Source organism: Peromyscus maniculatus, chromosome 15 (genome assembly GCF_049852395.1).
Source record: "Peromyscus maniculatus bairdii isolate BWxNUB_F1_BW_parent chromosome 15, HU_Pman_BW_mat_3.1, whole genome shotgun sequence".
NCBI lineage: Eukaryota > Metazoa > Chordata > Mammalia > Rodentia > Cricetidae > Peromyscus > Peromyscus maniculatus.
In genome coordinates this window covers 282,894-410,977 of record NC_134866.1, presented here as the reverse complement: position 1 = coordinate 410,977, position 128,084 = coordinate 282,894, and the positions used below count along the sequence as shown (strand labels likewise).

Below are 128,084 nucleotides of genomic sequence, written 5' to 3'. Positions count from 1 at the left end.
AGCAGGGCTTGTCTCATTGCTAATTCCTTGGAAGTACACACATAAACAGTGATGCCATCAGCAGACAAATGGTTTCATTTCCTCCTTTGCAGCCCGTGAGCCTTGGTACCTCTTGTTTTGTGACACTAGCTGGGATTATTTCTGGTGTTTGCAATATGTGATAAGAGCAGACCTCCTTGTGACCTCAGCTCTGGGAGAAAGGGCCTAGTTTCTACCACAGTGAAGGGCAATATTGGTTGTAGGTTTTTTTATGGAAACAGGTTGATTGGTTACTGTGGCCTTTTGAAAAGAGCAGAAGAGGTCCCAAAGGAAGGAAGCAACCAATGCTTTTGCAAGAGAGAGCACCCATAACACAAATCTTAAAAGGTCTTATAATAAATAACCCAGAGCCAGATGTTGGGGTAAAAGCTGAAAGATCAAAGAAGCAGAACAGTCAGCCACTAGCTTACCTCTACAAAATCCTCAGCCTCAAGAGAGCAAGTTCCTGTTTTCTCACACCTTTTATTCCACTCTAGAGCCCATGGAGGGAATCTGGTCCTGACAGTATGTTGATGAGATACAGCTCAGAACTGTGAATGTCTGGCCTTCTCAGCTACCCAGTGTGTAGTCTTCTGCTTTGCAGCCCCCCAAACCCCACATACCTATGCTTATGTATTTAGCCTTGTCTTGTTAGGGTTTCTACTGCTGTGATAAAACACTGTGACCAAATTAAACTTGGGGAGGAAAGGGTTAATTTCAGTTTACACTTTAAAGTCACACTGAATTACTGAGGGAAGTCAGGGAAGGAGCTCAAGGCAGGAACTGAAGCCAAGTCATGAAGGGACCCTGTTTACAGGTTTGCACAAACTACTTTCTTAAATAGCCCAGGTGGTACCCACAATGGACAGGGCCCTCACACATCAATCACTAACCAAGAAAATGCCTCACAGGCTTGCCCACAAATCAGTTTTATGAAGGTATTTTTCTTAATTGTGGTTCTTTCTTCTCAGATAACTTTAGCTTGTGTCAAGTTGACAAAAACCAGAAAACCAAACCAAATCAAAAAACAACCAAGACAAGCCTCTTCTCTCTTCAGTCATACACGACTCTTTGGCCACAGAGTTGAGTCATGAAGAGGTTTCTCCATAAATTTTGGTGTGGCCTCGTGATTGACAGCTCTGTCACTAGCTACTTGTGCTGTCCTTCTTGGTAAAAGCAATCTCTTTTACAGCAATAGGAATATTCAACAATACATAGTTATCTCCCTTGTCCCTGGGGATATGTCCAAGAGTTTCAGTGGGTGCTTGGGACTTCAGCTAGTACTAACATGTCATAGATTATACCATGTTCTTTCCTGTGTGTGTGTGTGTGTGTGTGTGTGTGTGTGTGTGTGTGTGTACACATATATGGTGAGGCTTAATATATATACCAGACACAGGGGAAAATTAACAACAATAAGATAGAGCAATCATGACCATATGTTGTAACATACCTTACGTGAGTGTCCTCCTCAGAACCTCCCTGTATGGTGCTTGGCTTCTGCTTCCTCCTGGGATACTGTGGCAGGTTTTAGAACCCATGTGAAGACATAGTGAGGCAAGCTGCTAAGATAATCCCCATTGATCACTGGGAAGCTGCTCTGAGAAGCCACATGAGTTACAGGCTTCCCAACTCTGTCCTTCCAGCCTTGGACAAGAATCAAGCCTTTGTGCAGCATGTTCTCACTATAGACATCGATGCCTATTAATTACAGAGTAGGTGTTTCAGTCGGCAGATTAACTTTCATGGTATAGTCATGTATCCAGGTAACCCTCAGAGAAGAGTGCAATTTAAAAATCATTTCTGAAAAATTTATTTTACTATCTTTATGCCACACTTGACTTTGCGTTAGCCTGTGGAAAAAGAAGTTATGAATGAGGAAAGACTGTCATTTTCAAGGTCTAGAAACACATTAAACAGCTAATCAGCGTTTATTCAGAACAAAACAAACCCACCTAACTCTGTCAGCTCCTTCTGGTCCTGTTTACAGGAACCACATGGGTATGTGGTCATCTGTCATCATATCAGGGCTAGACTTTGGAACCATTTAAAGGTATCAAATGTGGTGGGTGTCATCTGAGATACAGCTGTGGAAGGCTGTGGTGACATCCTGAATGCTTTCTTGGATTGCCAGCTCAGTGTCTCTGTCAGCCTCATGAACATGACCTGGAAAAGACACAACTTTCAGTAGTCCACACCACCCGACCCGGAGCTGACACAACCACTTAAAACCATAACAGAACCAGTCCTTTTTGTCCCTCCCAGATTCCTTATAAAGCTTTGTAAAGGCTTGTGCTTGTTTTAAGCTGCCAAGTTCTCAGAGATTTATTTCTTTGTAATACTGGCTGACTTAGGTGAGATGAGTTGGTAGTTTGAGCTGTGGATGATTGACATCTTCCCTTTTCATGTTGAGTGATAGTTCAGGAGTCTTAGCTCTTCAGGGTCAACAGCATGCATCTAATCATGTTACTTAAAATTCAGTCCCGTAAGGCAAGGAAGTAGATCAAGATCTTAAGTAAAGTTGAGAATCACCTACTCAGCTGGGAATCTAGATAGCAACATCTTGCTAAGCCTGGGGTTTCTGGAGTCACTTACCAGATAATATAGAATTAACTTCTCATCAGGTGGTGGAGACCTGAGCTGCAGGACACAAGAAACTATGACATGCTACTGTGGGAGAGCTGAGTGCCAAAAATAATTGCCATCCCTGTGCTTCACCACAGTCCTGAGGGCAATTGGCTGTACCTGCTTGTCCCATGATACCAACAAGCTGCCTATGGCATTTTATGGACCTGGGGATAGGATCTCACTCTAGCTTCCCATTGTCTCTCTGGTCCTTGAGTTTTCTGCTGAATGAATTCAGACAAGACTCAGAGTGTGATGTAGAAGAAAGATAATTTATTATAAAACAGCAGGAAACAATCTCAAGGATGATAGTGAGCAATGAACCAAGGGGCCATTATGTGGGCATATGTATTTAGATAGGTTTTGTACTATTTCCTTTTTTCTTTCTTTTTATTTTTCTCTCATATATTACATCCCAACAGCAGTTTTCACTCACTCCTCTCCTCTCAGTACCCCCTCCCACATCCCCTCTCCCCAAGATCCACTCTTCCTTTCTCTTCAGAAAAGGGAAGGCCTCCCAGGGATATGAACCAAAATGGCATATCAAGTTCTAATAAAACTAGGCACATCCCTTCATATGAAGGTTGGACAAAGGAACCCAGTAGGAGGAAAAGGGTCCCCAAAAGAGTCAGAGACAGTCCCTGCTCCTACTGTGAGTAGTACCACAGGAACTTCAAACTGCACAACCATACCATATGCAGAGGATATAGGTCAGACACATACAGGCTATAACCTGATTGTTCAGTTTCTGTGAGCCTTTTTGGGCCCTGGTTAGTTGATTCTGTGGGCCATTTTCTTGTGGTGTCTTGGCCTCTCTGTCTCCTACAATCCATCCCCACTCTCTTCTGCAGGATTCACTGAGCTCTGCCTAATGATTTGCGATGGGCCTCTGCATCGGTTCTCATCAGTTGCTGGATAAAGTCTCTCAGATGATAATTATGCTAGACATTAGTCTGGTTACATAAGATGACTAGTTCAAGTTTCATATCCACCATTACTAGGAGTCTTCGTTTGGGTCACCCTCATGGATTCCTGGAAGTTTCCATTGCATTAGGTTTCTACCTCACCCTGAAATGTGCGCCCATTTCAGTGGTCTCTCCCAGTCCTCTCTCCCTCTGCCACCCTCCCAGACACCTAATCAACCCCTCATGTTCCTGTCAGTACCTGCCCTCAGCTTACTCTTGAATTCTATTTTATTTCCCCTTCCCAGGGAGATCCATTGCCCCCACCCCTCCCGCCCAGTCCTCCTTGTTATTTAGCCTCTCTGGGTCTGTGGATTGTAGCATGATTATCCTTTACTTTACAGCCAATATCCACTATAAGTGAGTACATACCATCTTTGTCTTTCTGGGTCTGGGTTACCTCACTCAGGATGATTTTTTTCTAGTTCCATCCATTTACTTGCACATTTCATGATATTATTTTTTTAACAGCTAAGTAATACTCAGTTGTGTAAATGTATCACTTCCTGAACAGAACACCAATAGCACAGGCATTAAGATTGACAATTAATAAATGGGACCTCATGAAACTGAAAAGCTTCTGTAAAGCAGAGAACATTATCAACAGGACAAAACACCAGCCTTCAGAATGGGAAAAGATTTTCACTAATTCCACATTTGACAAAGGGCTAATATCCAAAATATATAAAGAATTCAAGAAACTAGACATCAAAAAATTAAATAATCCAATTCAAACATGGGGTTCAGATCTAAACAGAGAATTCTCAACAGAAGAATCTCAAAGGGCTGAGAAACACTTAAAGAACTGTTCAACATCCTTAGACATCAGGGAAATGCAAATCAAAATGACTCTGAGATTCCATCTTACACCTCTCAGAATGGCTAAGATTAAAAACACCATTGACAGCTTAAGCTGGCAAGGGGAACAAGGGGAACACTCCTCCACTGGTGGTGGAAGTGCAAACTTGTGTAGCCACTTAGGAAATCAATATGTTGGTTTCTCAGAAAACTGGGAATTGATCTACCTCAGGATCCAGCTACACCACTTCTGGGCATATACCCAAAGGACACTCCATCCTACCTTAAAGACACTTGCTCAACTGTGTTCATAGCAGCTTTATTCATAAGAGCCAGAAACTGGAAGGAATCTAGATGTCCCTCAACTGAAGAATGGTTAAAGAAAATGTGGTACATCTTTTTTATTTTTTATTCTTCTCTTGTATATATTTTGGATATTAGCCCTCTGTCAAATGTGGAATTAGTAAAGAATCCTGACCACAGTATTCCCCTTCCTCCTCTCCTCCCAGCGACCCCCTCCCCCAAGCCAACATCCCTTCTCCCCCAGACCCACTCCTCTGTTTCCCTCCAGAAAATGGCAGGTGTTCCAGGGATATCAACCAAATCTAGCATATCAAGTTGCAATAAGACTAAGCACATTCCCTCATATTAAGGCTAGACAAAGCAACCCAGTAGGAGGAAAAGGGTCCCAAAAGCAGGCAAAAAACTCCCACTGTTAGTAGTCCCACAAGAACACAAAGCTACTCAGCCATAACACACATGCAGAGTACCTAGGTCAGACCCACACAGACTCCCTGATTGTTTATTCAGTTTCAGAGACCCACAGTCAAACATTAGGCAGAGCTCAGGGGAGGAAGGATTGTAGGAGCCAGAGGGATCAAGGACACCACAACAAAACCCACAGAATCAACATTTTCTTAAAGCTGGAGTAGACAGCTTTCCTGAGGAGTCTTTTCCTATCCAGGTGATTGACAGGCCCATTTGAATTAACTTCTAAGGAGGGGACAGTGGTATGCCTTTGTTCCTCAACCAGTAAGGCCACTGCTAGATAATCTTACAGTCTTTCTGGTAGTTCACAAAATTGTGTTTATATCTGGAGCCAGTGGCACAACTCAGATCCCTTAGACCAAAAATCATGTAGTAGAGCAATTAAAAACATTTAAGAAAGGAAAAATATTATGTAAATAGCCACCTTTTACTACTAAGAAACAGCTTTTCTTCAATAGGTCTTGCTACCTCCACCTTCCTCTCATCTGTAGCTATCCTTTCATGTGATATTTTAAATTTGAAGGACAGCTTTTGTGATACTTTCCCCTTCTTTAGAATCATTGTGTTAACAAGGACACAGAAGGGAGGGCCTAAAGCTGATCATAAAAGGAGAGATCCATCTCCAGTGACTTTCAAGCTGTTCCTTTTTTCTTTTTCTTTTTCTCTTTCTTTCTTTCTTTCTTTCTTTCTTTCTTTCTTTCTTTCTTTCTTTCTTTCTTTCTTTCTTTCTTTCTTTCTTTCTTTCTTTCTTTCTTCGGGTGAGTGTTTGAGACAGGGTTTCTCTGTGTAGCTTTGGAGCCTGTCCTGGAACTCCCTCTGTAGACTAGGCTGGCTTCGAACTCACATCCGCCTGTCTCTGCCTCCAGAGTGCTGGGATTAAAAGCATGCACCACCACTGCCTGGGAAGCCTGCTACTTTCTAACTAACTTTCTAATAATGCCTACTCTAGAGTTGAGACTCTGAAGTGAAGGATATCAAGTTGATCTGACATGGTACATGAAGGATTCAGCATACGGTTTTTGTGGCATAAGGATACCATGGTAATAGGAGGGTCAAGGAAGGCCAAGGAGTGCTGCAGAAATCACACCAGGCAACAGACCTTATGTGAGAGATTTACTGAGGAGAGGGGGGTTCAAAAGGCTGCATCTGATTGGGGATAATAGAGAAAAGGAGACAGGGAGGGGGTGTGGGAAACAGGCCATTACAGTGTGGAGTTTATGGGGAGAGGTATGGAGCATTCACAACAGGAAAATACACCACAGTGGTGACATGAAACTTGTTGTTTTGGCCTTTAGTAATGTTGTGTTGCATTGGCCTTTAGTGATGACGATGATTGAGGGTGGGGTAGGAGATGGGGGAGCACCTGATTCTGGAATGTGGGTTATAGCAGCAATTAATGAGGCAATTCCATGTAGTTTATCTGGTAATTAAAAGAGGTTTATTTCAGGGTAACTTACAACCAATAAAAGGTCAGTTGCAGGATCTAGGAGAGGTAAGGTGTAGTCCAGCATGGTTCTCTGGAGAATTCTGATTTGGTCTGCAATCCAGCATCCAGGATCACCACAGCCAGCACATCTGCATCTCGGGTCTTAAAGGGTCTCTTCTCGGCCACGCCCCAGCGGCAGGTCATAGGCAGGTGTGGCAGTTACCTGCTGCCTCACTGGGGGCAGTGCTTCAAGGTCAAAGCTGGAACAGCTACCCACTACATCTCCCCCTTTTGTCTAAATAAGAAAGTTCTAACCTAATAAAGAACTATATACAATAGGAATGACTATCCAATATTGTCCAGGAGGAATAAGGAGTAAAGACCTAGACAAGATGGAACTGCAACCAACACAAACAACATCAAACAAGAGACACATACTAAAATCCAGAGGAGTCTGGAGCATAGGTAAATGGCATGTTACAGAGATCATTCCAAAAGATGTCCTATCCTGAAGAACCTGAATCTAATACTTAATATGTTCTAAAATACAAGAAGATTGTAACTATAACTATTAGTCTTCAATCCCACCGAAGACCTGAGAAGGAATATAATAATACCTGAGAAACGGGAGAAGGACACAAGCAACTTTCGGGAGTCTTGCGAGAGTAGACAGAGACAGCTGGCAGCCTGGACAGTCACCTAATGTTTCTCAGTATCATTGGTGCATTCAAATTGGCTACAGGCCTAGAATATCTGTCAGACCATTTTCAGAAGCAGGTATTTTGAAAGACTATCTTAACCTGTCTTGGCAGAGTTCAGAAGTCACTTTTCCTTGTGTTCCGCTTGTCCAAAAGGACAGCATTTGTACTGTCAGCAGGTGAGGCAAGGGCAATTCTTTGCTCAGTAGACCATTTTGTGCCAAGAAAAAGACAAACTTCTAAACAGAAAAGTCTCAGAAGCTCAACATTCTCTCTGGATCAGATCAGTGCTGCCAGAGAGATTGCTCAGAGGTTAAGAGCACTGGCTGCTCTTCCAGAGGTCCTGAGTTCAATTTCCAGCAACCACATGGTGGCTCATAATCATCTACAGTGGGATCTGATGCCCTCTTCTGATGTAAAGGTGTACATGCAGATAGAGCACTCATATATACATAAAGTAAAAATAAATTTTTAGATAAAAAAAAAAAAGGCTTTTTTTTCTGGCACTTCAATTTAGAAGTAGTATCTTCTTGAGTCATTCTTTTATTTATTTCTTTATATTACTTATTCCATCAGTGGGCAGTTCTAATTTTCAATGTCTTCACTCTTGTTTATTTTTAGGCCTTCTGGAATGATCAAGGAGACCCAGGTATGCAGAGTTATATTGCTGTTGGGCCATAAGAGGGTGAATTGACTGCAAATAAGAGGAGATAAAATTATAGCAGCAGTGATGCACACAGGTACAAAGACTAATAGGCTTAGCACTAAGATTATAATACAAATAACCACTTCTACAATGAAAACTGAAGCTTCTGATGTAAAACTTTTCTCCAAAAGGAATGGTAGTATCTGATGAGATTTGAATCTGGTTTTGTAGATCTTGTACAGCAGATTAGACATTTGTGTAATTACCAGTAATATACACAAAGCATTTAACCTTAATAATTGTATGAGTGCCCATCTGAGCAATCTTAAGGGTACTCTTTTTGTTGTTATTGTTTTGTTCGTGTGTTTGTGTTTGTTTAAGGAAGTGTGCATGAGCACATGTGTGCACTGTTATATAGAGGCCAGGGGGTGATATCAGGTATCTTCCTCAATTGCTTTCCTATTTATTTGTTTGTTTGTTTATATTTTGAGGCAGAGTCTTGTAAACAAGGTCTCAGTAAAGAAACTGCTGAAATGACTGCTCCATGAGGAGGGGAAGGATTTTATTTAGGTAAGGGAGAGAGAATAGCCAGGCTAGAGAATAGCCAGGCATCTGGAAGAGTCCAGAGCAGAGAGTAAACAAAGATTGTTTTTTTCAGAATCAAGGCTGCAGTGAGGTTGTACAATACAACACAGGTCAGCACCAGCAAACACACTGTATACAGGATATTTTTAATTTCGAGTCAGGTTTTAAGTATTGTGTCTTCACAACCTTCTACTGTTGCCAGTTTTGTTTGCAGCCCGAATATTCAGTTATCTGTCTTCTGTGAAATTATGACCCACCTATAAGAAGCTATGCTTTAGGGTAGGGCACAGGCTGGGATCAGCAAGTTTTTCTCAACTCAGAATTCATACAGAACCTTAAGCCTGCTTAAGCCCTTCAACAAACAATTGGTGATAGGAAAAAACTATGAAGCTGTGGATGATACTCAAATGTATAGGTAAGAATAAAAATTACCAGTGAGGCCACAGACTCACCTCTGCTGGGCTGTGTGGCTCTGGCCTGTCCATATAGTCTCTCTGTGCTTCCTGTTCCTTTTACCAAGGCTATGACAACAGCTGGTGGGATTTCTATCTGAGCCACTAGGAGGCAGAATGGTTGCTCACTACTGTCACTTACTGAGATCAAAGGACTGATTTGTTGTTGTTGTTTAAATCAAGGTCCCTCTGATTCCTACTCCAATTCTACCTTTCTTGGACCCAGCCCATCTTGGACCAATCTTAGACCTCATGGGGATACTTTTAGTATAATTCTGAACCCAGAGACAAATCTGGGTAGAAATGACATCTTAATTAATACTAGTGAAAGTTCCAATTCCTGAAAGATGTTTGTTCAACTAATCAGGTATACAAAACATCTTTTGTTAAATTAGATCAAAGTGCCTTATAGTTGTGATGCTATTGTAGACTGAACAATTTGAAATTTGTTGCTAGTGTATAAAAAATAACTCATGTATGTTCTAAGATGCTGCTAAATCCACATCAGTTCAAGCACTTGTTTTGAAGAACTTTGAAAATTTGTCATATAAATAATGATACTAGTAAATAGCAATGTTTCACTTTTCCCCTAACATTTGTTCTTCTTTATTCCTTTCTTTATTGTACTAGGACCATCTACAAGTGAAGTAAAATGACTCAGGTGGATCCCTTACTGTGTTCCCATTTAGGTGAAACACTGAATTGTGTACAGTGCAATGTCAGCTGGATGTCTTACACTGATGTCTTTTGTTGCTGAGAGATTTTTGTCTTGTATAATTTTTTAATCATGTTTATTTTGTATGCATGTGTGCATGCATGTGTGTTTGTGTGGTCAGAGGACAACTTTGGAGCATGGGTTTCTCTCTTTCTACTCTGGGTTCCCAGGATCAAACTCAAGTTATCAGGTTTTTGGCAAGCACTTTTACCTGCTGAGCCGTCTTACTAACCCTCATTTTATATAAATTTTGAATTTCATTAAGTGTTCTTTCTTCTCCATTGAGATTACACATTTTCCCATTTTAATACAGTGAAATACATCAATTTGATTGTAAAATGACAAAGTAATCTTGGATTCCTTGATAACCTCTACCTTGCTTTAAAAAATGATTGAGTTGTGCTTACAGGTACTTTTCTGGCCAGTGTTGTGTGCCTATTTCACGATGGATGTTGATCTGAACTTTTTCATAAAGTCTTTGCCAATTCTTGATATCAGAGTACAGCGGTCTCACAAATCATGCTGGAAATATATCTTTCCCAGACAGTCTGGAATATTTATTAAGCACTGCTATTATATCTTCACCAACTGGGCAGAATTCATCATTAATACCATCTAGCTCTGGATTTTCTTGAAAGTTGATAACAAATCAAGGTCTTAATAGATCCAGGACTATCAAATGTATCTGTCCTGTCAATGTCAATTTTGGTAAATGCAGTTTTAAAATTATTTATTTTGTAAGTTGCCGAATTTATCAGCATAAATGCGCCCCTGATCTTTCTATACTAGCCTATTAACGTCTTGACATTGGCTAGAGGGTCTGACCACAGTGTGATCAAAGTGACTCTGAGTACACGCTGTGGCTTCTCTAAGGTTCTTGAATGCCGATGTCAGTTACCATGGAGGAACTTGTTGGCCTTGGCCCTTTAACTATTGCTTGGACCTGGTTTTATCTTCATCACTGGGTTCTACCTTTTGTTTTCAAAAGTAGAGTACCCTACCATGTGCACCAAAAGTTCTCTTCCCCTAACTCTGGAGACCCTTCCCTTCTGTGGAGGTCCATGACTTACTATGGCTTAGCTAATCTAAGTCTATTATTTAAGTGGCTTTTTCTAGTCATTAGAACAGAAATCTACTATTACTTTCTATAACATTACCAGAAGTAGAAGTAAAGTATGTATTTTTCTATGCAAACATTTATCTGTAAGATTTTTTTAGTACTGAAGATGGAATCTAGGGCCTAACCCTCAGCTCTGTAAGGTTTTAAAAAATAATGTGTTTTTAAAACTTTGCTTTGCTAGGAAGGCTAGACAGAGTGGAACTATTCCCTCTGACTATTGCAGAGGTTGCTCAGGGCCTTACTTCCCATTTATCTCTAGGTCTGAACATGAGCTTAGAATCTAGAATGTCCCTCCCTGTGTTCCTGGTAAAGACCCTTCTGGACACCTAGCAGGACCTATAGTTGTCCTTTGCACCCTTGAAGGCTCCAGTGTGTCTGGGCACCTCTCCATTTGGATATGCTGTTTCCTAGAGGCTGGCTCAGGTCAGGACTCCATAGCAGCACAGGTGCACATCTCCCACTCCCTGTTGCTGGCAGGTGTCCTATTGGTCACAGTTATGGATCCTCTGGATGAAGGTGGCATTTTGTTGAATTTATAATCATTTTGTGGAGGTTCTCTAAGACTATGCAAATATCTTCTTTCCTTTGAAATTTATTGCTCGGGTAATAGTTGCATGACTGTCATGACCCACTTTGATAAACGGAACTCAATTTGGCAGTGGAGGTCTAGGGTGGCACCACACCCCTTTTCACAGGGCTGCTGTTCTTTGATTGCTTCCTGACTCTTTGAAGTGAGATATTTTGGCTCATCTCAAACTTTCTGTGTTCAGCTGGAGTCTCCTCCTCCTCTTCTTTATTTTATTTATTTGTTCATTTGTTTTGTTTTTGTGACAGGGTTTCTCTGTGTAGCCCTGGCTGTCCTGGAACTCACTCCATAGACCAGGCTGGCCTGGAACTCAGAGATCCGCCTGCCTCTGCTTCACAAGAGCTTGGATTAAAGGCATATGCCAGCAAGCCCAGCCCAGTAAGCTCCTAGTAGAGAAGGCTCTCAGAAAACACAATGTGAGTACTGATGTGGCTTGCTGCACATGGCATTTCACTTCTTGCCCCTCCCAGGCCAGAGATGGGGAACACATTCATGTGCATACTCAAATACATGCATACTCAGACAACACATGATTATTCACATCTGGACTTTATTTCCACATACCCTGATTCATTTTGTGTATAACATGGTTTTCTCCAATTTCAGTATGAGTCAGTTTAACATCACCGTCTCTCTTGCGAATTGGACTTCTCTGACATTAAGATACCAGCTGTCCTTAGCACAGGTCCCATCTCATCAGGCTCTCTAGATGACCATACTTCCATTTTTCATGGGCCACACAACAGGCCATGTGCTGTTTCTGTCCCCTCTCCTGGTATGCTCTGGCTCAACTGTGCAGAGTATACCTCTAGGAACCACGAGGGCAGAGATCTTACACTACAGTAAGGCTACCTGACCATAAGTAAGTTGGAGAGTCAGTGGCACCGAGAACCAGTTGAATTAAGGGCCCCCAAACAGGATGGGGAGTAAAAGAGCCTGGAAAGAGCAAATGCTCTGGGGGGTGTCTCAGAAACCTGAGGAGGAGTTCGGGCTCTGTGGACACCTTTGCTACAGCCACCATAGGCTGCTGACTTGAATTGGGTGTTGTCTGAAGTTTCTCTTGTCTCATGTGGTGCTCCTATCAGGGGCCAAAACCCTCGATAAAGAGCCAATTAAACCCTGCTTCTTCATCCACTGTTATTTTATGTGACAGCAGTAACTAATCTCTGTGGACAGGTAGCCTTTTATCTCCCAGGACAGGGAAGTGGGCAAAGGCTTTGAACTCCTGCCTGGAGGAAGTGGCCTGCTGCTTTGTAGGGAGATGTCTTGAGATGGCGGAAGACATGAGCTGCCTAGTACAAGGCTGGGCCTGTGGTCAGTAAAGGGGAGGGTCCCTCTGATGGCTATAGAGCAGCTGGGTATGTGCCTTTTCAGATCAGGATTGCCTGTTGAGAAGCCCAGCATTGTGGAGCATGGTCCCCAACATGTGGACATGGAAGTCAGACAGTCTATGTACCCTTGTTCTGCTGGCCTGTCTGCTGGGTAGTGCTCACCCCCAGGCACTTTCTGGCCCAGGCCTGGGTCCAGAGCTTTTCCATCCTTGGAACAGCAGTGGGTACTCAGTGGTCAGTCTACAGTGGCTCTCTGTGAGGGCTCCCTTCCTCACCACTGCATGGACCTTGGTGGCTCTTCTCTCTGTCCTAGGTAAGCAGCCTGCATGGGCTTGAGGTTTTTGTTCTATGTTCATTAACAGAGCTTTTTCTATTTCATGTCCTACTTTCTAGGCACCATGAATAATCTAGTAGCCTTGTACTTTCCATATAGGAATGGGCCTCCAAAGCCCTGGTATGCATATATTGGCCCTAGTCACTCAGTGATCTTCTCATGGCTTCACAGAGACCCAGATGCCCTCTGGGCTCTCAGTCCACACAATCTCTCAGCTGGTCAGGAAAAAAGAGGCTATGCTTTGAAGCCTGTTGTATTTTGAGGAGACACTGAAGTGAAATGTGTTCTGATACATACAGATGCTGTATAGCAATCCCTTATCCACAGCTGGGGAGGAGTCCTATGCCTGACTTCTGTCCATCTGTGTACAAGCTGCACAGATAGGAACATGTCCCTTGCATGTGGCCAGCTGTCCCATCCAAGTGCTTGGTATCTTCCTTAGATTTGATGCCACCTATGAAAAAAGATTGAGGTTTAATACCATTGTCTGTACCAAACCATATACCCAATGAGTAAAACTACACAGAATTGATAACTCATCTCTAAGGCAGAATCTGGTTTAGGGGTGACCACTACCTGGAAACGATCAAATTAAGATGAAGAAAACAGAGTGTTGGGGACAAGATTCTGATCTTTTTTACGAGGACCCACGGAGCTGGGAAACTTCTTGGCAGTCAGTGCTGGTCACTCTTATCGACAGCAGATGCAGGGACTGGTCCAGCCCCACTTGGCCATTAGGTCCATTGACACATTAAAGAGTATGTGAAGAAACGGCATGTCAAATGGAAGCCTGACCTGGAAGCCTAACTGAGACCAGAGCTCCTCAACAGAGAAGTCATCTGGGGCAGCCTTTCTCTACTCCTCCCCAGTCAACACATCCCCAGCAACCTTACATGTCACACATCTGGAGAAAATGAGCTCACAACACAGAAGGTAGGAACTGATCTCTTCCCTCTTATGAGGAGGGAATGTCACACTACTGTGGCCATGCTCTCCATTCTCTTGGAGTTCCGTATGGGTATGTGGGTGTCATCTACCATAACCAAAGAAACCTAGGCCCTCCTCATCCCTCACATGCCCTTTTGATACCCAACAACCCTGAACGGGTTTTCATAGCTGGATGCAAAGCCTGGGTGAGCTAATGCTGTCTTTACTTCTTATTTGCTGTAAACACTCCCAAGTAAGCAAGTGGGTTCCTGGTGTCCCAGAGCCCACTGATATGAACGACATGTGGCAGGACTCAGGAGCTGGATTTGGGGATTCAGGGCATTGGAGTTACATTCTAGTGAAGTATTCCCTCAGAAGAGCACTTACAGGAAGAGCTTGGAGATGAGAGTCATAAGAGGGTAGACCTTGCCCCTCTGAGGCGGGAAACCAGCAAAATACAGCAGGCTAGAGCTGAGGCCCACTGGTCCTTAGGCAAGTGAGACACTTGGCAGGAGAATCTAGCTTCCAGTATGGACAAAATAAACATATTGAGCCTGGGGTCTGGCTGATGGCCTTCACAGGGCCATGGGCACCTCCTCACACTTCTCCCATGTTCTCCTTGTACCAAGTTCTTACATGCCTCCTATGGTTTCCATGTACCCATGTCTCATACCCTTCTCAGGTTTTCTTTGTGCCAAGGTCATACCTTTCCCAGGGTCTCTGTATGTCAAAGGCTCACAGCCCTCTTGTAGTTCCTGTTTACTAAGGTCTCATACTTCCCAGGGTCCTGTCATGCCAAGGAATCATTCTCTTCTCAGGACCTTTGTGTGCCAAGGAGTCACAGCCTCTGTAATTTCGGGGCCTCGTTCTTGTCCCAGGGTCCCTGTGTGTGTGCGTGCTCTAGACAAATAGGTGAATGGCCCTTGACTACAGAGACTCCTTCTGGAGGGAAAACAGGCCCATGGCGGAAGTTTATTACATAGATGGTGAAGAAACTTGAGAAGCAACTGAGCCTCCATATAGCCCCAAGAAAATTAACTGGGCTGCTGGGACCTTGATAAGAGGAGACCAGAGAGTATCCCATAGGTGGGGAGGCCTAGAGGAGCCTCAGGGCCACCCTCTGGCCACTATGAATTGGACTCTCCATGTTAGGGGAAAGATACTGTGCAAGATACTCAGAGGAGTTGGGGAGGGGAACTTGCTCTCTGGCTTATTCTAAGATGGGAGGAAGTCGTAGAAGTTTACATTGTAGGGGTCATCTACAGGAGAGGAGGTGAAATTTGGGTGGGAGTGGAGTGGCAGGAGAGGGAGCAGTGAGTTTGTAGCAGAGGTGACCTACACATTGGGTGGGAATAATATCTCCACCTTGCCTGGAAGGAGGATGTAGGTCCCCAGATGAGATAAGTGGTTAAAGGCCTTGGAGGAATTTCTCTCTATTCTGGGTGCACAGAACAGGCAGAGTGCCCAAGATCCATGTAGATAAGGAACAACCTGTAGAGAAGGTGTCCAGAGGATGAAGCAGAAAATATTGGTATGCCAGGAACATAGCATGAAGTTACAGAGGAAGTGGACCAGGAACACAAAGTAGTAAGGGAAGCCTGGATATTAAGGTGGAGCTACAGAGTGGGCTGTTACAAGGACCCCACAGAGTTCTAGGACTAAGAAACCAAAGCTCAAGAGTTCTTTGTGAGTTTCAAAACCACCAAGTCAGACAGAAACCAATGTAAAGTCTCACAATGAACTAGCCCCTAACGTTTCAGATGATGAGTGACCTGCCAGGGGTGGTATCAGTTTTAGGGAAAAGGGATGAAATATGGTTTAGAAGCAGTGGGGAAGTTAACAGGTCAGGAGGAGTAAGGAGGATGCCAGTGTGTGAACCGGGGTGTGACTCATGTCTGATATTTCCTGGGGCTGACATGGCTGGAGACAAAGAGAGGAGGAGCCCTGGGTAATTTATCCAAAAGAGAAACGAGACAGTGGTGGGAAGTGTCTTATTCCTGGATGGGGTACATCCTCAGCTATGAGCAGTCTCGTTAGATCCTATGGGATGGGGGTGGGGGAGATAAGATATAGGGCGAGCCTGCCGGCCAAACCTCCTGACCTTAGGGCTTCTTACTCCCTTAGCACAACCCAACTGAGCTGCTCAGACCACTATAGTGGTAGGTGTCTGTGTTCTCAAGGATGGAGACATGACCCTGTCTTGCTGGCATTGGAAGTATGAGCATAGGTCTCTTTAGTGCTGTGCAAAGGGCCAGGGGCTTTCAGACGTTATCTGTAATGAATCTGTGGACAGACATTTACTATATCCCACTGAGCCTGCTCCAGCAATGCTGGGAGATGCACTGCTTCTACCAAGCCATGCTGATGACTGTAAAAGTCTGCTAAGACAGTGGGCTATAGTGACTTTCTCATTATGCATGTGGACACTGGACTTGGGTAGGAATTGCCCTAACTGGAGAAATCTCACCAAATCTTCCCATGAGATGGGACTCCCCCTAGACCCACATCCTCAGGTACTCCTGATGTTACCTGACCTTTGACCTGTGGATCTTCTGGTGGCATCTCACTTGAGTTTAGTTTGCACTTCCTATTACTGATGAACCAAGTGCTGTCTTTATTAACAACTGGTGGTTTCTTTTCTGTGGCACACCTCTTTGAGTCTTTGGACCACTTTCTTCCTCTTTTTTAGGGGATCTCTTGATATGATCTAGATCTTGTCACTAAGGTATGGTCACATTATTCTCCAAATATGGGTGTCTTTCAAATTCCTAAGTTCATTTTTTTCTGTTTTGTTTTGTTTTGTTTTGTTTTGTTTTTTTGATTAAACAGGAATTTTTACTTTAATGCAAACTTACCATTTTTTCTTTGTGGTTAATATATTTGTGTTCAGTTTAAGAAATCTTTCCAATGATTGCCTATTTTTTTTCCCAGACAGATGCCCAATTGTTCTAGCACCTTTGTGTTGGTTTTCCACCCCTTCTAGAGAGAGTCCATCACTATGCCCATCCCCATGTGGTCTTATGTGGTTTGCCACGCTCTGAGTTTCTACATGAAACTCATCTTCCAGTTTCATGCTGAACTGTGCTGTCCCACTCTGTAATACTGCAAATCCTCTAAGGGCTGCACATTCCTGATCTTCTTGTCTTCTAGACTATTCTGGATTATTAGGAAGGACTCATGCAGGTCTGTGTACTGTTTGGAATGTATTCCCCTACTGTGGCCTAAACCAGCTGAGATTGCCCTGAATCCACAGATGAGCCTATTCTTGCACAATCAAGTCTTCACTCCCAAGAATCTCCCACAGTTTGCACCAAGTGAGGGCCCAGCTGAAATGCAAGTCCTTTAGACTAACCAACCTGCTATTAGCTTTCCTTCCTATCTCATCTCAAGCAAGGAAGCTCCTGGATTCTAAGAAGTAGATGAGGAGGAGAGGGCCTTACTCTGGAGCACTATCCAGTCCTTGGTCATGTCCCTCTCTCTAGGGGAAGTTAAAGGGCTGAAATGGATCGTTTTACTTCTGTTTACCCAACTGAGTATATGTTGCACATCTTTAAAGTTTTGCTAGTCAAGTTATGACTAGCAAACTCCTCTACAAGTTTCAACTGTGAAAACTAACTGATTTTACATAACTTGGAATTATTGATACCATTTAGCCATGTATTATCTATCTCCCAATGTCTTTCATCATAGGATACACCCCTCCTCCTAATCCCAATCAGTCCTGTGCACATTGATGTTGCTTCTGATGCAATGAGACTCAGCCTCCCCACCCCCACCCCCCACCACCACAAATCTCATTTCCTCCGAGTCTTGGTACACTGACCTTCCATCTGTATTGTCTGCAGAGGATCTGCAGCGGATCTGCACTGGCTCCCCAGAAACTTCATCTCTCCTTTGTGGTGGCAGGGCATCACAGTAGGAACAGGATCCAAAGTCAGCAGAGTTCCTTTTCAGAAGTCATTTACATTTTGGTCTGTAGAGATAGCTCAGTCAGTAAAGCGTTTACTGGACAAGCGTGAAGACCTGAATCTGATCCACAAAGCCCATGTTCAAAAGCTAATGTGCTCTTGTAACTGGAGAGGTGCTGGAGAGGTAGAGACAGGCAGGCCCCTGGGGCTCACTAGGCAGCCAGCCTACTCTAATCAGAAAACTATAGGCCCTGCTGAGAGGTGAGAGACACTGTCCCAAAACAGGTGGATGGCCTCTAAGGAGCAACACTTAAGTTGACCTCTGGCCTCCTCCACATTCATATATGCACATATACCTGCACACACATAATAAACACTATGATCAAAGTAACTCAGAGAGAAAAGAGTTTATTTTATCTTACAGTTGTTGTCCATCACCCAGGGAAATCTCAGCAAGAAACCTGGAGACAGAAACTGAAGCAGAATCTATGGAGGAGTGCTGTGCACTGGCTTTCTCCTCATGGCTTGCTTAGTTTGCTTTCCTGAACCATCCAGGACTGCCTTCCTAGGTGGCATTACCCAAGGCAGTGGGCTGGTGGGCTCTCCCACATCAATCAAGGAAATGCCTGATAGACTTGCCTATCAGTCAATATTATGGGGGTGTTTTCTCAGTCAAGAGTCCCTCTTCCCAAATAACTCTAACTTGGGTCAAATTGACAAAAAGGTGACAGAACACATAATTTCTTTGAAAGTGATCTGTAAATACCTTGTGGCTTCTTTGGAGATAAATTTCAAAAAATATTTATAAATGGAATGCAGTTCCAACCATAATCCCGTTGGGGCATATGAACACAAATTGGCCAGTTGGGCTGAGATTTACACAGGAGGGTGAAGTTTGAGAAGAGCCACACAGCACTGGCTCAAGAGTAGCAGGAGATCATAGCATGTCCTTACAGAACTCTGCTCCCAATATATGAATCTTTGTTCAGTTTTCTGAGCTGTGCTTAACTTCTCCTGGTCAGTAGCTTTTGTTTGAATTTTTTCCTTGAGAAATGTGTTAAAACATGAGATTAATCTGCTGTGAAGCTTTTCCTTTGTGTCGTTGCGTGGTTCAGTGGTACTTTTCCACTAACCTACCTCCCCTGAAGCCCACATGGTTCTTACTATGCTGTTGTTTTAATAAGTATGCATATGTTTGTTCCATTAATGATAAGCTAGTGGGCCATTTAAAGTATGTGGAATGATGCCCTTGGAGGGCCTTGTTTCCTTCCAACTGTGTCAGGGACCCAGCACCTTCCCATGCTCTGTGCCTCAAGTGTGCTCAGGAGGCTCATGTGTGTATAAAGAACTGTGCTTGACACAGAACCACCCAGTACAGGAGGTGACTGTGGTGAAGGGTGCAGGCAGTGTCACTTCCCTATCAGCCCAGAGCACAAGTGTGCTGTGGGATGTCTTGTACAGTCTACGCAGTAGCCTTCCCAGGGGAAGTGAGGGGAAGAAATGTGTGTGTTCTGGGGCTTCGATCCTTCCTATCTTTTAGCATTTGGCCTCCTGGGATCTGCCTCCTCAGGGAAAGAACTCTGTCCTCAAGCCATACATAGAGAACCATACTAATTTTCTCTTCCTCATCACCTCATTTAAGCCCACTGAACACCAACATTTGGGGACAGCCTGGAATATCAGCGAGATTGCAGAAACCATCATGTTACTGGTAGTCTCAGGTCTGCTCCCCAACCACCCCAGCTAGGGAAGAAGAACTGGGTTTCAAGAATGGTGACTCCTCTGAGGGATCTTGGTCACCTACCTTTACTTGAGGTCCTCAGAGGCCCTGAGAACACAAAGCAACTCCTCCTGCCTACACAGTGCCCTTAAGCTATTTTGTTTTCATTGACATGTATTAAGTGTACACATTAGTGGCATTCTGTGTGATATTTCCACACATGCACACAGTGTGTACTGATCAAATCCAGCCTCCCTTCATTTCCCCTCCTTTGCTCCAATCTCTAATAAATACTCCTACATCCAGATTGACATTTTTAGGCTGTACACAAGCAAGAATAGGTATACTTGTATCTGACTCCTCTCCCATTAACATGTCTTGCAGCTTCATGTATTTTGCTGAAAATGTCAATATTTTGTCTTTCTTTATGGCTTAATAATATTCCATTGTGTGTGCATATATATGTATATATATCACATTTTATTTATCCATTTTTCTATTGATAGATACCTACTTAGGCTGACTCTATATCTTGGCTCTTGAGAATAGTACAATAAATGCAGGTATGCAGGTGTCTCTCTAGTATGATGATTTAATTTCCTTTGTATGTGTAGGCAGATGTGGAATCATATGATAGTTCTAGATTTTGTGTTTTGGGGGCCTCCATAATGTCCTCCAGTGGCTGTACTAGTTTATATTCTAGGTAGCCTTGTGTATGAGTTCATTCTCCACACCCTCTCCAGTATGGTTTTTATATGCCAATAACAAACTCACTGAGAAAGAAATCATAACATCAATCACATTTACTATAACCATAAAAAATAAGTAAAATAAAACCAAGAATAAATTTAACCAAGGATGTAAAGGACCTCTACAATGGTAATTATAGAATTCCAATAAAAAATAAAGAAGCAAAAGGGTGGAAAGGTCTCCTGTGTTAGTGGATTAGAAGTAATACTATTGCTAAAATGTACACACTACAAAGAAATCTGCATATTCAACATACTCCCCCATCAAAGCACCAATGGCATTCTTCATAAAACTAGAATAAATGATTTTAAAATGTATAAAAATACAAAAATACTTAAATTCTGAATAGCCAAAACAATCAATCCTGAGTGAGAACAGCAGTGCTGAGGATATCACAATACCTGATCTCAAGCTACATATCAGAGAAAGAGTAACTAAAACAGTGTGGAAAATATGGAAATAGACATGCAGACGAATGGAGCAGGACAGAGAATCCAGGAATAAACCCACCAAGCTATAGACAACTGAATCTCAAAAGGGCACCCAAAATATACATTGATAAAACAGGATCTTCAACAACTGATGCTGGGAAACTGAGTATCCATATGTATTTGAACACTATCTCTCATCTTGTCCAATAGTAAATAAATACATACATAAAGAAAGAATCAAATTCCTAAGTGTAAGATCTAAACTCAGGACAGAGGCTGTATCTGGAAGAGCACCTGCCTATCATATGCTAAGTCCTATATTCTATTCTTAACACTGAAAGAAGAGGAGGAGGAGGGGCAGAGGAGGAGGAAGAGGAGAAGCAGAAGCAGCAGCAGGAGGAGGAGGAAGAGGAGGGGAAGAAGAGGAAGAGAAACTAATTACTAGGAGGAAACATAGGGAAATGTTTTAAGATATTTATATAGGGCAGTGGAATTGAGTAAAAATTGAAGATAAAATTGCATCTACACTAAAGAGTTTCTGTACAATGAAAAAAAATCATGAGAGAAAATCTTTGTCATGTATTCACCTGACTGATACTTGCACAGGGGTGGCATCTGTTCATGCCTGGAGTCAGGGCAAGGCTGGGTCTATACAGAGCTGGGTTTGTGCATGGTAGAGTCTGGAAGTGCTGGGTCTAGGGTGGAGATTTGCCTCAATATACACATAAAGCCTGCCATATTCTCTCCAAGGCTGTCCCTCACATCTTAAACTACCTGTGTGCTTATGTAAGCAACCAATGGCTTGCCTTCCAAGGGCCTCTACTATACCCCAGCCAGCAGGGGGCAGGCAATCACCTCTTCAGAGCCACCAGCAGTGAGCTCAAGGGGACTCTGCTCTACTAATCTTTTTTTTTTTTTTTTTTTTTTTTTTTTTTTTTTTTTTTTTTTTTAATTTGTCTTGGGATCATATGTGCTCATTTTGTTCCCTTCCCCCTGTATTTAATTTTTTATCAGAAATAATGATTAGAAGTCAGAAACCATAGCTGAAAAAAAATCACCCTTGGGAAAGGTGGGGCAGGTTAGGGATGAGAGTCTGTTGCCTCCTCCTCAGCCCCACCTCCCCTTTATTGTGGGCCCCAGGAAACAGTAGAATATAAGGGGCCAGGCCTTCTCAGAACTTCTGTTTCTGTGGTCCCTGACCCCCATAAGCCCCCATGGATGTAGCTGCAGACACCACGGTAGCTTCCCGAGCTGTGCCATCTCCTGCCTACAATGCTCTGCCTGGCTTCTCTGTCAGGGCTCAGACATGATGTGTTTCTAGGTGCCATGCTGAGGTGGAGGTTTACCTGGCCTTCTTCGGTCACTATTTGAGGCCTTGTACCAATTTTCAACATTACTCTAGTGTTGGAGTTTGTCTAGCACTGACAAGTTTCTAGGTTGGTGTCAGAGTAGTGAAACAGCAGAATGGCTCATGGCTTAGTACTCAGGCACAGACACAACCTGTGGCTCCTTTGTGGCTCCTGATCCTCCAGGACTAACAAGCACTGGCCTGTCTAAGACTCCTGTGGTTCAAGCCTCAGCCCAGGGGCAGGTTAGCACACTGAGACTGCCCACAGTTTCCCTGCAGAATGTGGCAGGGCCAAAAACTATGTTCACAATGGGGTGACGTTCAGTCTTGTGCTCTTTCCTACCCTACTAGACAGGCCTGAAAGATTCCAAGAGGTTGGGACCCTCATTTTCCAGTGGCCCAGAAACCCTGCAGAGAGAAGGCTGTCCCACCAGGTATTTCCCCAGTGGCCCAGACCCAGCCTAGTTCAGCACATGGCTGGCTTCCTGTGACCTTTGGCTGTTTCTCACTACAGATCCTGAAGCTGTTTTCACCTTCACATTGTGAGGGATTTTGTTGCTGTTTTGAGCCTTTGTTCTTGATTTTTGGCTATTTATGTACGTGTGTGTGTGTGTGTGTGTGTGTATCCGAACATGTGTGGAAGCCAGAAGTTATGTGGTTATATTAGATATCTCCTTTTATGGCTCTCTATCTTAGTTTTTGAGACAGGGACTATCACTAAACCTGATTGGCTAGACTGGCTGGTCAGTGAGCTCCGAGCCTGTCTATACCTGGACTCCTGAGTGCTGGGATTACAGGCTCATGCCAGTACAACCAGTTCGCATGTGTGTGCTAGGATCTGTGCTGATATTCTTATGCCTGCCAAGGCAAGGGGTTTACTGGATGAGCCATTTCCCCAGGTCCTGGACTCTTTTCAGGCACAGTCTTGCTATGTAGCTCTGGCTGGCCTCAGACTCACTGTATAGACCAGACTGACCTCAAACTTGTGGAAATCCTCCTTCCTCTGACTCCCAGGTGCTGAAATTATAGGAATGTGCCACCATATTGGCCATACCATTCATCTGAGACAGGAGCAATTGAAGCCACAAGCTAGATTTTATGCTTCCCTTCCCCTGTAGATCCTACATGGACACATCTAAGAGCCATGCTCAGTTGAACTTGGCCTTTCCCATACATAATTACCTTATACTGGACTGGTAATACAGGGGTCACTGATGACGTTTCTGCATGTACAAAGAGCCCCTGTCATTGGAGGTGAGCAGAGGTTTGTGAGCGCTTTAGGGATTCACACACCTAAGGATCAGGTCCAGGAACCCTGGAGACAGAGCTGCTTTCAGCATGGCTGGGCATCTGGGTAGACGATCCTGCTTCTGTTCCCCAAGCAGCCAGTGGACGCAGGTTCTCCCAGAGGCTCTATCAGTTTACCCTCCTTAAGGGAAGAGACAATTCCTTAAGGGTTTCATTCTCTAGGGGTAAGTCACCAGCTTCCCCGGCAGCATGTTAAGATATGGTTCCTGAAGGCAGACTGCCCAGTTGCCATACCTGCCCGTGCTGACTGGAATTGCTGTGCTGATTATTCAGGAGATAGCAATGTGTGGAGGCAGCATTGTCCCAGGCTGTGCATGCGGAAGCAGAGCCTCATAGAAGTGCAAGGTCACCCAGTGAGGTGGCCACACGTCATCTCAGAGACCACTCCAGTATTTGTCTTCCGTAACCTCCCAGGCACCCAGAAGAGGCTGGCTGCTGAGTTTCTTTTCTATTTTTAGTTATCTTGTTCTATGCTGGGGATGATTTTATAACTTGCTTGAAATTTCTCTGGGAAGTAGGTAGGGGTGTACACCCTAAATAAATATGGTGCCTTGTGATTTGGTGAAAGGTAATATTCGTTTATTTCCCCTGTTGTAAAAATGCTCTACAATCTGAGTGAAGCAAGAGTTGACAACCTGGGAGATGCCCCAGGAGGTGGAGGCAGTACTTGCTGATTTGCATAAAAAAGTCAAAAACGGAAAGAAAGTTTTAGGAAGAATAGAGCAAGGCTGGATACCCCTGTTGCCTGATTTCCAGCTCTTCTTTCAGTGTATCTGGCCAGCCTCTTCAGCTTAGCCATATGAAGAATGAGCAGGAATCCCAGGAGGAAGAGTACTCAGAGGGCAGCACCCACCTCCCAGATGACATTTCACTAACTACCATCAGTAGCTTTGCTGAGGTTGTGCTATGGTTTTCCTACCAGAGCCCAGTCTCCTCTTATCCCTAGTGAATTCTTCTCCTCCTGCACACATAGCTTAGGAGGAAAGATATAAAGACACGGACCTTGCACTAGAACAGGAATGAGCAGACCTTTATTCTGGCAAGGGTCACTGGGAGCTACATAGCACTGGACTGTGGAGGTCATTTTTTTCTAAATATAAGAATGATATAAAGTTTCTCACTCATCCACTTTTTATTTAACAGCTTTACTGAGGGGCAATTGACATACAATCAACCCCATAAAGCATCAATTCGATGTTCTGACATGTGTCTCCACTGGAGAAAATACCACCATAAACAAGATAAGAGATGTCTCCATCACCCATACGTCCTGTGTCCCCTGAAGTTTCCTCTGTGTCCACACCTCATCTCTGCACAGCCAAACTGGCTCACCCTGTAACTGATACCTAGTTTTCATCTTCTAGAACTCTCACAGAAATGTGATTATACACTGTTACTTTTTATTTATTTATTTATTTATTTATTTATTTATTTATTTATTTATTTATTTATCGTCCTTCTGCCTTCACTCGGAAGAACTGTTCTGAGATCCAGCTCTGATCTGAAGCACAGCTGTAGTCCTGTTCCCAGGCCAGTTGTATTCCATTGTATACATTGTGTATACAACCTTTCATCCTATTGTGCTCTCTTGAATTCTTTCCAACTTTGACATGACTTTAGCCATGCTCACTTTCTTTGATTAGCACCGACACAATGTGGTTTTCCTCCCAGACTTGAATTTTATCTTAACTTGTGTTTTTTTATTTGTTTGTTTTCCATTTTTTTTGTAAGAAGCGGATAATTGGGCCTGAGATGTCCCCACCTCCAATCTGACACTCCTTCTTTGTAGTACTTAAACCATTTATATTTAATGTGATAGTGAAAGGTAGAGTTTAAAGGAGTATTTTTTTGTTTTCTATTTGTTCCATCCACTCTTTGTCATCTTTTTGTTTTCTTTTTTTAAATTTATTTATTTTATTATGTATACAGCATATATGACTGCAGGCCAGAAGAGAGCACCAGATCTTATTACAGATGGTTGTGAGCCACCATGTGGTTGCTGGGAATTGAACTCAAGACCTCTGGAAGAAGAGTCAGTGTTCTTAACCTCTGAGCCATCTCTCCAGCCCCTGTTTTCTTTTTTCTATGATCCCATTCTATTTCCTTTAGAGTCTGGTTTTGTTTTTGTTGTATTATAATCTATGATGCACATCTATGATTAATCATAGTCTACCTTTATGTGACAACATTGAACTGAGGATCTTACAACTGTTTTCCATTTCTTCCCTCCTGGACTTTGGGTTGTTTCTGTTACACGCTTTTCCTATACACAATATAATGCTATTTACTATATAGTGATAATTTGCTTCCCATATCTTAGAGATCATGCTTCACAATGCCTGATGTCCATTGTCTTGAAAGCTTTTGCTTCATGTCTTATTTCTGAGTCTATTTGGTTCAGACCACTGGTGCTGTAATCCTGGTCCTGGCTACTCCTTCTTACTTGGAAGAGGCCTCAGCTAAAATAGTTGTTAAAAATAATCTTTTAAATAACCTACTTTAAAAACTTTTTTCTTTGCTCTCATGTCATCTGTATTCAATATAAAAAGAAAAAGAATGCTTTAGATAAAAAAGTAAAAGTTAATAAAAATAAATACAATTTATCCTAAATCTCAGCTTCCAGGGTACAGCAAGGCCAGACTACATGTCTGCCCAGATACTTTTCTGCACACATCTATATATGATATTACTTTTCTATTTAATGACAATCGCAGTGAATATGGGTCTGAGTTTTTTCTCCTGACGTCACATAGTTTTCCATATCCTTAAAATTCAGCTATAGCATTGCTTATTTATAACTTTTTATTTGCTGAGTTCACCACATAAGGGCCCATACTGACTTCAGGTACATGGTAAGTACGGGGCTGATGTGAAAGTAGGCCAGGAAAGAGATAAAACTCCAGAAATAGATGACCATTTATGTGGGGACTAGCCTGTCACAGAAGTGGCACCATAGATCTGCGGAAACTGGATTACTCTCCTTAAGGTGGTGTGGTTGTCAGCTGGCCATTCGGAAAATATTAGGCAGGGACCACACTCAATTCCTTCTGTCAAGATACACCATATGGCAGTAGACGTGTGTAAAGCCATTGGATTGCCAGGGTGGCTTTTCTCACCTTACTTTAACAACTCATACCCTCTAGGGGACACACCTGAATCTGGGCGCCCACCTTTTGGGATCTGTGGGAAGTCCTACTGCCTAGGCAGGTGCTGTATCAAGTTAACATGTTCCTGAACTATGGGGACATTGACCCAGAGTGAGCACTCCATCTTTTCATCTTAGTCTCCACCATCATCAAAGCAGAGGTCTGTCTACTGCTGAACCTCAGCCTTACCACCTGACACCAAAAACTCTGGGCTGTGGCTGTCAGACTGACATCCAGCAGTGTTGTGTACTAAGCCTGGGACATGAATAGGCTCTAAGGTGTTAAGAAAGTGGGGCCTGCCTTAGTTACCTGGCATGCAAATGAGCCTCATGCCAGTGATTCTAATGTTTAGTCTGTGAAATACCCAGAGCTCTAATTCATGGCAGCTCTCTCCTTCCCTAGGTCCTGTGGCTCTTTAAAGACCCCACAGCAATGTCTCCTCTGCCTTCTGGATTGGTCTTGTTTCTCCTTGTGGACTGAGGACCTCTAGCTGAACCCTTGGGGTCCTCTTGCCCCTCCACACAAACCGAGGTCTTAATCTGTTTGTAGATGGAGGCCGATATAGGCAGGCACTGTGCTCTAAGCATCATTGAGAGGGCCTGGGTCTGAGGAGCAAGGTTACACTGTGAAGGGACCTTTCCTGCCTTATTTCAGGAGCAGGAAGTTTGTGTGGCTGTCTGAGCGGCAGGAATAATCAGATGTCACAAAGTCCAAACCTTGTAATTCTGTGAACTTTATTAGTAGGAGTGGCTGTCTCCCGACATGCTTACCCCATCCTAAACTCATTGAGGCACGAGCATACAGTGTCCCAACCCAGAGCAAGGCTGATGAGTGCATGAGGCTCTGAGCCTTGGCCTCCAGTAAGGAAAAGGGCAGAGGACAGGGAAGAGTGAACAGGAAGACCTTGAGGTCTGGTTGCCTGGGATGGGAGCTGCTGGTATGGGGGCGTCCCATTGGGACACTGTTACTATGCGGTAAGGTCCCACTGACACACCCATACTTTAGACTAAAACCCCCAGCAAAGTCATAGGGTTTCTTTAATGTCAAACTTGGGGTCATACCAGGACAGGTGTGGCCTTGAATGGACTTTCCTCCTGATAAGCCCCTGGCAGCTGCTCTGGCCTTGTCAGGGGCCAACAAAGTGCCTTTCCTATACCTCCTCTTTCCTGGTATTTTCCCAAAGCTGTCCAAGCTTTCCAGGAACTACAGAGGCTGGACAAGAGTATAGACTTATGGCTCTACTAGATGACAAGGGGCTTATGAACCAGTTCAAGCTATAGGCATAGACTCTGTAAGATCCATAGATGACTGTACATGGATGGGGTTGGGGAGGGCAGGATGCCTGCAGCCTGAGGCCTTGGGCATAGTTGTAGCCCCTGATCTTTTCCCAAGAGGGAAAGAGACTCCTCAAATTCCTTTAATAGAAAGCTAGTCTTCTGCCTCAGTCCTGGCCTCAAGTAATCTGTGGTTATCTTGGCTTTGCTAGTAGGTAGTCCAAGGCACACACTAGCCTTAAGTCATCCACAGAGTGCAGGCCCTCTGACCACTTGGGCAGCTAGCCAGTGATGACCAGTTGTTATAAGACTATTGAGCTACTTTAAAACTATAAACTGTAAAACTACTTTCAGAGGCTATGACAGGGTGTGGATGATCAAGGGAAGGGGTAGAAAAGTCTAGGACTAGATAGTAGAAGATTTGCTAGTCTGAAGAGATTACTGGAGCAGATTTTTGAGGCATGAGAATACATGTTCCAACTCAGAGCACTTGCTAATCCTCCATTGTGAATCAGAACCTTTTACCATAAGGCAACCCTGGGTGCCCACAAATGGCATCATGCATGAAAGAGACATCTGGGCAGCTATCCAGGAGCTTTGCACCGTCAGAGCTCCATGCTGATCAGGATCCCTCACCAACCAGGGCTGGTCAATGAGCTGATCTGGCTCCTAATCACCAGGGACTAACTCTGACAGGGGTACCCAAACAACCACACTTTTAGAGAGAAAGAGTTGGGGTTGGGGTTGGGGAGGTAGATTGGATGATAAAGTGCTTGCTACACAAGCAGGGGGACCTGAGTTTTATTCCCAACACCCAGGTAAAAAGCTATGTGGTGGTGTGGGCTTCTAATCCTAGTGCTAAGGAGGCAGAGACGGGCAGATCCCCGAGGCTCTCTAGCCAGCTAGCCTAGTCTACTTGGGGAGACTCAGGCCCCAGTGAAGAGGTCATTTATTAAATAAAAAGATGGACAACTTGTGAGGACAATGTCTGTTTTCCATATACATATGCACACACGTAGGTATACTTGCACATATACAAACACATATGAAATACAGCAGAAAAAGAGAGATAGAGGCATAGACAGGAAAGAAAGGGTATAGAAAGCTAGGTGTACCTGGAATCCCAGCACACGGGAGGCTGAGGCTAAAAGATTGTGAGTTTGAGGCTAGCTTAGGATACATAGCAAGATCACGTCTCAAAAAGTCAAACAAAATATAGGAGAGAAAGACAAGGCCTGCTTATTCATTTATGGTTTGTTTGAGGGCTTGAGATTTTGAGGAAATACTGCAATAATCTCTTTATTCCAGAGGCTAGTGGCAGAGGAAGAAATAGTGACAGAGTCAGCATGCTCTCAGCAAGGACTCCTCTACTTGGCCTCAGGGTAGACTCCTTTGGTGTCTTTCAGGCCCTTGACAGCTGGGACTTCCCTTATGGCCTAGCTAGATAGAACCCTGGGAGGGACCAGTCACCACAGTCTTGATCACATAGCAAGAAGCAGATGCCTTTCTTTGGATGGCAGTTCACTGCTTTGTGGTTCACCAAGGGCTCCCCACAGCACCACCAAGAGCATGTCTGTGGGAAAGAGGTTGATCCCCAGGAGGACTTCTAAGCACTCGACCCTGTTTGCTCTCCTCCCTAGGATCCAAGGGCCCAAAGCCCAGCTTGTGATTTCAGCCCAGCTACAGGGCACACCACCCTCTGGCTCCATGGGTGCAGTTTAAAAGCATATAAACCTAAATGAGGTGAGGAAGTGGAAATGAGAGGCCCCCACCCTCTCTAGGCCTCCATGTAGCATTGGCCTGTTTGGCAGACCTGTTGGCTTCCTGGCCCTTCACCTTCTCCCAGTGTGAAAGAGACTAAAGGTGAGGTGGTGGAATAATTCCCAGTTTCCTGACTTTACTGATAGTAGTCCTGCTGGCTGGGAATACAGGTGAGGCTGGACGTGGCTTTTGAGAATGGCCCAGTTCCCGGAAGGGAAACATTTCTCTTTTACTGATTAGGATTCAGAAGACCTTGAGAGGCCTACAGAGGTTAGATCAGTAGCTATTGGTCTCCTCTGAGCCCTGGACAGGGCCATTGAGGGGAAATCATCACAATTCCAATCACAAGCTTCTGTCTCACACTCCTGCTCTGTCCTGGGCTTTTACCCGCCTGAGAGCATGAGGGGAACATACTGGCTAGCAGGAGGGCCCTCCTGCTCTGATTCCCTCAGAAGGGGCGGGTCAGGGTGAACATTTTATTTCTCTAAGGGCTGTAACAGGAAGATGACTTGGTCCACCTTTAAAAGGATAGCTCAGCCTCCTGCAGGGCTAGAGAGGGAGCAACAGGAGTAGCCAGAGGGGTTATTAAAGCAGTTGCCCAGAGTTCCCTTAAGAACAGGCACACTGGCTTCTCAGATAAGGGACCTGAGGAGAACAGCGTTCATACCTTCAATATCATGGAAGCCATGTGGGCCATGTTCCCTGACTCCTTCCCCTGGCAGCTTGGCTCCTCTAGCCTCTCTCAGAGAGCCTCTGTTCCACTCCAGGTTCATCTCCACATCCTGGTCACCTATGCTTGGTGTCCCTCACAGAGGTAGTGTTGTATTTCTTACTTTTTCTCTTCTTGGTCCCAGGGTCACCCACACTGTGGATGGCTTCCACTCGACTCCCCATACTCTTTTCCCATTTCTCTCAAAATTCTCATTGCATGCCATGATCCACAGTTCCTGGAAGAACCCTTCAGTGGTGGTGGTGCCTTCTCTAGGCACCTTATCTTTCTAATAGTCACCACAGAACCACATTCTCTGTGTTCAGGATTCTTCCATAAGTGACCTTGGGAAATGAGTATTCCTGACCTCTGCATCCTCACCAGGCTACTGTACACCTGACCATGGCCTGCCTACCTCTGCTTTAGGGGCTTGAGCTTGTTCCTCCATAATCTAATGACTATGTTGTCACCTGTGAGTGCATTTTGTGTCTTTCCTCCTGAACACCACACACACACACACACACACACACACACACACACACACACACACACACACACACCTCAGACACTCCCACGATCTCTGAGCCTGTCTCCTTGTTGGAAGGCTCACCTGGTGCCCTAAACTCAGCCCTTCTGGTTTCTTCTGCTCCTGTTGAACCCACCTCCATGGAATATCCTTGTTACAGTAGCATTGCTAGACTGCCCTTTGTATAACTGCTCTGATCTTGGGTCCAAGGAGGTCAATTGAGGGACCTGACACCAACCTTAGGCTGAGGACTGCCAAGACTTAAAGTCAGGCTTGTGATTGGAAAACAGATCCTCTCCAGGGTGGGTGGCAGATCCCAAATCACCATATGAGAGTCTGGGTCATCTCCAATCTCAGTAGGACTGGGTAGAACCAAGGTGGTCCTGGGACACTCAGGTTGTTCTCATTGCCTTACCTGTAGCCAACAGCAATGCATCCTTCAGTCAACCCAGGAGAGACTATGCCCAGTCTTGACCCTGCTAGAGCCCTCAACCTCTAGGCCTCACCCACAGGCCCACTGTAGCCCAGAAGGGATGTTGGTGAAGGAGCATGGGTACAGAAGGATGGGAGGGACCCAGGGCTACAAGGCAGTGAGGGCTCTGCTATCCAGAACGGACCTGGCTCCAGGCTTAGCCTCTCCTTAGATACCTGCTTCCCACAGAGTGAGGCTACCCAGGAAGTGAAGTCTACCACTGGTCTTTAACTTGGTCCCAGACCCTCATTAGGGATAAGCAACAGACAATAGTCATGTGGGGAAGCAAGGGCAGTGTTACCACAGATTTAGACGCTCTGGATTCCCTATGAAGTGATAAGAAGCCTGGAACACAGTCCCCCCCCCCCCCCCCCCGCTCTGAGTTCTGAGAAATGTATGCTGCTCTCCAGTATGAAGTTGGGATTTTGTCAAAGGAAAAAAAAAAGCTATCTAGATGCAGCTCTGCCCTGGTGAGTGTATATGAGGTCTACAAACAGAGGTCCAGGCTTTCTGGTTTTCTGTCCCACCTCTTTCCTTCTTTTACATATCTGATGCCCTCAGTCCAGCATGCCTTGTGGACTGCAAGGATACCAGGAAGCTAAGATAGAAGAGCCTAGTCCTAGCCCTGTCATAGTACCCATATATAACTGATTCTATGGACAAATTTAACAACCACAAAGGTCAGCACAGGTAGGTCTTACCCCTGCAGACACTGGGCTGTGTCTAGTCAGTCAGAGAGCTATGCAGCAAAGTGGGCACGCATCCAGGTTTGCTGTGGCATGGCCTAGCAGCAGGCAGTAGGACCTGTGCCATTCAAGGTGCTCTCCTTTGAAAAGGCTGGGGACACACCCCTAGAGTCCCTCCCTAGGGATACTAGAAGCTTCACTGGAAGAGAAAAGAAGCCCTAATGGAGAAGAGCCAGGGTACCTGATGATGGCTCAGTGACAGGCAGGTGAGGACAACCCAACTACCTTTCAGTGTAATCTCATCCTGTGTCATAGTCTGCCTCTGTAGTCTCACCTTGAGGCTTCTCTCCCTGGCGGGCCTGGCTGGAACTTTGGAATTCACTATGCTAAGAAAAAATACCTTGTAAGCTGGGCCCATGGGTAGTTTCACCATCTGCATCACATGCTCTTGGAAACTGAAAGCTGTGTTTTGATGAACTGGAGGCCTGATCACAGAGGCAAAATTCTCAAAGAGTGGTTGGGGATTTAGCTCAGTGGTAGAGTGCTTGCCGCAAGGCCCTGGGTTCAGTCCTCAGCTCCAGAGGGGGGAAAAATTCTCAAAGGTAGTGCATTTCCTGGAGAATCCCTTTTTGGTGGTTCCCAACACTAGGCCATCAGGACAGCAGTGGGTGATCCCCAACACTAGGTTTCCTCCTTTGGAGTCACTTCTATTCTAGTGTTCCCAGACTTCCTCAAAGCCAGGCAGTGTACGTCCCTATACTGGTGACGTTCTTGTCCCTTGGTAGCCCTCTGACTTTGATGTCTAGCGTACCTACCCTGAGGATTCCTGGCCTTCATGGTCATACTTGGCAGCTGGCTTCTCCTCAGTATGCACCTTCCTCACTCAAGCTGTCCAGGTCTGCAGTATGTCTGGGCTCCTAGAAGTGCCCTTTGCATGGCCACAGGAATCTGCAGTGTTCTGTGGGATCTATTCGACAGCTTGCTTCACTGAGTTCTCTTAGGACATTCTGTGTTGATCTCCAAAGCTCACTCTTGTGAGCAGCTCACTGTTGTCCTGACCTACTTAACACAGACATGACTGCTGTCTTCATTATTGTGGATGAAATCTTATCATGTCTGGATGAATCTGGGAGCCCAAGAGAGAAACTGGAGTATTTGAAAGAGAGGCCGGGAGGGTCCAAAGGTTAGAGGACACCTCTGGAAACTGGGACCCTTCATCAAGAAAAGACCCTGAGGCCTGAGAGATACTGTTTGGAGACCATGAAGACAGAAACGTCCTTGGTTCCATTGGAAGTGGAAGGCAGGGCAGGAGGTAGAAGGCAACGGAATCTTGCTCCAGTGGTGGGAGACAGCAGCATGGAAACCACATGCAACCCTGAACAAACTGCTTTGGGAGAGCTTGTCAGGGAGAATTGGAGGTGGAGACTGAACACTTGCACAGGGAGGGGAGGGGACCATTTGTAGCTGGTGTCATGTAAATGAAATAAGTGAGGAACTTGGGCTGGGTTGAGGCTTTTCTTCCCACTTCAACCAGACCCTTCGCAGGCTTAGTGTAGAGACAGTGACTGGGTTCAAGGTAGTGGCGTCTCCACTGCCCAACATTGCTCAGGAGTGAAGCAGGGAAGGAATCTGAGGACAGCTTCATGGGAACTGAGGGAGGCCTCTGGTGGGGATCCTCAGTCAGCCTGGGAGGCCAAGGGTTATTGAGGCAGCTTTCCAGGCTGGCCAGTCCTATGGCCCAGGAGGGTAAGAGAGGTGCTGGTCACCATTGACTGAAAGCTGTTGTTTTGGCTAGTGGCACACAGCACCCTGTGTCATAAACATTAATTAGAACAAGTTAATATATAATTCCACACCCTTCAGTATCTCATCAGTGCCAGAGCTATTGTTCGATAAGGATTTAATGAGGAGAAGGAAAGCTGATAAGAGCCTTCTCTCATTGTGAGATGCCAAGGTCATGAGGGAAGGGAGCCAGTGACCCCTGACAACACACCAGGGAAAGGTGTGGAGTTACCTAGGCCTTGCCCCTCGCCTGTCTGCACCCACCACACTGGGGGGCCCACACTGGGATTCTTTGGACCTGGCTCTATTGGAAACTCTTCTGGGAGTTGTATTACTGACCTTATTTCATACCACTGTCCACCTGGTCTCAGGCCATGGTGTAGCACTCATTTATATAAGCAGCCACCCACCACAGGAGCCCAGGCTGAGTCCAGATCTTCCTGCCTAGAGAAGCCTTTTTTTTTTTCTCATCACAGCTATTCAGTTCCTGAGTCAGTAGCTCCCTTCCTGCAGGCAGGTTATGGCAGGAATATAGTCTGCCATAAACTGGGTCCCTCCTAGACAGTCCTGAGAGTATGGGAGATGATAGAGTGCTATGGTAGATGTATGGACTATGGAGAGACCTGGCTGCCAATGGAGAAGTAGAGGCTCTGGGGGCAGGTGTTCTGTCCCTTCCCAGGGCACAGAAGCGTTAATGCGAGGAAAGGGAGCTGATGGGAACTTTTTTCAACTCTGCACTTCTGTCATGATCATTCCATTAGTGAAGTCACTTTGTTCCTTGGGAAGGCAGGCAGAGCCCCTGGTATCACCCTCTGAGCTTTCTATGAGCTGATATAGGAGGGAAAAGTGTTCAGGCAACAACAAATAAAAGGAGAACAGACTCATGAGCCTGGTACCACAGAGTCAGCTTCTACCTGAGGTCCTTAAGCTGAAGAGGTTGAAGCAAAATTCCTGTCTGCATCCTAGATCATACATACACCAGCACACATATGCCTTAACTTATTCTGTTTCAGACAGCAAGTCCTGAGAAGAACCGTCTCCATGCAGATGCAGTTGAGGATTGTGGCTCCATGTCCTGTCCTATCCTATTATATCTCTGAAAAGTTTTTGCACCCCAGTAGGCCAAATCAGACGGAATTAGAAAAGCCCCGGTTTAATGGGTGAAGTGTTCTCGGGTGATTCTCCAACCCCATAGAGAGGAGATGGGGATGAGAGAACGGAAAACCATGTGTCTATTTTCTGGGATGCAGTTTAAATACCCTATGGGTGTAGTCTTGAGCATCTCTAGGGGAGGATCCTTGTTTGGCGGGCTTTGAGGGGGCAGGTTTGGGGAAGTAGATGGGGGAGGGGAGTTGAGGTGGACCTTCCACCAGAACATTCCAGACTCTTTGGGTATATGGATGCTAGGGTGCCAGGGGCTGGGGTGGAGCTTCCACCAGAACCATCTCCTGTGCTCAGTCTAGTGATCAAAGCTGCCTGGAGGAGCTGCTGCACAACAGGGGTGACCCCCATCACTTGGTACTGGATGCTCTGATAACTGGCCCAGTGGACTGCAGCCATATTATGGGCTTCATGAGCCTAGATTTAGGAATCTCTGAAAACAAACCTAGAAGAAAATATTCGGTGCCCTGTAATCACCAGCCAATCAGAACACAGCTGCCACAGCCTTGAAACATGGATTGTAGCTTGGAGAACTTGTGGCATTAACAGAGAAACAACTTTGCTCTTCAGCAAATATTCAGTCACTTGGCCAGCCAGAGCCTGAATGAAGTCAGAAGAAGCTGTGGCCTGTGTATAGCTGTCCTTCTGCCCATGCATGCCTGACAAGTCAAACCTGCACCCAGACAACAACATCACAAAGGTGTGTGTGGTAAACTAATGATCCTCCTGCTCTCCATGTATGTCCATATGCTGCTCAGAGACAATCAAGACTCCTGGACCTCGACCCCAACACCCAACAGGCACCCCATGTAATGTCTCGAGCATGCTGACTACTGGTTTGAGGAGCATGAACCACTGGTGGCAGGGGACTAGATAGCTCTGAGTTGAGAATCTATGCTGAAGCTGGGGACAATGACCATGGTCTGTGTCTTAGTCATTGTTTTCTTTCTGTGAAGAGATAACATGACCAAAACAAGCAACTATTAGAAGAGAGATCACTAAATTGGGGGCTTGCTAACAGTTTCAGAGGTTTAGTCCATTATTGTTATAGTAGGAAGCATGGCAGCATGCATGCAGGTGCTGGAGCAGTAGCTGAGAGCTACATCCTGATCCATAGGCAGAGAGAGAGAGACTCGGGCCTTGGCATGGGCTTTTGAAACCTCAAAGATACCACCAGTGACATACTTCCTCCAACAAATCCACACCTCCCAATCCTTCTAATCCTTTCAAATATTGTCACTCCCTGGTGACTAAGCATTCAAATATATGAGCCTGTGAGAGCCATTCTTATTCAAACCACTACATTCCACTCCTGGCCCCATAGGCCTGTGGCCATATCATAATGAAAAAAAAATGCATTCAGTTCAACTTCAAAAGTCCCCATAGTCTATCACAGTCTCAACATTGTTTAAAAGTCCAAAGTTCAAAGTCTCTTTTGAGATTCATGGCAATCTCTAAACTGTAACCCCCTGTAAAAAAAAAAAAAACCAACCCAAATCACATACTTCCAACATACAATTGCACAGATTATGCATTCCAAAAGGGAGGAAAGGGAGTATAGTAAGGAAATACTGGGCCAAAGCAAAACCAAAAAACAGCAAAGCAAACTCCAAATTCTGCATCTCTATGTCTCATGTCAAAGTACTCTTCAAATCTCCAACTCCTTTCAGCTTTGTTGGCTGCAACATATTCTCTCTCTTAGGCTGGTTTTACACCCAGTCTGCAGCTTTCCTCAGTAGGTATCCCATGACTCTAGCATCTCCAGCATTTTGGGATCTCTAACACAATCAAGGCTTCATCTTCGAAGCTTCATGCAATGGCCTTTCTGGGCCTCCATGCAGAGATACCCCTGTAACACCCTGACCTCAACAGTTTTCCTTACCCATGGAAGGAGAATCTGCAAACCCCTGTCTTACATTTTTGACAAAGCCAAAACCATGTAGCTAAAGCTGCCAAATTCTACTGCTAGATGTGGGACTGGAACTTCGCTCTTTTGCTCAATTGCATTTGCATCAGCTTTCTGCTGTTGATGGTTTCCTTCACTGATTAAGCTTTTCTTTAGTTCCTTTTCACAAGTTGGAAGCTTAGCTGGGTGGGGGTCTTGCCCTGAAGTCGCTGTTTCCTTTATCCCATTTAGAATCAGGCTTTTCTTTAATTTTTTTTCCTTGAGCACACGATTTGGCTCCAAGATCACCTTTCCTGGTGTTCCTTTTCTCCTTAAACTGTAGATTTTTGTATTTCTCTTTATCCAGCTTGTTTCTTTTCATTATAGATCTGCATAAGAGTGATTACTAATAACCACAGGACAGTGTCAATACTAGATTCTTTTGAAATCTTCTCTGCCAATGACATTAATTCAAAATTCTTCAATCTATTCTTAGGAAGATTTTTATGAAGGGAAAAAGTAATCACATTCTTTACCAAAATATCACAAGAATAGTTTCTAGACCACTTACTAATAGTTTTTCCTTCTGCAACCTCTGGAGCTGGCCATTATAATTTATATCACTCTTAGCACTACTGTTTTCCAAACTCCTACTAGAATGACCCATTAAACCCCAGCCTAAAGCATTCAACCACTTTTCTAGTCCAAAGTCCCAAAGTACTCCATATTCCTCCAAATGAAAGCATGGGCAGATCTATCACAGCAATACCCCACTCCCTGGTACCAACTTCTATCTCAGTCACTGTTCTAAGTATATAAAGAGACACCATGACCAAGGCAATTATTAGAAGAGGAAGCATTTAATTGGGGGCTTGCTTACAGTTTTAGAGGTTTAGTCCATGACCATCATGGCAGGGAGCATGGTAGCAGGCATAGTGCTAGAGCAGTAGTTGAGAGCTACATACTGATCCACAGGCAGAGAGGGAGAGACTCTGGGCTTGGCATCATGAGCTTTTGAAACCTCAGAGCCAACCCTCACTCCATGATACACTTCCTCCAACAAAGCCACATCTACTAATCCTTCTAATCCTTTCAGATATTACCACTCCCTGGTGACTAAGCATCCAAATATACGAGCCTATGGGAGCCCTTCTTATTCAAATCACCACAGTCTGTGACCAACTAATGACTAACAGAACATTGCTGTCAGAGCTATTGGAATAAATAAACCAATTCGTTGTCCTAGTCATCAACTTCTTTAATACCTTGCCACCCTTGTCTACCAGCTACCTGCAGCTCAGCAGGGTGAGTGTGTTATACTGACCAAGGAGCCTTGCTCCTGGAAGGTGGTTTGTTTAGGTTCATTACAAACAGCCTTCTGTGCCTGTAGAACACCCTTATGGGACTTATACTCAGGGTGCCATTTACCTACATTTGACTTCACTGAGCCTGGATTCTTGACTTTTTCCTAGAGTAGGTAGCTACAAACTTGTCCTCATATACGGCAGATGTGGTGTAGATTTTCCACAGGCCCTTGGTATGGGCAGAATATCTGCCTATTAGTGAAAATGTCCAAGGCATAAGCAGCAGAGGGTGGGCATCAGGGCTGGATGGGTGCAGAACGCTGGTTCTGTGATCCAGTGGCCCTAGGCCAGCTACCAAAGCCTTCAGCTTCCTGGCTTTAAAATGGGATTAGGAATACAATGTGAATGCCAGGCCAACCTGCCTTCATGTTTCCCAGGGGTATCAAATGAAATCCAGGTGAGGGTACATAAGGGGGTGCCAGCTAGAGGCTGTTGTTGTTTTTCTGTGTATATAATACCAGTCTCTAAATAGGGAAACTCATAGACAGAACAATGAGTGCATTCATGTGCAGACAGGCACAAAGGGCCATCCACGTGGCCTATACAGGGGCCCACAGCAGCCAGTGCTGTGGGAGACAGGGAGCACTAGTGGGTGTTCAGTTCAAGGAGGGCACATTCCTTCCCAGCAGTCCCTTCTATCTTGTGCAGTCAGAGCACCCTGGCTGTGCCCATAAAGACAGATGCTGAAGAGAGACCCTGAGAGATATTCTTACCAGGGAGGTGCTGCTGAACTAGAGTGGAAACCAGAATCCATGCAATGTGTGTTCAGATACTCTGACATTAGGGCAGTATGGCTAGGGTATGAGTGATGTGTCATCTTGCATCTAAAGCTGCCAAGAGGCCACTTCACTCAGGGAGGGGAACATACCCCACACCCATGTCCAAGGAAAACACCCTTGTTTTCACAAGCTGAAATAGTGGAAGCATGAGATTGATCTTTGAAAATATTATTCCTGAAATATAAACTCACAGCTGGTGTTCCTGGCAGCAAGACTTCAAAATCTGGTTACTGGTGCCCCCCTCTCCTCAGCTAAAGCTGTTGGGGGAGAGATTTCTGAATGATGTCTTGCACAGTAGATCTTGAAAGAGATCTCTTCTTCTTCCCTCCAAGTTCCCCTTGCCCAGGTGGGCTGCCCAGGTGGGGAGAGGCTCCCACACCCTTTCCAGGGCCACTAAATGGTGACTCAGATGGTGCTGGCAGCCTAATCCTCCCTCGGGATTACACTCCATAAACCCACAACTCCTGGTTCTAGGAAGAAGTCAGGGTTTATGCCCAGCACGACCATGTCTCCTTTATAACCCAATTGACCTAAGCCCAGCCAGGGCTGGTCCAGGACAACCTGTACCCACCTGGGGTGAGAGTATGGCTGAGTTCCTCCTGCAAGGTCTCAGGTGGGTCTGGGTGGGGCTGCAAAGTTGCACTCATGATGGAATAGGTCCCCTCCTGGTGGAGAAAGAACAGTGGATTGGGGTGAAGCAGGGTCTCAGGAAGGGCCAGCTCCAGCCTGAGCTGTGTATATCCCACAGGGTTCCCAGGCCCAGTTCACAGGGAAGGCTGGCTGGCAGCTCACTTGCTGTCCCCTGGAATGATTGGCTCAGTTGGCATTCCTCTCCTTTCCCTGCTTGAGTTGGGCTAGTATGTGGACTCCCACATCTGTAGTCCTTGAATGTGATGACAGATTTAAGGGAAGAGTCTGTGGGGTTGGAAGGAGCCAAGGGGCCCTTGTGTGCTGGGACACAGAGTCCTTCCCCAGAAACTATTCTGTGCCACCAGGGTCTGGCATGAGTGACATTCCAATCTGAAAGGCTAATGTGTGCAAATGAGTTGTATTCTGGCCTCTGCCTAGGAATTCCCCATCCTTCCACAACTGCAGATACTCCTCTCTGAAAAATTTCCACCGTCTTTGAGCAACCTTGATGCTGCCCTGCTTTCAGGGTCCAGCACTACCTTCGGTTTAGGTGATGCCTTTTCTCTTCCATGTGGACAGAGTCCTTGACAGTAGTGGCCAGGAACATAAGACCTGGGGTTTTCCCTGAGGTCCTTTGTCTGATGTCCTCTGCCTTTGGAGTGCGTATCTGGGTCAGAGACTGTTAGTAAAAGTCCCTAATCTCTTTTCCAGTATTCAAAGAGGCCCTCCAAGCCAGGTGTGTGGACAGATTTCTTCCTACTCTGATTGCTCTGGGCTTGGTGGCCAACATTTACCCGTTGTGCCTCCCACCAATCCAGATCGGCTGTCAAAAGCAAAACAGAGGAGGTAAACGTGGCGTGACAGTGGCTGCAGCTTGTCATACCCACTGCAGTCAGCCCCTGCCTGAGCTTCTGATAGAAAAGTGGGGTCCACCCTGCTTCTGGAGGTGGCCACTTCTTACCTTCCAGAGGATAACTTTATTACCCCAACAAATCTCCCTGGTACCAAGGGTAGTTGTCTAGCTGGGGGCTAATTCTGACTCCTGGTTCCCTGTGGATTTGCAACACACTGTGATGTGGAAGCCTGCTGACAGACTTTAGCCTCTGCTGTACTTAAGAATGCCACTGGTGACAAGTGCATGACCATTTTTATAGCATGCTACTGGGATCTCTGGACTTGTTCCTATGAACAAAAGTATCATTCATCAGGGAAATCCCCCAGCATTCTTAAGAAAGAATATCAGGAATAATTCTGCAAACAAAACTGTGTCTGCTTGTTATGAGTAGAGCTCATCCCAACATCCAGGGGTCCTTGCTGGGCCCAGAGGATGGGATCTCTTCATGTGCACAGTGCTCCAAAGGCAGTGCCACACTAAATCCTTCAGCACACACCATATCAGACGTAGACAAAGTCCAGCAGCTTTCTTCTTTTGCGCCTATTGTCATCCAGCTTTTCAAGGCTTAAGACCATTGATTTCTAGACAAGGCAGGGGCCCTTGACAACTGGGACAGCTGCACTTTTCAGGCCCAAGGAGAATTGGCCATTTTCCAGCACCCTGGCTTGTTCCCGTCTCTGGAGCTTTCTCCTTGGCTGATAGGGGAGCTGCATGTCATTCCCACTCCAGGAGGTCTGAAGTACAGGAGGTGGTTTGGCACTGCCTGCTATGGGTCATGACTGTGGTGTCAGGCATCTTCAAGGGGTACAATACGAATGCAGAGAAGGCCTCTTGGTTTACTTGTTGCTGCTCATGCATATGAAACACAGACACATGGAGCAACTAAAGCTGGTGGATAAAATCAGATCTTGTCCAAAACAGGTGGGATCTGAGATTAGACAGGTCCAGGGCACTTTACTCTTATATGAGGCTACTGTTCAGAAATACCTGGGGACTGCCCTCCCTTTCTGATTCAAAATGGAAGTCCAAAGAGTAGCCAAGGTCTCAGATTTTCTCCAGGAGGGTTAGAATTGCACAAAATAATTAAATTAAAGGCCGGGCATTGGTGGCACACGCCTTTAATCCCAGCACTCGGGAGGCAGAGCCAGGCGGATCTCTGTGAGTTCCAGGCCAGCCTGGGCTACCAAGTGAGCTCCAGGAAAGGCACAAAGCTACACAGAGAAACCCTGTCTCAAAAAGCCAAAAAAAAAAAAAAATTAAGATTGGTTGAATGGGTGCTCCATTAACGGAACCCATCCAAAGTGGAGAGGCTTGGCTTGTAATAGTGACCAAGTGCTGAGCCTCTAAAACCAGTAGGCTGTCTGAGAGCAACTGAGACAGTAGGCTAAGCAGGCAACACCACACACAGACTGGTATCCAATAGTAAACCCCATAAAGATGTCAAGGACTCCTCATTTTACAGAGTGGAATAGGAAATGCAGAGAGGTAGGACATTTTTGTGATACCCCTCCCCTGAGACACCAGGGCTGCTTGTTTTCAGTCTGCTCCTACCAGATACACTTGATTATGGGTGTTTGTGGGGCCCTTGAAGACCACGAGATGGTTCTGGTATGTCAGCCAAGCCCACAGGTAAAAGAGCTGTTTGTCTTCAGTGTGATTCATGACATCCACCCCCACCCCCCACCTACGGGAAAACATTAGAAAAAAATCAAGATCATAGTTTCTGTAATGAGGCAGATGCACAAGCCCAGCATGCAAGATTGGCCTGAATCTGGTTGGACACACTCCAAAGATCCCGAGGGTCCTTGGAACCCAGAAGGGAGTCAGAGGAGAATGTCTGGATGATCACCCAAGTGTGTGACTTGGGGGACATCAATTACAACCAAGCTTTGTGTGAACAAGACCTAGAGCACGCAGTGCAGAGAGGAGAGCCAACCCACATGGCTGACAGTGGAAATTTGGCTTTCTGCAAACATCACAGTGTGTCCATACCAACTAAGCCTAAGGTGAAGTCATCAGACCATAGAACCTATGACCACACTATAGTGTACTGGGTCCCCATATGGTGAAAGTTGTGCCTGCATGATGGTGTTTTGCCTGTGAGTTCTTTGGAATTTGGTATATTCCTTTCCTTATTCTCCAAGTGCAGCTTTCACAATAGGAGGTTCAACTGAGACACGTGGGTACGTAGAGTGCTGGAGGTACCTACAATGTCCCCTGGTCTCATGCTTCTTCTGCTGCTCGGAGCCACTAGTTCATCTTCTAGCTGTTAGGTTAGAGGAATTTTTTTTTTTCCAGTTTGCAAGCTGTCCTGCCTGCCTGCCCAGCTTGGCCACAGCTTCTTGAGTTTTTCATCTGCTGAATGCAGTTTGGTGACTTTGTGTCACAGTTCAGTCTACAGAATGTTTTAGGCCTTGTTCTTTCCCATAGTGGTTAGCCTGGGGACAGTTGGGCACCCTGCCAGTTGAGGTCAGATTGGGAAATACGGGTCCCAGGCCCATGTGATCTTTTTCTATAAGGCTGTCAGAGTCTTGGCTGCACCACAGGGCTTGTGCATGGTCTGTGGGGCTGTCTCCCAATAGGGGACCATACAGGTGGGGACCCGGCCGAAAAAGAGGGGTACATCATGATGGCCCTCATACTGGGGCACTAAATGTAGGAATTAGATCTAGCAAGGAAGAGAGCTGAAAACCCCATGAAGATGATCAAGAACCAGGAGACTTCTCAGGAAACATGAAGCCTCATGGAATGGGCGTAGGTGGGTGACAGGTGACAACTGGGAGATTATTAGGTGGGTGACAGGTGACAACTGGGAGATTATTGGTGACAGGAAGAGCAGCGCAGGGCTAGGAGCTGTGCAAGTCCTGGTCCTGAGACCTGGCAGCCTACTGGCTCTAATCTTTATTTTGGAATGCAATGCAGTAGAGACAGAGCAGCCTCTAGCCTCAGCTCCCACCCACTGAGAGCCATCTGGGATTGGCAACACAACAGACACCCCGTTACCCTGTAGTGGCTCTGTTGCTGGGTTAGCCTATCCTGATCAGCTCCAAGGTTTCCAAGGATCCAGAGCCACAGCACACACCTCTGTGACAGCAACCTAACAATCCCAGGCCTATCTAACACAGGCTGGAGAAGAATACAGGTCAAGTGTTCAGTGACTCTCCTGCAAGTTCCAGACTGGGCAAAGGCCCAGGCTTGAGCAGGGAATGTCAAAGGCACCAATAGGCAGACCCAAAAGCATGATGCTCACTTGTTTTTGAGAAATGCAATTTGCAATTGTATGTTAGCAACCGAAAAAATAAATAAATACAAGTAACAATAACTCTGTCTTGAGTGGTGATTTGGGTTTTGGTTCCTGGAAGAGCTCCCAGGTGGACCTCTTCTAACTCTAAGTGCCTGGCACCCCGTGGGCACCTTCAATACACAGCGCAAGATGGGAGGCAAGGGCAGCTCTGTAATGAACCCTTCTTCCTCCAAGCTTCTTCTACACCCAAGGTGGTAATCTGTAGGCAATGTGTGTATAAGGTTCTCAAACCTCTTGAATTTATGCTGAAAATTAACATTTTGTCTTTCATGTATTGTCAACAAACAAGTAGATTTGCAACCATTAGCCATGTTATACACAAGTTTTAACAAACCATGCAAATGAACTTCATAATCAGAAGTTAATATGTCAAACGAGATGTTGTGTACTTTCATTTCCTTAATTTTGAAGCTCAGGGGCTTGTGGGTTTATTAGTTTTCTTGGACTGCTTCTCAATATCTTTGAGCTCCAGTTTAGTCATGGGCCCTCCAGGTGTGTACAGGAAAATGCCCAAGAGCTCCAGAAGGTCTAGGTCTCAAGAAGGCTACACATGCCAGCCTGGGCTCAGGAGGAGGTAGTCAGCAGCTATCAAATCACCACAAGCGTCACTGTTCATAGGGTTTACCAAATGTGGGGTGGCTTAGGCTTTCTAAAACCACAGTCTTGCAGAAGAAAAGCAGGCCACGAGAGCTACCTGTACCCTGGCCCTAGTCCACTGATGAGATGCAACATCACATACCTATCATGACAGTTTTTGCCATGGCTGTTGTCCATAACTCTTTCTCAGTCAACAGAGTGTGGGAACACTCATTGCTGGAGCCTTCTAGCAAGCCCGAGGCATATGTACATTTGTTCCCAAGTGCCCACAAGCCATGCCACATACCCAAGCTCTCACATGAGCAGTGGGTAGTGGGTTATGAGGGTGCCTTGCTCTTATCTGTGACATTGCAGGGGCTCCTTGCTTTCTCTGCCTCCACTAGACACACTTTTCCTTCTCTTAGATGGCTTGTAGTGTAAGTGGTACTTCACACTAATGGTCAGGGATGGAACCAATGTTCATCTTGAGTTCCCATATGTGCATTGTAATGCTGTTCAGCTTCTGTTTGAATTGTGTGGGCTCTTGGCTACAGGCTCTCAGGTTAGGCAGGAATAGATAAAATCCTTGGAGGACCATTTGATATCATGGACACACTATTGTCATGGGATCTGACTTTCCTGTGTAATACAAGGAGAGCATCCGGAAAGTATGCTCCACCTTAGGCTTTATCCAGGAGCATCTAAACTGGGAATAAGACTGTTTTCATTCTTCTAGTTTTCCTCTGGAAAAGGAGGCTGAGAATGTGACTGGGAACAGCAGGTTCAGTTTGACCACAGGAGCAATTCCAGAAACTCACCATACAAGATACCCAAGTAAGCAAACCTGGTGGCCAATTACAGAGTTGTGATGCCCCATTCTATACCAGGCCCTGTGATTGGCTCAGTCCAACCACCCATCCTCTGACCCAACACTCATCACCTACCACTTAACCCTACCATTGTTCCGTGTAAGCCAACACCCATCAGTATAAAACAGGGAGACAAAAACTAAAGCCACTCAGCACAGTACTTCCCTCCTAGAAGCCCTGATCTGTGTGCTTTAGATGCTAAAAGGTAGCCCTGCCTGTCCTGGGTCCAACCACCAATCACTGTCTAGTCAGACTCCCACTCAGTATTTCATACATGCTACTGTAGACCAGACACTATTCCAAGTCCTGGGGATCAGCCCTGCCACTGCTGCAGCCCCTCACTTATGAAGTAGACATTCTACAGAGAGGACAGACAGTCCATGGATAGACAGTCCAGCAGCTGAGGACAGACAGAGAGAGGACAGACAGTCCATGGATAGACAGTCCAGCAGCTGAGGACAGACAGAGAGAGGACAGACAGTCCATGGATAGACAGTCCAGCAGCTGAGGACAGACAGTCCATGGATAGACAGTCCAGCAGCTAATGACTGAGCTAAGCTGAGGAGCAAAGCTGGCAAGGAGTCAGGAGCCCAGTATCAAAACACTAGATACTAGAGCAAGACCGCAGGGAGTCCAGGTAGTGAACATGAGGAGGGATGTCTGGAGCCTCAGAGAAGGGTGTTGCCTACCTGGGCAAGTAGGGGGGCATCAGCAAGGGACTATGATCTGAGGGTGGACTGAGTCCAGGGAGAACTGGACCTGTCCTCTGGGTTGGGGACCCCAACAGGAAGTCTAAAATATGTCTGAAGGTCCTAAAGGGTGTCTAGCCAAGGGCTTCCAAGGGTGGGTGTGGTTGGAAAAGGAGCTGCCAGGGTCTATGGTTGAAGGGCAGGCTTGGGAGGGGAGAAGGGGTTTGGAAAGTCAGCTCTCACAGGGAGCTAAGATACACAAGTGAGCACCTAGATTGCAACCCTGAGTAAGAAGGGATTCTAACACCCATGGACATAAAGGACAGGCGGGGACAACGGGAGTGTGCTCTGTGGTCACAGGCCACAGGTAAGGACTGCTGTCATGGAGAGCAGACTCCCAGGCCACAATACACAGGACTTAGGTGCTGATAAGCACTGCATTGTGTTACAGAGCGTAAGGTGGTTGGCAACAGGGGCTGGAGGCACAGCACCTTGTAGCCTGAGAACTCCACTCAGGTAAAGTTGGGCTTCTTGATTGAGACAGAAAGAATTTTAGAGAAAGTCTGTGTGAAGCAAAGCTTTAGTTTATTAAAAGATTGTAACAGATTTAGGCATAGGGGTTAACAGAAAAAGGAATTCAGGGAAACGGACAGCATTTCTATAAAGGACAATATAAGTGTACGGGTATGGGGTTCTCAGGAGTCACTCTTAGAGTGTTTTTACAGTAGCCATGTATATAATTTTGGTGGTGACTTCTGAAGTTATATTTTAAGGGTTGCTAAGAATTTGTTTTCCTAAATGAGATTGTGGGTGGGCTCTAAGGTGCACTGAGTAGGGTTACAGGTGATTAGAATTGTGCAAGGGGGTTAAAACACGGCTTTTTGTTGTGTCTCTTTGAGAGTCAGGGTCTTGTGTTTCCCAAACTGGCCTCAAATTTGTTACACAGCCAAGGCTTGCTTTGGACTCCTCCTTCACTTCCCAATGCTGATATCACAGCCATGCAGAACCACACTGACCATGACAATTTCTTCTTCTTTTTTTCTATAAACAAAGTCTACAATCTTATTTGTGAGATTTCCAGAAAACTGCAGGCTTATATCTGGGAAAGGGATTAAAGTCATATATAGTTAGACATTAAACATGGTTCACTGCCATTTTACCATAAAAAAATATAAAAGGAATATTGTCTCTGTTTATATGCAAAGTTCACAGCAATTTTTAATTGTGATGGAATTCTTGACTTTCACTTCGCCAGAGGCTTGAGGATACTCTGGAATGAGAAGCCCCTTTCCTGTCCCATGTCCACTTCATTTTCTCTGTCTTTCTATACTGCTTCAAGTTTACTTAGATGACAAGGTTCCGTGATACCCACAGACTTCAGGTTCTCAATGAAGAGGGGCTTTGTTGTGTGTATATAACAGGATGCAGCGAACAGCGAAACCATCCGGCTGCTGAGGAGCCAATGTAGGAGAAGCAGGTCCCATTTATCAGGTAGAGTTGGCAGCGATCTGTCTGGGCTCGCGCTGAGCTCCGCCGGGGAGAAAAGCAGCTGTCAGGGGGCTGGGTGCCGCTCGACCTTGGGGGCGAGGCGAGCGACCTCGAGGACATCGAAATCCACAGGTCCTGGTTGCTAGCTCAGGAGTCCGCAGCACCGGGAGAGCCCTGACTTCCAGGCAGGGGCTCAACCAACTCGGTGGGTGTGAGCAGGGCTGGCGGGAGTGCCTCTAACGCTGAACTGTTTGGTTCACGTGTGCGCAGCGGGGGCGGGAAAGCCCCGCCCTGGCGCGGGAGGGGGCAGCGGGATTAAAGGCCACCCGGCCGGGCCGGGGGACCTGACTCTTGCCAGTGCCCGGATCGCGCAGAGGGCTGCGGCAGAGAACGCAGCAGGACTCACCACGGTATGCGCATTGGCTCCCAGAGCTGAGCAGCCGCGATGTGGCACTGGGCTCTGGGACCAGGCTGGAAGGCGCTGTTGGTGCTGGCACTGACTAGCCTGCGAGGGGCGAGGGCTGCTGAGGAAGAACCGAGCGCAGATGAGACCTTCCAGGTGATTACCTTCAAATGGCACCACGTCCAGGATCCATACATCATCGCGCTTTGGATTCTCGTGGCAAGCTTGGCAAAAATCGGTAAGTAGCCCGGGGTTTTATGGATCATGGTATCTCATGACTGAGTCTTAGACAGCCCCTAGAGTCTGTACCACCTGCCTTTGCCCTCGAATTTATCCCTTTCTGGGGGAAGAGGCGCATCCAGGGAGAGTTGATGCTGGTGTTGGTTGGAGAAACACACCAGCTAACTGGAGGAATCACGCTTCACAGTCGCTGGCTCATGGCCCTGTTCTGCCCCAATCCTTCTCTAGATGCTGCCCTACTGGGTACTTTGGGGCTTGGTGTTGCACTGAGAGAACTTACTTGTAAGTGACACTGGCATGAAGTCTCAGTCCAGAGTAGTAAAAATAAATAACTAAATAACTAGCTTTTGATTAAATCCAGGGAAATTCATGACCCCCTTTCTGAAGAGGAGGATGGTTCTCCTCTCTCACCTGGCTCAGTGAATCTAGGAAGTGGGATTGAAGGAGTTCCTGGCAAGGTGAGAGGAAGGTCAGACCTCTTAAAAATTTTAAGAAGATCAAATCTTCATTATCTTTCTGGAGGTGGTGAGGATGTGGTCCCTATGGAATTCACTAGACCCCTGTGTGAGGAGAGCAAGAACAGATGTAGAGATCCCTAGCCTGCCAGTTTCCATTGGGGATCTGGAATAGAAGAGGCCCTCCAGTGACCTGGGATGGAGCGTGCCTCTTTAGCAGGGCAAAGGGAGGGTGAGCTATGGAGAGAACATTTGGAGAGCTCAGACTCAGAGCGCCTAATTAATGAAGGCTTCTTCTTCTTCTTCTTCTTCTTCTTCTTCTTCTTCTTCTTCTTCTTCTTCTTCTTCTTCTTCTTCTTCTTCTTCTCCTCCTCCTCCTCCTCCTCCTCCTCCTCCTCCTCCTCCTCCTCCTCCTCCTCCTCCTCCTCCTCCTCCTCCTCCTCCTCCTCCTTCCTCTGCCTCCTCTCCCCATCTGTTTAGCCTGTGGATCTGGCACTTGCTTCTCCTTACTTATGCTGTCTGATTGGGTTTTTCAGTAAGGTCTGTGCTGTCTGTTGCTGTGACTAGACAGTACTGACTTCCTCATACAGAGTGTTCAGAAAGGTCCAGGAGATTCCAAGGAGGCCCTTACATCCAGCTCACTTGCTTCTCCATGGGCTACAGCATCCCAATGTTGAGTGGGTGTGTGCCTTCAGTGTTATCTAGGAACCACTCTGTACCTCTGGAGAACAGACTTGGAGCTTAGCGTCTCAAGTCAGCAGCAGCCAGGTTTATCTGCCATGCTTCGTATTGGGTCAGCACACTGCCTAACTAAGGGGTAGCCTGATCCCTAAGGGCTACAGCTCTGAGGGTCTCTAGGGGACTTGAACTTGCCCCCAGAAGGACTGGCCACTAGTGTTAATCAAGAGGATCACCAGTGGACAGGCAGCTCTGCAGAAGGACATCTCTATCTTAAGTAGTCTAGTGGGCCCAGGTGTTCCCTGTCATTGAATTTTACCTCACTCCTGACTTCTAGAACTTATGGAGATGACCCTTCCCAGGTCCCCAAGGCCTCCTGGTGGCTGAGTGTGGCTCTTGCTGATCCTTCCAAGCACCCCCACCAGACCCTGCTTTGTCCTCCAACATCCTTCTCTGCTTAAACCTGCAGGCGTTGGCCCTTGCTGGCCAACTCCCTGCACTGTACTGCAAGTCACCGGCATATTCAGTCAAGAACCTGGCACTGTGGTCTTTTACCAAGGAGGTTCCTCAAATATAGCTGCATTCTAGGGAGCAGACATCTCCTCACCTTTCAGACTCCACCAGTCCACAAGACCCTCTCCTCTAAGGACCAAAGCCTCTGTCCCCAAGTTCCATCTCTTTTAATCCCAACCATAGGCAGCTGCACCACATCTTCACCAGTACAAGCTCTTGGTGCACATTTACTCTAATAAGACCCAACCAGGCACCTACTGTCCACCCTGTAGGTCCACTACAGAAGCAAGAAGAGAGAGAAGCTGAGAGAAACAACCTGCAGGTTCAGCTCTACCCTGCCTGGCTTTAAGAACCAACTTCTTGGTAGCAGGGACTTCCACACCTAGCTCTTGCCTTATAACTCTTCCCTCAGCTGTGAACTCTGAATTTATTCAGATCCCTGATGACCTTGACTTGTTCTTCAGAAGCCTCCCAGATTCCCTCTCTGTATAACCAGCCTCAGATGCCCCATCACAGACCCCCCCACACACAGCTCTGTCCCCAACATAGGCCCATAGCTGATACATGTGTGAATTTGGGTAGTACAGCTAACTCCTCCACAGCTCCCAGACAAGGACATGGCTCTCACTGGTTAAATACTATGCATTTTAAAAGTATTCAGGACTGTCCACACTACTTTATCCTCAAGTTGTACAAGAACTACCTTCCAGGAGAGAATGGGAAGACCTTATACTGATGGGATTCATGTTTTCTTCTGATTGTTTGTAACTCCCAGCCCAACCTTGTGGTTAGGAGGTCATAATTCTTCCAGCTGGTGTTGACCCAGCTGGGGAGTAAGACATGGACCCTAGAACACAGGTAGTGTGATTATTGCAGTAGGGGACTGAGGAAGGCCAAGGGCAGGGATGTCAAGGCCAGGGTGCCTGTCTACAGCACAGGGGTGGTAGACTGGGAAGGTCTGATTGTCTGTGGTGGAAGGCCAGAGTCCATCCTCAGTGGGTGAGGTGCTCCCTCCTCTGTCCACACACTCCCATTTGGGAGTCCCTAACCTATGGCCACAATGTTGGGACTCAAGGCTGGGTAGGTGCTATGCTACAAGGGTCCATGTCAGGACACAGGCAGCACTCGGTGGGTCTAGGCAGCTTCAGGAGCATATAGGAGGAAGCTGCCCTGCAGGAAGAGAGAAAAGAGAGAAGTGGAGCAGTTAGGGACTAAAAGGAGAGTAGAGAAAGCAGGGGCAGGAGTCTGAAGGGATGCCAGGGGAGTTGGTGGAGAGATTGAAAGGAGACTAGAAGGAAAGGCTAGTGGGAACTTGTGGAAAGGCTGAAGAGAGACTGAAAAGAAACTGGGAAGAGGCCAAGACAGTGCTGGGGAAGACAACCAACTTACCTGCAAGCTTCAGAGGACTTTGGTCCTTGCTGAGCTGTGTAGTGGGTGGGCCTCAGTCATGACTGGCCTCTCAGACCATTGCTTTGGTTGCAAGACAGAATGTAAGACCAAAGAGGCTGTGGGGAGAGCAATCAGAGCTTCTTCTGGGCTTCAGGGAGGTTTGCCCAGACACACGGAGAGGAGAGGCTACAGCAGGGTAGTCGTCACACAGCTCTCGGGCCCTTGCTGCTGTGCTGGGAGCAGTGCCGCCTCTAAAGCCAGACAGGGAACTTGGGGTTGATGAAGAAAACTGGGGAAAGTATGGGAGGAGGTCATAGTATGGGAACAAAAATGACATCCCCTAGGTCCTCCAGAGGTGTTTGGTGAAGGGGATCCAGGCAGTAATAGTGACCAACCCAGCTGAGTCCCATTAAGTAAGGAATCGGGAGCCTCTAAGACCAGAACAGAATGGTGTGAGGGTTATGTCAGTGAGGTAGAGGCAGTGGCGGGAGACGGCCTGGCAGCAGGCCGTAGAGCAAAACTCATGTGGCTGAGGGGATTCTCTAGAATCTTCTGGGAGTCACTGACAGTATAAAGTCTTATTTTGGGAACTGTCCCTGGATGGTTGCTTGAGCTGTAATACCATGCAGCATTTGAAGCTGAAGGATCCTAAGGAAAGAGAAAAGGTTAGGACGTGCTGCATTGCAGGGGTGTGCCCTGACTAGTCCTGCCTATGTGTATAGGTGACTATGCCACACTGCTTCTCCTGCTGCTACCTAGAGAGAACCATTAGGCCTTCTAGGACTCTTGTCCTGGAAAACCTTACTGTGGGGCACAAGCACCCTTCTAGCCCTCAACAAACTGCTCACTCTAACAAGCCAGGCTGCTACAATGACCTCTGGGCCCAGATAACCTAACCATTCAGGTGGCTTCATGTCACATCATGGCTGTGGGATTCTTCTCTATCCCTATAGTCTGTCATCTATTGGGACTTCCCTTTAGGTTTCTTTGGGAACAAGGGTCTTAGCTTGGGGTACTTTATAGTTAGGGTTCCCATGGATATGCATGTCCTGAGTCTTCCATGGGGTCCTCAAAGTGTTTGGGATGAATCTGCTAAGGTTAGGATCAGCTCAGCTGTCCTTTCTCCACCCAGCCCCAGGATTTGGAGCTTGCATTAGAGGAAGGCTTTTTATCTTCTGATTTGTAAGATATAGAGGTCCCTGGGATCATTGTGACTTGGCTGGTAGGGTTCAGAGCACCATGTTTTAGGGTGCCACATCTCAGTGCTGAGGCTGAACAACACCCCTCATCTCCTCTCAAAGTTCAGGCAGGTGTGGCTTCTCTGATCAATGTGGGCAGCTGGGAGTTCCTATCCATTCTCCTGGGTACCTCCTACCATGAGGAGCTAAGAAGGCCCAGCTGCCTGCCTGAGCTGCACCTTACCCGGCTGTCCCTCATGCCCCCTAACATCTTTCCCTCTCCTCTCATCTCCCTTCTCCTTTTGCTCTTCTCTAGGCTTTACTCTTCTCAGACCTCTAGCCAGGGATATGGATGGGCAAGTACTGGTGAGTTGAGAACATGACACAGCTCTTCCTAGCCTGGAAGTGGAATGCCATCATTGAGGGACAGGAGGGAATAAGGGGAAGGCTGCCAGTGAGTGTCTCATGGCTCTGAGCTAGGTGCCAGCTGAATTTCAGTTAAGTCTTTCTTCAGCTCCAGCTGGAGTCCAGCCTACCTCCCTCATTCCTAGCCTTATCCTTCCATGCCCGGCTTCCTACTACCCCACCTCTTCCCAGCTTAGAAATCTCTAGGCTACTTCAGCTCTTGAGGAAGGTATTCCTCAAGAAGGAATTCCCTAACTCCAAGCTCTTTTGACTCTGGTGGCTAATCTGTCTGTACCTAGCAAGGCTTCTGTAGGTCTGGGAGTGAATGCATGCGAGATTGAGCATAAACAACTGGTTGGGTACATGGATATGTTTATGCATAGATGAGTAAATGACATGCTGATGAACCTGGCTTCCTACCTTAAGCTCCCAGCACCCCTTTGGTTCTGAGTCCAAGGAAGAGATTCCTAAGTCCTTAGTGAAAGTCTTCCCCAAACTACCACCCAATTTCCTGTGCATGGCATCCTTAATGACATGTTTTCAGGCATGGCAGTCAAGAGGCCATAAGCTTAGAGTAGTATGGGTGTCACATCTGAGTGTCAATCTAGCATCTGGATAGGGGAGGTCTGTCAAGCGTGTGTACATTGGCTTTTGCTTCTAGATGGTTATTCCTCTTGTCCACGTCTATCACTGAGTGTCATTTCTCTAAGAAGGATCTCCTATCTGAAGAAGAGCCCTCAGACTGCTGGCTACAGGGGACAGAGTTCAGACTGAGGGGCTAGAGAGCTGCTAGAAATTCACAGTAAGAAGAGCTTCAGAGTAAAGGGATTGGACCCGAGCTAAAGCCCTAGAGACCCAAGAAGTAGGGGCAGATGGAGTAAACTCTGAGAATACCAGGACCAGGATCATTGGGGCTGCATTGTTGATTGGAGGAGGTGTGGTCAGGGACAGATGGAGGCTCATTGTTGGGTAAAGGGTGTGGATTTTGCCTGGGGCCCCCTGAAGAACATTCAGCCCCTGGGAAGGAGGCGTTTAGGAGCACTTGCCAGGCTCACTTCCCTAGCCATATATCCTGAAGGCTTGTGTGGAGCCAGCAATGCAGTTCTGGGAGCTATCTCCAGACGAGGGCAAAACCAGCATCATTTTCACGTCAGATTTTCAGGCTCTCCCTGAAGAGGGAAGTCTCCAATGAGGTGTAGTGGCCTGGTCCTCTCTCCCCTCCTGGGCAAGTTGGGAAACCTGCAGGATTTACCACCTGCTGAGCTGATGTGCCAAAGTCCAGTTAGTTTTGTATTCTCTTCTGGGAAAGAGTTTCTTGCAAGGCAAAATGGGAACATTAAAAAGCCTGTTTTTAGGGACTTTTTGAAGAAAAGGGGGAGTGGAAAATCACTAGTTGCTGAAGGCTTTGTTCTTAGATTTGGCCCAGGCTTGTTCAGGGGACCCATAGTAGCTCTCTTGCTGTTCTGGGGCTGATTTGTGTCCTTCAACCTGAACCCATAGAAGTTAGTATCAGCTTAGGCCTTTCTCCTAGCCCTTTCTGGGCCTCCTGAGCCTCCAACTTTGGGGCAGCTGCCCAAGAGACAGCAAGGCAGGGAAATGAACACAAGTGAGGACCCTGGAGCTTGGGGAGCCCCAACTGCTGGCTGGAAGCAATGTGGCTTATCTCAGTCACACAAGAAAGACTGGGAGAACTGGGGAGGGAGGGTATAAGCTAGCCAGTGAGATGTGGATCCAGGAGTCCATAGGCCTCTTAGGGAGTGTACCTGTGTGTGCAAACAGCACAGACCCATTACTGATTATGCTGAGCATGTGAGTGCACACACAGCCACCTGTGTGTATATAAGTGTGGGTGATTTTGCATGTGCATATTCATACTGTTTGTGTTCATTTCCCTGCCTCACTGTCTCTTGGGCAGCTACACCAAAGTTGGAGGCTCAGGAGGCCCAGAAAGGGCTAGGAGAAAGGCCTAAGCTAATACTAACTTCTATGGGTTCAGGTTGAAGGACACAAATCAGCCCCAGAACAGCAAGAGAGCTACTATGGGTCCCCTGAACAAGCCTGGGCCAAATCTAAGAACAAAGCCTTCAGCAACTAGTGATTTTCCACTCTCCCTTTTCTTCAAAAAGTCCCTAAAAACAGGCTTTTTAATGTTCCCATTTTGCCACCTGGCTCCAACTTTCAGTTCTTAATTCTGTTTTTTTTTTTTTTTTTTTTTTTTTTTTTTTTTTTTTTTTTTTTAGATTTAAAGGTGAATGTGGGTATTCACAAAGAACAGACAAGCTTTGAGGCAGTCTATTCCTCCCACACAATGTGCCGTTGCTGGGTGCTAGGGTCATTCACTGTCTTGAGTGCTCACTGTGAGGACAGACTAGCCCCAGGTATTCTACCAGAGGAAGGGTCTGAGAACAAATAGGCCTTTTGCCAGCAGGGCGGCCTATAAGAACCACAAAGCTATGTTTGGGTGTTTATAACCCAAACCCACAGCATGGAATCTTGATCCCAACCATGGGAAGGTTAATTTTTTTATTTTTTTAGTGTGTGTATTTATATGGTTCTGTGTGTTCAGTAGTTGAGTGCATGTGCACATGCCACAGTGTATGTGTGGAGATGGGAGCACAACTTTTAAGAGTCATTTCCCTTCTATTGTGTGTTCTAGGGATGAAATTCAAGTCATCAGGCTTGGGTGTGCAAGTGCTTTTACCCATGGGGCCATTTCATAGACTCCAATTGTAAGGTATTTAAGAATTCACAATCTTACTCTGGAGCATTCAGCCCTTAATGGGATGCTTTTATCATACCCTTCCCTTCAAGGTTCAAGGATTTATGTAGAAGAGGATGCAGAGGTGGTGGGTGACTCCAAGGAAAGAGTGTTTTCCAGACACAACAGGGCTGATGCACATATGAACTTACTGAGACTGTGACAGAATGCACAGACCTGCACAAGTTCAATCCAGATAAAATCTCAGCATGGAGAATGGGAAGTGAGCACAAAGTCCCAACCTAACCAAGAAGCTATTTGCAATTAATAGCTGATGGGAGAGGGAAAATCAGTTGTCTTCAGTGGAGTCATCCTGGTTATATCAACTCCACTCCAGGGCAGGCCTCATGTCAGGAATAATTGGCTAATGAAATTGGACACCATATTTTTGTTGTTGTTTGGTTGCTTTTTTTAAGAGAAAGAATATGAAGTTGGGTGGTATGGAGGATCTTAGGGGAATTGGGAGAGGATAAAAATATGATCAAAATATATTGTATGAAAAATTTTTAAAAATGAATTCACACTCTCCTGGGAACAAGGTTGGGCACAAGCTGGTACCATCACCATCATCCTAGGGAAGGTAAAGGGATCATCTACTTAGGAAACCTGGTCTGGGGTCATCGTCTCACCCACTAGAGTTGCTAGGGTGGCCCTTGTGCCCAGCTCTCTTAGAATGCACACACATGAACATTGTGGAAATGCATTTGTGGCTGCTGTAGAAGTGGCATCTGGTAAAATGCTATGGATGGGAAGGTATGAGCCATGGAATGAGATGGCTTGCAATGGAGGAAACTATGTGTATTCTGGAGGGTACATTGCAGTCACAGTGACACCATGGCATCAGTGGTGTCTGGGGTGGGGTGAGAGACTCCACAGTCAGGCCGTACTGGTCTAGCTGTGGGGTCAGACAGCATGCCTGCCCTGTGTATATGGCAGCTGATCTTGGGCCTCACTGTTCACCTAATCTCTCTGTCCCTGCCATGCTCTGTATCCTCAGAGAGGCTGCTGTGTTCCCAGTGGAGCCTGGGCCCTGTTACAGAGTGGAGGCAGTGAAGGACATCTAGTTGTAGGTGGCCCATGTGATTTCCACATCCAGATATGCTGCTGTGCTAAGGCCATCTTCAACCCCAGAAAGGGTTCCCTTTTTCTGAAAGTATAAAGACAACAAAGTGAGAGGGACTAGGGGATGGTACAAATATAGAAGGTAACCCTGGATTTGTATTTATTAGAGCCATCAGCAGCTGGTTTCTTAGGCCACTGCTTCCCTCTGCCCATGCCATGTAACTCATTCTCTGTACCTATATGCCCATACACACCAGGGCACCCAATATACATATGCCTTCTTTTGGCCTCAGAAGTCTGAGGAGGACCATATTGCACGATCCCCAACTCACCTGTTACCTTGGAATCTAGCCTCACAGCCTCTGCATCCTGGTGGGCTGTACTCTATGTAGTTTTTGCTCTTCCCATTTGATTGCAGGGGAAACCTCCTGGGCACCAACACTTGTCCTCCTGTTACTTTCCAGTGAAAAGTAGGATTTTCATTTGCTCTAATCCTATCAAAGTCTGAAACTATTAGTATGGTGGAATCACAATAAATGGCTGGGATGACATAAAATTACAGCCGTTGTTTACACAAAGTAATGTGGAAGATCTTTTTCCTTTTTTTATAGAATTTTTAAAAAATTCTTTGACAATTTCACACATGTCTACAGTGTATCTTGATTGTATTCAACCCACACTTTCCCTCCCATTTTCCTCAACCCCTCTAACACCTCCCTTCCCACCTTTATTTCCTTTCCTTATTTATTTTTTTTTATAACTCACCCAGTCCAGATAGTGCTGCCTGCAATCACATGGATATAGACCCATCTGCCAGAGCCTGGCCAATCTACCAGTGCCCATACCTTTGAAGAAACATGACTCCAGCCCCAACAAGCAGCCATCAGTTGCCAGGTGGTCCTCAGTTAGTAGGCACAGCATCCATAGCCAGGAAGCAGAGAGAGATGGATGCTGGTGCTCAGCCTACTTTCTCCAGCCCTTGGAATAGTGCTGCCCACATTTGGGGTGGGTCTTTCCACCTTGGTTAAACCTCTCTAGAAAGACCCTCATAGACATACCCAGAGATGTGCCTCCTAGGAGATTCTAAATTCCATTAAGTTGACAATCAAGATCAACTATCACACCACATGTTAGAGAAAACATGTCCTATTTGTCCTTCTGTATCTTGATTATTTTATTTAATATGAGGATCTCCATCTATTTTCCTCCAAATGATTTAATTTTTTTAATGGTTGAATGAAACTTTATTTGTTCTTATACCACATTCTTGTGACTGGCAAATTTACATCCCCACTAGCAGTGTTAGGGTCTCTTTTCCACAACGTCCTCTGAAGTGTCTGTTGCTTGTTTTCTTGACTACCATTCTGAAAAGAGAAAGATGGAACCTCAGTGTAGTTTTAATTGTGTTAATGGCATAGTTAAGGATGTTGAACATTTTTTAATGTGTTAATATTTATTGGCCACTTGTACTTCTTTTAAGAAGTTCTTTTGCTGTTTATATTTTGTATATTCTAGATATTAATTTTTGTCAGGTGAATAGCCACAGATTTTCTCCCAAGTTTTTAATTAATTTAATTGGGGGTTTTGTGTTTTACTTTCATGTCTTTAATCCATTTTGAGTTAGTTTTGTTGATTTTTTTTAAAAGGCAGGCTGTAGGATCTGTGTTTAGATTCATATTTTCACATCTACATGTCCAATTATTTCAGTCCTGTTTGTTAGAAAACCATCTGTTTCTGCTGAATCTCCCTAAGTGGTATTTGCAGGTGTCTCTCTGCTCTCATCTTAGGTAGTGATCTGTCTGCTCTCCCAGCACTGGGCAGTTCCGACAGGCAAACTGCATCGGTTCTGGCCACTGTGGCGTCAGTTTTACTTGTTTTCCTTCAGCACTGCGCATTTGTTCCCAGGCTTCTGACTCTCCAGATGAACTGCACACCAGGATGTCTGACTCCACAAAGTAACCTGCTGCAATGAAGTGGTGAAGAACCAGCATTTTGACAAAATTCAGACTTCTAATCCACAAACATGGAACACCCTAAGTTATTGTTATCTGATTTATTCCATCAAAGTTTATGGCTTTTTAAACATGTATCTTCTCATTTCAGAGGAGAGTGATCTATGCTTCAGCTTGTGCTAAGGTATATAGCAGAGTGTTTTAAATTTCAAATAGTTCTTTTGCTGGTGTGTAGAAGAGTAGTGGACTTTGTGTATGAGTGTTGCATTCTGTTACCTTGCTGTAGTCACTCGTTAGTTCCAGAAATCCTTTGTTGATTTTTTTTGGACTTTCTACATAGGCAAACATATCATCTGTGACACTCTTGATATCAGCAAACAAGGCCTATAGGGACTTGGGTGTAGCCTGTGGCTTTGCTGTGTGTTAGGTAATTAAGTGTATTGTGGCCAAAATATCACATGTGAATAAGTAAATGAATGATCTTTCCTCCTGGGAAGGAATTTTAATGTGAGCCCATGAGATAAGAAGATGGTGCTTACAGAGATGGGGGAAGAGAATCTGGCCAAGAAATACGAAGATCTGGGTTAACAGGTGATGAGGTCACAGATACACAACACAGATACAGGACAGTGGGAGCCATAGGGAATCCTGGAGTACTATAGTTACTAGAGGAAGTGGCATGCTCTACAGATGAAACCTCTTGATACACCCTACCATTGGGCCTTTCTGTACTCTCCTCTACACATTTGTTTCTCTTGCCTTGTGTCTTTCTGGGTCCCATAAAGCTGCTGATCCATGGCTTCCTGCTTGGGTCTTCATTGTACTGCATGTATCCTCAGGGTAGGAGAGGGCCCAGAGTCTCTGAGTAAACACTACATCCTGCAAACTCTCATCAGCTAGCAGAGTGCTGCTAGTACAGCAGCCATATCATCTTTTGGCTATCAGCACAGAGACTCAATCAGTTCTAGAATTTGCTTGGAAAGAGGCAGCCTCTGCACTCCTTCCTTGTCCCTGCTTCCCAAGATGACTAAGTAAGGACAGAGTGTCATGTTCAACTGTCCTCCTGTCCAGGTTGATCTTGGAATGCTCTCTGGCTGCCCAACTCATACTATGATCTTGGGTCTTCTGTCTTCCATTACATTCCAGGGGTGTAGTTACTCTAACTGCAAAATTCTCCACAGTAATTGCTTCTCCATTGTCCATGTAGTCTTCTGTTTTGCCTGAAGTTATCAGGGCCTCTTTTTGTTATTGATGTAATTATATTTGTGTGTACACCTATGTGTGCAAGTGCATGTGCTCATGCCAAAGCATGTGTGTGATGGCCAGATGACAACGTACAGGAATTAGTTCTCTCCTTCTACCATGTGGGTCCCAAGTATCAAAGTCAGGTCACTTGGCTTAGTTGCAAATGCTTTTACCTGTTGATCCATCTGACCAGCACAGTTGGCATCATTTTCTATGTGCTGGTCAGGGAATTTTTGCTCAAGCCATATGCTGCTGTGTTCTGCTTGAGCTCTGGGGCTCTCATTTTCTTCTTGAGAGATTCAGAGTCTCCTTGCCCAGCCTTGCCTGGTCCCCTGGCACTGTCCCAGTTGACTTGGGCCATCTTTGCATCTTATGCTTTTGTACTGAGGTCCCTCTCTTTGATGTATTTTCTTCTGCAGCGTTTCCTGAGCCTTCTGGTCAGAGCCACAGGTCCAGGGCTAGGAAGCAACCTGGTGGTTATTGAGATGTTATAGCTTGGCCACTCTGGGGACAAAGAGGTGCAGTCTGTAAGTGCTTTTCTGTGTGGAGTTGGAGATACTGCTTGGCTTCTTTCATGGTTGATTTCTGACCTTGGAAGCCTTCCTCAGCATTGTACAGGGATTCCTCTCCATGATGTAGTATCCGTTCTGTTTATAATAGTATCTTGAGGGCAGGTCTACTTGCTTTATGGAGTCATGTATTTTCTGCCATTTAGTCTAGAAGCATGGCTCTTCAACACATGTGTTCTCTTCTATTTTTCTGATAAAATTTCTTAATTTCATCTTTCAGGTCTTCTGCTGATTTTTAAAATTACTGCTCTTGTGTTGTTTACTTTTAAGAGGTCTCTCTCACCTCCCCATTTCTCTTTCTCTTCTTTTTCTTTCTTTGATGATCCCTCTGCCTGCTTCCCCATAAGACTACAGGCATGTACCACCACACCCACCCCAAGAGGTCTTGAATCCCTGCATGTACCTCCTTTCAGTGTCACACTCTTCCTCAGCATGCTAGTGTCCGTCATTCCCCTACTCTAGCCCTTTATGTTTGAGCATCTCTTGCCATTTCCCAAGAGTCTCAGAGTCCGTCCTTGGGAAGGGCCATGTGCTGGAGGTATAAAACCTCACTGGAACCTGGAACAGGGGTATGTCAGTGTGGTATTTGTGTTGAGAGCTCCCTACTTCTTTTAGGCCCATGGAAAAACCTTGGGAATAAAGACAATAAATAAGCCCTCTGCCCTTTCATTTTCTTTTGGTTCAAAAATAAAGTAATGCATTGGCTCTTTGGGGATCCAGTTTTCATCTTCACAACATCTACAAAAGATGAGATTGTCATCTTACACCAGGAAACAAAGTCCAAAGATAAAACTACCTATTAGGTAGTGGACAGGCAAGTCCTGGGAACAGAGAGCCCTTAGGTGTGCAGGGACCGTGCCCTTCTGGCTCCACAGATAGGGGCTGTTTGTACCTTGCAGGGTCACCTTGCCCCAGGGAGGTAGGTGATGGTGGGGGCCCTCAGGAGGCCCCTATGGGCTCTGAACCATTTGTCTCAGAGGAGCAACTAGCTGAAGGGTGGGCTGCTGGCATGAAGTCTGCCACTAACCCATTAACATTTTCACATACCAATGCCCAGTGTCTCAAACCCTGCCCTTAGTTAGGGCCTGTGCTTCTGGGCCACTCTATGGCTTTTTTTTTTTTAATCTTCAGAGTTCCAACTTATCATCTGCCTGTGCCATATGAACAGCAAAGCTCAGTAGTCCTGATGAGTTCCTGCTTTGTATCCAGGAAGTGAATGGTGACAAAGTCCTGACTTTGGAGACAAGTTGTAAGCTTCCAGGTGGTAGTGACTATGACCATGTGAATGGGCACAGGCCCAATGAACAGCAGCCTTGGGACATTGCCACACAGTTTATCTGCACAAAAGAAGTTTTCAGAGAAAATGCTTGGCTGGAATTTTTTACATGAAGGTATGAAGGTCAGCAAGGTTCACACCTTCTCCCCCACAGGGATTATGCTTGTAAACTCTTTGTAGCTCTTAGAACATCCACCTGTGTCTCCTATCTTTTAAGAATCTTTGCTTTAGTGAATTTTATGTCGATTTGACCTTGGGGTTACTCTTTTGTCAGGCTCATGTTCCTCTCACAGTAGCTTTCTGTGATATGACAGACTCTGTTCTTGAAAAGGAGGTGGCCCTGGCTTGCCTGGCCTCTGGCACTTTTCATGGTTTAGTGAAGTCCTGGGTGGTGCCAGGGCACCTGTGTTGGCTTAGCTGTGAACTCTGCTCCTCCAATTCTCATGTATGTTAGCTGCAGCCATCATAGCTGGGCTCAGTTACCCAGTCTCAATGCCACTATGCACAGTTACCTGCTTGTACCAACTGAGTCTAGATGTGCCTTGCCCACTGCTTACCCCTAATCTCCAGCCTGACAGTGGGTTCCCTTCCAAACTTGAAAGCCCTGGACTCAACCTCACACTGTCACCTGTGTAAAAGAACCTAAGACTACATTCTCTATCCAAGATTCCTACCAGATACCCGATGAATCAGTTCTGCCCTTAGGGAGTTGATGGCCAGATAACTCATAGTTTGTGAGGTCCTGGTAGGCACAGATGGGACAGGTTTGGAGGTCTGTGTGAAAAGAAGACTAGGGACCTACGGGCTCTTCTCTGGGCTTAAGGGACATGGGGAAAAAGTCACTCTGCCCATGTCTCATTGCTGGCTAGGAGCTGGTTGTATCTTCCACTTGCCTTTCAGTCTCTACATTTAAAACATGCAACCTGTTCATCACTAAAGATTGAAGTTCAGGTCTTTGAGGTCCCCAAGGGATCTGATTCAGAAAGCCAGGGCTTGTCCACAGTTCCCACCTGAGAGGCTTCCTTCAGTGCCATCTCAGCCCATCATGATAAATAACAAGGATCTCCTGGAGGACTATGGGCTCAGGGAGGACCAGATATGATGGGAATGAGGGCAGATCCTACAGTTGTGGAGGCTACACAAAACCTCTAATTGCAGGGATCTCCTTGATGGGTGCCTAGCACATTGAAGCAACATAGGAAGCCACAGCCCCACTTCCCCCATAGATACCTTAGTGAGCCAAAGCCCAGTCCAGCTCCTTAGGTTCTCTCAGGTAACCATTTGCTCAAGTGTTGGAGGAGAAACCAAGATAGTGGAGGTACTTCCTGAGTGCTGCCTCTGCCCTCAGATGACACTTGTGTGCCTGTCAGTATCCCAGCCATCCCCAACTTCTCCTGAAATGCCCACTGTTTACAGGAAGTATAAAAAAATATTTCTGCAACATCATAGAGATGTGGGTGCCCCTTGTGTGGAGGGTGCCTATGTCTGAGGTCTAGCCACTACAGGATGTGCTAGCAATGACCTTTCCTACAAGTAGCATGAGGGACTTTGTCCCGCTCATCTGCAGCTTCAACACAGCACTATGTGGTTGTTGATAAACCAAAGGAAAAACAGAATTGCTGAGTGTTTGTGATCAGTTAGAACACCATTCATGGCATCTGCTTCAAAAGCATGATGTTCTAAAAGTGAAGTGCAGTGAAAAGTGAAATGAGGAGGGGTCCTGAGGACATCTGATACATCAAACAGAGTCAGGCTCCGGGCCTCTGTAAAAACTACCAACCCCCCGAAGACAGATGATCTCTGAGACAAAAGAGGTCACAGTGTTGGTAGACTTACAACAGACCTATGTTCTTTTCCTGTCCTTTGATGGAATAAAAACAAAAAGAAACAGTTATTTGTATTTACTATTTTCTCAGTTTTGGTTTTTAACTATTTGAATTTAATGGTCCTATAGAGTGTAACTTTTAAAAATTTACACTGTTTGAAGTTGGCGAAATTTCTCAACTCCATAAGCATGTCTCCTACCAAGCTGGGGCCATTTTCTACTACTATTTTTTTTTCAAAATTCTCTCATTGCTTGCTTTTCCCCTCATTCTAGAACCCTGCTACACACATGCATTAGACCTTCTGATACTGCCCTGTAGACCATAGCATCTTTCTAATTAACAAACACGTTTTCTCCTTCTACCTCAGGTTGTGTCATTTTGACTGGCCTGCCTTCAAATTGCAAACTCTAGCTCCATTTCTATGCTGTGAAGTCAGTTTACACTTTTGTTTCAGATATTGCATTCTTCAACTGCAGAATTTCCATTTGAATTTTTTTGATAGCATATTTTAGGGGTCAAGAAACCATGGTCCATGTACCAGTCACCTATTTATTTAAGTAAAATTTTATTAGAACAAATCCTCACAGCCTTGCCCTTTTGTTTGCATATAATACAGCAGTGTTCTGCAGAGCTAATCATTTGTGTATCCCATGAATCTTGTGACATTACTATTTCTCTTTCAAAGAAAAACTGCTAATCTATATCTTACTTCAATTCTCAGATTGGTTATTTTTTTAAAATAATTACATTTTCTTTGAATATTTTTACTGTTTTTAAAGCTGTTTTAAAGTCTTTATTTGATAGTTCCAATGTCTACATCACTGTGAGGTCCTCATCAGTTGTTTTATGGCTGGTCCTAATTTTCTACTTCTTCATATGTCTAATAATTTTTAATTGTGTCCAAGACACTGTGATTTATACTTGCAGAGACTGTGTGCTACTATGTCCCTCTGGAGATAACTGCTTTTTAAGGTGATGGTCTGTTGTTCAGATCTTAGATGGTCTTACAATAAAAAAAAACCCAGAGCCAGATATCAGGGTGAAAGCTGAAAGATTAGAGAAGTGGAACAGCCAGCCACTAGTTCTTACCTCTACGAAATCCTCATCCTAAAGAGAGTGAGTTACTGTTTCCTCATGCCTTCTATACCTTTCTCTGCCCTGCCATATTAGTTCCTGGGATTCAAGGCGTGTGCTTCCTAAGCAAAGGCATGAGATCTCAAGTGCTGGGATTAAAGGTGTGTGCCACCACTGCCTGACCTCTATGTCTAATCTAGTGGCTGATCCCCAGGCAAGTTTATTAGGGTACACAATATGTCACCACAATGGTCTTGCCAGACAACTGACCTTTGTGTGGACTGAAACTCCAAGTACTGTCTGTTCCTATTCTGACTGATATTTATTCTGCATTTTAGCTCTAGTTGACAGCACGGGACCCACCACACTCCTGTGTGATTCACAGGAGATTACAGGAACTGACTGGTGGTTAGGATTTCTCAGAGACTATGAGGTTCCTGTATCGGGCCCTTCCCTTACTGAGCTTTGCTGCTCTCTTTTTATTTGCTGCTTGGATCTTTGCTCCTAGCTTTCTAGTCAGTGGCCAAAAGGTTTCTGGTAGGCTCATCTGGCTGCTCAGCTGTGGCTGGGACCTGTGCTTAGGAAGATTCAGGATGGCGTAGAAGCCTCCAGGCTGTTCCTTTCTTAGGTTTGACTGTCCCTCCAGTTTGGGCCTGTTGTTTGTATGTTTCTCTCAAAGTTTGTAACTGTCATTTGTGGGTGAATTGGAACAATAGAAGCTGCTCCAGCACCCAATCATTAGATGTGATTATTAAAACCCTTCTCTCAAGTTTTAAGTTACAGCCAATTGTGAGATCATAAAGTAAGCTGTGAGGCTGAGGATTTTATAGAGGTAAGCTAGTGGCTGGCTGTTCTGCTTCTCTGATCTTTCAGCTTTCACCCCAGTATCCGGCTCTGTTTTTTTTTTTTTTTTTTTTTTTTTTTTTATTAAAAGACCTTTTAAAATTTGTGTTACAGTAAGCCTGGAAACTCACTATCTGTTGTAAGTGGTGGATATAGGAGTAGCATGACCTCAAAGTAGGCTGAGGGTATGGTGGCTCTGGTGAGACACTTTGGAGAGGACGGGCAGGGCTGACACCTGGCTGGCTTCTGACTATACCACAGGCTCAAGCTGTCTCCACTCTGTACACTTAATAAGCAGTTACCTGTCGCTGTTAAGGCACACATTTGTGGTCAGTACCATTAGAAACAACTGCTACGTGGTAGATGCCTGCCATGTTGGTAGGCAGTACCCTGGGGCAACAGGATGAGCACAGGATGAGGCACTAGCCATGGGTCTCTTACAAGTACTTTCACCTGACTCTGAACTCCAGGCTCTGATGAACTACTTTACCTTATATTCTGTTTGAGTCAACACCCTACTCCAGTCTTGTATAGTAACCCTCAGAAGCCACCAAAGGCAAGCAGTCCCCGAGTTTTCAGCTTGAAGCAGAATTTTGAGTTAGTTCAGGTCACAGTGGTTCTTTAAGGAGCTGTACTTCAGCCTATCTGAGCAATTTTCCACAAAAATATTAGTTTGAGTAGATGTAAAATAGAGCTGTATGGTAATGAGGATATAAAATAAGCCAAAATATTAACTTACATAGTTGGTAGCCAATAAGGAGACCCCACAAACACATGAAGGGCTCTGGAGCCATCTCTCGTACAGATCTGTGGGGCTGCAGGAGAAACTTGCTTCTGTTGCTTGCCATGGCTTAGAGCAGAAGGAGACACTGCTTTCCTGGAAAGCCACCGACATTTTACCAATTTAGAAATGAGCAGTGTTTCCCTAGGTTTTGTAAATGAACAGTGCTGAAAATACCTTGCCATTTGTAAGCAGCATGGCTAGACTTTAGAATGTTGTTCTCCAAACTTATCAGGCCTGAAGAAGGCCTGGCTCATAGAGAAGCCCCCTGCTTACAACAGGAGAAACCAGGTCCACCCTGACTAGGGTGAACTTCCAGGTACTTGCCTAGTGGGATGCAGGCAGGAGGAGGAATTGGCTAGACTCCAGATGAACTATAAATATCTTTACCTCCTGCCCTGAAGCTGTACCTGACATACTTACTGAAATTCTTGCAAGGTGCCCAGTGGGCTCAGCTGAGAACAGAAGTAATATTGAGGTCAGAAAAACAGGGTCTTCTGTGAGCAGGCTAGGCAGCTGGTCTGGACTTGTTGGCTTTACAGTAGACTCTGGCCCTTTTCCGTGGTTCACTTGAGGATCTTGTGTCTAGTGTGTGAGTGTGCTTATGCCATCTATGTGCTTGTCTCTATGTATCCACGTGAGCACAGGAAACTGCACATGCATGTGTAAGCTCATGTCTGACCCTGACCTGCTCTGCTTCACAAGGAGGGGGCCCGGGTCAGGCGCTTCCCCTTCTTTCCTCCGGGCAGGTTTTCACTGCTCGGTCCAGTTGCTCTGTTAGGCAGAGTTTAATTCTCTAAGGCTTGTACCTGTTAAAGTAAAACCAAGGGATTTACTGTGCTGCTGCATTTGCAAGGACTCAGCTAAATCTGCCTGTCACCTTGAAAGATCCTTGGCAGTGGGGCTGACTCTGGGCCTGACCAAGGCCTGTCCCCAGCTGCATTGCTAAAGTGTGAGGGGGTCAGGGTCAGCTGGTGTCTCCCTGAGAAGTGTCTGCTCTTCCCAAAGTATCTGTTTATGAATACTTAGACCTTTCACTTCAGTCAGAGTGTAATTATAACTAAAGCATTTGCTGTCTGTTGTCACCATCAGATGGCTGTACCATTTTGTGCTTAATTAACTGTGACTCTGAGCCTCAGCAATAAGTTACTCGTGGGCTTGGATGTCCCTCTATTACACCTGCCCAGTGGAATATCCTCAGCTGACACCGGGGATCAGGACCCAACTCTATCCTCTCTGGTTTCCTTGTTCCTAGAGTATTTTATTTGTTCTCTAAGGAGACCCTCTCCCTGTTGCCTGTTGTTACTGGCTCTTGTTTCTATGAAGCTTGCTTTAATTCTGGCTTTGGCAGCTACACAACTGAGCCCAACCCCAGTAGAACACATTCTGATAGATTCTGGACCATTGTCAGTCCCTGGGACAACAAATGCAGCAGGGTGTTTGCTCTTTCTGTCTCAGGGTCTCAGATATCCTCTGCTGCTGCTCTGGTCAGCTTTCTATCACTATAACAAAAGCCTGAGATGAACTATTTACCAGGATAAATGACTTATTTAGGTTCATGGCTCTGGAGGTTCCAGGTCCTGCCTGGCCTATTGCTCTTGAACTGTGGCAACACATCTTGACAGAATCATGTTATGCAGTCAAGCAAAACCTCTAACCTCATGGCTAGGGGCTAGAGAAATGGCTTAGGGGTTAACAGTACTTACTGCTCTTGTAGAGGACTCAAATTCCATTCCCAGTACCCATATCAGGTAGCTTGAAAACTCCTGTAACTTCAGTTCTAGGGCATTTGGTGACCTCTGGCCTCTATGTGGCACACATGAAAACACATGCAGTTACACATATACACATAAATGAAAATAAAACAAAATCTTTAAAAAGAAAGGAAAAAATAAAGGAGAGTAAGCTGTCATAAACTCCCTCAAGGCTAGATTTCCCATGATCTAGGCTTCTTCCTAGCTCTACCTTCTACAAGCTCTATAACAGTACCATCCTGGGAGCCAAGCTCTTATCTCATAGCCTTTGGGTATGTTTAGGATGTAAAGCCCAGTACAGCTCTTGTAGCCTATAGGCCACACTTTCCCTAACAGCTAGTGGACTTGAGAATTTCAGTGTGGAAGGCCACACTACATACCTAATCCTCATGTCAGCCACCCAGCTCCTGTCCTGTGCAGGTAGATGGTGTGTGTGTGTGTGTGTGTGTGTGTGTGTGTGTGTGTGTGTGTCTGGCTCTCCCCTGTGGGGAAGAAATTCTCCTTCCATTCTGTACAGCATCTCTATGCCCCCAATACTGGGCTTTCAGACAACATAAGGACCAGTCATACACAGATGAAGACCATTGTGAAGAGCCACTGAAACCTCCTCCCTAGGCTCCACCAGGTCCCCCTCCTGCCCTGCTCCCTCAAAAGCCACAATGCAGGGGCAGCAGCACCTACTTCTCAGATTGTAGGGATGCACCAGATGGTAGACACATCTGTGATATGGGCAGAAGGTACAGGAAGGAAGAAAGGCCTGGTGTATAGTGTACATTTCACCAGCAACCTGCAACCTACATTGTCATCCCTAAGGCAACAGACCACAGCAAAAAAGCACCCAGCACCTTGGAAGAAGCTGGTCCAGACCCACTATAATTCATACTTGAGTCATACAGGCCCTTCCTGTATGTGAATGACATCAGACCTGTGTGGCCAACTACAGATCTTCACCCTTACAGCACCAGGAAGCAGGTACTACTTACCGTAGGATTGCTCTGTAGTAGCTGGCTTACTAATTTCTAAAATGCTCATTATGTCTGTAATTGTTGAGCTACTAGCAAATTGCTACTTAAAGCCAATTGAACCTCTGGCTTAAGTAGCTAATTACGATGCAGATTGCTACTTAGGAGGTAGTCATAGGGACACACAAGAGCCAGCACAGACTAGGCTGCTCTAGGCTGTGACAAGTGGGCCCTATGGGCCCCAATTCAGGTATTCCACCACTGAGTGAGGATGATCCCAGCCTAGAGCAGATGATTAATTGCTAGTCCAGGGCCACTGAGGCCCAGAGCCAGATCTCTGAGATTTTGCCCTATGGTCATGGCGAAACTGGCTATAGAAGAATGAGGAGTAGAGGAGGCATCCAGCCCAGAAGAACACACAGACCTCAGAAAAGGTGGCTGGGGTCAGTAGAAAAGCTGTTCAAGTCAGGCAGGAACACAATGCACAGAGATTGCTCAGAGGCAACTAGTGACACGATGAACCAGGAAAGTTTCCAGACCCAGGGAAGATGAACAACACCCCAGATTCACCAGATCCAGGGTCAGAGTGTAGATTCCAGAACCTAGAGTCCATTACTAGACAAGACAACCTGGGTGTGATTTCAGAACCTTGAGAATGGTGCGTGAGCCCACCAAAGTCAGGACTGAGAAATGACTGAGAACAGCAGGAATCAGCGAGAGATGGCTCAGCTCACAGAACTGCACAGTGAATGGCGTGAGACTTTCAGTGAAAATGAGATGATCAGAGGGATGCAGGGAAGGAAACCTGGGACTGTCCAGGTGTGGATGCCTGCTGCTCCGTTTCAAACCATTGCAGGAACTGCCAGAGAACCTCCACTCCACCAGTGCATGGAGAACTACCAGAGGTCATGGAGCCAGCCACCTGCTCTGGAGTTCAGGAAGCTCCCTGGAAATAGGAGAAAGAAAAACCACAGGCTGAAAGTGGGGGCATTCATGTTAAGATCTGTCTTCAGGCATTCTTAAGGATGAAATGAGTTTTTTTTACAGAAAACTTGTGGCATTGAAAATACAATGAGCAGAGCAGACTGGCCTGCGCCCTTCCTGAAGCACCAGGAGCAATGTCCACTTGAGGTTCCAGGAACAGATTACCCAGAATACATCAAGGCAAACCCTGATAGGACCAGGACACATCAGGCCTACATGGGCATGCTTGAAAGAATGGTTGTGGGCAGTCAAGGAAGGGATCAGGATTTTACAGCTCAGTTTATGAAAAGAATTAGCACCCCAATGAAGAAGCTATCAAATTCTGTAAATAACAGCTCACAGACAAGAACAGGAAGTATCTTAAACATGAAAGATAGCCAGCACCCACAAATAGTAAAAGAAAGCAGGGTTCAGTCCCCAATGAGATTTTGGACTATGAGATAGGCAGGGGACAGCAGCACTCTTGAAGGAGACACTTTGGACCTAAGAACATATAGTCTATCACTCTTCTGGCTTCTTTCATGTGTGGAAATGTATATTAAAAGTTGGTTCTAGCTGGGCGGTGTTGGCGCACGCCTTTAATCCCAGCACTCGGGAGGCAGAGCCAGGCGGATCTCTGTGAGTTCGAGGCCAGCCTGGGCTACCAAGTGAGTTCCAGGAAAGGCGCAAAGCTACACAGAGAAACCCTGTCTCGAAAAACCAAAAAAAAAAAGTTGGTTCTTCTATCACAGAGATGGCAAAAGGACAGAGGTACATCCCATCTACACCACACATAGATGGATGTTCAAAGAAATGAAGAGGTTATCATTTTCCTGGGATTTTTCAGGGCCTACTTCTGAAGAAGAGCAGGTGATCTAAAGCCAGCCTGTCTTCCATCTACCTATACTCCAGTTGTTGAGATCTTACAGTGACCAGCAACCACACAGAAGGGATTAGCTGATAATGTCTAAAGGGCAGACTTGCCTTGTTGTTCTAGAGATAAGAATGGCTCTGGTACCTTCCCTAGTCTCAGCTGTCAAAGGGAACTCCACAGAGGTGAGATAATTGTGGTCTATATTATGGAGAGAGGGTGTAGGAAAAGACCAAAGTCCTGAGCTGAAGGCAACCTCACAGCTTGGGTGTGGTCAGAGCTCAGAGGTTTTCTGGTCCCTTTTCATGGCCCTTCATCAAAGAGTCTCACACTTTAAGTGATTCAAAGGGCGCAGGCCACCAGCTTTCTCAGTAGGGCATGGCAGAAACATGACCCCCCAACTGGAGCCAGTCCAGGGTGTAAAGAAAGGCAGGACATGCATATGGACTCTGTGGCTTCTACACAGCTTCTGGTACACCTGGGTCTTGTGGGATTGGAGGACAGAGATAAGGTAAGGCATGGTTTCCACCCTTTTAAAAGAAGTTGAACCACAACCAGAACACATGGGAAGCTATGGTCATGGAGTAGCTGCTGCCAATCTTTGAGGAAACTGGGGCTCCAGACATTTCTGAACCCAGCCTTTGGACCCAGAGCTCAACTTTTATAGTTAGTAGGAAGACTTGACTCAGGGAGGTGGAATGCCAAGGCATAGGTTCTTAGAATTCCTCTGGCATCACAATCTCACCCCATGGTCCACAGGAACTCCTCAGCACAACTCCTTTGGGTCTAAGAATGCTTAGCCCGAGGATGGTTCAGGACCTGCTGGGTCTGGGGGTCCCAAGCTGGTTGTCAAATCTTGCTGGAATTCTTGGGCTGCCCTTGCACATAGCCATAGATAGGGTCCAGAGTGAGGATGCAAGCTTTCTGTGTGCAGATGGTGATGCCACACATATTTGTCCCCAGCTCCCTGTGGGCAGCACATATTTAGGATCTTCTCATCCACATCATGGCCTCTCCTTTGAATAGAGACAGCACCAGACCTTCCAGATATTTTCCTGCTTGTGGCCCTGCTACCTCAAAAGACTGGATAACCCTGGGAAGGGCCCCAAGGAATCAAGAAATTTTCCTTGGCAACCCCCCCCCCCTTCGGCAGCTTCCCTCATTCTGAGCTGGTACCTTCTCTTATATACTTGTCTCAAGCATCCAGCATGGTCTGGACATTATGTTTGTGGGCTTGCCCAGCCTTTAGTTACAGGACAGCCCTATAGTTAACTCCACCTTATATTAGTGGAAACTCTCAGGGGAGAAGAGAAACTTGATTCAAATTGGTAAGATGTGCACCTGGGATGGGGAAAGCATCTGTGGAGCACAGGCAGACAGTCCTTCAAACCCCCAAAGCACAACCCATCTGTCTGTGCTAGCTAAAACCTGACCCTCCCTGGAACTCATACAGGTGACTACATACAGGTGGTAACCAATGATGTGACATAGTTTCTGTTAGGTTGGTGATTTCTGGTGATAGACTAGAAGGTTGATGTTGAGGTGCCAACCTGATTTGACACTTGCTTCTCTCCAGGCTTGGAAAGGGCTTAGGCATCATTTTATGCAGTTCAGGACTGTCATGGTTAAGGACAGTAGCAACCTCCACCCCTTGGGTGGAAGGGCCCACCTAATCCCTGCAATCTCTGCAATTATCTGTGGAGAAACCAGGCAGGGAGCCCTGTCCAGGCTATCCAGTTTAGAAGGGTGGGTCCAAAAACATCCTGCAGGCCCCACCATCATCAGACCAATCAGGAAATGCTTTTTATGAGATCAGACCCTGGTTGATTACCATACTACCTGGCCCGAGAGGGATTTTGGATGTTTGCAGGTGGGGGTGGGGAGTGGGGGGCTGGGGGAGCACACACATTTTTTTTTAATTTCAGAGATATCATCAACATAACAGCTTTGGTGAATGGATTGTACAAAACATTTCTTAAGACAAAGGAGGCAGCCTTGTCTGTCAGCATTCCAACTGTGTTAAAATCAGGCTTAGCATAGGAATTATAATCACCTTTCCTTTGAGTCCAATCAGACACAAGATTCACAGAAATTGCTGTGCTTCTTTACAGGGCAGAGCTGAGCACCTGTCAAAACTCTAGCAGGGTTGATGATGGCTGAGGAGACTGAGGGATCTGAAGGGCTTGAGGTGGGTGGCCACAGGTTTCCTGCAAGCTTGAATATCAGGAAGTCAACTAGTTTCTGCCTGGGGTTCTGGAGACCCTTGCTGTAGGAGCTGTTACTCCTAAATGGCTGTGACCCCAAAGGAGTAATGGGGGACATGAGGAGCATGGGTCTCCTAAAGGTGACTGCAAAAGAACAGATTTAACCTCAGGAACAGCCAGGTCAAATTGGAGGGGCTCCTACCTGGGGGGCAAGGGATGTCCATCTGCCCAACTTAGGTCACTTCCTCTCAGTTGCTATGTAGCCTCCACCTGTGGAGTCTGTCATGGGGTGGGAGGTTCTGTCATCCAGTGCACAAACTTTGTCACCCTTGTGTAGAGACCTGGCTTGGTGTGGCTGAGCTCTATCCAGCTCTTGGCCTTGGCTCTGTCTATGTGTGCCAGCTGTGGGTGGGAACAACTCATCTCCAGAAGGACCTGCTCATCATCAACGTTGCTCTCATCCACCATCAGCTGTGGGTGGCTGGGGAGACAGAAAACTTTTCATTATCCAGGTACCAAGGAAGAGGTCCATCTAGTACAGTGGTTCTCAGCCTTCCTGATGCTGCAACCCTTTAGTACAGTCCTCATGCTATGGTTGGTGACCCCCAACCATAGATTATAGTTGTTGCTACTTCATGTAGCATGAATCTTAAAGGTACTTATTAATAAAGTCAAACCTGGAGCCGGTATTGGGGGGAACGCTGGAAGATCAGAGAAGCAGAACAAGCCACAGCTGTAATTTTACTACTTTATGAATTTAATGTAAATATCTGTGTTTTCTAATGGTTTGGGGGGTTGTGCCCCACAGATTGAGAACCGCTGATAGCAGCTCTTACAGGAAGGGTCTTCAAAACCCTGGGTGGAAACTAGTTGGCTTCCTGATAATCAAGCTTGCAAGAAACCAGTGACCACACTGATCTCATGGATACCTTGCTGGGGTGTGTGTATGTGTGTCCTCCCCGACCCCTCCCATTCCTCTGGGGGACTTTGTCTCCAGATCTTCTCTTTGCCATTGTGGTCCCTTATAAGCCCTGATCTTCCTGACCCTCTTTCCTTCCCACAGTCTTTCACCTGTCCCACAAGGTTACCAGTATCGTCCCTGAGAGCGCTCTGCTCATCGTTCTGGGCCTGGTGCTAGGCGGCATCGTCTGGGCAGCTGACCACATTGCCTCCTTCACACTCACACCCACGCTCTTCTTCTTCTACCTGCTGCCCCCTATTGTGTTGGATGCTGGATACTTCATGCCCAATCGACTCTTCTTTGGTAACCTGGGCACCATTCTGCTATATGCTGTCATTGGCACTATATGGAATGCAGCCACCACAGGATTGTCCCTCTATGGTGTCTTCCTCAGTGGTGTAATGGGTAAGTCTATATATTGCCCTCTGGTTGAGTTCAAGTTACTCTGCTGAGCCAAGGTAAGGGTGCAGATCACAGATGTAGAAGGGTTGGGTCTAAGGATGATGAACATTGTCTCTGGGAACTACTTATGTAAATAGCCTGGTATTTGTAAGAAGGTTCAGTTTATAATTAGCTTCCTTGGGACATCTGCAAGCTAAAGTTTTTGTGTCATGTTCAGAACAGATTTGTGACCACACAGCCTAGGAGAGTGGGTAGGTATGCATAGGCAGCTGCTCTTACTCCTGTCATAGTTGGCAGAGTGGTGTAAACCAGCAGAGATGAAAGTGGACTGTTCCTAGACTCATGAGTGAATTACAGAGTTGAGCACCCCAAAGTCTTGAGTGGTGTGGTGCTGTTTCTGCTCAAATTTGCTAGTGATTACTTCACTTAGCCTTGGTTACCTCCTGGGAACCCCCCACCCTCTGTGCTGAATCTTTGTCCAGCAGGAAGGCAGCAGGTGATGCCTGAACAGAAGTGAGTAGGTGTTCACAGGAGGACCCAGAGTCAGGACTTTCCCTTTGGCACACTCACTGAGTGAATGAGGCCCTTGAAATCCTAGAGACCAATGAGAAACAGGGAGCAGTAAACCCAGGAACTATCAATTTCTTGGGATCTTATCATTTTAGGGAGCTCCCTTGAGTCTCTGCTGTCCAGCATCACTAGATACCCCAAGGGTAAGGACCTGTCTGGCTTCTAAAACTAGGCATCCTGCTGTGGGGTGGGTACTGCTGGTCACATTGGTGATGCCATAAGGTGATGGAACACATCTAAGATGGCTGGCTGCCTCTGGTCCTGGAGGATATCTTGTGATACAGAACGGGGACTTCTGGAATCTAATACCCACAACCCTTCCAGGGTCATGCTGGTCCTCTCTTGACAGTTCTGTCACCCACAAGATCCCGGCATGTGATGTTCCTGGAGCTGTTTTGGGGGTACATGGAGAAACCTCTAGCAGACTGACTTATGGTATAAGCACAGGCCTTTAAATAGGTGACTGAACCTTGGCAAATGTGCTTACACTAGAAATTACATGGTCACCAAAATCTAGAGCATTTTAATCTCCAGGGACATCCAGGCCTACTGTCCCATAGCCATGAAGAATTTTTATACCACAGTGTCTTTTCATAACCAGTATTGTTGTACATCACTGTGCTTACAGACACTCCCATGATAGACATAGGATGTTGACCTGTGTTCCACCTTTGGGACCTAGCCAGTCAAGGCTGACCAGAAAGATCATACTTATCCCATGAGCTCCCTTTCCTCTGTGACTTTGGCTGATGGTATAATACCCAGGTTTGCCTAGGCAGTGGCCAGTCTCTGTAGTCAGCAGCTCAAGGATGGGGCTCACTCACCCTTACTGGGAGAGTCAGCTTTGGCCAGCTATCTTGTAGGTCATTAGTTCCAGGCACAAGGTAAATGTGGGTGCACTGTCCAGGCAGGGAGGCCAGTCCTGATTCAGTGGATTGTTTATCTGTGGGATCCAGCTTATGTTTGGAATGTACTCTGGTTCAGTAAAGATTCTAGAACAAGAGGCTGGGCCTGCAAGGGTATTTCAAGATTGGCCCAGAAGCTAGTTTGCTCTGGAAAGCTGGGCAGGGCATATATAGTGTGGCAGTCAAGTGTGTGGTCCATTTCTAAATGGAAACTCCAGAAGGCTCTAGTCCTAGCTGAAGGCAGCAGAGTTTAGTAATCATAGACATATGGGGCTCAAGTCACTACAGAGATCACTCTGTCCTGTGCCCTCTACTCTTTTCTGGGGCACACTGGATACCTGGGGCACTTACTTCCCAAGGTTCATTCCTTGGCTCCAAGGGATGGCAAGTTCTGCCAAAGCTCAAAAAAAGTACTACATGGGGAACTGTGTAGCTTTACACATTCTGAGGTGTCTGGCTGTGAACTCCAGTCTCTGAGATTCTCTCTGTCACTGGGTGTTCCTGGGAAGAGTTGTGCCAAGCCTTTATTCCTGATGCCTCTGATCTCCTAGGGATCTGGTAGATGTGGGATTTGGACGGAGGGAGCCAGGTGGCTAGCCCTTGTCCCATGGTCCATGTCTCTTACAGGTGAGCTGAAGGTTGGACTACTGGATTTCCTGCTTTTTGGTAGTCTCATTGCTGCTGTGGACCCAGTGGCTGTGTTGGCCGTGTTTGAGGAAGTCCATGTCAATGAAGTTCTTTTCATCATTGTTTTTGGAGAGTCACTGCTGAATGATGCAGTGACTGTGGTGAGTGATGGCAGGGTCCCTGGGGTAGCTTCAGAACATTTCACTTGCTTGGAGGTTCTAGAATACCCTGACAAGTGGGCATTACCAATATGCCTCAGATAGATAAGCTAGTAAGAGGGTCACTAACTATACATGGTCTCCCATGTTTGCAACCTAGGATGTCCGACCCTTGCATGGTGTGTCCTTCATCTGTCCATTCTCACTGGTGCAGCAGCATTGGCGTATGAGTTGGGGGGGGGAGCAGGCTCTGACCTCCTTCTGGCTCCCTAACTCAGCTCCATCCAATTTATCTTTTACAAGTCTTAGGCCCACCCATTTCATGACTTTGGAGGTAATGCTGCCCTGTTGAAATCCCCATATCCACCTCTCCCAGCGTGGAGATCTATAACATTGGACCCACACTTGCTACTACACACTATTTCCTAAGAAACAGATGAATAAACAAACAACAAAATCTTACAGGAATTCCATTAATCTGTTGGGCCCACCATAACAAAATACCAGAAAAGCCTGGGGCTTAAACAATGAGAATTTATTGTCTCCATGCTGAAGGCTGGAGGCTGAGAACCAAGCATGGCAGCTGGCTCTGGAAGCCTCTTTCCTTGGCCTACAGATGCTATCTTCTCTGTGTCATCTTCTCTCTCTCTCTCTCTCTCTCTCTCTCTCTCTCTCTCTCTCTCTCTCTCTCTCTCTCTCTCTCTCTGTGTGTGTGTGTGTTCTGTATTCTTCTTTTACACCAAGATCTACTCTATTGATCTCATTTAACCTTAGCTTCCTCTTTGAAGACTTCCTATCAAACAGCTGCATTCTGAGGTCTTGTGGTCAGGACTCAAAGAGGAAACACATTCAGCTCCTCCAGTGAGTCAAGATTCCCCTGATGGCATCTGGGGCTTCTCAGACCCATGCAGTGGAGTAAGCATAAGGTCTCCACAAAGATGAGGTTGTGTATATGCTGGCAACGAGAAGCATGTTCATGAAACATGACCTCTGCTGCTGCTTCAGTGCAGCCCTACCTGTCCCCAGATGGACTACAGGTCTGTGGGAGGGAATGAGGGATTAACTGGTAAGAATGGGCCCAAGCACTTAGCTGACACCCGAGGAAGTGTGTTTGGTTTCTTCTGCCCTCTGAAATTGCCTGTAGTTCCTAAGAAATTCCCCATGTCTTATGCTCCCTTGGAGTGTAGGAGAACTTCAGGGTGCATTGTATCAGATTTCTGGGTGTGCAGGAGGTTCTGGTGGCCTATTTGAGACCTAGTCTGAAACTCAGAAAATAGCTCTCAGCCTTCCTGAGCCACAGTGGCCTCATTGCCTCCTGTGGACCAAGAATTACTCCTGCCCTCATCTGCTGGGACACTCACCTGTCTGTACATCCCACTTACTGGATCCTCTGATCCTTTCTTGTTGAACATTGTCACTTTGTGCTGGCTTTACAAGTGTTTTTAGCTATTTCAGGTGTCAACTCTAGGGCCCAAATACAGAAAAGAGGGGGCATTGGATAGGGAGGGATCAGTGTGGATGCAGGGCTGACCAGATGTGTTCTTGTCTTCTGTACCCTTAGGTCTTGTACAATGTTTTTGAGTCTTTTGTGACGCTGGGTGGTGACAAGGTGACTGGCGTGGATTGTGTGAAAGGCATAGGTATGTATTGGGAGGGTTCCTGCCTGGCCTGTCTCAAATCTAGTGGTCAAAGAGTACAGAGGCTTGTTTCCTCTCCAGAATAGAATCCCCAAGGCTTCTGCTATCCTGGGGTTTCCAGCCTGTGTTCTGGTTACTTACCAGGGTGGGTGGGTTCCTTACCCAGAATACCACATAAACACTACTGAAAGTCCTGGGGGATCCTGTGTGTTCTCCTGAGAAGGGATATGGACAGTCAACCCAGGTCTCCCTAGGCAAGGACAGATGGACAGTGTATAAGGACACAGGGTTCAGACCTTGTTACTGACCCAAACCTGCAGAGATGTCAAGGCAATTCCCCCTACCATGGGATCCTGTCTCCTGTGTGTCATGCCTCTGTCCTCTGCCTCCTGCACTAAACTTGGAGACCAGACACTCTCTCCATAGAGAGCAAAGTTGCCTCATTTCCTAAACTTTCAGCATTGCTGTGAGCAGTTACCAGGAGCCCTCCATGAGGAATGACCAGCCAACCTGGTAAGCTTCACTCAGGTCACCAGCCACAAAGGACCATTCATTCCTTTCTCTCACAGTGTCCTTCTTCGTGGTGAGCCTAGGGGGGACTCTGGTGGGTGTTATCTTCGCCTTCCTGCTGTCCTTGGTGACTCGCTTCACCAAGCATGTGCGTATCATCGAGCCTGGCTTCGTCTTTGTCATTTCCTACCTGTCCTATCTGACCTCCGAGATGCTGTCCTTGTCAGCCATCCTGGCGTAAGTCTCCCTCAAGGAATAACCTTCACTGTTGGCTGGGCTGGGTATGTGGCTTTCTAGCTGGTGGTGTGCCAGAGATCCCCTGCACTCAAACCCTGGCAGAAGGTGCCACTGTGAGCAAAGGGTATATTGGGTTCCTTGCCATCCTGGTGAAGGGGTGGTGGGAGTGAGCCTGGTCCCTGCCTACTGTCTCCTCCTTGGAACATGAATTTCAAGTTCATTGTGTAGCTTCCACTTCCATGGCTTTCATAGTTGGGTAAAAGTCATTGGCAGGGGCAAAGAAGTCAATTTAATTTTTTTTTGTTCTTTTGAGACAGGGTTTCTTTGTATAGCTTTGGCTGTCCTGGAACTAGCTCTGTAGTTTAAGGATAGCCTCTGCCTCCTGAGTGCTAGAATTAAAGGCATGTGCCACTACCACCCGGCTCTATTTTTTTTTAAATAAGTCTGATAAGTCCTCAGAATTGTCCTTGGCTAGACAGGTGCCTACTGAGAGGATGGGGTAGTTGTGTGCTGTGGCTTGTGATTCAAGAATGATCTGCCCAGAAACCCCATCAGAGCCTCTGCTGGCATGCAGCCTCACACTCAGGCAGAAGCCTCCTGACCCCAAAGTTGGCCCCAAGCTTCTCCAAAGGCTAATATGACCTGGTTACCAATCAGCTACCAACAGGCCCACAAGGCTTGAAGGCTGTTTCTTCACTGAAACTCCACATCTAGTCTTAGAGCATGAGAGCAGCTGGGTAGACCCAGCTCAGGGCATTGATCTCAGGAAGAACAGGGTGCACACAACACAGGACTGTGTGTTATAGATTGATTACATCTTCTGGGATGCAAAGGCCTATAATGCCACCACAGGAAGTAGGGATGGCAGGATCTGGGCCTGGAAACATCTAGTCTGAGGCATCAGCCTGCCTGAATAGAGGCAGGAAAACCTCACACTGCCCCTCCTCCAGCATCACCTTTTGCGGCATCTGCTGTCAGAAGTACGTGAAGGCCAACATCTCAGAGCAGTCGGCCACCACTGTGCGCTACACCATGAAGATGCTGGCCAGTGGAGCAGAGACCATTATCTTCATGTTCCTGGGCATCTCAGCTGTGGACCCCCTTATTTGGACATGGAACACGGCTTTTGTGTTGCTGACGCTGCTCTTCATTTCTGTATATCGAGCCATTGGTGAGGGTTAGGGGCACTCGTGGTAGTGTCTAGGCTCCCTTAGATAACAGATTTGAGGGCCCCAGGGCAGCTCAGTAACAAGTCCAACCACTGTAAAGGCCAAGATTTCTTAGGGTGCAGCATGGGGACGAATGAGGTACAAGGCACAGGATCAAGGAGTGGGAGGTAGACGCTGTGGTGAGAGCAGCACCGTTGCCCCATCCTACGGAGGGCCTGGCCAGTAGTGCCCCTGGGGAGAGACCCACTGCCCAGGCCTTCAGTCAGCCAAGGGACAGAGGGTCGAAAGGCTTTAGGGAACCCTGACATGTGGCCCTGGGGAAAGCAGCCATGGAGCTGAGTGACCTCTCGCTACAGGTGTTGTTCTGCAGACCTGGATCCTGAATCGTTACCGCATGGTGCAGCTAGAGACCATTGACCAGGTGGTCATGTCCTATGGTGGCCTGCGTGGGGCCGTGGCCTATGCCTTGGTGGTACTTCTGGATGAGAAGAAAGTCAAGGAGAAAAATCTGTTTGTCAGCACCACTCTCATCGTGGTCTTCTTCACAGTCATCTTTCAGGTGTGGCTCAATCTGCCCAGGGCATTGCCACAGGGTGTCCAAGCCTTGACCCTAAGCAACTGGCCCTACCTCAACCCTGTAGGCTGATTGTTTCCAGATTCCATACTTTAATTGGTTTTTGTAATTTTAGTAATTAGGAGCATTTTGTAGGTTTTCATGTGGCCCCACAGGGGACATAGCATAATTTGTCCTAAAAGTATTACTTTCTGGCCAGGACTTATGAGAACAGACCTAGTTACTTCCTGACTGCTGATTGGTCAGGCCCTAACAGGCACCTACTACACCTTTGCATCTGGCTGGTCACAGTGACAGCTGGAGGTTCTGATGTCCATACGGACGCCCACAGCATGGGTGCTTTGGGGCATCTTTTTATAGAGCAGTGCCAATGGATTCACACAGGTCCCTCTGCTATCTACAGTGGGAGAAGAGATCTAATGTCTGTCTGGTTTGGGTTTAGAGGGCCCTGGGAAGGGGTACGGGGATCCTGCCTGGCACCAGAATCAGTGAGGTTGTCTTTCAGGGCCTGACCATCAAGCCCCTGGTGCAGTGGCTGAAGGTGAAGAGGAGTGAGCAGCGTGAGCCGAAGCTCAATGAGAAGCTCCATGGCCGGGTAAGGAGAGGGTGGACATGCACAGCCTGGGCAGGCTGGGGTGAGGATGGAGGCCAACTGGGTTTCTTTCCTCTGAAAGGCTTTCGACCACATCCTCTCAGCCATTGAGGACATCTCAGGACAAATTGGACACAATTATCTCAGAGATAAGTAAGTAGCCTAAGCTGTAACATTCCTTCTTTTACCAGTGACCCCTCAAACATAGAATGCTGGGTCCCACACGTGCAGACAGGGCCACTAAAAACACTGGAAGCCACAAGTCAAGGGCCACAAAACACCATTTCTGGAGGACCTATCCATTCAAAAGAGCCAGAGACAAACTGTCTGGGTCGTAGGCTGGTCCTGAAGTGTTTATGTTGGGGAGAAGAATGACAGAGAACAACTTATGGACACCTTCTCAGGTCCCCATTCCCAGGTTAAGGGCTTAAGTGTGCACTAGACTAGTGGGTGCGAGCAGGTGAAAACAAAGTTAATACTATCTGAGAGGATAGAGCAGCCACCAATTCAGGGACCTGAATCTTATTCCTGATGATCTTTCCAGGCATAGAGATACTCTTTTACTGACCAATTAATGCTAAACTTAAATAATGTAGGTATTAAAAATCAGGGAAATAAATCACTTCCCTATTTCATTCACAGAGGAAAGGTGTGTTTATTGATACTTAAAATTACCTTGTTTATGAAATATAAATCACTCATTTATATTTTACTACAACATAAAGTGGTACTTAAAACTATATGACTAAAGCATTTAATTGACACTTGTTAATACCTGTTTTGAGATAATTACCTAGAGTCCATGTGAGCTGCAGAGTTGAGTAATGTACCCTAGACAGCGATGTGTCAGGAATTGGAACTATGGCTGCTGTTGTCTTAATCTTGGTCCTGTCCTCACAGCACCTGGAGGGTCAGGTGGCCACTTGGAAACCTGATCATTGTGTCGCTTGAAAATGGCATTTAGTTCCACTGCCAGCCACTGTCAAATAGAAGAAAGCAAAGAGTGAGACCTGAGGTGGCCTGACAACCTTTCACTTTAAAACTTTCATGTTGTTACAATAAATAAAACCCAGGAGAAAAAAGAATGGCCCATGTTGGGCCTAGCTCTGCAGACATTTGTCTGTTCTGACCTTGTTCTTGTCCATGTGGGGTAAGCAGCCCCAGACTCCCATTTCTGATGCAATCTTTTTCCCCCAGGTGGTCCAATTTTGATAGGAAGTTCCTCAGCAAAGTCCTCATGAGAAGATCGGCTCAAAAATCCCGAGATCGGATTCTGAACGTTTTCCATGAGCTGAATTTGAAGGATGCTATTAGCTATGTGGCTGAGGTACTAAAATATCACATTTGTCCCTTTGCTAAAGTTGAGAGCAAGACATACATGTAGTCTAAGGCATGGGCAGAGGGCAGTGGTGAGTGACCCTTGTGCTCTGTGCCTGGATGGCTCACTGCAAAAGCTCATGTGAGGCTTGGAGTTGTACTCAGGGAACAGGGCATGTCAGAGTGCCCTGTCACTCAGGAATCAGAGGCACAGGCACAGTGACTAGATACTGTGGTTTTGGTGGAACTGAGAATGGTGACCAGGCTCTGGAGGAGTGTGAATGCCTGGATTTTCCCTAAAAAGAATGGAAAAGGTTGGGAAATATACAGTAATGAGCCCAGGTCCTCTACCCATTCACACATGTATGCTGTACTCAGCAACAAGTTGGTAGATACTTCCTACTGGCTGACAACTTTAAGGAGCATACACATGCATGTGCATACACATGGCTGATATATACACACCCAAATCTATAGGAATGCTCACATAAACATATATGAACATACACATACTCGGGTACATGTGCACTCATACATACATACACATATACATACATACATATGTACTTAGGGACATGTGTATAGATACAACACAGACATATATTGGGAAGTCATATTAACTCCTCCAACGACATACATATGACTATCTTGTGGCTAGTGCATTCATGACGTACCCACCCCCCTTCTGGGCCTCATGGCATCCATCGATAGACATAGGTCAAACAAGGCACCATATGACCCCATGGCCATTGCCACCCAAGTAATATTGTGGTGTTCAATCCGAGATGCCTCCAGTCTTAGTCAGAACTTACAAAGAATTCCAACCTTTTATGACCCTGTGTGACCTTGGCACCATGACATGGATGGAGGATAAGAATGAAAGGGTGTGCTGAGGTCTCTGGTAGCATTCACTTGTCACTTTCTCTGTCTTTGAGAGGTTCTTTAGCTCTGACTCCACACTAGTCAGGGCCCTGAGCCTCACTCCTGTTCCCCACTTGCACCAGCCAGAATGTCTTGAGCTTTGTGTCATCATTCCCATCACTGTTAGGAGAGATGGCTCCAAGTCCTACATGGGTGGTTTGTCTATGTCAGTCCTGTGATTCTTGTCTCCATACCTTGACCATTTGTCCAGGAACCCCATCACCATTTCAGCCCTAAGTCTCTGCCCTAAGGGTCACCTGACTTCTTTCCTGATACCAAAAATTTGGATACTCCAAATACCCCGGAGTAGGCAGTCCAAGCCAAGTCCCAAGTGTTTCCTGTCACCAGAATATCCACACAATCCCACCCTCTTTGAAGGGCTCCCAAAGGAGAACCTCACAAACTGCAAAGTGCAATGATGTGTTGACATGGTTAAGGGTGGAACACACCTGACAGGCCAACACCGTTCTAACCTGGCACAAGCTGTCCCCTAGGGACTCTACCTGAGGCCATAGTGTACTGTTGTCTGTGACCCTCAGAAGCAGCTCACTTTGCGGATTCAGCTTCTCTATCCTCCAGTAATTCTGCTTCCTATCCAGCTCTGTTCTGTGTGGTTTTGACTTGCATCCAAACTAAGGCCTGTGGGTTGGTGGCTCTGGTGGGGACAAAAACTATCTCTCCCCAACCTTCAAGTGGGGAGACTTGTCAGTGTCCTTTAAGAGATTCTGTTTCTACCTACTATTTTGTCTGCTCAACTCTAAGGCTCTGCTCCTCGAAAGTGATGTTCTGATGACCTCCACATGAACCTAATCCTAGCTCCTACTCTGCATCTTGGCCCTTGCTGAGCTGTGAGGTGTCCCTTGACAGTGGACAGGGTCCATCTCTGCCTCCCAGAGCCCACAGGCCCTTAAGCTTGGTCACAGGATCTTTTGACTTCTATGTGGCAGGTGCTGCCTAAGGGTCACACCTGAGTACTAATGAGTCTATGTCCTCCTTGTAGGGAGAGCGCCGTGGGTCCCTGGCCTTCATTCGCTCCCCAAGTACGGACAATATGGTCAATGTGGACTTCAGCACACCCCGCCCATCTACCGTGGAGGCATCTGTCTCCTATCTCTTGTACGTGACCAGTTTATAAACTTCTCTGGGAAAGGGTACTCCTTAAAAGCATCTCTCATGACTCTTAAGCCTACTAGCTCCTTCTGCAGGTCCTAAGGCAACTGAGTCAGGACAGTGTGAGTGGACCAGGGTAGGAGACAGGTACAGAAAGATGCCTGCATCCCATCTGTGGGAGCAAACCTTTATTCAGCACTCAGCAGGACTGTGTTTGTGGTATGCTTATATTAGAGAGGAGAAGGGCAAGAAGGGATATCAGCAGATGCCTGATCTGGTCCAGCATTTTATGCCCTTTGCCCCTGGGAACTAATGGCCAGTTCTTATGATGGTGGCTGTTGTAACTTTCTAGTCCTTAGGAGAGGCTGTGGGCCTCAGGACTCATATTTGGGCTGTGGAGGGGAACTGGTGGTGATGGGGTTCAACCTAACAGAAGTCTAGAGGGCATTCTGGGAGACCATCTGAGCAGTGTGGGAAAGGACTACTAGGTATCTAGGCATGGCAGGAGACCTCTGTGTAGCTATTCCCCTGGGTTCAATGTTGGTCCATGCAGGAGGGAGAATGTCAGTACTGTATGCCTGGATATGCAGTCCTTGGAGCAGAGGCGGAGAAGCATCCGTGACACAGAGGACATGGTTACCCACCACACACTGCAGCAGTATCTGTATAAGCCTCGGCAGGAGGTAAGTACCAGGGGATGAACCACCCAGATTCCTCCTATCCCATAAGGTAAGCCTTTGTCATCCTTTCGTGTGCTGTGGCTGGTGGAACCCAGCCCACAGCTAGAGCAATGCTGCCTGCCTCCTTCTCAGACAAGGGGTCTACAGGGCTGAGCTGGAGATTTTGTGACCCACCTGGGCCATACAGGCCCAACTGACTGCCAGTTGCTCCCACAGTACAAGCATCTCTATAGTCGTCATGAGCTAACACCCAACGAGGATGAAAAGCAGGACAAGGAAATCTTCCACAGGACCATGAAGAAGCGTCTGGAGTCCTTTAAGTCAGCTAAGCTAGGCATCAACCAGAACAAGAAGGGAGCCAAGCTGTACAAGAGGGAGCGTGCACAGAAGCGGGTGAGGGACGATGGGGGCAGTGGGGGCAGTGGTTGTTGGGTGGGTTTCTGAATACTGGGGTCAGGGAACTCTCTGTGGTCCTGCTGGCCAGGTGAACAGCAGAGTAGAAACCCTTGGGGTCTAGGACAGAAGACAAAGTCCCAGCAAGTAGGGGTCTGGTTGTCGGTACATCTGTAAGAGCTCATACTTGTCCACAGAGGAACAGCAGCATTCCTAATGGGAAGCTGCCTATGGAGAACCTGGCACACAACTTCATCATCAAGGAGAAAGGTAAGACCTGCTTCTCTGAGTGTGCTTCGTTCAGGAGGGACTCCAGCCTCTACCAGTGTCTGTACCCAGGGGTTCTGACCCTGGGCCTCCCACGCATCCCTTGCTGGGGGTTGCGACTAGTCCAGACACTCTTAGTGCTCTCTTCTGGGCCCCCTGTTGCTGTACCGTAGAGAAGCACTCCCTCTGTGAGATGGAGAGGCAGCTCAGTGGTTAAGAGTGGTCACTGCTCTTCCAGAGGACCCAAGTTCAGGGCCTAGCACCCACATAAGGCAACTTAAGCCACCTGTGACTCCAACTCCAGGGAATCTAACAATCTCTTTTGGCCTCCATGGACACACACACACACACACACACACACACACACACACACACACACACACACACACACATACAAAATCTTCTTTAAACGTGGCCTTTCTCCATCCTTTTCATTGAGGGCCTTGGTTGAGGTCCTAGCCCCTCCTATCTAGTAGACCTTCCCAAAGGCCATGTATGGTTGGGGTCACAAAAGGAAGTGCCATAGGAGTGGCTCAGGCCTTTGCACAGCTTACCCCAGCTACTTGGACACTGGGCTGGCCAGGTGCTGTGAAAATCCACGTGTGTGTGTGTGTGTGTGTGTGTGTGTGTGTGTGTGTGGTGTGTGGCGGTGGTGGGAGGGATACCACCAGCCATAAAAAACTTGAGTTATCCTTACCCAAAGTATTTTTTCCCTCTGCTATCCAGATTTGGAATTTTCAGAGCCTGAGGAGACCACCAACTATGAAGAGACCAGTGGGGGCATCGAGTTTCTGGCGAATGTCACCAAGGATGTAACCTCTGACTCTGGGGCAGGTGAGATAGGAGAGGCCAGTGGGAGAGATGTCCCTGCTGCCCCAAGTGAGTCACTGAAGGAGAAACCAAACGCCTGGGAGGCTTACTAGGTCTAGAAGGTGTCACCTCCTCACCTAGATGTCTCCCCAGAGCAGATGGCAAGTTATCTGGAAGAATAGGCCAGCTCTGAGAGGAGAGATGTTGCCCAACTTGTCTAGACTGTATCGGTCTCAAATGTAGAGAAAAAGTATGGGATGGGGGTTAAGTGACTAAGTCTGACCACCCAGGTTACCCTGAAGGTGGGAGCCACAAGAAGAGTTGACATAGTCACCCAGTACTGAGCCTATCCGCCCAGCCTCCTACTGCCCCTGGGGGTAGTTCTTCAAGGTTGACCACTTGCCCTTTCTCTTAGGAATTGATAATCCTGTGTTCTCCCCTGACGAGGACCTGGATCCAAGCATCCTATCCAGGGTGCCACCTTGGCTGTCCCCTGGGGAGACCGTGGTGCCCTCCCAGAGGGCCCGTGTCCAGATTCCCAACTCTCCCAGCAACTTCCGCCGTCTGACACCATTCCGCCTCAGCAACAAATCAGTGGATTCCTTCCTGCTGGCCGATGGCCCCGAGGAACAGCTCCAACCCACTTCCCCTGAGTCCACACACATGTAACTGGCTTCTTCCTCTAACACTGCTTTCTTCCCAGCTATTGCCTTCAGGCCTCTCTCCTGGACCTGAACTTCTTCAGACTTTTCAGCAGCTTTCTTCACTCTGTAGACTCTGTCTTAGTCATCTGTCCAGCTGTGTATTTCTTAGGAGACAGAGGGAGGATTCCCATTTGAGTCTGCTTCTCTAATATGTAGTAGCCAGATACATTTGAAGCCTGGCATGGTGGTGTATGCCTGTAACCCCAGCATTTACAAGGGATAGGTAGGAGGACTAAGGGTTTGAGCCCAACCTGGGCAACACAGAAGTATCCTATGGTCAGGTCTCATGCTCATTTCAGATGAAAATGAAATTTTTTTTTCCATCTGGTAGACATTTGTAGAAGCTTTTTATTAGTGGGAAATGAAATGAAGCACACTCCTTCACAATTGGAGATTCTGGCCAGCACTGCTGGCCAGGCCTGATAGCACTTTACATGGGTGTATATATAAACAGTGGCTCTTTCCTAAGAAAATCCAATTTTGAAATGATGTAGCAGGGACAGGAAACCTGCATGGCCCCAGTGCTCTTCCTCCTGCTCCTTGTTTCTATCTCTGAGCACCCTCCACCCCCTTTTGAGACAGGGTTTCCCTGTGTAGCTTTGGCTGTCCTATAACTAGCTTTGTAGACCAGGCAGGTCTGGAACTCAGAAATCTGCCTGCCTCTGCCTCCTGCGTGCTGGGATTAAAGGCCTACCTTTTTTCATCATTCTTAAACCCTACTGTTTTGAAGCACAGCCTTGTGTGCCTAGAAGCTTGTGATAGGTTTCTGGGGTAGAGCAGTAGTACCCAGGGGGTGGGTATGGCACTGATGCCCCCTGTAGAGGGGGTTGCTATCATGGGCAGGGTTTGAAAGTGTCAGAAAATCGGGAGTAATCCAGATCTGCTGGCTGCATGGTGCACAGGTCCACAGCTGCCTAGGAAGGTTCATTGACACTGGCTAGAACTTCCTGCAACTTTGCAGCAGTGTACAGCAGGAAATGCCCCTTATGGTGTGGAAGGTCAGGGGTCCCTCCTCGCACTTGAGCCGGCACCTAGTTTTGGGCATGCCACAGGGGAACAGCAAAATCAGGAGGAAGGGAATCCTGGGCTGAGTACAGGTTTCTGTAGGTCAGTGTTCCTCTGGACTGGGAGCTACTCACACCCTGTCTTCCCGCAGGTGACACGGGCTCTGACACACCGCTTACCGGAAGCTTGTCCCCACGTTGGCCATCCGCTGCGGCCCAGCAGCTTGTGCTCCCCTCAAGGCTCGCTAGCCCACGTGCCCCGAGCCCCGCCCCACCTGAGCGCATCTCGCCTGCCAATTTTGCCTCTGGTGAACCCGGGACAGGTCCAGAACAGCGGGCCCCGCCCAGCGCGCATGCTCGGTCTGCGGCTGCGCGCCGTGTACACAGTAGGCGCTCCTTCCAGAGGCCTCGCCCACGCCGCCGCCCTGCTCTTCTTAAGCTCGCTTCTCTTCCGGGCTCTACAGAACTGCCGCCACATGCTCTGGAGCAAGAAGAGACGCCGTTGTGATCGTTGCTTGGCCGGCGGCCAGCTCCGAGGGTCTCCTTAGTGGTCCTTCCCCAACTAGCTAAGGTTTCTTAGGGTTCACTGCTCTCTGGGAGTCTTATGCCCTAGAAAGAACTTTTCATCCACCGGGCATCCCTAGGATACCACACTGCCTCCGCCGTTTTCTTGCCCTGGTTCAGTCCCTACTGCTCCGAGGTGCTGTGCCCCCTAACTCCCTCCACACATACACACACACACTGGGCCCAGGCGAGCTCTTGTTAGTGTTTGCAATTCTTACTCAGAGAGGAGGAAGACCCCTGGGAGGCCTGTGGCGGACCTCTTATCACTGCTGGTACAAAGGTCTAAAAATTAAGACTTGTGGAAGTTGCACCGCCCAGATCAGCCGCACCCTAAATGGGCAGCAGGTTCTTGTGCATCCCCAGAGATACATGCTCCTGAGGGCCCCCTATCTGACTCCTTCCAAATTAGTTCTCCAGACTGTCCCACCACCTTGTGGCTTGTAGGATCAACTGCAGAAATATTTGTTCCAATTTTGGCTCCTCTAGATCAAGACTTTCTCTCTTCAGCCCCTCCCAGCCTGGGCCTTGTCCGCACAAACAAGGTTTCTCGCCTGAGCTGTCTCTAAGTTGGGAACACTGCAGATGGCCAGGCTGGCTGAGCTAGAGGACTACAGGAAACCTTGGTCAGAACTATAGCTAGCTCTCTGCCTTCATCTACTGATGGCAGGGGAAAGCTGGGGACATAGAAGGGCTCTATGTCACCCAGGAGGGGGTGACAGAAGCCCACTATCTGGGCATTTCCCCCCTGCCTCAGGACTTCAGGGCCTGTCTTAGAGCACTGTCCCTCTGGAGTGGTAAGAGGGTGGGCCCTCATCCCTCATTACCTTTCCTCAGAAGTCCAATCTTGAAGAGTCACCTGTGTTTTGCTTCCAGCTCACTTGGCCTGCACCACAGGATCTCATTTGAGGGAGGCTGAGATGAGGCTAAAGGTGGACTTAGGGACCTTCTGGAGACTTCTGAAACAAACCACGCAGCTTTCTGCTCAGGAAACTAAATACTGTGTCTCAGGAACAAGGCTGACAGTTCCGTTCACAGGAGTCACAGGAAGGTCCGTCAATTTGTATTAATGCTACAGTTGAATCATGGCTAGGAAGAGTGGACAATTCCCGTTCACAAACTGAGAAGTGAATGAAAACAAAGCAAGTTTGCTCAACATACTGCATTCTGCTTCAGAGTGTCATTCCCAACTGAGCCTGTCGGTACACTGTTGACTGGCTAGCTCAGACTCGGCCATTAGATGCTCAGCATCTAATCTCCACAGCCCTTCTCCTTGCAGCATTTTGACTACTTCAGAAATGAAGTCCAGCCACTGTAAAATGAATGCTGTGGCCAGTGATTCCACCAGCCTGCTCTGGAGCTGCCACTTGAGTACCTCCTAGGTAGGCTGTGCCTGGCTACTGTACCAGGGGTGTTCTGAGAGGCACCTGCCAGCCCCTGCTTTGAAGACAAGTTTCTCATGCCTGTCTGTGCCAGGCCTTAACACACCACCTGATCTGTTGGACCTGGGTTCTAATTCCTACTGCAGAATTAGAAGCCTGGTCTGACTAGACAGTACCTCAGCAGCTGTCACCTTGCAACAGATACCAAAGCTAGCAGCTAGGTGATGAATTTTTGGACACTCTGTCCCTGTGTTTGAGCTGTGCACAGGCCATGTCCTTTGAGCTTGTGAACCACACCTAGGCATAGCCACATGGAATCAGTTTTGATAAGAAAGCCTCATTCACAAAAACCCGTTTCCTGTGCTTAAATGACACAGTGGCTCCATTTCATAGTTGAGGACCCCCCTGTTCCTGTCATTGTTGTACAATAGAATGTAAAATCCTATGAATGTATTTCCTTAGGAAAACTGTTGTAAAAGTTTTTTATTAGGAGAAAATATTTATTTAATACTGAACTTTCACCTACTTTGTGGTACTACAAAGTATACAAATTTAGGAAATTTATATTTCCACATCTGTATTTTCTTGAAAATAATTTTATTACAGTGTTCAATATACTATGTATTACTGATCTTTTTGTGAAAGGAAATTTAAAGAATTTCATCAAAACTAGAAATATATTTTGAGTGGTTAAAAATGTGTTTTAATATTGTGAACATAATTATCGTTTAACTTTGTTTAATTCTGATCACAGAATAATGTGCCTTAAGATGCCCCTCCTGTGCACTGGGCAGCATCTGTACAGGGAGTCCATCAGCAAAAATGCAGTGACTGCTTGTCTAAGTCTATTAAAAACATTTCAAGGCATTCTGGGTGTAAACTTTGTTTATAATGAAAATCATATCCAGGATAATTTAGGAATAGTTTGTTATGCATTAAAATTAAGATCAACAGATGGTGTTTCTGAGGCCACTCTATTAGGGGTGGGATGCTGAGACTTCTGATATTTTGAATCCCTGGTAGTAGGTTTCTCTGCCAACACATTGAGCCAAATCAAGCTGAATTAAGTTTAGGTTTAATGAGCAAAGCACTCTCTGGTGACTCTCAATCCCCCCAGAAGTGAGGTGAGGGATGAGGAGAAATCCCATGGCAGTTCTATGGACTGGAGTTTAAATACCCTGCTTGGTGGGCTTTCTGAGGGTCAGGGTTTGGAGAGGGAGGAGGGGAACTGAGGTGGAGCTTCCAACGGAACAACTTCCTGTGGCCAAATGGGCAGTGGGTGGTGAAACAGCACCTACCATGGCTAAGCAGTGGCTGAGGTGCTAGAGACTCAAAGTGGGTGAGTGGGAAGGAATAGTGAGAAAGGGCACCAAGCCTGGTGGCCAAGAAGGGTCTCTGTGGGTTAAGACAAGACAGTACAAGGCAGAGATGTGTGGAGGAACCTGTTAAACATTAGGTCTGGAGGTCCTGCAACACATTTTTATTTTAATTTAAAGATATTATTTAAAAATTTGCGTATCAAAGTAGAATCCCAATATTGGCTATCTACAAGAGGAGTCTTAACTGTTAAGTTTACAGTTATCTAAAGTGGATATAATGGGTAAACTAGCAAAGAACACAGATTGGGCAATTCATAGAGTCTGTTTCATGCCATAGAGGCATAAATCTGAAGTCCAGGGGTCGGGAAAGGACTTGTCTTGGTGCATCTCCACTTAAGGACTTACACTATTCTCATGTGAGTTTATAATACCTCAATATACATCACACTTGCAATGATTCTACTTTCAACCCAAGTCTGACTCAAGGTTCTAAGGTTAAGACCTCATTTTTTTCTTCTTAGGGATCACAATTCATTCCATTGAAGTAAGAAAGGAAGTGAGCCAAGGTGGCTCTGCTTGTTCAGCTTTTCCTGCACTCTAGATTAAAGGCCTGCTGAGGTGGCCTGGTTCTGGCAACCTGCACCCAACTACCCAGGATGTCCATCCTTTCTTTAGAGGAACCTCACCCACCAACCTGAACTGTGCATCAACAGATATGAGGAAAGGAGGATGAAATAGCATCCTGGTAGCTGTTTTTCCACCTCACTGGTTACCCAGCATGACCTGGGACATCTACTCATTCTGGAATCCACTAAATAAAATAAATGTGGTGGTTTGAATAAGAATGGCCTCCATGAGCTCATATATTTGAATGCTTAGTCACCAGGGAGTGAAACTATCTGAAAGAATTAGGGGGTGTGGCCTTGTTGGAGGAAGTGTATCATGGGGTTGGGGTGGGCTATGAAGTTCCAAAAACCCGTGTCAAGCTCAGAGTCTCTCTTTCTCTCTGCCTACAGACCAGGACATAGCTCTCAGTAACTCAGAGCACCTGACTGCATACTACTATGCTCCCCACCATGATAACTGGATATAATGGGTAAACTAGCAAAGAACACAGACTGGGCAACTCATAAAGTCTGAAACTGTAAGCAAGTCCCCATTTAAGTGCTTTATTTTATAATAGTTGCCTTGGATCATGGTGGCTCTTCACAGCAAAGGAATCAGTGACTAAGACAGTCAACAATCAAGGGACTTTGCTAATTTGGAAGACATACTTTCATGGGGTAACAGCTCATTTCATGGAGGATGAAACCAATACCTGGTGAGTGTTCTCAAAACACTTCTCTGTTAGCAGATGGCAGCCCTACATCCCTGTTCAGGAAGCAGACACCATAAACTTTGGTATATGTAGCCACAACCCACTAAATGGAGTAGCCTATCCTGTACATGGGTGTCCCCTAAAAAGGTTCTCGGTCCCCGCCTTCCCCTAGTATCACAATGGACACTGTCTACCCACTGGTACATAGCCTGGTACCACCCCTTGACTTCTAACAATCCCTATCCTGTCTCCATGATCCTACTCCCCACTGTTCAGGAACATGATTTCCTCTGTCCTCTGTTGACTTCCAGGGCCAGACAGACAAATGGGCTTAACCACATGGGCATTCAATGGTCATCTTAATGTCTACCCCAGATGGTAGCATCAGCCTGCAGTGAGAAATCTGTCACTACAAGGGTCACTGCTATTGGTCAATACTTCTCAGTGCACATTTAATGAGCACTGCCCAGTTGTCATTCACATTGAGCAGATTGTTCAGCAGGCCCTTGATCCACATGATACCAGCCAGACCCTCAGGAAATCCATGTTTCTTCTGAGTTCCAGAGGAACTTATTTCCACCTAGAAAAAGGGTTATTTTGATTTTTTCATACCTTGTAAGAATTAAATGAAAAAAGAATTTTAACATTGCCATCAAGAGTAGAAAAAAAAGACAGCATTAGTTCACACATTCAAGGGTGGCCATGTAGTACTAGGTCCAGGAGATAGACAGGCCCTTCTAGGCCTTCCACCAGTGTTTAATTTAGGTAGTCCCTGGAGCTCTGGAACAAGGAGGAAAGGACAACCATCTATGGACATGGAGAGCTGTGGACAAGGGAACCCAGGCATTACCTTCCCCAGGTAACAAGCAAGCAGACCACCCTCTGCAGACCATGTCCACAAGACATGGGGCCCACTATTTATTCTGAATATAATTCTATTAATTAGCTTAAAGTTAATGTGCAAAATAATGCCACCACTGAAGGCCAACACTTGTTGGCTAAATTAGGGAGAGGATTGTAGTGACCCTGGCTCACTAAGCATGCTATATAGATCTTAACACATATTTTAAATACTCATTTTCATATATACCTTGACCAAAATTTTTACTTATGACAATTCTCATCCTCCTGGTATAACTGACCCAGATAGCATGCAACCTATATGAGGTTGTGCCTGCCTGGGTAGGGATCACTGGTTCAGCAGGTAAGGTTTTTGTTTTGTCCGTGTGTGTTGTCCCGTCCCCCCGCCCTCTCCCGCCAAGAGGACTGAGCAGCTGGTATAGGGACAGCCAGAAAGGCAGAAAGGCCAGGGTAGATCTTGGCCCCAGAGACTGCTCAGGACTACTCACAAGTCAGCTGAGACCTGATGACCTATTGCTTCTAGACATGACAGCATCACAACCAGTCAGAACAACCTACAACTAGGAATGAGAAGCTCTCTGGTTTTCCTTTCCTTGAATTAAGTGGCAGAGGTTCAAAGTGTGTTGACTAAACAGAGCAAGAACTCAGCAGGGAAGAGCAAGTGACGTCCATTACACATCTTTTCACAATGACAAGTCACCAAGAAGGTTTCACAGTAGAGAACAGTATGATGCCACAGAAGACAGGCACATGACACTGACGTTATACTGAGCCCCCAGAGAAGGACTTTTGTTTTAATACATTTGCTTCTTAGGGTGGCAACAGGAAGACACATAGTGAAGACACACGAGGCAGTGGAGGACAGGGCTACTTAAGGAGTTTTGCCACATTCAGACTTGGCACAACGATCTCCTTGAAAATGGGCACATAGTTGGGGCTTGCTTGCATGGGGCCCTGTTCCAGTGTCTCCATGATAGTCTGTTTCATGTCCCGGCTGGCATCTCCTCGCACCGCCAACAGTGCACCAATGTGGTCATCTCTGTGGGAGAGAAATCAGCATGAGCCTCCATCTTCTCTTAGCTCCCTCAGTCTCCACAGGTGACACTTACAGGGTGGGAAACTAACAGCCACAAAAGGCCTCTCTTCATTTACAGAAGAGAGATATCCAAAATGTCATCCTACTTTCTCTCTGCAAAATGCAAAGGACTTTTTAAATTCTGCTCTTCTAACTATTTGTGTCAAGATTTCCTAACCAGGGAAGGATGACTCTGGAGGGTTTAGGACTCTTGCTCTTCTAATAGTGGCAATGAGACAATTTAGCCATGCTCACCCTTAAGGGAAATGGCAGGTTCCTGGAATGGAGATCACAAAGGCATGGCCTGAGGCCAGCACAGCATGTAGAGGGTCATGGAGCAGATACCCCTTCCCTCAGCCTGATACTGAGTACACATATATTTGAGGAAGTCCTGGCCACACACAACATGTCACCTTCTTTCTTTAGATCATGGGTTTAAGATCACTTTTCAGACCACTCCAGTGATCACAACCTTCTCCACTCCACTCATCAAAGATGCCATACTCAATCCTTCCTGTGGTGGTTGGAAAGAAAATGGCCCCCATGGGCAGTGGCACTATTAGGAGGTGTGGCCTCATTGGAGGAAATGTGTCACTGTGGGGATGGACTTTGAGGTCTATGCTCAAGCTACACCACCCAGTGACATAGTTGCTTCTGCTGCCTGTGGGTCAAGATGCAGAACTCTGAGCTCCTTCTCCAGCACCATGTCTGCCTGCATGCCATCATGTTCCGCCATAATAATGGAATAAACCTCTGAAACTGTAAGCTAGCCCCAATTAAATATTTTCCTTTTAATAAGCATTGCCGTGGTCCTGGTGTCTCTTCACAGCAAGACAACCCTAACTAAGACACTTGCCAACACTACCTACCTTATACCATTAGGCCTGCCTTCTGACCTCCACTCATTCAGGCACAAAAGCTTGGCTACAAGCCTACAAACCTCAGCCAGATTCTGCTAACATCAGGTAGGGCTGGTGGAAGGCTGCACAGATGACTCCTTGTTGCACACTCACCACCATATCCCTGACAACCTTTCTCTTCATATCTAGTTGGCATGCATGTACGGTCTAACTCCTGATGCTCACAGCTTATCTTCCTAAGGGCAGTAGGAATAGCCTGTTGTACTGCTTGCTGATGGAAGATGCTCAGCCTTTACCTGATGTCTGGATATTTGCTGACCAGAGTCGAGACTTCTAGATAAAGCAGAGAAGGGTCTGTGAGCTTAATAACCTCTGCCACTGCAACAATTGTATCACAGTGTCCATCCGCATCTTCACCAAATCCCTGGAAAACAGCACCAGTGTGAGGGACAGCCCTAAACACAATCTTCTTCAGTAGTCCCAACTTGATCTTGACATCTCCAAACTCCTTTTCAGGCTGGGCACCTTGCTCTTCTATGTAATCACCCCAAGATTCATTCTGACCAAGGATCAGAGACCAATCTCACGAGGTGATTTGGTCAGTCACTACTTGGTCTCTAGCCAGGAAAAAGGCCTGGCGGAGTAGTATCTAGTCATGGCCACTCGAGCCAAGGAGTTATGTTATTAGTTAGGTTACTGAGTTAGGAGTTAGGCAACCAGAATCTTAGAGAGTAAACAGGTGAGGGCAGATGGACAGGAAGAGATGAATTATTCTATGAAGCACACAGGGGCTGCCACCAGAAAAGTCTTGAGAGTTGCCTTAAAGTGTCAGCCTCTGTGGAAATTTATTTATCAGTTGTGAAGCTGAGCAGGCTGTGGACAAGACTCTCCTCTTGACAGACACAACTAACTGTCCACTGGTTCTTGATGCTGCTGGATCCCATAAACTGGCCTAAACAGTCCAGGCACAGAAACCAAAAGCAAGCTATTGGACAACACAACTCTGTAACCTGACATCCACCATCCTGGAGCTTAGCCCATGGCTTCAATACTCACAGATGCCAGCTTCCGGAACAGGAAGCGGAGTTGCTCAGCCTCTCTGACCATCTTCTCAGCACCCTCCTTGCGCTCTTCAGCACTTCGAAAGGAGATACGCTTCTGCATGACAGCCCGAAGGTATTCCACCACCACACGCCTGTGTGCCTCAGCTGTCATCCTCTGTAGAGAAACGTGTAGTCAGTTGCAGATTCCACGGTGCTAAGACACACATATGTTCTAATCAAACCTAAGATGACCTGCAAACAGGCTGGTCCTGTTCAACAACTTGTTTGGATTTATTTCCCCCCCTGTTGAGACATGGTTTAGCTATATAGTCCAGGCTAGCCTCAAACTCACAACAATCCTCCTGTCTCAGCCTCCAGAGTACCACACCTGGCCATATTTTTGGTGGGATTTTAAAGTAAATATATTAAGCCAATTAAATATACCTGAACTTTTCACCATAAAGTTTTGGACTCTCCTGGCTGCACATGGTAACAGGAGTTATGTAGGCCAACTGTCAGCACAGCATGTGCACAGGTACTGTGGGATATCTGCACAGTGTGAAGATACACTGCTGTGGTTGGTTTAACAAAGAGCTGAATGGCCAATAGCTAGGCAGGAAGAGGTTAGGTGGAACTTCCAGGGTCAGAGAAGACTCTGGGAAGAAGAGAGGCAGAGAAGCCAGCCAGACGCAGAATGAATCAGACACACAGAGTGAGACAGAGGTAATAGCCACATGGTAGAATGTAGATTAATAAAAAGATAGGTTAATTTAAGTTATAAGAGCTAGTTAGGAATAAACCTAAGCTATAGGCTGAGCTTTCATAATTAATAAGAAGTTTCTGTGCCATTATTTGGGAGCTGACTGGCAGGACAGAAAAAGACTCATTACACACTGGAGCAAGAAAGGACTCACACATGGCCTGTGCAGTCTTGATGCTTATATTCCATCTAAAAATCAGACAGATTTGGAGAACTTGCCTCCAGCATCATTATTCTAGGGACATCATATCATGGACAAAGTGACCCTCGTTAACAGACACCAGGCTAGTACTTGCTTGATGTGTGCCCTAGCCTCAGGGCCAACTCCTTTGCAGGCTCCAACTCTGCCTGCCCTTGAGACTCTCAACCCAATACAGAGTAGAGCTGGAATTGAGGAACTGCCGGAGCCCAACAAACTTTGGACTCATGGACTGACAGGCTGGCTTTAGCAAGAGGAGCTTAGCTTGTATGGGGCCTAAACAGTGGTACCTCATCCATAGGCAGCCTCAGATTAGTAGAAAAACCAAAACAACATGTACCCTCTGCTAAAACAAAACAAAACAACCACAGAATATCTTACGAATCTTTAGGAAAGACTCAAAGGAGAAAAGAAACCTCTAGAGCATTACAAAGCAAAGGAAAAGTCTAGAACCAACATGGGTAGAAGTACAGGAAAACTGGCTTGCTGAAGAGATCAGACTCCCTACATGGAGGTGATGGAGCCTTAGTGAAGGAGATACTTAAGTCAGTCAGATCCCTTAACTGTACAACCACTGATGTGATGGTTGGTGGCTGTAGCTTTTGTACTGGAGTCTGCTCTCCACGAATGGGGTGGGCTATTGTCCCTGATTCAAAATGAAGAATCACACATAACCATTAGACCCACAGGCTTGCTATCACACTGGGGAAGAGCCGCACAAGTCTCTAAGGAAGACAAAGCAACATACATCATCAACTAAATCAAACTGTAAGGAGGCCAAGACTGGAGCTAAGACATGCCTGGGAAGTGCATATAATTTCCTCAGATAATAGCCTCCTTCCTTAACACCCATCATCTACACATAAAATAAAAATCAGAGATCACAAACATACCAGGAGGTAAAGATGACTGGCAAAGACAACAAGCTCTAACATTGGTAGAAACAAACCAACATGCCCAAAGACTTTAGACCAGCACTGTCAGACACCACTATGTTCCTCAAAAGAACATTCCAGTCTTCACCCAAGGCCATCACCACACCTTCTTTGATCACATGAACATTGGTGTGTTATCATAAGCAGAGAGCTATTTTGACACTGAATTATAAACCAGATGGGAGGCAGGCTCCAGTGTGCTACAACCCATTTGTTTACCTTTTTATATGGCTTTTTAATTTTGGCAAAGTCATTGAAATAGTCTTCTACAGTGACACAGATGATGTCCACAGCATTCGACCCCAACAGCCACTTCTTTGTCATCAGCTCATTCAGATGTTGCTGAAAGGCACAAAATGACCATATAATCTTCATCTGGCACAATGCCTGGGATCACCCCTACCTGAGAGTGGCCCTCCGAGTGTAGCATAGTACAGATGCAAGGGAACATCTCAGCTCACATATCGCTTCTACATGAGGCAGGCTACAGTGTAGCCCAAAGAAGAGCATGAGACCACCCCATGCTCTAGCCCCAGGAGTGGAGGAGCCAAGCCCACCTCTAGATCCAGGAAGACTTCCTCTAGCAGACTGCTGCAGCCTTCCTTAGCAATAGCATCTAGAATCCCATCCATGCTTGGCTGACTCAGACATGGGCCCTCCTCTGCCTCAGTTTTTAGGTACTTCCTTTTCAGACTGACGATGGATTCTCTGCGAGGAAACATCAAGGGCTCAGGAAAGTAGCTACACACTTACATGCTCTCTGCCCCACTCTGTTCCACACACCACTTACTTGAAGGTCTGGCAGTTGTTGATGATGGCAATCATGTACTGCACGTAACAGTGTGGGTGTTGCCGGTTTCTCAGGTGTTCTTCTTTGTAAAGCTGGGCTTCATCTTTGTATCTGAAATCACATTGGGGAACCCCAAGCTGTCTCCAGTGACTGGTAGACATCATGTGTGTCAGGAAACTCTTATCACCACTTTTGGACCAGAGGAGTCTTTAAACATCAACATACTTTTAGATGGTCTATATTAATGGCAGAGTAGAGAGTCAATCATGTTAAATGAATTTTAAAAATAATTTTGCAGCTGGCTTTGAAATAGGGTTTGGTATTCTGACATGAAGATATTCTGAAACATGTAACTAACTAGGAAAGTATCACCTTACTTTATCTTATGAACAATTCACTCCACAAGTTACATAATAAGACTACAGGACAACTCAGTAGGTAAAAGTCCCTGTCACAAAAGCCTGTCCATCTGGTAGATCCCTGGAACTCACATAAAGGTAGAAGGAGAGAACCAACCCACACAGTTGTCCTCTGACTTCCACATGTACACCATAGTACAATGTATACAAAACCCTCAATGGTGTGAGAAACACTATCACACATTTGATAAGATTTCCCTTTACAAAACTCTATAAAGAAATAAAACAAAAAAATAATAATAACTGGATTCCTGAAATAGCTGGAAAACAAACACCTAGGATGCCACTCTTTCATTTTTTAAGGAGAGTCTTGAATACACAGTGGAACTCTAATACAAGATGTCAGATACCCACTGTATGATTGATGCTGTTGTGGTTATAGCAGAGAATTTGGGACATGGATGGCAACATCTGGGAATTGGAGTGGTAGAAGGGAGTCACAAAAAGGGGACAATAGGATAACAAAACAGAGTGGCTTAGGAGAACTTGGGCCAATAGGATGGGAGAACAGATTTCATGGTATCTGTCTAGGCTTGAAAATCTTTATGTGAACAATTTACAGGGAAAGGCTCACTGGGACACAGTACATCACATGTCCCATCTGTTTAGGATGTTTTCATTTTAGCATTCTTTTCTTTTTCTTCTTCTTTTTAATATTTTTGTATTTTTGGATAACAAAAGGGGGCTAATCTTTTAATAATAACATACTAGAATCAACAAATTTTGCTCTTAATTTTAAAACACATAATTTGTAAGTTAGATCAATGGCAAAAATACATACCTACTTAGGAAAGAATTCATTTGCTGAAGACACAAAACCAGTACCTTTGTTTTCAAATCTTCACTTATTTGAGCAGCAACCTGAAGATTCTGTTCAAACATCTAAAAATTGAAAATTTAAGAATCTGAAATAGTCTTACAGGAGTACAGAAAAATGGTCGCCATTAATAAAATTCTACCTGGGACATCCTTCTCCAAGGTCTACCTTGGTGAATCTGCCTGACACTTACTGCTCAACACACCCTCCCAACCTGCTAAATCTAGCCTGGATCCCTCATCCAGTGCCCTGGCCTAGGCTAGCCAACCCTACCTCACCTCAACCCACCTCTAGACTTCTCCTATGACCCACCTGGCCTGTTCCTGACCCACTGGTCCCTACCATACCACATCCAATCTCTCTACTCAGTCAGATCTACTCCTGCACTCCAGGCTTGGACCAAGATACACATCCTGCACACAGCCCAGTCTCCTTTGTCCGCCAGCTTTCACTCCTCCCTAGCAATTCCAACCTCCATGTCTAACCCATCTGCATATTCTCTCTTCCTTCCCTCCCAACCTGCTTTGTCACATCAGACACAGAACTAACAAAGAAGTCCATATGTCACAAAAATACAAACAAAATAAAAGACCAAGCCTTTATCTCTCCTCCAAAATCTACCAAAACTTATAAAAATGTCTGCCACTGAGAATTACCTAGATGAACCTCAAGAAACAGAATTCAAAAGAACACATAAAATTCATCAAAGAATTCAAGGAATTTAAAGAAGACACAAAGAAGCAGCTGAATGAAATTAAGGAAAAAGAATTTAAATCTGAATAATGCCCAGGAAAATAACAATATAAGGCTGATGGAAATACTAAAGATAACCCAGAACTTGAAAAACAGAATTCAATAAAAATTTTAAAAAAATAAAAGAGAAGACCCAAATGAACAGAACCAGAAATGAACAAGGAAACATTACAACAGACACTAAAGATACTTGGAATATTATAAAGGAGTACTTCAAAAATCTGTACTCCATAAGGTTAGAAAACCTGAAAGAAATGGATGAATTTCTAGATTTAGGAAATCACCAAAATTAAATCGTAACAAATGAGAATTATTTATACCAGATTTTCAATGAAGCTCTACAGCCAATCATTCTTAAATGGTGTGTGTGTGTGTGTGTGTGTGTGTGTGTGTGTGTGTGTGTGTGTGTGTGAGAGAGAGAGAGAGAGAGAGAGAGAGAGAGAGAGAGAGAGAGAGAGAGAGAGAGAGACCTTCTATCAAGCCAGTATCACTCTGAGACCAAAACCAGGAAATGACAACAACAACATAAAAAATAAAACTAAAGGCCAATATATCTGATGAACACAGATTCAAAATGTTCAACAAAATACTTACTTGAGAAACCACATAAATGGATTTAAAGACAAATATCATATGGTCATCTCAAAAGAAACAGAAAGAGCCTTTGATAAAATCCAACATGCCCTCACGATAAAAGTCCTAAAGAATGGGGGATAGAGGGAACATAACAACATAATAAAAGCTATATATAAGAAAACCACAGCCAACATCATCCTAAATACAGAAAAAAACTGAAGCAATCTCACTGAAGTTGGGAATGAGATAGGGTTGTCCATTATTCCCACTGTTGAAACAGTAGCTAGAGTAACAAGGCGAGAGAAGAAATTAAAGATATACAAATAGGAAAAGGAGTTAAACCATCTCATTTGCAGATGATATGGTATTATATATTAGTGATCCAAAAATTCTACTAGAAACAATATATTCATACAGAATCAACCTGAACAAATCAAGAGCTTTTCTATACACCACCAACAAACACACAAAGAAAGAGATCATGGACACATTCCCATTCACAATAGCCTCCAAAACATAAAGTATCTAAGAATAAACCTAACCATGGAAATGAAGACCTCTACAGTGTGACAGGAGGGCTGACAACGAGCTGGGACCTATGAGGATGGTTATGTCTAGTTATGCGTGAAGACTCTAGCCAGCCTGCACATGGCAAACATGGCTCTGGCAGGCCTTGCCCTTCTCCCCCATTCCCTCCACCTTGCTAAAAACCATTAGATTATATTCCTAAAGCTAGCCACCAAGGTCTGTTCCCTTATTTGGCCACTTCCTCCTGCTGAGGCTAACTCCCAAGGTCCAGCTACCCAAGTATTGAAATCCAGCAATCAAAAGCCCCCTAGTGGCTGCCCAAATTAAACTGTCCAATCAAAATTAAACACCTCATCCTAATACCAGGTTTCCCCTTTTACCTTTATAAACTGCTATTTGCCCAGAGACCATGTCTGTCTCCTCTGTAAGCAGAGGCAGTCCTTTGTCCCCCAGGACAAATACTCCTCCCCACCCCCTTATTCACATCCCCCTTTCCCTAGTCCTTTATCTCCTGCCCTCGTCGCTTATTCCCTACCCTTGTATTCCTTATTCCCTTGTATCTCTGGGGCAAATAAATCTTTGGGCCAAGAACTTGGGTCTTAGGGTGTCTTGGGCCAATACAGGTCCCTTCAATGCGAACATGGACCTAATATCCAGTACAGTCTAGTGATAAGAAAGTATCTTTAAAATGCTATATAAGTTTCCTGGGTTTCACCAGATTAAACTCAATTATGGCATTTTGAAGACAAGACTTGACATCTTACCAACACGGAATGTAAATAAGCACAGAAATGGGAGCACTGCACACAACCAACATATAATTAGCTTCCAGTTCAGACCCAAAATGATCTTCTGGAAAATCTCCATTGATCCTGGGTAACATGACTTGGTGAGTATAATCCTGAGCCTCAGTTTCTTTAGCTCCAGAAAGCCTCAGGGAGAGGGTGTTCTTGACATCTTTGCTACATTGTGAAGACTGAGGTATTCTCCGCCTATGAAACCAACAGATCCTATTAACCACATGGGAAATGGGACCTTTAAATTCAGGGCCTGTACCTGGAACACAATGGCAGGCAGTGTAGTCTGATAGTAGCCATCCTGGTCTGCTTCTGGCTCTGTCTCTTTGCTCCAGTCTTTCTTGTCTGTTTCCAGTGCCTTCCGAAGCCAGGCAATGATGTTGGACTAGGAGTTGGATATCATGGAAAGGGAAAGAACAGGCTCTGAGTTATATCTAACACTTTTCCACACAGCACTTACAGTTGCCCAGACCAGACACAGCTTTTCACAGCAACCCTTGCTCCCAAGCATAGAGCCTGCTAGAGCAGGCACCTCACATGCAATTCCCTGGTATGTGGTGCTCATACTGGTCTCCGCATATGTGGAACACCAAAACCCTAACTGTAGATAAAGAGCACAAAGGATCAAGAAGGCTATGGATGAACATTATGCTGGAGGACAAAACCAGATGTCCAGCATCTGATGGTTAGGCCCAGGCCATTAGAGAACAGACTTGGCAGCCCAGTCATCTCAGGCCACAGCAAAATACAGGTCTCCATACCCCAGGGACCCTCAGTAGTGGCTTAGATGCCATCTTGCTGCACCTTTCATCTTACTAAGACTACCTATTGGTTGTAAAACTGATGTCAGACTGGCCCCATGGTCCCCAAATTGCCACCCCTCATTGGAACACAGTGCTAAGGTGGCTCATGTTACCTTAGACATAAGCTTTGCCAGCCAAGTGGGTGGCACAGGTTGGCTCCTCCAGCAGAAGAGACTCGCACATTTGTGAAACGCATTCAAATGAGCTCCAGAACCAGAATCGGGTGTCCCTTCTTTCACAGAAAATGGACATGACAAGGCCCAGAGGAACAGCTAGTCTACTGAGGAGAGTTAGCTCAAATGTCTCACCACATTTCAAACAGACAACCACTAAGCATTTTCTGTTCTACTCACCGTGAGTGTTGACATGTATGTGTCAAGCAAATCAGAGACCACATCTGAAGAGAGTAGAGGCTCCAGGGCACTAACGTCCACTTCTGGGGCTAGTTCCACATTCCCCATCATCTCTGCACTGCAGTGAAAAACCAGATGTAAAGGACAAACTACAACAGAACACTCTCAAGTAAGTCTACATGTATGGCTTGACATGTAAATGCACTCTCCTAGAGATCTGGATGCTAACACTTCTACAACTCCACAAATCAGGAAGAGCAGAGGTCTCATGGAGAGCACAGAGTGAAAGGTCAAGGATTTGGAGGTCCCTCCATGATGTCACCATGCAGGCTATACAGCCACTTACATAATCTCCATATGGCCTCATCATACTGTGCCAGATGCACAGGGAACTTGCATTCAAATGCAGGGACGAGTCCACAAAGGTTTGTCTGTCTTAACTCACTGTCTCCAGAGCTGAGACCAGGACCAGGCAAATAGGAATTGTCATTGTCACACTCATTAAGTAAGAAGATAATGGATAAGTACTGTTATTTGGAATACTAAGCACTGTCATAAAAGTCACTAATCCCTATATGAGGGTGAGACTAAGGCAAAGAATAAATGTTACTGAAGGAAACATGTCTTCAAGGAAAGAAAGACAACATTCATTTTACTGTGCAGAAGGCAGGGAAACAAATTCTAAGCTTCAGAGAAAATGTATTTGTTCATGCAACTTGGTTCAGAAAAGTCTAGGACACATGACACACGGTCTAGACTATGAGGGGTAAAAGACTACAGAATGGAATAATGGAGACTATTTGGACCTCCCAACAGTGGTTAAAAACTAAGGTCCAGGACTGTACATGTAAAAGTTATAAAATAATGGGGCCGGAGAGATGGCTCAGTGGTTAAGAGCACTTGCTATTCTTTCAGAGGATCTGAGTTCATTTCTCAGCACCCATGTCAGGCAGCTCACAACTATCTGTAAGTCCAGTTCCAGAGAATCCAACACCTCTGGCATCTAACGGTACCTGCACTCATATGTACATAACCATATGCACACACATACATAACCTCACATAATTAAAAGTATTAAAAATAAATCTTTTAAAAGGGGTATCATCAAATAATGATCATTATCCATACCTGACAATTTCATTCTGTTCACATTTTTCCATATTGAGGTAAAGAAACACACTACTCTAAATAGTTAAAACCACATACAAAATAAACCTCACTGTTAAAAGCATACTTTCTTTCTCCACAGTAACAAGATGGGCAAAAACAAAAATTTCAGTATATTACTTAATATTGTTTTCTACCTATAAAACCAAGCAAAGTTAAATAACCATTTTAATTACCTAATCTTAAAGCATCTCACAAAAGCTTCCCAGTGACATTTTTTCAAAGTCCACCTTCAACTACTTCACGCAAAAAGTGGCTCATGTTCTTTCACATAAAGTAATAGTCTCAAGCTGCAATGCAAAAGGAATAACTGATTTTTCTATATATAGTTTACATATTTTTCTATATATTCTTGTTGCTATTTCTTTTTTTTTTTCTTTTTTTTTTTTCTTGGTTTTTTGAGACAGGGTTTCTCTGCGTAGCTTTGCGCCTTTCCTGGAGCTCACTTGGTAGCCCAGGCTGGCCTCGAACTCACAGAGATCCGCCTGGCTCTGCCTCCCCGAGTGCTGGGATTAAAGGCTTGCGCCACCACCGCCCGGCGGCTATTTCTTTATTTTTGAGATATGTCTTGCTATTCTGCCCGGGTTGTGCTCAAACCATCTTTCCACTCAAGTCTCTGAACTCAGGAACTACAGGTATGGACTACTAAGTTAGTGTACAACTGTTTATATTTGGATGATTAACTGTTGCAGTGGACTGTAAGGAAAACTAAACTTGGTGATTTCTTCACCAGCCTGGTGACTCTGAACAAGTCACTGAATTTCCTAGGGCCACATGTTCCTAATCTATAAAATGTTCCAATACTATACCTGTCTCAGCGAATCACTGTGAAGAAGCAAGAATGCACACAGTGAGCACAGAAAATAATACCATGGCACACAACAGAGTACTCAAGGCAGACAGCAAAGACCACATAGAAACAACTGTAACCACACGAGGTGGTTCATCCTCAAGAGTAATCCCCAACAGGTAGAACAGAAAGACATTAACAAACCAGAAAAAGGTACCAGTTCAAAACACATGAGACTATTTGTAAATTATTGGTCAGTGTGCTTTTAGAAGTTCCTAGATAAAAGAACACATAAGGCATGAAATCAGTTCTACCTGGTATAGGTATTTAGGACCCATGTCAAGAGGCTCACGATCTCATTGGCCTCAAGGTCCTCTGACGCAAGGTCCTGCATTCGAGTGCTCAAGGCCTGGTGGTACATGCTCAGGAGGTTCTTAAAGATCTCATAGTGGGGAGGGAAGCACTGGACCATCAGGTTCTTAGCAATGATGAGATCATCCAGGACATACTTCCTGATGATCTCCAGGTGGCGCACAAGCCACATCTTGTCAGACTCTCTGGTGTCTGCCTGTGTACCTTCAATTCTAGTTGTCACAGTTCTGTCCAAGATGGCAAACATTTTTTCCTTCCAGTTTTTGGGCCTCCCAGGAGGAACAAACCCAGTTTGCTTTTTTCGATCAAGTATCCTCCTGTCAATTTTTTCTTCCCTTTCAATGATTCTGACAACGGAAACCAGCAAGGTGGGATCGCGGCGGACAGTGACCAGTGATCTTTGCAGCACCATCCACAGCTGCTTAGCCAGCTCATCAGAGAGGTTCTGTGTATCAGCAAAGTAGCCATGAATGAGGGTCATGTCCCGTTTATTACCACTGTCCATGCGGTACTGCTCACACATTAGCCCATCCCGTGAGCACTCCAAGTCCATTAGCTTCCGGTGAGCCTGCAGGAGAGCCCCTTGCTCGATGAGATCTTGGGTTTCCCTCACAATCTCAGGCACTAGAGAAAGGCACAAGTTGACTCAGTTAAAATGCATAAAGGCTGTGTGTACACATAGAGATGACAGCAGGTAAAGCAGGAGGCACCTGACATCCATCTCTCTACTTGCACAGCTACCCAACAGACCCTAATGGTTCTGAACTCTAGAGTCTATGAAAGGCTAGTAACTCCCAGGAGAAGGCCTAGATGGAAATTAAGTAATTATGGTCAAGTCCAGCTATATGTGTTTTTTTCTAAGCCAGTGAATGTCATCTTTCCCAAGCTTAAAAAAAAAAAAAAAAAATCCCATGCTTTAAGTATGGTGATCCATGTTCTGATTATTGAAGGCTGCTTCTAATATTTTATAGCTACTACTTCTGATGTGAACTCCAGGAAATAAAGAGGATGACTACCTTCCTTTCTCCAATTTTCTTTTTATCTCTTGACTTCCAGTCAATCAGATAAGAGCATTCAAAAGCACACACACACACACACACACGTGTGTGTGTGTGTGTGTGTGTGTGTGTGTGTGTGTGTGTATACATGCATATACATACAGGACATGTCAGAAAAATCACTATGCATGCTCAGGCATAGGAAAAGGCTTAGAAAAGACATAAAAGGATCCTGTGTAAAACAATCTAAAACCAGAATTCTAACAGATCCCAACATCCAGGTTTATCATGTTAGAATCAAATGCCTGAAACAGAACACACAGCACACTACCAGCACACCCCATTCAAAGGTATATAAAAAAAATTCAATACACAGTGCTTCAGAAGATGTCAGGTCTACCAGACATAAAAATTAAAACAACTGCTTTATTAAAGTAGGTGCAAGGAGAATTTGAGCAGGCAGGAGATGGAGCCAGAAAATGTTAAGAGAGGATAATGGAAATTATCAGGAACAGACAGAAAAAGGCTAAAGGAAGTAGACAGAGCCCAGATGAACTCATGGACCCATAAGGCAGACCATCATATAATTGTAGTAACCTTAAAAGAAGAGAGAAGAGGGGAGAGACCCTTTAGAGAAATAATGGCTAGAATCTTCCAAAGTTTGATAGAAGACATTAATGTAAATATTTTAGAAACTCAATGACCTGTAAGAGGAGTAAACCAAGAGATCCATACTAAGATGGAATACAATCAATCAATGAATGAGGGAACCATGAAAGCAGTAAGAGAAGAAACTTATCACATAAAAGGACTCCTAAAAAAATATCATTAGCAGATTTCTCATCAGAAATTTTGGACACCAGATGTATTTGGGGATTATATACTGAAAGCACTTAAAAAAAAAACTAGCAATGGTTTTTCTTTTTCCTCTTTCTCTTTCTTTCTTCTTCTTCTTCTTCTTCTTCTTCTTCTTCTTCTTCTTCTTCTTCTTCTTCTTCTTCTTCTTCTTCTTCTTCTTCTTCTTTTTTTTTTAAGATAAGGTCTCAATCTATAGCCCATAGTGACCTCAAACTTGCAACAATCTTCCTGCCTTAGCCTTCAAGTGCTAAGACTACAGTGGTGAGCCATCAAGCCTAGCTTTTTACCAAGAATCTTTTATCTTTTATAGCAAAACAATCATTCAAAGGTGAGAGAGAAATTAGGATTCCCAAATAAGAAAAAGCTGAAAAAAACTTTACAATTAGACCTGTCTGTAGGACATGCTAGAGGAAAATCCTATGAGAGAAATGGAAAGACAGACAATAACTTGTAAAAAGACAATAACTGGGAGCTATGAAGACATTTCAGCTAGAAATGGTGACACACACCTGTAATTCTAGTACTTAGGGGATAGAGGTAAGAGGATCAAAAATTCAAGTCATATTTAACTACATAGTAAGTTCAAGACTGGCGTAAGTTACATGAGACCACCTAAAAATTCTAATACAAATACATAAAATAAAATAAAATCCAAACAAATAAAAAATGAAGTAGGGAAAATCTCAACAAAAGTAAAAACAAAAGCAAGTATTTAACATAATTTTTTGTTTTCTATATGATCTGAAAAACAAATACAGTGTCAGTTTGGTTTTGGACATATTCAAGGTATAAAGAAGAAACTGAAGAAGGGTGGGATGAAGTTATGTAGAAATAGTTTTTTCATGTTAGTGAAGTTAAGATCTGAAGATGGAACAGCATGCATATTCTTCTTAACTGCACAGGAACAGACTCCAGGTAGACTGCATTTAGGTAACAAATTAAGTCTCAGTAGATTTTTAAACATATAGCTGTACAAAGTATCTTCTTCAAATAAAACAGATAAAGTTAGAAATCAGTAACAGAAGGAAAACTGAAAGATTTACAAATTCTGTTGAATTAAACACTGCTTTTAATCAACAGAGAAAAGAAGAAACCCTAAGGAAAACTGAAAGGTATGTAGAAAAGAATGAAAATGAAAATATAACAAAACTTGGAGAATGCAGTACAGCAGTGGATACAATGAAAAACGTATTTCTAGAGCAGCTTCCATTAAGAAGATCTCAAACCAACAGCCTAACTTTACAACTTAAGGAGCTGAAAAAGAAGATGAGTTAGAGAGATGGTTCAGTGGTTAAGAGTACTTGCTGTTGTTGCAGAGAACCTGATTCAGTTCCCAGCACCCACACAGAGGCTCACAATCACCTACAACTCCAGTTACTCTATATAATGCCCTTTTCTGACTTTTGTAGGCCCTAAGCATGCATGTGGTACACAAACATAAATGTAGGCAAACACTCATATACATAAAATAAATAAGTAAATCTTATAAAAAGAATAACTAACCCCTAAGCTACAAGGTAGGAAATAATAGAGATCAGAATAGATAAACAAAATAGAGAATACAAAAACAGAAAATAAAAATCAATAGAGACAACTTGGTCCTTTGAAAAGATCAAGGAAACTGGCAAACCCTTAGCTCAAATGGTCTAAGAAAAAGGACTCTAATTAAGATAAGAAAGTAGGAATATTTTTACTAATTTTTCAGAAATTGATAAAAAAAAAAAAGACTGTAAGAGAGAACAATGAAAAACTGAATACCAAGAAACTGGGCAACCCAGATCAAACAAATTCCTGGAAACAAAACCCTACCAGACTGAGAAACAAAACAGTAGAAAATCTGAACAGATCTCTCTACAAAGAAAAGCCCTAATGCAGTCATATCACTAGCAAACTGGCCAATGTTTCTCAAGATTTTCTAGACACTGAAAAGAGTTCATGACTGGAGACAGCTGACATGGATGAGCTGTAAAGCATTCTGCATTCCCTAACACAGGTAGCAGAGAGATAACTCCGGCCAGTCAGTCAGTCTGCCTCTTTCCCAGGATCCTCCCATATCTGGCTGTTACACTGAGACTCCTACCCTGCTCTCTTCTACCCACCTGGCTCCCATCCCACCTGTTCGCTGGCCTGTGCACTTACTTGCCCTAGCTTAACAACTGCTGTTCTCACAGGTCCAGGGCCTGTCTCCCATCCTACCCAGTCAGCTACCCCTCTACTCTTGTACAGACCACTCCTAGACACTCGTCCACAGCCAAAAGCACTGGCTGTGCACTGTACCACCACCTGACACAGAATAGTGTGCTCTCTACTGGTCCTTATTTACCTTTGCTCAACTGACCCTTTCCAATCATATTCAGAGAAGTTATCTGAGCAGGCAGAATCGAGCTTACTGTGCACTCGAGGACAGGCCTAAAAAGTACACTGCAAAGAAATGCTGGCCTGCCTCTGCATGTCTCACAGAGCTCCCAGTGTGTGAAGGAAGAGCAGGTATGTGTCTGGAAAGGTACCATCACAGTGTTCTAGCAGCCACCTCAATCCTCCCCCAACTCCCCTCTACTATCTGCCACTCACCAGAGAATATATTCTTGAGGTTCTCCACAGCTGCGGCCAGCTGGCTGTGCTGCACCACTGCATCCTTTACGTCTCTGAGGCTCTCAATGGTGTTGATACTCTGCCTCCAGTCCTTGCTGACATCTGCCAGTGACTGCTGGATATCCTTGACATCGTTCAGGGCACTGTGGAGCTGGCTCAGGCCTGTGCGTACCCCATCTAGCTGTGACTGGATTGCAGCCTAAGGGAGACATCATGCAGGTAAGCAGAGCCAATGACAGCCATATATGATTTCCTAAGGAATAAATTTTTCCAGGGAGAATCAAGTTCAGAAAGAATCATTTAAGGAGAACAAAAACTACCCAATTCCAAAAAAAGAAAAGAAAAAAAGAAAAAGAAAAAGAAAAATTTAATGGACTCAACACAGGAACTTTTTTTTTCAATACTGCCTGGGAACAGAACAATGTTACATTTTAAATGATACTTTACATTTCAATGATACTTAAAAGAATCATGGGAGGAGGAATGTTTCATTCAGGAGAGTACAGTAAAGAATAAATTTAAAAAGTAATAGATTAACAAAGGAGAACAAAGATTCTATCATATCCAGCTCAGTAAACCAGCAAAACTCTATCTGGCTAGGGAGAGAGCAAAGACCAAACATTAGTCCAACTGCTCTCAATAACTAAATATAAAATGGCCTTAATTTTCCAATTAAAAGATGCAAACTAGTTGACTGGATTGAGAAAAGAAGATCCAAGTATCTATTGTCTACAAGAATCACGCCTTACTGGCAAGGATATTCACAGAGAGAATGACAGGATAGAGGTTGATTTACTAAACAAATGAAAGCTGAAAAGGTGACGTAGCTTTTCTGAAACAGAATAAAGTAGATTTCAAACAAAAATTGAATCACTATTCTGAGATTTGATAAAGTAGTCTTAAAAGCACAATTAGTCAGAAGATATAAATACAGATGCATATTAATTAAGGGAACAATCCACCAAGAAGGTATAACCAGGCCAGTCAGAGAAAAGAGGCCCGCCTGCCCTCGAGAACCCTCCTACACCCTTGGTTTCGAATACTAACAACCCACCCCACTTACACCCCTCCCACACCACCACCACCACCCACTGCTATGCCCCCACCCGCACAGGCATATATTAGCTGCTCAGGCATAGGCCACACCATTCAGAAGAACAGAGAAGCTAACTCAAGCAGAGATTCACTCCCGGACCAGAGACCATGTGGGCTGACAAACCCCAGATAGGTGGGCACACCCGCAGAACTACCACTCTCTCAGTGCCCCTGCCTACTACCCCAATCCCCACTCTCCTCATTACCATGTCCCATCCCCTAACTCAGGCAGAGACTTCCTGCTGAAACAAAGACCAAGCTAGCCACCAGAATTCCAGCCCTCAACTCAGTTGGTGATTCCCTGACAGACCAGAGGTCATGCCAGACACCAGAAATCCATGTGACACAGACTAGAAGACCAAAGAGAAAACAGAAACCAAAGAACAAAACACCTATTCAACAAAGACAAACGCAGAAATCGGCACCTAGATCTATAATCATCCCAGATTCAGATGCCTAGACAACAATGTAAAAACACAATCAACAACAGTCAAGGCAATATACAACCACCAGAGCCCAGCTATCCTACTACAGAAGGCCGGAATATTCCAACACAGTGGAAGCATAAGAAAACTACCTTAAAACTAACTTTATCAAGATGGTAGTGGAAATGAATACCCTTAATCCCAGCACTTGGAAGACAGAGGCAGATGGATCTCTGTGAGTTCAAGGCCAGCCTGGTCTACAAAGTGAGTTCCAGGACACCCAGAGCTGTTACACAGAGAAACTCTGTCTCAAAAAATAAAAAAACAAACAAAACAACAACAAAAAAAGAGGAAATGAATAAATCCCCTAAAGAAATCTATAATGAGTTCTGGTACTCTCTTCTGATGTGCAGGCATACATGTAGACAGAACACATTGTATACATAATAAATAAATACATCTTAAAAAAAAGAAATCCAGGAAAACACAAACAATTAGAAGAAATGAATAAATCAAAACAGGTGAAGGAAATGAATAAAACTGTTCAAGACCTGTAAACAGAAATAGAAGAAATAAAGAAAACACAAACTGAATGAATTCTGGAAATGGAAAATCTAGATAAGTGAACAGGAACTACAGACACAAGCATCAGCAACAGAATATAAGAGATAGAAGAGAGAATCTCAAGCACTGAAGATATGATAGAAGAGACAGATACACTGATCAAAGAAAATGTTAAATCTAAAAAATTCCTGACACAAAACATCCAGGAAATCTAGGACACTATGAAAAGACCAAACCTAAGAATAACAGGTACAGAAGAAGAATCCCAGCTCAAATACCTAAAAAATATTTTTACCAAAATCATAGAAGAAAATTTTACTAACCTAAAGAAGGACATGCCTATAAAGGTACAAGAAGCTTACAGAACACCAAATAGATTGTACCAGAAAAAGAAAGTTCCTTTGCCACATGATAATCAAAACATTAAACATAAAGAACAAAGAAAGAATATTAAAAGCTACAAGGGAAAAAGGTCAAGTAACATATAAAGGTAGACCTATTAGAATTACATCTGACTTATCAACAGAGACTCTAAAAGCTGGAAGGGCCTGTAGAGATATCTTGGAGACTCTAAGAGACCACAGATGCCAGCCCAGATTACTATACCCAGTAAAACTTTCAATCACCATAGATGGAAAAGACAAGATATTGCATGACAATGTCAAATTTAAACAGTATCTACATACAAATTCAGCCCTACAGTAGGTACTAGAAGGAAAACTCCAAATCAAGGAAGTTAACTATACCCATGAAAACATGGGAAATAAATAATCTCACACCAGCAAAACAAAAAGAGGAAAACACACACACACACATACACACACACACACACACACACACACACACACACACACACAGACGCACGCACCACCACCACCACCACCAACAACAACAACAACAACAAAATAACAGGAATTAATAATCATTGGTCATTTATATCTCTCAATATCAATGGACTCAATTCCCCCAATAAAAAGACACAGGCTAACAGAATGGATATAAAAACAAGATCCATCCTTTTGCTGTATACAAGAAACACACCTCAACATCAAAGATAGATATTACCTCAGAGTAAAGGGTTGGGAAGAGATTTTTCAAGCAAATGGACCTTAGAAGCAAGGTGGTTTAGCTATTCTAATATCTAACAAATAGACATCAAACCAAAATTAATCAAAAGAGATGAGGAAGAACATTTCCTATTCATCAAAGGAAAAATCCATTAAGATTATGTTTCAATTCTTAACATCTATGCCCCAAATGCAATGGTACCACATTTGTGAAAGAAACATTACTAAAGCTTAAATCACACATCAAATCTCACACATTATTAGTAGAAGACTTCAATACCCCACTCTCACCAATGGATAAGTCATCCAGACAAAAACTAAACAGAGAAATAAGGGAGCTAACAGACATTATGAACTAAATGGACCTAACATATCTACAGAACATTTCACCCAAACACAAAAGAATATACCTTCTTCTCAGCACCTCACAGAACTTTCTCCAAAACTGACCACATATTCTGTCACAAAGCAAGTCTCAACAGATACAAAAAACCTGAAATACCCCCTATATCCTATCAGACCACCATGGATTAAAGCTGGATTTCAACAACAGAAACCACAGAAAGCCTACAAACTCATAGAAACTGAACAACTCTCTACTGAATGACTACTGGGTCAAGGCAAAAAGAAAGAAGGAAAGACTTCCTAGAATTCAATGAAAATTAATGCACAACATACCCAAACTTATGGGACACAATGAAAACAGTGCTAACAAGAAAGTTCACAGCACTAAGTGCCTTCATAAAGAAACTCGGAAGATCTTATACTAGCAACTTAATAGCACATCTAAAAGTTCTAGAACAAAAAGAAGCAAACCTATCCAAGAGAAGTAGATAGCAGTAAATAATCAAATTGAGGGCTAAAATCAATAAAATTGAAACAAAGAGATCAATACAAAGAATCAATGAAACAAAGAGTTGGTTCTTTGAGAAAAATCAACAAGATAGACAAACACTTATGCAAACTAACTAAAAGGCAGAGAGAGAATATCCAAATTAACAAAATCAGAAATGAAAAGAGGGATATAACAACAGTCACTGAGGGAATCTAGAGAATCATTAGGTCATACTTCAAAACCTGTACTCCACAAAATTAGAAAACCTAAAAGAAATGGACAGATTTCTTGATTGATACCACATACCCAAATGAAATCAAGACCAGAAAAACAATTCAAATGGGCCTATAACCCCTAAGGAAATAGAAGCAGTCATTAAAAGTCTCAAAATCAAAAAAGCCCAAGGCCAGATGGTTTCAGCACAGAATTCTACCAGACTTTCAAAAAAGGGCAAATACCAATACTCCTCAAATTATTCCACACAATAGAAACAGAAGGAAGATGGCCAAACTCTTTCTATGAGGCTACAATTACCCTGATACCCAAACCACACAAAGATTCAACAAAGAAAGAGAATTATAGATCAATTTCCCTCATGAACATTGATGTAAAAAATACTCTCAAAATAAATCCAAGAACACATCAAAAAGATCATCTACCAGAGATGCAGAGATAGTTCAACATATAAAAATCTAACAATGTAATCCTTCATATAAATAAACTGAAAGAAAAAAATCTATATCTCATTAGATGCTGAAAAGTCTTTGACAAAATCTAACATCCCTTTATGATAAAAGTCTTGGAGAGAACAGGGACACAAGGGACCTACCCAAACATAATAAAGGCAATTTACAGCAAGCCTATAGCCAACATCAAACTAAATAGAGAGAAACTCAAAGCAATTCGACTAAAATCACAAACAAGACAAGGCTGTCCACTCCCTCCATATCTATTCAATGTAGTATTTGAAGTTCTAGCTAGAGCAATAAGACAACTAAAGATCAAGGGGATACAAATTGGAAAGCAAGAAGTCAAAGTATTGTTATTTGCAGATAGTATGATAGTATACATAAGTGACCCCCAAAATTCTACCAAGGAACTCCTACAGTTGATAAATATCTTCAGTGAAATGGCTAGATACAAGATTAACTTAAAAACAAAAAACAAAAAAACAAAAAAAAAAAACAAAACAAAACAAAAAAAAAAACTCCTATACACAAATAGCAAATGGGCTGAGAGAGAAATCAGGAAAATAACACCCTTCACAATAGCCACAAATAATATAAAATATCTGGGATAACTCTAGTCAATCAAACTAGACCTATATGGCAATACTTCAAGTCTTTGAAGAAAGAAATTGAAGAAAATCAGAAGATGGAAAGATCTCCCATGCTCATAATTGGTAGGATTAACATAATAAAAATGACCATCTTACCAAAAGCTGTTGTGGAATGTTAGTTTAAGACGTGTCAGGTGGCACACGCCTTTAATCCCAGCACTCGGGAGGCAGAGCCAGGCAGATCTCTGTGAGTTTGAGGTCAGCTTGGTCTACAGAGCGAGATCCAGGAAAGGCACAAAGTTACACAGAGAAACCCTGTCTCGAAAAACCAAAAAAAAAAAAAAAAGTGTCACATTTGTGTATGCTGTGGAATATTTGTTTAATGATGCAAGAATATGTGGCATGTGTTTAACTCTGTGAAGCTGTGTTACTTTGCCTAACTAGAGCACCTGATTGGTCTAAAAAAGAGCTGAATGGCCAATACCTAGTCAGGAGAGAGATAGGCAGGGCTACCAGGCAGAGAGAATAAATAGAAGGAGAAAAAGAGAAGAGGGAGGAATGAAAGAAGGAGGAGGCCAGGGGCTAGCCACCCAGCCACAGAATAAGAAGGAAAGAAAGGTATATAGAACAGAGGAAGGTAAATGCTCAGAGGCAAAAGATAGACAGGATAATTTAAGTTAAGAAAAATTGGCAAGAAATAAGCTAAGGCCAGGCATTCATAAGTAAGAATAAGTCTCCATGTATTTATTTGGGAGTTGGGTGGTGGGCCTCCAAAGAGTAAATAAAACCAACTACAAAAAGTAATCTACAGATTCAATGCAATCCCCATCAAAATTTCAACACAATCCGTTACAGACTTAGAAAGATAATATTCAACTTCATATGGAAAAACGAAAAACCCAGGATAGCTAAAATGATCCCATACAGTAAGAGAACTTCTGGAGTTCCTTGATTTTAAGCTGTATCACCATCCCTGATTTTAAGCTGTACTGCAGAGCTATAGTAATAAAAACTGTAAGGTATTGACATAAAAACAGACAGGTTGATCAATGGAATCAAATTGAAGACCTAGACATAAATCCACATACCTACAGACACCTGATCTTTCACAAAGAAGCCAGAAATAAACAATAGAAAAAAATAAAGCATCTTCAACAAACGGTGCTGGTCTAACTGGATGTCTGCATGTAGAGGAATGCAAATAGATCCATATCTATCACCCTGCACAAAACTCAAGTCCAAGTGGATCAAAGACCTCAACATAAAACCAGATACATCGAACCTGATAGAAGAGAAAGTAGGGAATAGCCTTGAATGCAATGAACAGGAGACAACTTCCTGTTGACAATAAATGGGACCTCATAAACTGAAAAGCTTCTATAAAGCCAAGGACATCATCATTAGAACAAAATGGCAGCCTATAGAATGGAAAAGATTTTCACCAACCCCATATCTGACAAAGGGCTGATCTCTTTGGAAGAGTTAGAAGAGACTTTTCCTGTAAGAATTAAACACAAATTCTAACATAAATAGATCCAGAAAGGATTGTGAAGAGCAACATTCTACCAAGTGTCTTTTTAGGACCCAATTAAAAAATAAAGTCAATGAAATGATTCCTAATGCTGTTCTGCTATACTCATAGACTAGAGCCTGGCACAATTGTCATCAGAGAGGTTTCATCCAGCAACTGATGGGGGCAGATGCAGAGATCCACATCCAAACATTAGGTGGAGTGTGGAGAATCCTGCAGAAGAGGGTAAGGAAGGATTGTAGGAGCCAGAGGAGCCAAGGACACAAAAAAACAGCCCACAGAATCAACTAACCAGGGCTCCTAGGGGCTCACAGAGACTGGAACAACAGTCAGGGAGCCTATATGGTTCTGACCTAGGTCCTCTGCATACATATTGTAGTTGTGTAGCCTGATGTTTTTCTGGGACTCCTAATAGTGGGAGCAGGGAATATCTCTGACTTTTTGCTTGCTTTTGGGACCCTTTCCTCTTACTGAGTTGCCTTGTTCAGCTTTGATATGAGGGTGTGTGCCTAGTCTTATTGTAACTTGATATGCTGCGTTTGGTTGATATCCCTGCTTTTTTCTGAAGGGAAATAGGAGGAGGAGGGGAGCTGGGGGAGAGGAGATGGGGTGGGGAAGGAGCTAGAAGGAGAAGAGGGAAGGGAAACTATGGTCAGGATGTAATATATGAAGAATAAAAAAGAAAAAATTTAAAGTGAGGCATAATAACAACATAATTCAAGATAAATGAATAAAAAGATCTTAAAAATATGAAGATATAACAACTGTAAATATATACACACCAAATATGGGTCTCATTATTTCATAAAATACTACTGGACATAAAGAGGCAGACAGGTCCTAATACTTTAATAATGGTTTAATCAAAAATCCCACTATTATCAATAGATTATCGAGACTAAAAATCAATAAACAAACCTCAGTGTTAAACTATACTACAGATCAAATGGACTTAAGAGGTTTTCTGTACACAAGCATGTCTAACCTATTGATACTGCAACATGATATCGTTACCTATAAAGTTTGTGGTCAACAACTGCACAATGGGACTTTTTTTTAAATCTCATGTTTTAAGTAAGCTTATAATTTTATGTTGGGCTGCATTCATAACTACTCATTATAACAGTTCAGACACACCTGATTCTACAGAGTATCCTATCCAACATTTGAATAATAAATATTTTTCTCATTAAGCTATGGAACTTTCTTCAACAGAGATCACATTTTAGTACATACAGTAAGTAAGTTTAAATAAAAACAAAAATTTCAAATAATTTCTTATATCTTATCAGATAACAATGGAATAAAACTAAAAATCAACAGCAAGAGAAACCACAGAAACTATAAAAATAATTGGAAGACTGAAAAATTCTCTTGAATGATCAGTAGGTCATTAAAAATATCTAAATATAAATGTAAAAATTCTTAGTAAGTAAAAATGAAGGCACAATTTATCAGAACCTTTAGGATACAGCTAAGGCTATCTTGAGAAAAGCTTTGAATGATTACATGAAAAAAAAAATCAGAGATCTCAAACCAATTAGCTAAGGATCTACCTCAAGATCTTAGAAAAACAAGAACAAGAAAAATTAAACAACAGTAGACATCAAAAAATAATAAAGATCAGGACATAAATTAATGAAATCAAAATTAAAAGGATAATACATAGAGTCAATTATTTAAAGAGTTAGTTCTTTAAAAAAAAAAAAAAGAAAAAAAAAAAAAACAAGATGGGGAAAAAAGGCCCAAACTAATAAAACTAGAGATGACAAGGGAGACAATAAACACCAATGAAATCCAGAAGCTCTGAAAGCTTATGTTCCCCAAACTGAGTAATCATCACTCATACTCAGCTGTAAACTCAGTGAGCGACAACAATGACTGGCCTGTGAAGACATGTCTACTGGTGCAGTCATTGCACAAACACCATGGAAGTAACCAACTACTTTCTGCTTGGATTTAAACCCAGCTCCACAAGATGAAACCTGTACCTGGCATCATTACTGGGCCAAGAACCTATGGTTAAACAGTTCATACGACTTAGAAGAGAACCTACTATTATTTTGCTAAAGGGACACAGTATAAATTGATTCCTAATGATTTATCATTTTACAGACAGATCAATGCATCACTCAATCCTCATCTGAGAAGCTTCTATTTTCAGTAGATGGTCTTTAACACAGAAACTCATAACTGGCCAATGTGCAGAGAATAAGAAACTGCTGAGCCAGGCGGTGGTGGTGGTGCACGTCTTTAATCCCAGCACTTGGGAGGCAGAGCCAGGCGGATCTCTGTGAGTTTGAGGCCAGCCTGGGCTACAGAGTGAATTCCAGGAAAGGCACAAAGCTACACAGAGAAACCCTGTCTCGAAAAACAAAAAACAAACAAACAAAAAAAAAAAAAGAAAGAAAGAAAAGGAAAAAGAAAAGAAAGAAAAAGAAAAAAAGAGAATAAGAAACTGTAGAATGCTCAGCCCTAAAGGGAACATATCTACTGTACACTACCCCTTCTTCCCCACAATGTTCAATCAGGGACCATTGTAGAAGAGATAACAGAAGTATATAAGAGCCAGAGGGAGTGGATGGCCACATGGAAACATCTTCTGGATATAGTAGGGCAGCTGCACATTTGAACTCATTGTGGTTTTGACAAAACCTGTGCAAACCCAAACCAGACCAAATTCCAGCATAGTGAGGGGAGTTGGGCACACAATCCCACCCCTAGCAGTGGAACTGTTGGCAATTGTTAGCTGCTGGGAAAGGAAGGGTCAGTTTTCTCTAACAGCGTTGCTCCTGGTAAGTTGACCACACTCCAGCGGAAGACCACACATCTAAGAATATCTGGGCAGCACAAATTGGTCTTGGAAAGTGGTTGCTTGCTTTTTTTTTTTTTTTTTTTTTTTAGAAAGACACAAAGTTGGTTGGACAGAGAAATGGGGATGAGTCTGGGAAGAATTAGAGGTATGAATATTATCAAAACACATTATGGGAAACTCAAAACTTTCAAAGAACTAAGAGATATGTAAAAACAAAACAATAATAATAAAAAGCAATCCTAAAATTGTTACAGAAGCACAAGACTGTGGTGGTAATCTAATTGTATTGAAATATTATTTTGATTTGTACTGAAATATTAATTTGATTGTATGTTAATAAATAAAGTTGTCTGGGGGTCAGAGCTATTAGAGCCATAGCAAGAGTGTGGCGGTGGTGGCACATGCCTTTAATCCCATAGATATCTGTGTGTTCAGGGTCAGAGCTATTAGAGCCATAGCAAGAGTGTGGCGGTGGTGGCACACGCCTTTAATCCCATAAGATCTCTGTGTGTTCAGGGATACAGCCAGCATTGGAGACATATGCCTTTAAGACCTAGGGGGCTATACATTCAGACAGTGACGAGGCAGTCATGTGTTTGGGTTTACAACCAATGAGAAGGCAGAACAACATACTTTAAAAATACGAACCGACAGGAAGTAGGTCTCTTTTCGCGAAGCTGGGACAGCAGGAGGAAGGGTGAGATTTTAGCTCTGAGCTCTGACTTCTTGGCTTTCTCTTTTACATTGTTTCTGTGTTTCTTATTTAATAGCACGGTTGGTTACATCTACATCTGGCGCCCAACGTTCGTGTTACGAATTCATGAAAAAGCTGTTTGCCTGTGGCCTTGCGAGCCCCAGCTCAGGCCCAAGCTACACTCAGCCGGTTGTGGTGGCACACGCCGGTAGGATTTGCTGAAGGAGACAGAGGCAGGAAGATCCTGAGTTTGAGGCCAGCCTAGGAGGCTTGGGAGAAGCTTTGGCCCGGACTGAACCACAAACAGTGGTGGGACCATGGAAGCAGTGGCTACTGCTCCACATTGCCAGCTCCTCCTCATCGTGTTGGTGACTTCGGTGATGCTACTACCTGGGACGAAGGGTTTACTGCTGCTGGTTCAGAGAAGAATTGCCAGGACCATCGTGTTACAAGAAAGCATCGGCAAAGGTCAGTTTGGAAAAGTTTGGCAAGAAAAATGGTGGGGAGAAATTGTTGTGAAGATTTTCTGTTCTAGGGTGTTCATGGTTCCGAGAGACAGACATTTATCAGACTATGATTGCTCCAAACCACAGAGGAGGCAAAAAAAAAAAAAAAAAAAAGTCTGCAGGAAACCATGACCATGCCTAACAGTGACTTTGAAATCTTCAAAAAGATGACAAGATCCTACAACGATGATTCCACATGGACTATGATAAAGCCATTAAGCTGATTAACACCATGGAAAAATCGACTTTGGACTACAAACTGGTCAGGACAATTTCTAGAGGACTAGCTGAGATGATCCAGCCTGACAGACTACTTGAACAAGGACTTGAAACAAGCCCTGAACTTTCCTATTATGTAGAGACTGGACAAATGATACAGGACTTGATGATTAATCCAAAAATTTTCTTTTCAAGATTCCCTAAAGATATCTTCACCCCTAGAAAGCAAGAATAAAAAGAGAATATAGATATGAGATAGATCATCGAATCTACTCTGAGAAAAAAGATAAAGAAATAATAGGATAAATAGGTAGATCACTGAATCTACACTGAAGAAAGAGGGGAAGATATAAAAATGACAAAAGGTAGACTAATGAATCTATTATGAAAAGAAAAAAGAGTGAATATGGATATAAGATAAAAAGGGAGATTATGGAATCTACTTTTAAAAAGGAACTACTTGTTTTAAATAAGATAAGTAATGAAAATTTTTTGGTCTGGGTTTATCAGATGTTACTGGACATTGTTAATATATATAATGGAGTTTTTATCTGAATCTGTCAAATGTTAATGGACTAGACATCATTAATGTAATTTTTGGCTGTATATATTGTATATACTTATTGGATAGTTTTTCTTGTATTAGTTATAAGCTTTCTTTAATTTTAGACAAAAAGAGAGGAGATGTGGTGGTATTGTGTTCCCCAAAATATTGTGTACCTTAATAAATTTATCTGGGGTCAGAGAACAGACAGCCACTAGATACAAAGGCTAGAAAATGGTGGCACTCACACCTTTAATCCTAGCATTCCAGAGATAGAAATCCCTCTGGATCTCTGTGAGTTCAAGGCCACATTGGAAACAGCCAAGCATGGTGACACGCCTTTAATCCCAGAAAGCCAGCCTTTAATCCCAGGGAGTGGTGGTAGAAAGCAAAAAGATATATAAGGCGTGAGGACGAGAAACTAGAAGCTTTTTGGCTGGTTAAGCTTTCAGGCTATGGAGCAACACAGTTCAGCTGAGATTCATTCTGGGTGAGGACTCAGAGGCTTCCAGTCTGAGGAAACAGGACCAGCTGAGGAACTGGTGAGGTGAGATAGCTGTGGCTTGTTGTGTCTCTCTGATCTACCAGCATGGACCCCAATAACTTGCCTCAGGTTTGATTTTATTAATAAGAAAGCATCCTGCTACACAAGACTTCGAAACAGTCAAAGCAATTCTAATCAGGAAGAACAAAGTTTGAGGCATTACAATTCTGGATTTCAAATTATACTGCAAAGTGAAAGAAATAGAAACAGCATGGTGCTGACACAAAAACAGACCCACAAACCAATGGAATAGGCTAATAATGATACAGGAAAGAAAATAAATGCATTATAACTACAACCATTTAGTTTTTGATAAAGGTATCAAAATCATAGTTGGAAAAGGCAGTCTCATTATAAACAGTATTGGGAAAATGCAGTATTTACATGCAGAAGAATAAAACTAGATCCCTACCACTCACCTTGCACAAAAATCAATTCAAAATGGATCAAAGATGTATGTAAAATATAAGACCTGAAACTTTGAAAATGCTAGAGGAAAACAGAGAAACACTGTAAGATATAAGCGCAGGCAAACATACATTGAAAAGAACTCAAACAGGCTCAAGAAGTAATAATTAAGAATTGACAGCCAGAAATTAAAAAAACTTCTAAACAACAAAGGAAACAATCAAAAAAGTCAAGAGACAGCCTACAGAACAGGAGATTTTTTGCCTTCTCTATATCTAACAGGGTATTAATACTAACCATCCATAAAGAACTCAAAAATTCAACACCAAAAACCCCAAGTCATCCATTTACAAACAAACAAATTAAACGGACAGCTCTCAAAAGAAGAAATACAAATGTCAAAAAACAAAAACAAAAACAAACAACAACAAAAACCCAAAAAGTTCAACATCAGTCTTCAGGAAAAGGCAATTAAAACTATACTCAATGTGGATGTGGTGACTGACACACAACTGGAAAGTCAGCAGTCAAGGCCCAAAGCAAAAGAACTACTGTGACATTGAGGCCACATAAGGAGTACAAAGCCAGCCAGAAGTACATGTCCAAAAACATCACACACAAAGAAACAACAAACAAAAATAGCCAAATAAAAGATAAAAGTGCACTAATATTCTATCTCATTCTGATCACAATGGCTATCATTAAAAATAAAATGCTGGGAGCTGGAGAGATGATGGCTCAGTGGTTAAGAGCACTTCTTGCCCCTGCAGTCCTGGCTTCAGTCCTCGGCACCCACATGGGGGCTCACAACCATTCATAACTCTAGTTCCTGAGGACCCAATGCCCTCTTATGACCTCTGCAGGCAACAGGCAAGCATAGGTACACATACATACTTGCAGAAAAAAACACTCATATACATAAAATGAAATAAATGAATCTAAGAAGAAACATTTTTCTTTTTTAAACTGAAACAAATGACAACAAATGATAGCAATGGTGGGGGTGGGGAAGGAACCTTCTTTATACATTGCTGGTTGTTCTGTAAACTGGTATAGTCACTGAAATAAGTATGGAGTTATCTTCAAAACATAAAACTACCATACAATCCAGCTGTATCACTCACAGGTATATATCCAAGAGTCTAAGTCACATACCAAAGAGATAACCATGAGCACATCAGTGTTTATTGCTGTACTATTCACAAAAGCCAAGACATGGAACTGGCTTAGATGTCCATCAACAGATGAATGGATAAAGTACACAGAATTTTATTCAACTGCAAAGAAGGATGAAACTATGTCATTTGCAGGAAAATAGATGACAGAAACTAGAGATCATTTTACATTAAATAAGTGAGATTCAGAAAGACAAATATTGCATGTTTTCTTTCAGAAGTGCAGAAACTAGATATAAGTACACACACAAAGACAAACACACCATGAAATTTAAAGGATTTAGGAGGTGTGAAGAAATAGTCTACAGCAGTTTTCAACCTTCCTAACGCTTCAACCCTTTAATACAGTTACTCATGCTGAGGTGACCCCCAACCACAAAATTATTTTTGTTGCTACTTCATAACTGTAATGTTGCTACTGTCATGAATCGTAATGTAAAATATCTGTGTTTTGTAATGGTCTTAGGTGACCCCTGTGAAAGGGTCATTCAACCCCCAAAGGGGTTGTGACCCCCAGTTTGAGAACTGTTGTTCTAAATGAAAGGAACTAGAGAAAACAGTAAGAAAGAAGAAAGACAAAAATACCATGTTCTCTCTCATATACATAATCTAGATTTAAATATATATACACATAATATATATTATATTGTGTTGACTAACTTTTATGTTAACTTGACACAAGATGGAGTCATCTGAGAGGAGGGAACCTCAACTGAGACAAATATCTCCATAAAATAGAGGGCTGTAGGCAAGCAGGGTAGGGAAGAGCGGAAACTTAAGACAAATGACTCTGTCCCGTGATTTCTATGTTCCCCTACCTTTAGCCTGGCCTCCACAGAAGCCTTCTTCCGAGCCTCCCTTCTGCGATACTGCTCCACTTTGTCCAGCTGGTCTGGGCGCTGAAGCATCCCAGCAACCCTTTGGACTGCTGTTGCAACAGCCTCCAGGTCTGTCTCCTTCATGGTCAAAAAGCAGGCAGAGTCTTTGCACATATCATACCACAGGTACACTATGTACACAAAGGAGAGTGTATGTTAGAAAGGGCAAAGTGATGGCACCAAACTGACCATTCACAGGTCATGTGATCACAGTGCAACTAAAGGAGAATTTCTATGATATTTAAATCAGTACACAGAAATAAAGGCTGAACTTGGGTCCTAAACTTAACAAAACCACAAATCTTTGGAATTCAAGTGCTGGGAAGATTTTACCTTAACAAAGAGAAGCACGGATATCTCACAGGCATGAGAGAGGCACACACACAAGATATTTATAGAGGGACTTAAGACTATGTCAAAGGCATCTCTATCACAATTATTCGTCCTATTAAAGACCAACTTTTCATTTCTGGAGCTGTCACCCCATTGCTGGCCATGCTCATTGAGTAGTCACTGGAAGACAATGACTATTACATACATCTCAGCAGCCCAGTGGGCAAATATGAGTCCTAAGACTCCCCCTTAGCACTGCTCTGGGTACCCAAGAGTCCATTTCTTACTTTTTAACACCTTTAAAATAAAGTTAAGACAGCAAAAGGTACATATTCTCCTTACTCAAGTAGTTTGTTCCCCTAAGCACAGATGTTCAGATAGTAGGTCAATCAGCCCTCAATCTGAGATCCAATGCTACCCTAGTCATGGACCAACACAGGCTATGTGCTGAGTATCTAGCAAATGAGGAAAATTAATAACATTGTTTCCTTTGATTTCAGCTACTCAATATTCACAGATATGATTAAAAAAAAACAACCCTCCTCCTGGAGCTTTTCACTCTCCATTCCCATTTGGTCTCAGAAAACCACTAAAATCCATTGTAGACTTTCAGTCATGTAACTTCTTCCTGTGTATCTCTTTGCATTTCTCATTCAAGTGGAACAGCATTGCAAATAGTATCTTCATCTTCTGATTATAAAATTATATATACTCAAATAGAAAATCTGAGCAGGCAATAGACATAGGATTCTAGAGGCAACCACTTCTAACAAGACTATTTTAATTTTTCTTCTCTATTTCTTTAAAAGTTGAGGTTCCATTGTAAACATAATTGCAATTGCAGGTTTTTGCTTCTTGCTTTGACATGTTATTCTCAGCATTCCCAATGACATTAAAACCTATATCCTATTTTAAGTAATTTTATTGACAGGGCTAGGTATTAAACTCAACATCCAACCACTCCTGCTGGCACAGTGTCACCCACTCCAGCAGACAGGTGAAAGGCAGTCCAGTGGCAGTGGTACAGGATGCTTAAGGAAAGCTGACAAAACCTTTGCAAGAAAGAATACACTTATAAACCTGAACACAGAGAATCAGAAGGTAAGAAACGACACGGGATCTCCATCAAGCCTGGTTCCAATGGCAGCCTGAGGACTGTCAGATTTGGGGCCACAGGGGCAAAAGGGAACTAACTCAGAGGGTTGAAACAGCCCCGCCCAAGGGGGGACGCTCATCGAGGACAGACCCAAACCCGCCCAGGGTGCCGCACCAAAGGCCGCCAGAAACGTCGGACAGTGGGGGCCCCGCCGAAGTACAAACCCGCGAAGGGGCACACTGTGCCAGCGCAGAGCCCCGCCCACAGCTCAACGACCCGAGGCCGCCAGAACTGAGGTTCCTCACCGTCCACGAAGTTGCTTCCACCTCCCGGAGCCCGACCGGAAGTGTGCAGCGAGGTCACTTCCGTTTCCGAGGTTGGGGCGGAAGGACAGGACCAGGGTAGCCTTGAAGGCTGTTGCTGTGCGGGCAAATCTTCGGGAGTCTCCTTGGAGGCATGTCCTCCCCCTTGTGACAGACTCAAAATGACCAGGGATTGCGGATCCTGGCCTGGCTCAGCCTTCTGACGTTTGGCCCTTTCCCGGCCCTCTCTTCTGATGTATCACCTGCTGTACCCACCCCTTTTCTCTGGATTCACCTCACGTCTGCCCTTGCTCGGTTCCTCTCCTTAGCCACCTCAGTCTCTCCACACCTCTCTATCTCTTTACTGTGTCGTGTGTTCAAAGTTACACTACTTATACTTCGTATATTTGTTTCTTCTTGCTAACCTTGCCTTCACCTGTCCTCCAG

At 44.8% G+C, this 128,084-nt stretch overlaps 2 protein-coding genes and 1 long non-coding RNA gene across 6 annotated transcripts; 1 reads left to right on the top strand and 2 right to left on the bottom strand.

Annotated features, from left to right (window-relative positions):
* Nucleotides 1-11,937: 11,937 nt before the first annotated feature.
* On the bottom strand, nt 11,938-39,889 carry LOC143268740 (uncharacterized). Its single transcript, XR_013044861.1, has 3 exons — nt 39,573-39,889; nt 17,815-17,964; nt 11,938-13,518 (listed from the first exon to the last, which is right to left on the bottom strand). It is a non-coding gene; the product is annotated as an uncharacterized LOC143268740 (long non-coding RNA).
* A 7,895-nt stretch (nt 39,890-47,784) lies between these two features.
* Nucleotides 47,785-91,211, top strand: Slc9a3 (solute carrier family 9 member A3). 3 transcript variants are annotated; one of them, XM_076551652.1, is made up of 17 exons: nt 47,785-48,093; nt 73,917-74,219; nt 76,319-76,479; nt 78,038-78,116; nt 78,683-78,860; nt 79,811-80,031; nt 80,386-80,588; nt 81,109-81,198; nt 81,278-81,348; nt 82,393-82,522; nt 84,434-84,549; nt 85,097-85,226; nt 85,440-85,616; nt 85,814-85,886; nt 86,610-86,717; nt 87,109-87,358; nt 88,554-91,211. In XM_076551652.1, exons 1-17 carry the CDS (start codon nt 47,898-47,900, stop codon nt 88,555-88,557), a joined length of 2,490 nt encoding a protein of 829 aa, XP_076407767.1. In that variant the 5' UTR covers nt 47,785-47,897; the 3' UTR covers nt 88,558-91,211. The 3 variants fall into 3 exon arrangements, with proteins under 3 accessions (XP_076407767.1, XP_076407768.1, XP_042117262.1); XM_076551653.1 differs by lacking the exon at nt 73,917-74,219; XM_042261328.2 differs by lacking the exon at nt 88,554-91,211 and having other exon boundaries at nt 87,109-87,362.
* Nucleotides 91,212-94,604: 3,393 nt separating this feature from the next.
* Nucleotides 94,605-127,804, bottom strand: Exoc3 (exocyst complex component 3). Of its 2 annotated transcripts, none has more exons than XM_006990024.4 (13): nt 127,641-127,804; nt 125,847-126,037; nt 111,307-111,526; nt 106,822-107,503; nt 104,551-104,668; nt 103,654-103,779; nt 100,705-100,805; nt 99,505-99,615; nt 99,272-99,422; nt 98,934-99,056; nt 96,834-96,995; nt 96,074-96,201; nt 94,605-94,881 (listed from the first exon to the last, which is right to left on the bottom strand). In XM_006990024.4, exons 2-13 carry the CDS (start codon nt 126,018-126,020, stop codon nt 94,710-94,712), a joined length of 2,268 nt encoding a protein of 755 aa, XP_006990086.1. In that variant the 5' UTR covers nt 126,021-126,037; nt 127,641-127,804; the 3' UTR covers nt 94,605-94,709. The 2 variants fall into 2 exon arrangements, with proteins under 2 accessions (XP_006990086.1, XP_042117266.1); XM_042261332.2 differs by having other exon boundaries at nt 127,560-127,676.
* Between the last annotated feature and the right edge of the window lie 280 nt (nt 127,805-128,084).

Excerpts from the sequence above, each read along its gene's own strand:
- Exoc3 (XM_006990024.4), bottom strand. The coding sequence starts at position 126,020 with ATGTGCAAAGACTCTGCCTGCTTTTTGACCATGAAGGAGACAGACCTG. Across the intron at positions 96,202-96,833 it reads TGTTCCGGAAGCTGGCATCT|GGATTTGGTGAAGATGCGGA; the intron begins GTGAGTATTGAA and ends GCTGTTTTCCAG. Across the intron at positions 94,882-96,073 it reads AGCAAATATCCAGACATCAG|AGATGACCACATTGGTGCAC; the intron begins GTAAAGGCTGAG and ends TCTCTCCCACAG.
- Slc9a3 (XM_076551652.1), top strand. The coding sequence starts at position 47,898 with ATGTGGCACTGGGCTCTGGGACCAGGCTGGAAGGCGCTGTTGGTGCTG. Across the intron at positions 84,550-85,096 it reads GCATCTGTCTCCTATCTCTT|GAGGGAGAATGTCAGTACTG; the intron begins GTACGTGACCAG and ends TGGTCCATGCAG. Across the intron at positions 85,227-85,439 it reads TGTATAAGCCTCGGCAGGAG|TACAAGCATCTCTATAGTCG; the intron begins GTAAGTACCAGG and ends TTGCTCCCACAG.